This window comes from Phasianus colchicus, chromosome 7 (genome assembly GCF_987193195.1).
Source record: "Phasianus colchicus chromosome 7, bPhaCol1.hap1.1, whole genome shotgun sequence".
NCBI classification, from domain to species: domain Eukaryota; kingdom Metazoa; phylum Chordata; class Aves; order Galliformes; family Phasianidae; genus Phasianus; species Phasianus colchicus.
The window spans coordinates 2047505-2191683 of NC_143442.1; the positions used below are offsets into that span (position 1 = coordinate 2047505).

At 42.8% G+C, this 144179-nt stretch overlaps 3 protein-coding genes across 7 annotated transcripts in view; all 3 read right to left on the reverse strand.

Annotated features, from left to right (window-relative positions):
* Positions 1 to 12060: 12060 nt before the first annotated feature.
* Positions 12061 to 47828, reverse strand: LYPD6B (LY6/PLAUR domain containing 6B). Of its 2 annotated transcripts, XM_090143474.1 has the most exons (6): positions 39900 to 40569; positions 37899 to 38077; positions 18155 to 18305; positions 16942 to 17040; positions 16007 to 16137; positions 12061 to 14741 (listed from the first exon to the last, which is right to left on the reverse strand). In XM_090143474.1, exons 3-6 carry the CDS (start codon positions 18267 to 18269, stop codon positions 14577 to 14579), a joined length of 510 nt encoding a protein of 169 aa, XP_089999600.1. In that variant the 5' UTR covers positions 18270 to 18305; positions 37899 to 38077; positions 39900 to 40569; the 3' UTR covers positions 12061 to 14576. The 2 variants fall into 2 exon arrangements, with proteins under 2 accessions (XP_089999600.1, XP_089999599.1); XM_090143473.1 differs by lacking the exons at positions 37899 to 38077; positions 39900 to 40569 and adding an exon at positions 46740 to 47828.
* Positions 47829 to 47863: 35 nt separating this feature from the next.
* KIF5C (kinesin family member 5C) lies at positions 47864 to 114365 on the reverse strand. Of its 2 annotated transcripts, XM_031590786.2 has the most exons (27): positions 114057 to 114365; positions 96506 to 96596; positions 93568 to 93641; positions 89175 to 89279; positions 87290 to 87338; positions 86425 to 86480; positions 85486 to 85573; positions 84825 to 84949; positions 84531 to 84635; positions 84044 to 84192; positions 79944 to 80092; positions 76747 to 76922; positions 75628 to 75696; positions 72015 to 72221; positions 70681 to 70827; positions 68526 to 68714; positions 66417 to 66534; positions 65121 to 65197; positions 63997 to 64106; positions 63278 to 63379; positions 62872 to 62932; positions 60546 to 60617; positions 59701 to 59805; positions 59337 to 59405; positions 57007 to 57223; positions 55792 to 55905; positions 47864 to 50978 (listed from the first exon to the last, which is right to left on the reverse strand). In XM_031590786.2, the coding sequence occupies exons 1-26, from the start codon at positions 114180 to 114182 to the stop codon at positions 55799 to 55801; spliced, it is 2943 nt and encodes a 980-aa protein (XP_031446646.2). In that variant the 5' UTR covers positions 114183 to 114365; the 3' UTR covers positions 47864 to 50978; positions 55792 to 55798. The 2 variants fall into 2 exon arrangements, with proteins under 2 accessions (XP_031446646.2, XP_031446647.2); XM_031590787.2 differs by lacking the exon at positions 59337 to 59405 and having other exon boundaries at positions 114057 to 114363.
* Positions 114366 to 122278: 7913 nt separating this feature from the next.
* EPC2 (enhancer of polycomb 2) overlaps positions 122279 to 144179 on the reverse strand; it is a 41618-nt gene continuing 19717 nt past the window's right edge. Inside the window, exons 3-15 of one of the 3 annotated variants that reach the window (XM_090143489.1) lie at positions 143095 to 143181; positions 142187 to 142332; positions 139733 to 139939; positions 138862 to 139010; positions 138470 to 138602; positions 136961 to 137152; positions 136529 to 136618; positions 135438 to 135583; positions 134995 to 135338; positions 129140 to 129276; positions 127205 to 127364; positions 125183 to 125516; positions 122279 to 123761 (exon numbers count right to left, since the gene is read on the reverse strand). In XM_090143489.1, coding sequence (XP_089999615.1) covers positions 123689 to 123761; positions 125183 to 125516; positions 127205 to 127364; positions 129140 to 129276; positions 134995 to 135338; positions 135438 to 135583; positions 136529 to 136618; positions 136961 to 137152; positions 138470 to 138602; positions 138862 to 139010; positions 139733 to 139939; positions 142187 to 142332; positions 143095 to 143181 — 2198 coding nt within the window. In that variant the 3' untranslated portion in view covers positions 122279 to 123688. The remainder of the gene's footprint in view (positions 123762 to 125182; positions 125517 to 127204; positions 127365 to 129139; positions 129277 to 134994; positions 135339 to 135437; positions 135584 to 136528; positions 136619 to 136960; positions 137153 to 138469; positions 138603 to 138861; positions 139011 to 139732; positions 139940 to 142186; positions 142333 to 143094; positions 143182 to 144179) is intronic. The other 2 variants (XM_090143488.1, XM_031590782.2) reach the window with 2 other exon arrangements.

Here is a 144179-nt window from a genome sequence, read left to right on the forward strand (position 1 = left end):
GACACCAGAGGGCATGGAGCACCTGATCCAAAGCCCACTGATGCTGAACGAATGCAAGGCTGCCAACTCCTTCACTCTTTATTGGGCTGTTAAACGAATACCAACTTATTCTGTAGCTAAATTTCATCAGTGGATATTATTAATTATTATTATTTTTTGACAGGAGGAAATAATGAAGAACATGTTGATTTTTGCCTCTCTTTGGTCATACTTACTGTGATGGGTTGGTTATCTCATGCCAGCAACCCAGCCTGCCACCCTTGTTTGGCTCCTTTTCAGCTAGGTATCTTTCTTCCATTTATACATCAAGGAGCTAAAACATGAGATGACAGGCTGATTCATAAATAAAATGATTCTGCAGAGGGAAACAGCAATTGTTTGTGCTAACACACAAGCAGTTGGGCAGAACTGTGGTGTTTTGGGGCTGTATGTTTAATCCACAAGGTAAAAAAAAAAACTTTCAGCTTAATAAAATAATAAACAAAAGGAGGGAAAAGCCATTGGGAAATACTTTATAGCTGAGATGTTAATGGTCCAAAGCAACATCTGTGCTCTTCCTACATCCTCAAGAAAAGAAAAAAGAGAAGCTCGCTGATTATGTGAGCTCGCTTTGAAAGCCCACAGCAGATTTATTATTTCCTTTGGAAAAAACTGTACTTTGTTCTTCTTTCAATATCATTCCCATCAATTGCAGCACGCCAAAAGAAGCTGCTTTGGGAAGAAGCCAAAAAGATGGAGACAATGTGGTATGTTCTAAGCACAGACTATTTATGGGCTGCGAGAGAAGATCCTTTTGTAATTCTGAAGCCTGCATTCGGTGCAAGTTAATGAGAAAGTTTGGAGAGACTGAAAGGTCTCATTATGATATGTCACTCCACGATCGCATCTTTGTTGTCCTAATTTTCTTTTAAGCTGCTCCCAAGCTGGCCAAAGGAATCTTTATGAGGGAGGATGAGATAAACTTAGAGCATCTGAATGTGAAGATGGCCAGTTCAGATCCCATCCAGTTATTTTCCTCTTGTGGTGAGCCATGAGAGTGAAACAGCTGAGCTGAACCGCAAAATGAGGAGCTGCAGGGAAGGAAAGATGGCACAAGGGACATGAAGCCTCACATCCTCCGTGTGTGATCTTCTATTTTGTGACCACAGCTGGCCCCACAGGAGTCCTAAATTTTGGCTCCACGTGCACAATTCAGAGATGGAGAACCCAATGACAGCGGGTGGCCTCCACATGCTCACACCTGGTGAGCATGGATGCATGGAGGGTGGGTAGAAGAGACCCAGTGTGGTTTGTTTCTCAGTTCAGCTGGAGAAAATCATTACATGCATGATGAATATATGTGTGGCTTCCCAGAATATTGAAAAGTTGCTTTTCCTTTCAATTTTTTTTTTTAATTATAAAATATTGAATAAAATACATGGCTTCAGGTGGAGAGAAATTGGTGGGAGCTATGCCCTTTTCATTAATTATTTCCAGCATATGATTCAACAACAACCACCTGAATGATTCTGTTCTTAAGATAGCACAACAACAACTGATCCTCTTCAGCCTACTTTCACCACAGACATTTTCATCAACGCTTAAATATACACAAACACTTTAAATAGCATTTGATTGGGATCCAGTCCAGCTGGCAGTGGGACCAGACTCATTAGTGGGTCATCTGGACTTGCTGCTATGAGGGGAAAAGGGCTCTTATTGTGGTCTCAAGAGACTGAGGAGCCTGGAAGTTCAGAAGGTGAAGTGGCCATGGATCCCAGCACTTTAAATAGTGATTGGTTGGGTTCCAAGGTCTCTTCCAACCCAATCATTCTATGGCTCTATGACCTTGGAAGTCCCTTCCAACGCAACCATTCCTTGGTTCAGTGAGAAGATGGGCATGGTCTGAACACGGCTTTTGCTCCTTGCTCCCACCCCAGAGACATGTGTCCTCCCACATCACTGCTTTGGGACCAGCAGCACAGGAAAGGGAGAGAAAAAGGAGATATAAAGTGTCAAAGAGAGCAGCAAGAAGGGGCAGAGGTCTAACAGCTGTGACCTGCAGAGGAAGATCAAAGGAATGGAAGCAATTCAACCCAAGGACATCTTCTGACAGAAGAAAGAAGGGACGAGTCCATCAGAGATCGCCCAGGGATGATCTGCTCAGCCTGCTGACAGCTGGGGAGAAATACAGCACTTCCACGGCAGCAAAAGCTGCCCAAGTTCAAGAGGAGCAAAAACCTGAGCGAGGGCAGCAAGGAAGTCCTCTGCAAAGAGCACATCTCTGTGCTGCTCCTCTCACTGCTCAGGCAGCACCAAACTGCACCAATCAGCCTATCCCAGCCCCTCCCTTAAGTGTGGGCTGCTCCAAAAGCACATGAGAGCTCCAGGTTGCTTTTCCAATTCACGAAGGAATACCTTATCTTGTTAACCTGGAGAAAAGGATAATTGCCCTTAAGGCTTATAGCAGAAATCTGGGGGAGAGAGAAACGCAAGATGGATTTCCTCCAAGCCAAAAGCACGTTTTGCTAATGCAACGTGATTAACAACAAGGGTGTAATCACATTAATGGAGAAATTTACGAAAAGGATACGTGGATAATTTCCCAATAAGTTCCCTTCTCACGCACTGCTAGTTAATGGATGTTATCCCAGAGTTCAATGAGAGCAAAGCACAAATCCTTGAGGCAAGGACGGGCTGCCCCACCATGTGCACTGATGGCTATGGGCTGTCCTGCATGTGGCTGTGTCTTCAAAGAGCCTTTAATGCACAGCATCCTTCACCCAGCTGGGTAAGGGGGTGCTTATAAAACCCAGATTCTCAGGAGGGGATCAGAAGGGGAATCTTCTCTCCCATACAGGCAAGGAAAACAGAAATGGGTCATTCCCTAAACTCAGGAGTTGATCTGAATTTCAGAGCCACGCTTGAGGAAAGTCAGCAACGGTTTCCCTGCAGGAAAGTTTGGAAGAACCAAAGATTGATGCCAATAGGCAGCTTAGGTGAGTTCAGCAGAAACAGCACTTTGGTTCAGCTCATCACAGATACACTGGTTACAGCTTCTGTGTCTGATTTTCAGCATTCATTGATCAGCTTATCAGCCAGTGATGGACCCAGCTTCTTTGTCTGAGGGTAAAAAAAAAAATATCACAGTGTATTTTTATTCCCCCACTGTCTTTCTTTTCTATTTAAACGAGGAAAGGAGCACAGCACTGAATTTCTCAGCCCAGGAAGGCAGGGTAGGGGAACTGCTCGTTCCCAACCTCTGCAGAGCAGCATGAATGCCATCATTGTCACACACAGGTCCGTTCCAATGCTAGGATTGCAGCCTTGGATTGGCCCTCCTGGAGCGTATCAGGTTTATTTTTTAAAAGCACAACCACATCCCAAAACCACAACAGAAAACTAATGGAGCTTTATCTGGAATAAAAAGAAATATGAATTTTGACTCGATAGCAATGAAGGTAAAAGGCCGCCTTTCCCCCAGAGAAACAAAACATCCCGGCCTTCCATGTGCATTATCTGCTCATATTTACCAGGTTTAACCTCACAGTGGGAATGCTGAGGGAACACAGAGCCATTGAGGGCTGCAGCCTATCGGGGCTCCATCGATCCGCGCATCCAATGCCGCATTCTCCCTCTCTTAGATGTCAGCGGATACAAGAAAGAGCTGAGCAAATTTTGTGTAATTGCTGTGCACTTAAGAGCTCCAGAGGAGACTGCGTTTCATATTGAGTTGCTTTACGAGGCACCAAACAAAAGCACACTGTGCTGACAGCCACCTTATCTGGCCATCGGGACATCTCAGCGCTCCGTATCAGCCACACAGCACCATCCGACCTTCAGTTCTAATAGCCAGAAACAGACAGACAGCCTCAGAGATGCTCATGGCGGGGGTGGGTTGGGGATCCTAGAGGTCTCCTCCAGCCTTAATGATTCCAAGGTTCAATGATAGAGGGAGGAGCATGAGCACTGGCCGAGCTGCATTGCACACGAGACAAATGACTCAGCCTGCGTTTGCACCAAGAAATGCGTGTTCACGCCGGTTCAGCCAGGATTAGTCATATGATTCAAACACTCAAAAATCCGTTCCTTAATGCATTTCTGGCAGCCAGAGCAATGAAACCACAGGGCTTTATTAGCCATAGAAATGATTATGGTTATTGTTCGTGGATAATATTTTAAAAGCGCGCTTACTGACTTAACAACCTATTGCCCGGCCTGAAAAATTTGGCTTTGATATTTTTGGCAAGGTTTGAAGGGAAGTTTTAAAACTCCTAAGGAATAGAGATGTTCTCAAAAGCTCTGCTAAGTTCTCAGCTTCAATAACCTGGCCCCAAGGAGCCTGTTTTTAGCATAAGATCTGCAGCACCAGCTCAGAAAGGACGCGTTGGGATGCGGAGTCCCATCATGGAAGCTCTTCCAGGTGTGCACCTGGGTGTGCAAGGAGTGGAGCATCCTGCTGCAGTCCACCCTGCAGTGTGGGCACAGAGATTACTGCTGTTTTCACGAGACCACACACACAGGGGAGCTTCCTGGCTAACACAAGAGAGAGCTGTGAACATAAGCTGAGTATAGGATTTTTTTCTGCAGAGGGATTTTCCTGCGTGACAGTTTGTTTTCTGGAGGAGGTTTGGTTGTGTCAGATGTCTTTGCTTTGCTCTGTGAGTGGCAGGGAAATCTGAGCACCCCTCGCCTGGGGCTCCTGATAAATTCTTCCCTTTGTGACAGATGGCCCTCCAGCTTTTGGACAGCACAAAAAGCACAGAATAAAGTCCACGTGTCCATCACAGCTCACTACCTTCACTACCCATGGTGTAGATGCCATGGAAATAATGCCTGCAGAGCCCAATGGTGACAGCCCATAGAGATTTCATAGAATCACTGAGGTTGGTGCTCTTGGAGGTCCTTTCCAACTCCACCACTTGTTGGGCTCCAGTTAAGATTTCAGCACAGAGGCCACCAGATCCCTCAGCATTTACAACAAGGGAAAAACAACACATCCTCCATTAAAGCCAAGCAGGTTCTGAGCCCAGGCTCAGGCAGCGTGAAGCTGGGCAGTGATGAGGAGCTCCTATCCCCACTTTGCAGGATGGGAACTGGCACAGTTTGCTGAAGTCACATAAGGAATGAAAGCATCAGCCTCTGCACTGGCACTGGATGATCTTTAGGGCCCCTTCCAACCCAAATCATTCTGTGATTCAGATCACAAAGCATGTGAATCTACAGGGAGCATGTAAACATTCTGCACCTTTATCTGCTGGGTCTGAACAGTGACGGATTTAGGAAAAGATTCTGATCTTTAGCTTAGCTCTCAATTATAGTAATGCCCCCAAATAATTATTTTCTCCACCGTTTTGTTTAGTATATCAGCTTCTGAATCCATCAAGCACGTTAATCCATCAAGCACATTAACCCATCACATTATTCTTTCAACTGTATCATTAACGATTATCTTTTTCCAGAGGTACAAATCCTCTTTTTCCACCCCCCCACCCTCCCCTTCAAAAAAACAAAGTGGAATTCAGACAACTCTGCTTATCCCAGCCATCTCCCCATGCTGGATTCCTACCAGGCAGATTTACAGGACTTAATGGTGCAGGGGCTGGAGGTCAGCTAGGTTTGCTCTGAAATTACTTGCCTTAGGACAGCAAATTCCAAAGCAGCTGCAGCAGAGCGTGGCCATAATGACTGCTGACAGATGGGAGATGTTCTGCAAGCGCACGGTGCCAACATCCTAAAGCATGGTGTCATTTCCCTCTTGACAACCACCCTTCTCAAGTGAACACATCCCAAGGAGCCTCTCTGCCCCATCGGTGTCAGCACCTTAACCAAGTGTTATCACAGCCAAAATGGGTTTAGGGTTCACATCCAATCTACATACTTGCAACTTGATGTAGGGAACCTGATTTAGCAGGGGGTTGGGCTGGGGGATCTCAACAAGAAGGGGCAAAACAATAGGACAAGAGGTGATGGCCTCACGTTGTGCCAGGGGTGGGTCAGGGTGGGAATGAGGAACAATTTCCTCTCCAAAGAGCAGTCAGGAGTGGCACAGCTGCCCATGGAGTGTGGGATCACCATCCCTGGAGGTGTCCCAGAACTGTGGATGTGGCACTGAGGGATGTGGGCAGTGGGCATGGGGGGGTGGTGTTGGGTTTGGGGATCCTAGAAGCCTTCTCCAACCTTGATGATTCTACTTACAAACCATTGCATTCTCTCTGATTTGTCTTCTGTGAGCAGAAAGTTCAATCCTACACCAGCACGGCGTGTTCAGCAGCTCCATTTGCTCACAGCCACCCATAAATCCCTCAAACCTTCCTGTAAGGCCAGCTGTTACCTCCAGTAACATGCTAAGCACAGCCAACAACTTGAAATGTTATGGGGAAAAATGAAAAGGGCACGTTGTGCTCGTAAGGCAGTGCAGGGGAAAAGAGAAAAGGAGATTTCCCCTCTGCTGGAATTAATCAGGAGCTCCCTAGCATGGGGCCAGCCCCCCCTTCAGTCCTCCCCATTAAATAGGGTTTGTTTCTATGGAGCTTTTAGAGAACACGTGGACCTCCAATGGTCTGCAGACACAGGTGGGGAGCAATTGAGCAATCATTGTTCCAATGATGCCAACCCAGCATCTTCCTGGAGATCTACAGCCTATTCTGCAGGAAGAAGAACAGCATGAGGTCTTGGCCAGTCCTCAGCTGCCTTAATGTTTAAACAAAACTTCTACAGTTTGACTTCCTGGAGGGGCAACACTTCAGCTGCTGAACACCCTGAGAATCAGAGGTTTCCCAACGTGATTTAGAGCCTTTGCTCATTAATAGGCCATTAACAGTGTATGTGAAGAAAAGTGGAAGGGCTGCAGGCCAGGACAAAGCCTGCGCTTCCCTGACGTGTCTTACGCGTATCAGTGGAATCTTAATTTATTCCCTTCTGTTGTTGCAGCTATAAATAGTGAGCTGAATGTCACTCAGCTAAAGCCCCCAGCACTGACAGCTACCACAGGAGCTGCATTAGATTTATATTGCTCTGGAAGAGGAGTTTACACACTTGGACTCGTCAACACAGATGCTCTGAAGGCTGAAAACCCACCGCATCCAGGTATGGGTGCTACCAGTGCATGAAAAACACAGCTCCAAAGTGATGTGACACCCACAAAGAGCTTACCCTGCCATTAGTAATCTGTGGCTGGAATGGTTTAAAGCAATAGGCTCACATATGTCAGTCACAGAATCACAGAAACACCAAGGTTGGAAAAGACCTACAAGATCATCCAGTCCAAACATCCACCTATCACCAATATTTCTCACTAAAACTACATCAGTAACGAACCACATCAATAAGGAACTTCTCAACCCTTTGCAATTATCCTAAGAAGGTCAGCATCCACCCACCCTACAAGTGGAAGATGACCAGAGGATGCCAAGATGACCACAAGTGGAAGATGCCAAGCCAACAATTCGTGGTTGGCTGAGATGCATTGGCACACATGAGCAGAAAGGAGCTCTGGAGTAGGCTCTACTCCCCAGAAATAAATAAATTTGTAAAGACAAGTTTGTTAATTGGCTCAAACTCAGTGTCAGAGCAGTGGATTCCATGAGTCCTTGTGCCAAGTGGAACAGGGAGGCGGGCAGTGGCACTGAGCATCTCCAGCATCACAACCTGCAGCCCTACCGTACCTCACAGACCAGACCTGTTCAATGGGTGGATGCTGATTCACCAAAAGCAAAGATAAATATATCAGGCAACACCTGAATCAAGAGAACAAGGGAAAAAGGGAGTGGCATTTCATTTACACAAGCATCAGTGAGGCTTTGCAGTGTGAACACATTCCCCATTAACAGCTTCAGAAGAGGAAGGCTGAAGAAAACAAGCACTCAGCAGAAGAAAAGTAAAAAAAATCTGAGGTAAACCCTCTGAAACTGCCTTGAAACGGACAAATCCATTCAGCTGTGAGATTATAATTAAATATAATTTAAAAGGAAAAAGGAAAGCAGCTTTCGTTTGAACAACTATTGCTTGCAATTCTATACAACTGTTCTATGCAATTCAGCAGACAATTCTTGTAAGGAGCTGAAGTATGGTGAGTAAGGAAGGATACCTCACTTTTAAACAAGCAACAGACACTATCAGCTCGATATCCTGATGTGGTTTTCTGAAGTGACCCTTCTTCCCTTCTCTTATTTCAGCCTATGCTATTTCCTCTGGTGTAAAATAATAGCAAATTCGCTCACAGGCAACACGAGATATTGTCTGAAGACCACAGAAAATCTCATCAGCAATGACGTATAATGACAGGATAGAAAAGCTCAGTAATAAAACATGGTTTCCATAAGAAGGAATGCTTTATTTCATTTCTAAAAGACAAATTTGTGTTCTTCAGTGCCAACAGGTGCCCACCAGCAGCGCATGGCAACCATCCCTTGGACCAAACGACAGTCCTCAAATGACTGTTTTGTATTTGCACACGTATTATCCCAGCAAGTCGGGTAGTCTAAGTCCTAAGGCACCAATTAAGCCGTCCCTTCATCCTTACTTGACAACTTCAAAAGAGATAAAGTGATTCACCGGCCTAGAGCTGGCTTGCTTTATGGAAAGAGTGACACTCCTTATGGCGGAGACAGCAGAACTCTCCATTTTTACCTTAGCACTTTACCTAGAAATACATTAGAAAGTTTTGCATACCTGTGTTTCTTTTGGACAAGAAAGCAGATTTATTCTCTCCACCACTTCTAGGCCAAATCCCAACTCCATTTAACAACACACAATGAACCACCAACAGATCCACATTTTGCAGTGATTTCTCTAATTCCTCCCCCCCGGCCCAAATCAGATCCCACATTTTTCATTAAAAAAAAATCGTTTTCTTTCCAACATTAAAAAAAAATAAATCCCTTTTGTAATGGATCTACTCTGCTTTGAGCCGAGAACAAAGAGAAAATCATTAATTCCAAGAATTCCTTCTTACTGACAACTTCCATGGGCGCCTTTCCAGAGTGGAGGAACCACGTCCCACTTTGGGGCTTCTGCAGGGAAAACTCATTAAGAAGATGTTCTCTGTGAGGCATTCCTACATTTTGATTTGCTGCCAGCAAGAGCCAACAAGTTGCACAAAAGCTGCCCTCTCAAACACAGCTCTTAGCCAACCAGAGGAACACATTTTCTGCTCTCAGGCATTCAAGATTGGACTCCAGTGGACATTCACTGGATGTCCTCCAGCAGCTCAGTGCACATCTTTGTTGCTCCTGTTTACTTCAGTGGTGTTTGGGAAGGGGAAATAAATGAAAAGCATAGCTGCAGAGCATGGCATGTTGTGATCTTAGTTTACAAGTGAAGCGACAGCAGTAGTTTAGAAGCACCAGGCTAGCCTGTACAAATGTTATGCGTGTCTTCACGGAATCAGAATTATTTCCCAATCTTTCTACATGGCTTTCCCATCGTATTTTGCATCTTACTACAACCTTCAAAAGTGGTCCCTGAATCCCAACTCAGGAGCTCATGAGTTTCAGCAGATATAATTCCCCACTCCACGAAGCAACCTGGCCCTGCCACGATGCCACTCCAGCTATCAACTCACAGGCCAACATCCATACAAAGCTTTTTGGCTGCAAGGAGCAATCAATCGAGCACATATCTTGCATATCTCTTGCATATCTCCAGCAGAGCTTACTGCAGAACAAAATGTATGTATTTCTATTATTATATATTCTCAAAGTTATAATATGATTACCTAATTGCACAGCAGCTCTCCACGTGAGCAGTGAGTGGGTGAACACTGCTTAAAGTCCCAGTGCTACAACTCCCATTCAAGGGGCATCCATTCAATGGACAGCTCATTCATTCACACTAAATACACATGCAGGAGTATTAAAGTTCCTCACAGGCCATGAGAAATCAAGTATTTACCAACCACGTCTCCTGAATTTATCTATGACATGGCTCTTTGGCAATATTTTCTTTTTATCCACAGTCAAACAGAAGGGAAAAAGCTGCATATCAGACTAGAAATACCAGTCCCTCAAAGAAGAATGTATTTGGTGATTGATTTCTTGGTGGTTCCATCTGCACTCATTAAAGGAAAAAAGAAAGTAAAATATCAAGTATTTCTATACACAAGTATCCGTTTTGCCCCTTAAGGAAATAAGAGAGCTGTCAGTGTGAGATAACTGCTCAGATGTGTGCAATGACATTACATGCACCACATTTAGACAGAAGGAAGAGCTGAGTGCTTGGAAAAACACCCCAACTGCACTGCAAGGTGGTTCGTGGCACAGTTTACAAAGGAAACATCCTGAGCTGTCCCTGCTCTTGCTGAAGATCGTTTTCCCAATGCCTGCCCATAGTTCACTCACTCCAGCAAATCCATGCAGGCTGTCCTTCCCCCACAGCACACTGTGATGAGCACAGGTGTCAGTCCCCAGCCCTGATTGCTCCCACAATAGCAAAATAAATCCACCTGAAGAACTGCATATGTTTAAAAGAGATACCAAGAGCTATTTTGCTATAAAGAACGTACTGAAACATGTTTACCAGCTGTCTGCAGGCACGTCAGACCAATAAATCTGATTATCTGAAAACACCTGGCTGTGCCCACGAGTTGGACTTTGCTCTTCTCCTCCTCCAGTGCTGCACTTACAGACTTTTTGCAGACTGTTCACCAACTGCACCAAAGCACTTCAGGGTCAGTGGTTTTTCATCCTTAATGTGTGGACCACATTCTTAAGGAACCCTTTATAGTGCAACCAAAATCCAAAAAGTGGCTGCCTGACAGTGGAGCTGTAGCTTGCAGCAAATCTAGGGCTGCACCCCATATGAGATTAGCAACCTTCCAGAGCAGCACCCTGCAAACAGCAAGGATAAAATAACCTCAAAAGTGCTACAACTCGGCCAAATTAACACAAACGAGCTGTGATCTTTCAAGCCCTCACCTCTCTTTTTGCACAAACCCACTCTGTCATTCAAACACCACCTTCAATTTTCCCACTTCTAATAACCACAGCTTCTTACTATAGTGCCAACAACAGCATTAGAAGCAACCTTGCCAAATCAAGACAAAATTTAAGCAAAAATAACGAATCATGATACCCACGCCAAGCAGCACCTCCCTACCTTCTGCTCTGAGCAGCACAGCAGGCTGATGTCTCTCACTTCACTGAAAATGGAGGAGACACAAAGACCTCAAGCACACATTGCTGTGCTCCAATACAGGAGAAGGTCACCAGGTGCACAGGAATGGAGACAGGCTCATTTTCTTAATTGGAGACACCTGCAAGCAGCACAGCCTGCAATGCCCTGCACTGCAACAGGGCTCCTTCCAGGCTCAGGACACAGAAAGAGGTTCTGCAGACCTTTGCCTTCTGAAATGAGTTTTTGTTGGTTTTCTTGCTGTATACACCTGAAATCAGCACTTGATCCTGTTTAAGAGACTGCATCAAGACTTCAGTTTTTCTCTTAAAGCTGCTCGAGAAGGATGTTTCACCTTTGATGCTTTTCTGATGAAGTCATGGCAAAATATTATTCAGTACTTTTCAGAAGTAGAAATGAAATGCTGCTTCCTCCCTGCTACGTGCCTGGGGGGTCTTCCATACATCATCCCATGCAATGTAAAACAAATAAAATGATACACGTATGTCACCAAACAACCTCATCTTTCTTCCTTAACTGCATCAGATGGTTCATATGACATATTCATGGGCAAAAAATGGGATTCTTACTACGTCCTGAGAGTAAGAATGCAGCAGGCTGGATGTACACAACTGGATGTACGCATAGAAGCATCAGCAGACATCTGTGTTCTGCATGTAGTTACAGATAAGCACTTACCCAAATGGCACTGAGCTGCAGGGCTAACTGAGGCATTAACACATGCATATGAACCAAAACTGAGAATGAGTTCTGATACTGGAACTCTGCTACATTAACAAATACACCTGCAGCAACACAGAATCCCTTCATTAGCCCAGGCTGCTGTCTCTATAAAGAGTTAAAAAGAAGGCAGTTAAAATCAAGCATAGCACTTTGGCACTTCAGTGGAACTCTTTTATTTTATCTTATAGACAATTCTTCAGCAAATGCATACATTATGTGCAGAATTCTTTTCAGTGTGACAAAGAGAATAAAAAATTCAGTTCAACCAAGAAAAAGATGAGCAGAGATGCACACACATCCCCATGACCTTTTGGCATCTGCAGAGAACCTGAAAGTCATTTCTCTGTGCCAAAGCCCCCCTCTGGGCTGCTTTCCAGGGGCTTTTTGGCACTCCTGAATGCTCCAAAATGGCCTTTGCAAAGTATGTATTTACAGTAAACTCATATAAGGCTACCAAGCACTTGAATGCCTCATTATGATTGTCATAATTGTTCAGAGAAACAACGTTATGGAAGTACCTGGTGCTCAAAGAAAACACCAGGGAAAGATCCGTGGTCCCAAACATCATGCTTGACTGAGAACTCCCTGAGGAGCACAGAGCAAATCTGGGATGATTTTTCCCCGTGGGTCACGTAGCAAAAAACGTGTTGTTTTTCTTCACTAAACATCAATTCTAACTATGACTGTAGCTATGTCTGAGCCCCAGATTAGTGCTGTAGGTGCGTCATTACCCAGGCATGAGCTTTGAACAAAGGAAACATGTCCAAAAATCATCCCTGGTAGCTTGGCATGTTGGATGGCCCACTGACTTGAGACAATGTCGATGTTTAAAATCCCTAATTTCTAGGGTTACTTTAACATTTTAGAGATCACTTCTGAAACTCTTGGCAAAGCAAAACTTTTGAGAAACCTCATCTCTGAAAGACACTGCAACAATTTATTGTAATTTTCAACCCCTCTCATTTTGGCTGAGCCACAGGAAAAGATCAGAACAATCACAAAGACACACTCATAAATGAATCACAATTTTATTTACAAAAAGAAAAGAAACGAAATGCAATTCTCCAACCTTGTTGGGTCAAATCATGAATCATAGCATGGCCTGGGTTGAAAAGGACCACAATGATCATCTAGTTTCAACTCTCTGCTATGTGCAAGTCGCCAACCAGCAGCCCAGGCTGCCCAGAGCCACATCCAGCCCGGCCTTGAATGCCTGCAGGGATGGGGCATCCACAGCCTCCTTGGGCAACCTGTTCCAGTGAAATCCTTAGCTGTGCTGAAATATTGGGTTGCTGGAGAAGGGAGAGTTTGAAGAAACACAATTTGGCAAAGAGGAGCAGCTGAAATGTTAGATTCATGACCATATAAAACTATCCTGATAATAATCTGAAATCAGTACCTGCTGGCCTGTACCATCAGTGAGTTTGCAGTGCAAAGAACATAATAAGCTAGAGCATTAATGAAGTAACTGTACAACTGACTTATTGTGGACTGTACTCAGGACAATCCGTGCAGATCCAGCTGCAGAGCTGGAATGGGTAGGAGCTCACTGGAGCAGCCTGGGAGTGCTGGTCTGCATCACAGAAGGAAACAAAGGTTCCAGTACATCTCACTGCTGTATTTGCAGCTTTTCATCTAATTGATGAACTGTCATCTGTATGACAAGGATTCAAATAGTCAAAGCTGGGCAAATAAACAACATTAAGCACTGTAATACTGTAAAAAAAAGGAACAGAATACGGCCCAAACTTTTCAAGTGCTAGATATTGCTATGTCCAGAGGCCTGGGATATCCAGTTGCTGACTTCTGATCCATCAAGGAGAGTAACATTTCTGGAGAATCTTCTGCAGATCAAGAGAGAACATAGTAGACTTCTCTCCTTCTTTATACAAGGGCTCACATGCCATTTTTATGGTAAAATAACTGCTCAACTGTAGCCACAATTTGAAACTTGCAGCGTTACTGCCATGTAATATAACAAAGAGAAGGACTCAGAAGCTGAGGTGAGCACTTGAGGTGGGACTCTACTGCAAGAAAATATTGCCACTGAGGACAGAATGAACTCTGAGTTAGGTGCTCAACCAGCTCATCCTCTTCAGATAGAAACTCTACCTAACTGCATATTGTTTTATAATTCCAGTGCAAGACATTTTATAGGAAAGAGAGGCATAAAGTATTATTTTATTTCCCATAGAAATGATAGCTCTGATCAGAACAGAAAAACTTCTTTCATATGTGTTCTCTATGAAAGCCATAACCAATGATAAGCTTGCATACAGCTTATAGCCCGTGTTATTCATGCATAGTGATAAACAGCTTAGAAGCAGTTCCCATTAAAATACAAATTGGCACATGGTCCACTGAGAGCTCCCCTTTATCTCACCTGATTGTCTACAGAATCCTCTTTTCTCTGTTCAAAACCACACAAACCACACGTGCATTTTCATCATAAAAGAGGGAATCGTAACAACTTGATTCTGCCTCACTGCCCAGTCACCACTGGGTTTCCTGTCGTGCTTCTTCTGTGTGTACATTTTGTTTTTCTTCTTTAAATACTGCGGACCATTTGAAATACCTTCATTAGAACACCCAAGGACTGCATGATGTGTATACATCCTCCCACTGTCCTCTCACATTTTACGTAATCGAGAAGTCCTGGTGGTTTCTCCTTGAGCGTGCTGAGCTCCTTACAATTTCCAAAGGGCCCACAAAGGCAAGTGGTGCAATGGGAGGATGCTGCATCACGACAGTGCAATTGCCATGACTGACACAAGCACTGCAATGCTGACTGTCCGCCGGCTGCCATCAGACGTTCTCCGCGCGTGCAGCACGGCAAATACTGCATTTGTGTGATTGGTTGGGATCTCCACGTTGCAAATCATGCCTTCACAGCAAGAAACACATTCCTGTGGAGAAAAAGGAGATCAGTGGACACAGGGTAATTCAGCAGAGGCTTTTAGAGATGCACGATCTGCAAGATGATTGCAAAGGACAATGAACTAAACGCTTTACCCAGCAGCTGGACCCAAAGCAGCAGATGCAGCACTCGTGTCACAGCTCCTCCTCCAAACCATGTACCACAGCTTCCCCACAGTAACTCACCACCCAATCCAATAACTGTGCTACGACAAACAGTTCTTTTGCAAAAACAGGGGAGGTCAGACCGACTTCAATCCCCAAAATAGTTTAGCAGTTCCTATTAATTAAAAAAATAATCGTAAATGACACAGGATAGAAAAATGAGTTTACATCTATTCCCAGAGTTGTGAAGAATTTTAAGAGGAAGATCATCAAAATATATCAAGTTATTGAAACAGAATTTTTGCAGAACATGCCAGTGTCATTGAAAGTCTCTCAAGGCAAGAAGGAAACTGGACAAACTGCAAGAGTTTAATGAAGTGAAATATGGAATACAATAGCAACTGCAAGAGTAGAGACTGGAACTGCCCTTATAGAACATAAGACACCCAGGTTGCAGCCCTTAATCAGTGACAGTAGTGGGATGGTGGCAGCTAGGGGCAGTGCCTTGCTTTTCAAGGTTGGCTTCAGGAGTCTGTAAATAGGAACTTTGAAACTTTCAGCAGGTTTTATGCTGACCGCTTTTTACCTCTTCTAGACTTCTGCCACCAATCTAACATAACAAATTACAGTTTTCTTTACAGCACTTCACAAGCTCCCATTTGGGAATTATTCCTCTGCGATAAATGGTGTTTGGCTCCTGTCTTTTGCAGTTTATTTGGCACAGCTCTTTGCACCTTATATTTTCCTTTTAGTGCACGAAGTCTTTTTTTGGCACACAAGGTGAGTTACTCAGACACACTTTGGAGCACCTGAGTCCCACAGCAGTTTGCCCAAATGCTGATGGCATCACAGCTGCAGCACCACAAGCATTGATGCAGGCTGCCTTACTCAGAACACAGAAACCAAGGTCCATGTAGAGGATGCATGCCAGCAATGCCCCAGAAAGCTCAGGTGCTTCTTTAGAAATGCTTATTACACCCCATGACACAAATAGGCAAGTAGGCTGAAAGGGGTAGTCATGCTTCCATTGGTGAAACTGGATTTCTACTGTGAAATACTGGAGAATATATGCTGGCACGTGCTCTGAAAAACAGCTGCTGAAATGGAACCCTTAAAGCTAACATGCTGCTCCTATCTAAGCAATGCTTACTGTGTGACCGCTTTCCCTGTGATGATGGCAGCCTACAAAATGGCATTCATCCCCAGTAGCACACTTTTTGGTGACAGATGTACTCTTCCCATGGTCTGTGAAGAGATGAACTGTCAGACAGTACTGTGTACCTGCAAAACAGATTTTTAAGTGTTGATTTTCAGAGAGAGTGCACTCCTCTACAGGGCTCAAAAACTTCACACAATTTAGCAAAATGTATAAAGCCTTTTTTCAACTCACTCAAAATACCACTTAACAAGAAATTAATTAGGGATGAAATATAAAGCTTCACTGATCCTTCAAACCTCTAGAAAAGCTGCTATCATTTAAACTACATATTTGTACTACAGACTACACATTTATCTTCTATTTTCTACTCTTTTTTTTTTTTCTTTTTGCAGCACATTGTTTTTTTCTTTGTTTCAGATATTTCCCTCATTCCTCTGGTTCATTTCTTTCCCTTTCCCACTGTGACCACCACTGTGAAGAAAAATGAGGAAACGTATTTCCATTCTTTTCTACTTATCTATCACTCTCATACAACTATGTTGCCCAGTCATTCAGGTCTTGATTGTCATAAGTGAGCCCATCATGACCACCGTACCTTGGGATTTATCCAAAGGGAAGGAGATAAGGCCAAGAAAGCAATTCTCAAGTTTTCTGATCAAATTAATTCCTAGGAAGTACACACACACACATATCTATTCCTATATATATATACATATTAATCTTTGCATTGTTGCTTTGTACTCTGAAATGGCCAGAATATTAAACTCAGCAAAAATCACATGACTCAGACTCACTAATAACATAATTGAGGGCATCACTGTGTTGGTATGTTAATCCTATTCAGTTAGGCTTCAACAAGATGGCTGAGTCAGGGAGAAACAAGTTGAACTGTGTAGGAAAAAAGCCCTTAGTGCAGAAACACTTACTTTCAGGACACCACCGATCTTCAGCCCATCTGTTACAGTTGTAATTGTCCACCGCATTATCACAGGTAAAGCACTTAAAACTGTTTGGGAACGGAGTGGCTTTGAAAGTATTAAAATACGGTAAGTTTACAAAAAAGAAAGAAAGAAAGAAAGAAAACCATAAATCAAATGCTGAAAGTAATATTTTAAGTGCTTGCACACTTGCACACATAAACATGTTACATACATGTGCATCTTCTCAGTGATACCTCGCTGTTAGATAAATGCATCCTACGACACAAGTTTCCTTGAAAGCTTTTAACTGCTTTTGCTATGCCTGATCTTTAAAGCACTTCCTCCTCTTTTCACTCTCTCACAATCCAGAATACCTTTTAAGCTTCGGTGGGAAAAGCAGTAAAGAGAGAACATCTTAAATATATTTACATGCATATATGTACACATTATAATACACCCAACTGTACATCTGTGCAGATACACAAACAATCTACATTCCTTTGATGAAAAAAACTACACCTTCAAAACCTGCTTCTGGTCCTGATCTCCAACTTTGGAGAATCTGCTCCCCTCAACAAAGGGATGGAGAGGATTATTTGAAAAGCTTATTTACATTACATACATATATGTAAACACATTTAAGAAGCACAGTTCCTAAATGCAACTATAATGTATCAGGTTTTAATATCAGGAAAATCTTCCCTTAAGTGCAGGGGCAGAATACTTCTGATGTTAGATAAGAGGTGAAAGTATGATGCCATTAATGACAACTGGATTCACAGGTCTCACAATGTTTTTAATTACCTTCAGCTTGAATTAATTGCATGCTGCACACCTATTCTTCCACTTACAAAAACCCCAACAAGATTAAAGACAAAGGACACCTGTTCTGTATTTACAAGAAACCCACTGCATAATGTTGTCAGAAGGGAGATGCTTCAGAGGCAGGAAAATATCACAAAAACACTTAAAATGTGGAAATTGTTGCTGTGGTGAAAGTTTAATTTAGTGCTGCATTTAACAGTTTGCTTACTTTCAGGCAAAATAAACCTTAGAAATAAAATGCTCTGGCTTGAAAAGCAAAAGTTTTACTTTAAAAATCCAATCCTTCATGTTGAAAGAGGAATAGCAGCTAAGAAACAAACTACTGAAAGCAGATGGAAATGAACTAAAATTTGTTACTACTGCACATGTAAGAAAAGCATAACTGTCTACTTACGGTCTAGTGGAGGTCTCACATTGTAAAAGTTGATGTTCTTTGCTGAAACCCAGTGCCCTGAAAGGAGGAAGAACAGAAGAAAGGCTCCAAGCAGCGTGTGATAGAACAGCAGCATGCTGAATGTGGTACGTGAGAAGTAAAAGTCTGAGGCCTAGGAAAGAATGGGAAAACACTGTTTATGGGGAATCATAAACAACAGCACATTAACAATACCTTAATTCTGAAACCTTGAAAGTTCAGTCCGTAGATCTATGTGAAGATGGCTAATGCAAGCAAGCATATTTCATTAACAATGAGCAACTCAAAGCTGAGCAGTTACTGCCTTCTGCTGGCCAAGATCCCACACAAAATACTTAAATTTCCACAAATTCAAGAATACTGCTTGTTTCATCTATTTGTCCTTCTAAGCAAAGTCAATCTTACAGATGCCTTGTAATCATTCCTGAAAAATAACACCAAAACAGAGATCCTGTACGTTCTACTTGAATGAGACAGGATTACAGTGCCATTAAAGACAGCACAATGCAGACAAATGTTGGCTTTAACACCAATCCAAGATTTAACCCACCCAGTCCCTTTCCTGATACAGATCAGCATATCTCTATTGACTTCAGGTAAGGGACACCACCTGAATCATAAATGCATTTATCAGTTGCTTGGCATTATCCATTATGAGTGCAAACTGGATTTAAGTGCATTCCAAGGAAGACGTTTGGTGATGATACATGTTTTGGAGAACTGCAAAGTAGAACATTCAGAGAGATGAGACAGATGTTCTGGGTGTGGATTGTGCATTTCTGTGGGGCTCTCTCTGTCTTTTGGCAAAGTAGAGAAGAACTAATCCATTAATTTTTGGGTCAGTTTGACTTAGATGTACACATGGCAAGAAGTAGTGATACAGGACCTAGTTTCAATATTAAGAAGTAGAATCATATTAAATGGCACTCAGCCCATGCAAACTCCCAACAGGAGGAACAAGATCGAGTGGAGGCTCCTGCTAAGCCAGACACATTGCTCTGAGATGCCAGCTGAATTCATTCAGAAATTCCTGCAGCCCTGACATAAAGATTGCCACCCATTTGTACTGCATCCGAATAGAACAGTCGAAAGTCTCTCTAAAAAGGGTGAGCAGCTCACAAAAGACGGGTTACTGTGGAGATAGTTATCATGTGCAATTTTTATTTTCCCAGATCTATCACCACTACAAAGGAAAATCACTGAAATGAGAGCAATGGGGGCCCAGGCTGATGCCCAAATTGGGCTTGGACTTGGTGATCCTGGAGGTCTTCGTAATGATTCTATGCACTACATCACATTGCTCTGTCCTTTCAAGTGCTGTCCTACCACAGATGTACAGATTGCTTCCCTCCTGTGTTAGTCCAGTGTTATAAAAGAGAAATAAAAGACTAACTGGAGAAGCAATTGGACTACACAGCTCTTCCATGAGGACTACTGTACTTTTTTTTGTAAGGGAATAACACTTTGCAGGTAATTACCTGGGTGGGCCCAGCCTATACCAGCTGAACATACATTTCACACTCCAGAGATACCTATCAAATCTGTTAACTCATGCTATGACCAAAATAGAAGCATTAAGCAACAACAAGGCAATCTAAAATAGCAAAGGCAATGATCAGAGTCTAGATTAGAGACTATTAGCAAACTATGAAGTAAGCAGGTCCCCCACAACTCGTTTCTTACTGAATCAGGAATGTGAAAATGTTGGTCCAGTTCCTACAAACACTGTAAAATCCAAAATAAACCTAAAGCATAGCTATAGTTCTCTCCAGTTAAGCATACGTTTGCACAGTGACAATACGTAGCACTGAAGACAGTTTATAATGCTCTTATCTCACTATCACATATTTTAGATGTACACTTGGCCTTTTGTATTTGTTGAGACACAAACCTGTGCATCCTGACTTGATGCTTTTCTCCCCCAAAACAACTTTTTGCTCCAGAGAATTCCCATTCCACGTTCCCCAGACAACTTCTCTTCGTGATGACACTCCTTGTCCACGTTACCCAACCCTACACTTGTGCTTTGAGATATTTTTTATCAAGTTCCAACACTCTAACCAAGAGAAAGAGTCACCGTAACGCACCAAACCCTTCCATTCATACCACAACTATTATTTTAGATGAGTAGAAGCGTTGAAGTCAGCGTAATCACAAAACGTCACAGGTAACAGAAGCAAACTACATCATCACATACAGCAGCTGTGTTCACAAAACGTTTGGGTGTTGTATTGAGGGATGTGGTGTAGTGAAGAAATACTGTTGGTAGGAGCAACGTTGGACTGGATGATCATGGAGGACTCTTCCAACCTTGGTGATTCTATGATAAGCATGTTTTCTATACAGTCATTCTTCCCATGATAACAGCCACCCTTAGAAACCCTGTCTCCATGTTCTTACCCCACAGGGATGGTACTCAGGTCTTACAGGGCAGTTTAAGGCCCTTAATGCCTACAGGCTGCCACGAGCATGAGACAAATTTCTTCTGACTCTCTAATGCCATCGCCCTCCCTAAGTTCCCTTGCAATACAAGCTGTGCTGGTGTTTTTTGAGTGTTTGAAGCAAGTCACTTTTAATCGAGTTGGAAATTTCAATGTATTCCAGGCAGCTCGATAGCATTCAATTCTCTCAGACTCACTCTGCAGAAAGAATCATTTCAGCACATGACAGTTGTAAAATTTCTCCCTTCAACTGTATTTTCTGCAGTTTCTACAGGAGTGAAGAAGAACTGCCTTTATGGGCAGCCTGGTCTGCAACCTGATCTGATGCACCTGGGGAGCAAATCAAAGGCACAATTCCACTTGTGCCAGCTTTCCACCAACTCAAGCTCCCTCCTGCTCCCCTGCCCAAAAGTTCCTATTGCTTTCCCTGGAGCTGCTCACGCCAAATGGAAAATTTTAGAGAAAAAGACCAGAAAAAAGCTCGTCTTCAGCTGGTGTAAAGCACCGTAAACTGACCTCACCATTTGCTGTACTCAAAGGTGTCCTTGTTTGCTAACCAGGCCAATAAATAATGGATGTTGTTTGAAATAGTCCTGGTTACACAGCTGCACCAGAAGCCATTTTCAAATAAAATAGGAAAATATTGGCAAAAAAAAAAAAAAAACAGCTTTGTTATCTCACCCAGAATCTTTAAAATGCTTATTTTCTTCAGAGCCTCTTATCTCGACTGTGCTCTCAATATAATATTATTCTAGCAGTATGAGCAAACACTTCATTAGGCACAATTAGGAATTCTCATTAATGGAATGAAAAAAAAAACCCAACACCTGTCACTCTGTGGAAGATTAACTTATATAAACAGGAGAAAAGCTGGAGATAGCAATTCACAGGGCAAGGGAAGGTGACCCAAGAGGGAAGGGCTGTGAATGAATGCTCTGTAAGGAACTGATAACTAAGGCCACGTTTCAAGAAAATCGTGAGGATAATGGCTGAATCGACAGATATATTTCAGGAGATTTATTTTATAGCATGTCAAGGTAAGAGTAGGAAGCACTGTGTTCCATTTCTGATTTTAATAAAATTCAGGCCTGTCTACATTGTTTCTCCTGGCAGAGCCTATGGAGGATTAGCAGATTTAGCATCAGATATGGAATGCAAATGAAACTTCCTCCTGTCATTTAGTAAGCAATTTTCAGGTGCTATTAGATAATTGCAAATGCTTACATAAAGCTTATTAAATACCACTTCAGGACATGAGAGCTGGAAATACATAGGCAGAAAGGTATGTATGGTAAGGGCTGAAAGAGTTACAGCCAGCATTTGACATCATCAGGTGTTCCCTACATTGAGTCAGAAAGGGTGAAAATGACATTTTCATATATGTGAAGGGAGAAAAATAGCTCCTCAGCTTCCTTGCTTCCTACAGGAGTGCTGCCGTTCTCATGTTCTTTCCTCTAGAGGTCACTTAATTTGATTTGTAAAGCAGTATTTACCATGCTCCAAAACTCAGAGAGGGAATAAATAAATGGAGAGAATAAGAGAAAAGCTTCATTTTCTGTGGGAAATAAGCAGGTATACTTAAAGTACATTTTAAAAGGGGGGAAAAAGAAGTATTCTGAAAGACTAAGAAGCCCCAAAATACTACTAGGGATGTGCAAAAAGCTATTCATTATACAAGTTCTACCCTTATTTAATACACAGATGTTTCTGTTTTCCTTACAGCATGTTACCATTACTGCAGGATAACAAAGGAAAAGTTTTTGTATTGCACTGACACATAACTGCAGCTAATAACACTGAGAGAATAAGATTTATGCCATCATTCTTAAATTCATTTATCTTCACCCACAGTACACTTAACCATGCCTGGAATTAAAATTGGTCTTAATTACAAAAAATTATAGAGTTCTTTATCTAAGGTCTTACAAAAGCAGAACACAGACCTGGTAATGACAACACCATTTTGCTGGGGTTATAATGCTGGCACGGTGGGTAGTGATGCAAACAGACCTTGAGACATGTAGGTGTCTGAGTACTGACACTGCATGCGCAACAACAATGGCTCTGGAAATGATGAATGTGATAAACCTCAGCCATACCACGGCAGTAAAGCATTCCCAAGGATAACACATGCATTTGTTCTAAGCTCACACAAAAGAGAAGATCCATGGGATGAAAACTGCTTGATAATTTGTCTGGCACTTCATTTCTTTCATAGCCAAAACTGCTCAGCAAAGAGTTGTTCCGAGCACTGACGTTCATTTTAAAGTTCAGAATCGCTGATCATCTTTGAGAAGTAATCTGTTCTACCTAAAAATCCATTAAGGAGACATGTATTTCCTATTCCCTTCTGTGAGTATAGAATTTCCTCCAACAACTGCACCTTGTCAAAGCTGTGGGTAGCCGTAAGTTTTACACTTAAGCTTGTAACAACTTCTTTATATCACACATGAAATGGTTTTAAATCTCTCTCCCACCTGTGCAAGACTGGAAATGGGAACTTAATACTACTCTAGAGAGAAGGGGAATAGGCAATGCTTCTACTTGCCTTGCAGAAAAAACAGATGAAAGCATTAATCTGCATCAGTTTAAAACTACTTCCATTTTATCTACACACAAACTTCCTACGTATGACAATATAATTTTGCATTTTTCCTAGCTGTAATTTCCTGTAATTCTATCACAAACTATGTGCCGTGTACACAGTAACACACACCCAAAAGTTACACCTGCCATTCTAGGCAATAAAGCAGAAACCGTTCTATGCAATAGAAATGAGAACTTCCATTTGGGAAACAAATACCGCGTGCCCTTTCAAACTCAAATTTCAGATTGAGATTTTGCAAAGAAAGAATTTGCTTGGAGAAAAGATGGTTTGGATGCAGTCCTGTTTCAAATCCGAGATTCATCATCACCTGCCTGAACCTATAAAGGCACTGTGGGAGCAGGGAAATTAGAAAGCATGGCAGCTTCTGCATCACATTTTTCACAAGCTCCACGCTCCGTGTATTTTAGAGGTAAGACTTAAGTAAGCTACACACCAGCTCAGCTCATAAACCTGGAAAGAATGCTTAAACCTCTTTGAACCCAACCCAACGTACGGTAAGTTCACTGCTGCCATCCTTGACTTCTTTCTTTCAGGGCACAGGGCAAGTTTAAAAGTCAGTTGTGAAGAACAAGCAGTCTGTCTTCGCATTGAACTCACTGCAAAGAAACTTCTGTTTACACACAATGTGTTTGCAGCAAGGAGGTGTCACCCCCCTACACAAATTACAGCATCTGAGAAAACCAACTGGCAGCATTTCTCCCCAGGTGACATTTGTGCTCCCCTTGCAGCACGCTGCTGTCAGCCAGCATTGCATCCCATTTAAACAACGTGTCAAAAGCACGTTGGATTCATTTCAAGAGCTAAGATGTTCCATTTTTGAGAAAGTCTTTATTGAAAAAACGTAACTTTAAAAGCAGAAATCTTTTGCACGTTGTATTGTCACGGCCTATATGATCTTATGATATGGCCTATATGATCTTATATCTCCTAAAATGACCAATTTTCATTGCAAATGTGCTGGAGGCAGGGAAAGAGGGAAATTCCAATTCCAACACAGAACACAATAGGAGCAGCTATCCAATTAAGGCCTGAAATTGTATTGCCCACAAACCTGCACTGCAGCTCGGCGTCATACATCACGCATAACATCGCTGGCATTGTAACATAACTAGTTTTGAACAGAAAATTAATCACGGTGTCACTGATCACACTTCAGAAAAATGCTTTGTGCACAGAATCCCCTCTCTTCCACATCACTGAGGCTGACCCTTGCAGGCGTCGAAAATCAATGAAGTGTTTGAGTAATTGCCATTATTCTGCCTTGCCCTACACAAGCCAACGTCGCAGCTCGAGCAGTCTTGCAGATGTCATTTTCAGCAGATAAGCTCAAACTGTGCATATCCTCCCAGCTTTTCCTCTCAAGTCTCATACTACTTCACTCTGAAGCAACAGAGAGTTGAAATATGGCTTGATAGAAACGAAGGTTTTTCCTTCTGGATAGATTTATTTCTTTTTACTAGAGATACAGCCACTAATACACATGACAGAATATACCTACACACGTTTTACAGCATTGTCTTAGGTTAACTTGGATGACACACCCAGGGTATGTGAACTCTGCAAAGGCAAGAGATGAAGCAGGGTGAAGAGAACAAGGCTTCATTTCTCTAAGGCTACTAATGAAGCGTGTTTAAATTCCTTACACAGATTCAATCATAAAAAGAATTAAAAGTCATCTGTTTGTTTTGAAATGCTTTCAATGAACTGGGCTTAATAAACTGCTGACCCCTCCTGTCTGACCTAGCATAAAAATGGCATTTGCTTCCAATCATCACCTCTAATCCAGGCAGCTGAAAGCAGCAAGAAGCAGATCCCAGTTTTTACTAGATGAGAACTATTATCCACGAGCAGCATTTGGTACAATTTGTTACCTGAACAGCCCCAGCCAGCTTTCTGCTGCAGCGAGAGAGGAGTGATTTGCTCTCATTTCAAAGGGAGGGACAACACAAACAGAAAGAGCTCCTTTTCACAGCTTCACAAAAGCCATGTTGACATATATGCCATACCTTCAACTGCAAAATCCAAATGCCATGCTGTTCTCTTCCTCTAAGGCTCAAATTTCTCGAGTAAGAGCACAGAGCTTCCATGTCTCCCAGCACAACTGGGTACTAAGCATTAATAATTAAATACTGGGGGGTTTGACTGCATGATCTACCAGAGATCCCTTCCAACCCCTACCATTCTGTGATTCTGTGAAATGTGGTAATATATCATTAAAACTAATTGAAAATCATTGATTTTTGTTCAGTTTTGCTGTAAACATCCACATTCTAGAACTGGAAGCCCACTGCTGTGTAAACAGCTGAAAGGACACCTCACTTCCACCACCTCACATTACCTGGGTAAGAAAACATTCCCAGGATTCAGAAGGAATCGAACATCCCTCACCTCAGGTCCTCATCGTTGCCAAGGATGTCATACAGCATTTCACAGCCTTTTTCATAATATATTTCCCTAAAGGGTCACTAGATTTTTTCATTGCACAGTGTGCAGGACAGGGAGCCATCCATTTCCAGCCCCAGCCGTTTGTGTCAGGACAGCACCAAGCTGTCTCTGCTCCTCTTGCAGCCTATTTCCCTTCAGATATCCTTCCCACCTTTGCAGTCCTGCTCTCTGAGAGGAAATCAGCTTTAGCTTCTGGGTGCAGAGCTTGCATTCCTCAAAGCCCCCCCGCCACTCCTCTCCATCAACTCAGTGCAGGAATCAACCAGAACCTGGAGAGTGATTTCCAATCTGACCTAATGGATTGCTTTCATCCGATTAGAAGAACAATAGAAACCACGTGCACTCTCTGCCTCTGCCATTTATCTGCCCAAAAGACATTCTTAAACACAATGAAAGTGCAGGCACAAGTAGCAGTATGAATGCCTGTGGGTGGGGAGATTTATTTACTCTATGTATCGCCTGCAGTGTAGCGCACAAGACTTAATTTGACAAATTAAAAGTTGACGATTCTTCTGTTTCCTTCTTCTCCTGCTCACAAATCAACTGTAGTGCTAAACAGAAAAGCACTACAAGAAGAAACAATTCTCACTTTCCTGACAGCAATAAATCCCTGGCAGCCGAGGCAGCCCTGGGTAAAAACCGTACAAGTATTGTTTTCTAGGAGCAAGTGCCAGTTTCTGTATCTGAAATCTCATCAGTGGTTTCTTCAGAGATTTAGGAGCTGGTATGGGTGGGCTAAACACCAGCTGAAAAGCCAAACTAGCTGCCTTGTTTTTTTGGCTGGTAACTCTCCCTTTCAAAACAGAGCAGACAGCCCTACATCCATCGCAGCAAGCTCATCTATGCGGTTACTGAGAAAGCTAGAAAATATCAAATACTACAAGCAAACCATGCGGTGTTTGCACACTGTCCTTCAAAGCAGATTAAGAACACAACATAAAGGCTAATTAAGTAGTTTACTGCAGCTGTTTCTCCTTACTGTGCTTCTCCTACTGTTCAGGCCAGTTCCAAGAACTCCTGGATGCCATTTCAGTAAGCTATCCATATAAATGAATGCAGATGAAAACTTGCCTTGCTACTATTCCCCTCTAAACAGAAAGCAATTCACCAGGGAAAGCAGAAATCGTATTCCTTTTGTGTGTGGGAGCTCACATTCTAGCTCCTCACCATCAAAGGCCCCATGTGCTTTTTCATAAGGTTACTCAGAAAATCCTTTGTGTAACCTTAAGCGTATTTTAGGCAGTCAGGTCATCACTGAAACAGTGCTCCGTAAGTTGGAAATGGGGGCACAAGAAGTAAGGAAAAAAACACTACTAAGGAAAACTAAACCACTAGCAAACACTAGTAAGAAAATAAACAGCAATCTGAAAAACACTCTCTTAGCAAAAAATATCCCATACATTTCAGTAGTAGTAGCAGTGGGTGACTCTTCCATTTAACAGCCATTTGCTGGGCTCTACAGATTTCCCTCAGCACTTGCAAGCAATCTATGAAAAGTACAGAGAGAAATACAAGGAAACGATGGATGTTAGTCCATTGCAACTCACAGGGTTAGTAGTGTTATTTATTTTAGTTGTGTTATTTATTGTCCCTTTGGACTGACAGAATGGCCTGGGTTGAAAAGGACCACAATGATCACCTTGTTCCAACCCCTTGCTATGTGCCAACCAGCAGACCAACTCTTTGAAAGGGTAGATAATGGCAGGACAATGGGAAATTGTTTAAGTTGAGGGAGGGAAGATTTAGGTTGGTTCACTGATGTCATTTACCTGGACTTGAGCAAGGCCTTTGACACGGTCCCCCACCACATCCTTATCTCCAAACTGGAGGGATGTGGATTTGATGGGTGGACTGCTCGATGGATAAGAAACTGGTTGAAAGGCCGCAGACAGAGGGTGGTCATCAATGGCTCCATGTCCAGGTGGATGGTTGGATGGATGATCTTGTAGGTCTTTTCCAACCTTGTCGATTCTATGATTCTATATGAACATGTCTTTCAATACTCTCCCTTATTCCATGTTTTTTGTCCTGTCATGCTTCTTCACTCTCCACAATGAAACATCCTTTGGCTGGGAGATTGTTCTGAGCTGGGTTATGAAGCAGGAAGCTCTCTCTTCTCCAAAAGAGCCCAGAAATGATATGTTTTGGGAATACAGGAACACCCAAGCTCACAGGGTTAGCTCTCCCTGTATTTATTTATTCCCCCCTCCTGCACTTCAGTGATTTTGTGTCAGTGGCAATGTGTGGCTCTTGCTGTTTCACAGCTTGACCATGGGCTGGCTAACTGAACCACCCACGGGCTGTCACTTTTTGAACTGGAGTTCTGGCAATCACGGCATCCCACGGCAATAAATTCCAAAGTAAAACTCCATGCCTTTTGGAAGTACTTCCCTCCATTTGTTTTAAACAAGCTGCCTGTTTCATTTATGGCACCTAGTCCTCGTGCTATGACAAACCAGGAATAACTACTCCCTACTGACTTTCCCCATGTTTTCCATGATCTAATGGTTGCCTGCCACATCCCTGACTCAGCTGTCACTTTTTCTAAGCTGAAAAACACAAATCTTTCATAGATGCTGAAGATCTCAGTTTATTGTCCTCTGCATGTGTAAATTCTGCAACCAAAGGAAAAGCCCCCACTGATCAAAGCCTGGCTGCACTGCAAATGGAGGCAGACAGACTTAAACCCCATCCTGCAGCCGAATCAGACTTTACACCTAAACTGAAAAAAAAAATTAAATGTTAATTATTGCTCACAATATGCTAAATTCCCGCTTGTCAACTATATTCCTTTTCACATTATAGGTCGTGAAATACATCAATTATCTGCAGATTAGAAATATCTCTTTTTAGAGGTTAGATGTCTGCCAGAAATTGTAGATCAAGTCCTACTTGCAGATCCTCAGAGCGTGTTTTGTGAGCATCAATGGGGGAACAAAGAGTTTCAGAGGGAACCTGGTAGCTTATTACTTCCACTCCATCACTTCTAACACCATCCACGCATGGATTATGAAGAAATTGACACAAACAGAAATTAAATCCCCACTTCAAGGATTTACAGCCGCGTGTAAACAGAAGAACAGAAATGAAACATTGTCAAACTCAGATCTTCTGTTCCAAGCATCAGCCTGGAGCAATGTTTTGTGTCTGTGCTACGTATGAACAGCATTAAACCCTCCAAACATGGAAAGGCTCAATAAGAACATCCTTTCAGACTCCTAATTATCACTGCACTGATAAATGTAGGTTAGGTGTGGAGAATGAAGGAAAGCAGGGAAAAGAAATACAGAATGGGCTGCATCAATAAACCCAATGGGGACAGAAGGGCCAGGACAAGTCCGCTGGCTGAGAAGGTAGAAAGTGAAATGAAATCAGCAATTTTAGAGCCTCAAGGATAAACTGAAGAATTTTACAGAATTAAGTTACACAACAGGTGGCAAGCAACCCTTCCATAATAGCAGGCAAACAGACAGGAAGCAATAAACTTTACCACAGGAAAAAAGAAGTTCAGCAGTCTTTTGAAGTAAGAGAGCTCTCTTGCTGCAGTTCTGAATGGGCTTCAGGCATTCCAAGGCAGCAGTGGGAAGGAGAGACAAACCTCCTGAATCACTCTGAGCCAACGCTTTAACCATTTGTATCATCAGCATAAATGGATGCTGCACCATCGAGAGTCTCAAACATGGTGTTTTCAAGCAATATCTGTATACTTTAGCAGAGACACATAACAGTGTCCATGAAGAAGGAGATGCAGAAGGCAACACAGCTTAGAACAAGGGGGAAATGTTTCAAACTCCCAGCACTGTCCAGTAAACAGAAGCCTCATAATGGGCAGCTGCTACATCTGATGGAATAGTAAGAACGGCTGTAATTATACATGCAGTTGTATGTCCTACTTAAGGATCAAAAAGTAGCTGAATATTCAACAGTACTGAAAATATGTACTGCCTGTATTACAGGTATAAATCCTGACCTTAGGAAATGAGGTCTTAATTAAAATTAAGTAGGCCATTTGAGCACACCAACTCATTAGAGTCTACAAAAGGTGATTGTGTTTGTTAAACATAATAAATCAGTAGCTGAGTTAAAGTGTTGAGTGGAAAGGTGCTGGAAAACAACAACAACAAAAAATATCTAGAAAAGACAACAGAGATTACCAAAAGAGAGAAAGACAGAAAAATAAATTCTTTGAATGCAGACCAAGACAGAGCACACTGCAAAACAGACACTGTTTTCCTCCACCCTGCCTTCATTCTCTCTTCAAAACCCTTGGTTACTTAAGTACTGATCACCTAATTAAAGAAACAAGCACAGTCTCCATTTGGATAATTATTGCTGTCTACTGATAATACTCCCAACACACTCCTCCAGTCAATAAATGCATATTGCATGCATGCTTCAGACTTCTGTTGATGTTCTGTGGGTTTAACTCCCCAAGAATTTGTAGGGTGACACATCAGCACCAACAAGCAGTAAGAAAGTACCATTACCAGCCTGCTGGTAACCCATCAGAAATCAAGTAATTCTCAATTCTGCAGCAGAAAAATACAGAACAGAAAAAGAGAGAGCACTTCCCTCCTTCCAAGAGATGAAGAACAGACTTTGCAATAAGCTGTGCTGATACGTGTTGCCAGATTTCTCCAGTGCCCCCTGGTTTTGTTTGTGTGTTTTCTAAAACCTCCTTCCACCAAACACATCAGGAAGATATGAGAGGCTTTTAATAGAAAACAAGATTACAGGTTAAATACAACAACAAGCATTCAGAAAATGAATTCAGAAAATGCACTGATGAATGACTCTCAAATCCTCCTGGTCCTAGGGAGAAAATGCTGATCTGGTCAGGTCTGGCGATGTACAACTGAGTGCAAGAGGTTCCAACTCAAATGCCTAAGAGCATGATGCTGATTTGCAATTATCATCTATATGTCACTTCCTCACTTGCCACACCAGCGTGAATTACCTCTTTGATCTTCTGCAGTTGTATGTCTAGCAGTGCATCACCCCACTCACCTCATCCTGTAATTCCACTGTAAGAAATGTTTGTGTCTGTGCCTGACCTTTAATTTGTCCCGTTTCCTTGAAGAGTGGATTGCAGGTTAGAAATACAGTCGGATGACTTCAAGGACTTCAAAACACTGACGACAGACCTAACGAGGCACACACATGTGGATGGCAGCCCCTGGCCTGGGGACACACCTCAGTGAGTGTCCTCCAAGCTGGCAGGTCCCTGTCTACTTCTAAAAAAGACCTGCCAGCTGCTGGGCTCACCACGTGCACAAGCAAGCAGCAATACCTTCACACTGCCCGTGCAAATCGTGTGCCAGTGCCACGTCTCACACAGAAACACAAGAGCAATTCACAACAGCAATTCATGACATTCAAAAATGAGGTTACAGCAACTAGCAAAGCACCACCTCAATATTCATCCTCCATGAATGTGTCAGTGCTGGAGATGAAACCTCTTCACGGCGAAGCCTGTTCAGCTGCAGAGATCTAGAGCAAAGTCCTTAACAAATAAAATCCCCAGTTGAACACGCTCATTAGCCCATTCCAAAGAACCAAAAAGCACAGTCAGCCAGCTGCATCACAACAACAAGCCACCAAAAGCATAGTGGGAATATTTTAGGCAAAAAAAAAAAAAGAAAAAAAAAAAGAAAAAAAGAAACCCTCTAGGTCAAGAAGAGACTATAAAAGATTCTATGCTTTCTATTCAGGATACAGAAAGAACTTCAGAGCAAAACTACTGCTCTGTAACCTTTGCCATGAGCCGTAATCTCGGTGGTTTTTTATCCCTGCAAAACAATTTCACACTGAAAACAGTGAAGCGATGCTGCAGCAGGGGCCAAATTCCTCCTGCTCTTATCAGGCAGTACATAGGCACTATAAAGTGTTGTGGAAAGATAAAGTTCTCCAGCTGCTGATGGTTGCTACTGTCAGCCACAATGAGGTCAAAAGTTAACACGCCTGGCTCATGCACAAAGTTTTAGGGATTGGTTAAGCTGAACCAAGAACAGCTCACTGAAAGCAACCTGAGTAATTGATAACCAAAAGCAAGAAAGCTGATTGTTGCACTGATTGTTGCACTATCCTCTCCAGAATTTATTCCAACGGCGAAAGATCAGGAGAATTGTATTTTTTAAGTTATTCATGGTAAGACCTAAGGACACACAAGAACTAGGCATTTGGTACTGTATCAAACAAAGAAAAAAAGTACATCATGCCACCTGAAGAGTTGGAAAAGACAGACCCAATTTTGCAGGCATTATTTGTTGACAGCCATCAATACTGTATTCTTACAGATAAGAATTTTACACTTAGTCACAAAGGAAGCAAGTTTGTTGAAACACAAACCTTAAACATTAGGCATACCTGAAAATCTAACATATCATTCAGAACAGGAGAAAAGGGACCCATATCCACCAATACTTGCACATGTTTCCAGTTAGGGCTGAGTGTTTTGCATTTGTAGCTGCCCACAGCTTAGCACTGGTGTAAAACTGTGCCAAAGCCAGTATCAGTTTCTTCCTCTATTCGCATGGCTGCTCTTTACAAACAACTCATTTTTAAAAGTGGGATCTTTCTTAGCTTGTCTCAGTTCTAACACACACTGAGAGTGTCTGACAGCTTCAGTACAGCACGAAGAGAAAGCTGAAACACCTCCTGCACACTTCCATGCGCATTCCAACAGGATATTCACACGTACTCGGCTGAGGGACACAGTTCATCCCAGCAATTTTGGTTCCATCTTTCAGCTTGGAGACTAGGTGAGTCTCTGCTTTATTCTGGTGACACGGAGAAGAGCAGTTTCTGCCAACAGGATCACCTCACGGGCCCTATCCGATACAATCCTATAACTTGTCAGGAATCTCCAACGCTGGAAGCGCTCCAGAAACAGGAGAACTATGACAGACACGCCATAAGGCTGGCCTCTCTTCAAAGGCTTAGGAGAGTGGGGTAGGGAAAAGAGGGGTGGAGTGATGAAAAAAATAATCCCATCTTAATTATACACACAGCTTAAGTATCCCATCTATGTGAAAGCTCTCCTTGTATCACGAATACCTCCAGGGCTCAGAAAGCTGCCTGGAACAGAAAACGCTCGGAATGATTCTCTCCTGCGTGGCTCCTAAGTGGCTGCACAAGTGAAAAGGACAAGGGAATGGAGGGCACAACTGCAAAGGAGCAGCTGAGGTGAGTCGGCTGGTTGAGCTTTGAGGGGAGGCGTCCTGACAGCCTGCAGCCTTCCAGGAGAGGAGCGGAGCTGCAGGCGCTGATCTCTGCCTTTGTCTGAACTGCAAAGAAATCTGCTTTCATTGATTCTCTGTTTCATCTGCTTTAAAACACAGCCCTCTGGTTTTATGTATTTTGGTAACTGCTGATATCTCACCAGAAAGAAAAAAGTCCTAACAAATCTGAAGTTTAACATACAGCAAGCAAAGATCACTGCAGGACTCTGTACCAAGCAAGAAAAGAACTCAAGGTGCTCTACAAAGCTTTTATTTAGCATCATAGAATCACAGAACGGCCTGGGTTGCAAAGGACCACAGTGCTCATCCAGTCCCAACCCCCTGCTGTGTGCAGGTCGCCAGCCAGCAGCCCAGGCTGCCCAGAGCCACATCCAGCCTGGCCTTGAATGCCTGCAGGGATGGGGCATCCACAGCCTCCTTGGGCAACCTGTTCCAGTGCCTCACCACCCTCTGGCTGAAAAACTTCCTCCTAACGTCCCTAAACCTCCCCTGTCTCACTTTAAAATCTTCCCCCTTGTCCTATCACTACCCAATGCACATTTTCCTCCATGTGCATTTGGATTTGCTTTTGTGTTTCATTAATGTGACGGCACTGCAAGCTAAGCAAGGCTACAACTAGTTAGCGTTTGATTGATCAAAGCCAGACACAAAATTATACAGGTGATAAATTAAGCAGAAGTTTTGATTTACCATCCATCTAATAAATATCAGAGAGTAGTTAAAGCTGCTTATTCTTCAGGTAAATACTGATTCCATCCACTAGACACATTCATTACACAGGAATAACTACGCAGGCCAGACTTGATGCTTTGAGTCATCTGCACGAATTTTACATTGATGCTGGATGTACAAGATTATTCTTTATCTTGAAGAATCAGTATAGTGGATACAGAGACATTGCTTTATCAGCACAATAAAGAGAAAAAAGAAAAAAATGTCATTAGACAATTGTTATAAATAAGAATGGTTTTGGCAGTACAAAGCCAGACTACTGCAATGTAAGTGTGCATGAGCCCAAAGGAAAGCTTCATTAGGCATTTTTTCTTGACTAGGAAGCAACTGCTACTTGAGCCAAGAGGTTACCTGCATCCACACCCTTGTGAGTCACAAATACAAGGTGCGACAACGGGAGATCTGCAGAACTTGCAAATTGGATAAGAAAAAGATCACAAGCTTTGGAAACCATTTCTTCTGCTTCTTCGTCTTCCTTTCAACACTTGTCACTATAGAGGCATGCTACCAACATCAACCAACACATCTACGGGGGTGATAAGGACAGTGAGGATGCCTGACATAGCTCTGTGCCACCCATAAGGGTGGGGGAAGCTCTCAAGGTTCCTAACAGCTCACTGCTGGCAGAGCAGTCACATGTACAAAGCGAGAAACTGCATTCATTTTCACATCATCTTTTGGTGTCATCTTTGTAATTTCTGTAGAGACAGCAGATAGGACACGTAGCACTGTGAATCAGAACAGGTTCTCTGGGTAATGGTGGGTGGCAGCATTCGCATTTTTCCTATTGCCCCATCTCTACTTCCAGGGATGAGGTGGGAACCCCCTGGTTTGGTTTGGCAGAACACGTAAGTGACATATCTTCAGGTCAAAGGCTTTTTTTCTTTTTTCATGAGATCATCAAAATAGCATTCAAGATGCAGAAGTAGTAGTTATTTACTGTCTCACTATACTGAGACAGTGCAGATCTAATTCCTCCCACAACTCACCAGTTTCAAAAGCCAGAAACTTCTACTTAGCAGCTACTATTGAAAACCAGATGTTCTGTCTTCTTACAAATTTCTCTTTAGAAACACACCCTGCAAAGGTATTGACCCTTTTCTGTGTTTTTTTTTATTCTCCTCCTCCCTCCCCCCTTTTTTTTTTTTTACCCTTTGTGTGCTAACACCAAGTGCATCTTGCTTTGTGCCACCCAACAAAGCAAAATCAAACAAAGCACACCTCAGCACAACCAACGCAGGCAGATTGAGCCATAAGGAGCCCCTACAGCCCCCTGCAACATCCCCAGTCACAGCACACCCAGGAAAGGTGTGTGCCTTACATTTTGGGACTGTTTGCTTTGCAGCTGTGTAAATGCCTGCGCAAACAAAGCGCAGGAGCAGACAACGTGGTTAGTTAGTTTTCTACGTGGTCAGAATGCTACCTCTGAACCTCACCCCCCAAGCAGTCTGTCTGAAAATAAACTCAGTGCTCTGCCTGCTGTTTGGAGCTGGTTCCTGGCTAGCTGGTTCGCATTCCTCACGTGCTTTGGTAATAGATCAATAAATACTCAGCAGGTCTGCCTGCCTTGAGACACCCCGGTGATATAAATGCTAGACACAGATGGATGCAAACTGTGCTGTACTAAAGCCTGCGGGGTTATGGCTGCAGATTTATGGCAGGTTGTGTCACTGGGCTCAAACAAACAGCTCTGTGAGGCCCAGACTGCTGATTCTCACCTGATTATACTGGAGACGTGGTTGCTGAGCATGGTTATTGTCATTAGTCCATGGGTAAGAAGGTGCACTAGCTATTCAGGCAGGTAAGACAAGAAAGCAGAAGCAAGAAAAGAACAAGGGGAGATGTAGGTTGTGGAAGTGCTGCCCACAGCTGTGGGTGCCTCATTCCTGGAGGTGCCCAAGGCCACAGATGGGCGCTGGGCAGTCTGAGCAGGTGAGGGCTGCGAGGTGCCTCTTGGCACTGTGCTCCTTTAGCCCACTTCTTGATGAAGGAGTCAAAAACTGCACGCTCAGAATCTGTGTGCATGGCCATAGCTTCTAGTCTTCACCCATAATAAATAAAAGCAACCCAAAGACTCCATCCCCCTTCCTTAGCCACCATTTTCAGCAGAAGAGCAGACCTAAAACAAAAGAAGATGGAAGGAAGAAGCATAAAATGGGGGAAAGGGAACAGCACCACAAATGCCATTAGTTACATTGGGCTCTGGCTGCCATGGAATTGCAGCAGATCAAATGAACAATTGCTAGGTGCCGGATTTGTGATAGATCTGTATAAAGAAGCAAAATGCATTTCTTGGTCTCAATGTCCAAGTCGAGGAGTACACAAGGATCTCCAGTGAGGTTTGCATCTGTTGCTCTGCTGTATTAATACCTGTTAAAGTCTGAACATCCCACCCTGCTGCTCCTGCTGTGCAGCCAGCACAGCCTTCTCACTCATTTCATATCCAAGACATCTGTAATAATCAAAGCAGGACTTGCCTACAAAGTCCATTCAAAAAAAGAAATGAGGCACTGGCAGGAAGGACCAATGACTCGAAAGCAATTGGTAATGTTTTATTTTAGCTCTGTGGGATGCATGCATCAAAGATAGCATGGACAAAAGCAGGTATGCATGCAATGAGTCTGCTGCTCTAAGGGGAAATGATACTCAGAATGTGTCCTCCTGCAGCTCTTTTAAAGTGGTCTTAATTTAACTAAAGAGGCACTTGCCAGCTTGTCCTCCAGTGTGTGTTACTGACTGCTTCACTTCTTTCCTTCTGTATCTAGTTTGGTGGGGAAAAAAGATGCAGAACACAAAAATGTAGCATTAGGGGGTCTTCAGCTCATTGAATTCCTGAAATTAGCAGCAAGATTCCCCATCAACCTCTACAGGGTCACAATTTCACTTCCAAAAAAAGAAATTCTATGGAATTAAATATGTTTACACATTTGCATATACAGAAGATAAACCTGAGTAAGTCACTGCAACCACTCCTTTTCCTATTTTTACATTAAAAATAAAATTTAAACTTCATGTGATCGCATGTTTATCAAGAGGGAAAGAGGTATTCTACAACAGAGAATGTAAAGTCATCATCTAAAAGTGATTTAAATTACAAATATACCTGTGCTTAAAATAAGCAGAGAGAAAGCTCTGAATAGGACCTTCCCAATGAATGGAGTTAATATGCAAGAATTCAAGAATGTAGCAATTCTAATAATTGTAATAATAATAGTAATGAAGTGGGATACAAGCAAACAACAAAACTGAAACCATTTCCCACGGAGCAGATTGGCACAGAATAACAGCTGAGATTCCTTTCTGAGGATGTCAGCTCTTTTCCATAAATCTGGAGTCCAAAGAAAGTGGAAGAAAGTGGAAGAAACAATCGGGATATTCTTAGCCATTTAAACTAAATGAAGATGAATCTCCCTCGATGTAAGGGAGATGATATAAATCATCAACAAGGAAACATCATCATCAGAAGGAAACAAATGATGAGGAAACCAAGGCAGTGGGTGACTGTGAACGCACAGCTGGGGAGAGCAGGTCAGAACAAAAGCAAAAGACAAGACAGCCTGCACAGAAACATGATGCATTTACATGTGGGTGAACCATACCACAATCTCTTACATTCGATTACCCACTGGAGCCTGGCTCTGTCCCATGAACCTTCCCTCCCAGCTGCTGTGTACAATGGCAGTACTGCCTCGTTAAGGATGAGCCACTGGGGAATTACTGCCTTCTTCCCAAAGCAGCACTGCTGTCAGTCACTGAGCAATAGGAATAAATATTTGCTTGGGTTTTCTTTACAGCGATAAAAGCATCAAACACAGCCTGACTAACAGAACATCACCAACTGCAAGAAGGATGCAGTGACCCATGTAATCTGAAAATACCTACATCTGCAACATCCACTTCTAAAGACAAGTATCTTTTCATTTTCTCACTGCTAACATTCACATCCATGAATCGAGTATTCATTAACTAAAACACACACTTCATAAACTGAAAAACATTATTTGCAACACAAGGAGTGTGACCACGAACACACAGTGCCCTGCAGCACTGGTGGATCAGGAATAGCTACATTATTTGTCATTTCCCACAAGACAGAAGAAGCTGCTTACACCCCATGCACATTCACTGTGAGGAGTTATGGGTGCCCAGCAGCTCAGCCCTGCAGAAGGATATATTTGAGCAATTGTTTCCCTACATTTTTTAATGAGCAAACACAAAAAGTACACGATTTACCCTTCCTGTACTGTTTCTTCTATTACCTCTCCTCTGTCTCTGTTGTACTGAGGTCTCTCGTTGCTGTCCTTCAATCAGAACACTCTGTTGTACATCAACCAGTTTGATCCTCAAGAACGGATTTCAATTCCATTACTCCATACATACCAGTCCTGTGCACTTTCTAACAGGAAGCTGTGAGCCACGACAGAATTGTTGCTATAGCCTGAAAAGAATAGAAACTGATTTTCAAAAATGCTACAAGGATATAAAGTGATTTTCAAAAATTAAGTGAGGAGAAATACAGAAGAAAAGCAGTGCTTTCCAATGTAAGTTTTTGCTGTAAAAATCAACTTCAGTAAATACTACCCAACTAGACCTGATGACGTACCCAAATCTACACCTGATTTCATAGTTATCAGCCTTTTCAAGCCTGTTTCAATGTCAGGAACTTAACGAGCAGAAAAACAAACAAGAACTCCAAAGAAGACCAATGTCATTCAACAAAACCCTCTTCTTATGCTTTTCTCTCCTTTTTTTAATATTTAAAACATTGCATGCATTCTTGAGAAGACACACGATGACAGATTGATTCTCAAAACCATCTTAATTTTTTTTCTAACCTGTTAATTTAAAAGAAAAGAAAACCTCTTAAAAATGCTCATTGGTGCTTTTAGCTTGTGCAACGTGAAAGCTGACACCGTGCAACAGGAGGTGCAGTTTGCCTTTGTCTGAAGTCAATTTAGAGACTATTATTTCCTCTGCAGGTCTAGTCATATTTTATTGTAAGAAATGCATTCCTTTATTATGTTAAGATAAACGTTAGGGTGTTTTATTGTGGTAATTTCTTTAAGATAGAGAATACAGTGCTGGCATGATCCAAGTCAGGTGCAGGAAGCCTGAAGCTTAGAGTTCCCTTTGCAGCATCCTTCCTGGCTGTTATCTGCTGCTGGAAAGCCATTGCAGAATCTGAGGCTCAGGCTCCACACATCCATGCAGTGTCTCCTTACTGTCAGGGCTGGTGCCCATGTATGGCATACAAAAAAATGTCAATTAATAAAAACATAATTTCATCTGAAGTGTAAATGCCCACATACATTCTTTAATCATCCTCGCTCTGGTCGCAGATCAGCAGAGCTCTCTGCCACAGGCTTTCCTATTGACATTAATAGGTTCATACATACAGTTAGATGCTTGGCTTAATGAGTCCAATACAAAGATAAGCCAGATGAGCCTAGAGGTCTCTTCCAACCCTAATGATTCCACAAGTCTATGATTCTATGATTAAAGAAGAAAGCTCCGTGGTCAACATCTACCACTTACCACTATGGAGAAACAGCTGAGAAACAGTACACCATCCATCTGAACACAGAGGCTGTAACATTCATTAGATTATTAATGCCCATATTGCATGAGAGGGACTGCAATGTTCATTATGTTTTATCCATGTGTTTGCCAAACAAGAGGCAGAGTTTGCGACCAGCAACCTTATGGGGTTGCCTAACCCAAGGAAACTCACTCCTTGCCACCCAGTAACCTGAGCAAACATAGGTGATGCTTGTGTGCTATTGAAAGCTAATATAAACCAAACAATAATTTGCTGCTTTTAAATAAAACAATTTTCTCAAGACTCGAGTCACAGTCGGAAAGGGGATTTTAAGCTTTGAATTAATCAGTTCAAGGATGATTAACAAAACACTTTAATACACGGGGTACAAGTTTTGGAGGAGAGGAAAGATCACTAACCCAGGTATTTAACATACTATTATAGCTACAGGCACAATGAATTTCACCCACGTATTGGGTATTGCATCACAGGATGCACATTCACAGTCTCAGGCTTGCCTATCAAAATAAGACATAAACATTTCAGCTTCATGAACCACAGGGCACTGCACTGACAACCCACTCAAGCACAATCTGCCAGTCCTTCCACGTGAAGTCTTTCTTCATCACCACAAGAAATTGGAAAAAAGACAAACCAAACTCTGGCAGGACCATTCCCATGATAAAACTGGTATCAGATACAAATGGTGTGACTTTCATACCTGTACATTCACCAGCAGTTCTGCCTGTGACCAAATTCCAGAGAGCTGAGCTTATTTTGATGAGATGGGCTGACGCAGAGCTCGAGCAGCAGCTTTTTCAAGCCCCAAGTTTAAGCTGAAAAAAGCCACCAATGCTTCTAAAAACCACCACAACAACTTTATGACACAGACAGCTGAAACACGTCATCCCCACTTCCTCACATTCGGCCTCCCTGCTGTTCCCAGAATCCCACAGGCACCTCCGTTTCCCATTCCTGGACCACGTGAGGCTTGGCTTGCAGGCACAGCCCGTTCTGGCAGGCTGAGCACCTCTCCACCCATCTCCCAGCTCAGGCTCACATGGATGCACATGTATTCATCCAAGGGTTTCGGTCCAGGCGGTGCTCAGACCGGGTCCCTTCTTTCTGCAGGGATACTGATGGGGGGTGAGGTGTTTGAAGCTGGTACTTTGTCTCACCTGGAGAGCTGGGGCAATACCCTCCATGGTTTCCAGCACTCAGCCCAGCATTTCTCCCAGCGTGTGCTCGGACCAACAGCCAGCTGACTCTCCTCATCTCTCCTGATCTCTCCTGCTGAAACTGATACAGCTTGTAGGGAACTTCAAAGGTCTGTCCTGCAGACAGAAAGTCTGCACACACACACGTGCACACCGAGCAGACACTCACTGGAGAGGAGGAAGATCTGCATTCCACTCTCTGTCTAGGTTATCAGCTCTTTTATCTAATGGCTTTGGCGTATAAAACACCTGAATTTTTAGGGAAGGTAAATACCACCAGTAAACCAGAATAAAGTGCCATATTTCCAAGAGAGCCATGGTTGGAAAACCTGTATTTCCCCAGCTTGCCTCTCCTGCATGCCTCCAGGCATCTTCCCACAGGTGGAGCACAGTCCTCAGCAGCTGCTGTGAATTCCCAGGTATGAGGACACTCTCTAGGCATGCAGCACATCACTGCTCCAACACTTGTCTTATGGTTCCAAGCAGCATCTTCATGATTTAAAACATTACAGGGGCCATTTTTAAAAACCACTTCTGAGTTTGCATGGATTTAGCCACAGGTCCAAGCTTTACAGTCAATATCTGTTATAGCAGGCTGTTAAAAACACGCAGTGCTTGCTGCTGCTGGAAAAATGCATTGCACCAAATCAGTTCATGGGTAAAAATCACTACCAAATCACTACCAATAATACTCCTGGGTATTGTTGGTAGTGATTAACAATTAAACCCTCTTCCAGGCAGACTTAGAAGTTGATTAACTGCTGCATCCTTCACGCGGAAAGGAAACAACTCAGTTAAAGCACCCTGAATAAGCAGGGTCACAGCATTCTCCCAGCAGAAAACAGCCAGTTTAGGGGAGCACAGTTATTGTAAGAGCACAGAAGGGATTTCCCCGTGCCTACTCCTTCAAAGAATATGTGCCACATCCAGTATATAAACCAACGTGTTTTATGTGCATATACATCACCAGCATTTTCCTGTGGGTAGTAAAATGAGTAAATCTGAAGCTTTCAAAGTAATTTCACTGCTCATTTTATGGATGTTCCTGGCCCTTTGATGAGCTGCCACCGACAGAAGGCAGCCTCAGCTCCGTGCCTTTGTTGCTACTGCTCGTGGCAACCACACCTCTTTCCAGGTTGGCTGTGGGAACACGGCACTGGGAATCACACAGTTATCTCCCATCCGCAGCCCTCCCAGCACAAATACACATACAGTACATATAAGGTGGAAATTCTTTATCCAGAGGCAGTGAGGCCGTGGCACTGCCCAGAGCTGTGATGCCCCATCCTTGGAAGTAGCCAAGGCCATGGATGGGCCATTGGCAACCTGAGCTGGGGGGCAGCCAGCCCACAGCAAGAGTGGGGCTGGGGGTTCTTCCAACCCAACCATTCCATGGTTCTGGGTCTTTGAGGTCCCTTCCAACCCAACCACTCCATGGTTCTGTGGTCTTTGAGGTCCCTTCCAACCCAACCACTCCATGGTTCTGTGGTCTTTGAGGTCCCTTCCAACCCAACCATTTCGTGGTTCTATGAAGAAGTGCTCAAACAAGCTATAGCCAAACAAGCAGATGGAGATGAAAGATGCTTGCCACAGTTCACACAACTCCTGTTCCAGCCATGGTTTTAGGGGAATAATTTCATGCTCAATGTGCTCGTAACAAAATCCTTTACCTAAATGTCCAGTTTCAAATGGATATACACAAAAATTGTGCTCCACAAAAGACTGGAAACTCACCTGCATAAAGCATTCTTAAAACTTGGTTCTGCAGAGCCATCCCGCAGCAAGCTCCTGTCTGGGGAAGACAACCTACTCATCTGCACGTCCAATTGGACTGAACACTATCAATGCACTTCTTAACAATTCTTTATGTATATAAACATGCATCTACATACATACAAACACTGGTTTCTCTGGTAACATAATCAGCATGAAAGCACAACAATTTAAGTGATGGAACACTGCTTTTAGCTGATAAACGTGAGTGAAAATTGAAGATGTATGCTGACAGCTAAGGCTCAAATTAAGGTAAAACTTTGCATTTCTGTAATAACTAAGAAACAGGAACAACAATTACATTGATGCACTGTGCCTGCTTTTAAGCTGTGTTGACTTAGAAGCGTACATACTGCCAAGTTTCAAGTCCCATCTTGCAATATGTGATTGCACGTGATTTAGCACACTATCAGAATTAGTCTGAACCAAGAAGGCCTCTTACATGGAAGCACTGCAGGAAAACAGCACCGTGTAAGATTACTGAGTGCCAATCATTGCCCTCCCAGCTACAATAGATTATTGTAAGAAGCAGCCACTTAATAAACTGATAACATTCCTCACAACACAGACGGCTCCTCTCCAAAGCCAAAGACAATAGAAAAAAATAAAGCACAAGGAAAAGAAATTTAAATGTGAATCGTATCATCACTCCATTACATGTTAGCACTCACATGAGACAGCCCACGATCTTATCTAGTGACGGTTAACCACGGGCAGGATTGTAAACATGGATTTAACTAGTTGAGAGATCTCAGTTCCCTTCACTTTGCTATTTGAGTGTGCAAGCAAAGATTTCTCCTGCAGTGACATACTGTTAATTCACCACGGTCAAACTGCACTGACAGCCCAAAAAGCCAACTGGGCAAGCATGGCTTTAATAAATGTATCCCTTACAGAATAAGCAAAACCCACTGCAAGAAGCCTGATGCACCCGGGACTCCTTACCTTGCTTGCAGCGAGGTATTTTTAGCAATATTAAAGAAGATGGAAATACATTTCAAAGAAAAAAACAACCATATTGATAACTAGAGGATATTAACACAGTGGATAACACAAAAATAAACAAATAAATTAGGAAATACTACCGTGCCAGTGTAAGAAGTCTATCAGCACTACACTCCTGAGCGAGGTCTTTGCAATGTCCAAATGTCTGGTTTGCAACTCCCAACTGATGGCCAACAACAGGAGCACTAGGTGCCCACCTCCATGGGTTTTAACAGCTGCCTTTCTATTTCCCTGGTAAGCAGCTGAAATGGACCCAGAGGACAATCCTCCTTCACTCAGAGCTGTCGTCAGAAATGACGCAATGCTGCCCAGAGCAAAGAAAGGAAAGGAAACACTTCTTTCTCCTCCTGTGCTGCCTAAAATTAATGCATCTCTGCAACTACCAAAAGTGCACACTGTGTGCACTCAGTCTTCCAAGTCCCAGAACCAGCCTGTAATTGCACTTACTCTGGCTACAAAGAAGGTTCATAAACATATTCATGTGCCTAATGATACTTTCAGGTGTTTGGACACCACAGGGCATTTTCAAATAACCCTTAAAAAGGACTAGAAGTGGTCCAGCTACTTGTTGATTCTCTGTTATCTGCTGTTGTTTTATTTCTGTAATGGTTTCTCAGAAGATCTGACGTCAACAGTTGATCTCTGTTAAAAACACATCGCTCTTCAAGTGTTTGCTACTGCATGAAGGCTGGATGTGACTCTGGGCAGCCTGGTCTGCTGGTTGGAACTGGATGGTCACTGTGGTCCTTTGCAACCCAGGCCATTCTATGATTCTATGAAGGCCCCAGGAGGGCTGCTGCTTGCCCTGTGTATTATTTAAAAGTGAAAATAAGGTGAGGGTTGGGTCCTGTTGTCCCTCTTCATTCCATCTTCCCTCAGCTCTGTGGCCGACTGACCCCAGCCTGCAACACAACGCTCATCAGAATAGGGGAAAAAGTGGAAGAGCACAAGGCAGACAAACCTCACACTGAAGGCAATGTATGGGCACGACCCACGCAGCAAGGAGCAGCCTGTGAGCAGCTCAGGGCTGGGCCATGGCGACAAGCCAGAAGGCCTTGATGCTGCACAAACAAAGGCTGTTCTTCCCCTCCGTTAATTCTTACTGAAATATCTTTCTGCACCCCTGCAATCTGGCTTTGATCCACAGCAAACAATCGCTACAACCAGCCCAACAGCTATCTATCAAACTTGCAGGGTGCTGCTTAAGTCAGTGCCGGTCAGGAGGGGAGCAATGTAAGCTGTGCTGCTCTTGGGATGGTCATAATAGCTGAGGAACTGCTCAGTGATGTCCTGAACCCACTCGAGCAGGTGGGAAGAATAAATCCTACACTGGAAGAAAGCATGTTTGCAGAGTCCCGCTCCCGTGGTTACAGACAGGAGTGGCCATAGAAAGCATCACTGAGGAAGGACGTGCCACCACGAAACACACAGCATGGCTCACAGCAGAGCAGTACCTCGGAATTGCAACCCACTGAGCTCCTGATCTCGTTGTATTCCCATACACAGCTCCAGCAAAACCTTTAGTTGCAAACACAGCTCTTCAAAAAAGGCAAGTATCAGTTCTGCACACCGAATATCTCATTTCCTACAACTAATGAGGCAGAAATCCTACCTCACTTGACACATCTTTCTTCTTGTCCAATTACACTGTAATTATTAACTTCATGCTGCTACTTCACAGACAAAGAGAAATTTTCAAGTCCATGCAGATTAGCTGTAAATCCACAGCTAATATCTCAACAGTGTTTTAAACACCTATTTTAAGTTTTTCCACACGAGACAATTTGTGTAAGTTCTTTTTAGCTGCAGTCTTGTCAATCTGCTCATCTCTACAAACATTCACTTATTTACAGCAAGGCCTGGGGAAGAATCTGAATTGGATTGTTGTGAATTTGGATCATGTCAACAATCCATCTCGCAAAAGAATGGTACTGAATCAACAGAGGCAGGTGGGAATCACACAACAGGAGCACAGAACCATTCCAGCTGGAGAAGACCTCCAAGATCCCTAACCACCCCCCCATGCCCACTGCCCACGTCCCTCAGTGCCACATCCCCACGGCTCTGGGACACCCCCAGGGTTGCTGCCTCCCATTCCCTGGGCAGCTGTGCCATGGGTGATCCATGGGGTGCAATTCTGCTTGCACTCCACATGCACAACGCTAAACAGACACGTACTGAAAAGAACAGCAGGAAGGGGTCACGTCTCCATGTATCTGGAGTAAAATAAAACTCCTTGTGTATTCTGTAATCCCAGCACATCAGCGTCTGGGAAGAACTGAGGCGATCTGCATTTTGTTTAATGTTTGACTTGACTTTACAGCTTTAAAGGCCTGGTTACTGGACCCACCTCTGAGCAGACAGATCCTGGAGCAGCCGCACTGCTGCAGAGCTAAGATCAGGCAGCTGATAATGTCCTCCATCCTGCCATTCTCAGATGGAACGTCCATCAGAGGATAACCCCAAGCAGTCCTGCAGCCACCAGGAGCCAGACACTACAGAAAGCACTGAAATGATGAGTCTGGGGAAGGTGTTGTGTTACTTGAGCCAGACACAACAGATGGAGACAGCGGACTTTTGGGCAAAAAGATGGCCCCAGTGAGAGAACAGCAGTGAGACGGAGCATCCACCAAAACTATAGGCTAAGGAAAACCCACCCATAGAAAACTACAGCCCAAACGCACTTTCTTAGCTTGTTACCAGCTGAGAAAAGGAATTCTGGCACTGAAGCTCATGTTTAACATCTCACATCTATGTGGACACCAACACTTCTTGCACCTGGTCTCAAGTAAATTGAAGCGTAAGGCAAAAATAGGACCAGCAAACAAGACTTTAAGCAGCGAGGGGATGAGCAGAACGCTGCCAGGTGAGCGAGTCCAGCCACACGACAGCCACGTCTGCACATCCCCATCTATTTCGTAAGCTTTTAGCTCAATTTCTGCAAATTAAGTTGAGCTCTGAATGAGTGCAATTTGCCGCAACAGGTTTATTCACATCGAGACAAAGCCGGGGCAGCATTTTTCCCAAAAAGGATTAGATGACTGTAACTTCTACCACCTGCACTTATGCATGTTTAGACTGCGGGATGGGTAATCACCGCACTGCAGGGCACGATCCGCAGGGGTCAGGAGATAATCTCCCTCCCATCTCTCCGTTTCTGACATCGCCCAATTGGCGAGGTGCATAATAGGGGATATTAGTCCTCCCCGAAGCGCTGTTATTCATCACTGCCAGAGGCAGCTCTAGAGATCTGAGATTATGAGCCACGCAGAATGGCAGCCCGTTCCTCCCAGCTCCGAAATACTCAAAGCTGGAAGGCCACGCTGTTTTTCAGATACAAATTCTGTCCTCCTTCTTTAAAGCCTTCGCAGATGAGAGCCTAAAGGTGCGCCTTTCCGCTGCGTTTCACGGGGCAATATTGAGATTCCTGCCGCACCACCAGCCTGCAGACACTGAGGACAGCAAGTTTTTACGTCCTGCTGCTGAATTTCTTTTTATACGCAGAAATATCCTTGCGGGAAACACTTAGAGCAAATACAGAGGGGTGAATCAAGCACTGCTCCTACCTCCAGTCCTCAGTAACTCAGCATAGGCTCGCGGATTTCAGGCTCAACTCCCGCCTGCGTGACGCGGCTCTCCTCCGCAGAGCTCCCAGAAGGCTGCAGGATGCTCGCGTCCGTAGGCAGCCCCGCGCACGCCTCCGGCGAACGGAGGGCAGCGGACGGAGCGCCCAGCGGCTGCCTCCCGAGCGCGGCTGAGGCGCGGGGAGAGGAGCGACGCGCCGCCGTCCTCGCGCCCTTCCCGCACCCGGGCCGCCACCGTCGCCTCAGCGGCCGCCGCTCGCCGCGCTCCCTCCCGCCCTTCGTTCCCGCTCACCTGCCGCCCGCTGCGGGGTGGGGCCGGGGAGGGACGGCCGACAGCCCCACACGGCACTGCGGGCGGTGCTGCCGAGTACGGATTTGAGGGAACGGCGATGGCCGTGAGCCGCAAACGGCGTTCACACAACGCTGCGAAGTTTAGCTCGGTTTTATTTTCCACCGTAACGGTTTTCAAATGATACATCATGCGGTCTGCCAGCGCGCCCGTCCGGATCCGATAGAAGTGTGGAACGAGGATAAAATACTCATCTCCACGGGATGGGGGAAGAAGGGCTCAGATCTGCTATCAAGAGTTTAATACATTTCAGCATTGCTTGATGCAATGGCAAAAAAAAAAAAAAAAAAAAAAATCCCCTTGTTACCAGCAAAAAGGTGTCCACACTTTATTCTCATTATTTTTTTTTTTTCCTAAAATGAACACTACTGTAAAGATACATAGAGCCCAGAGAATACACATCTGCAGTACACGGCACACACTTTACAAACTAGACATGGAAAACTCTACAGAACGCCTCAAACCCCTGCGGTTCTCCCAGCACAAAACCGGTTCCAATGGACGGGATGGAGAGCAGAGCCCCGCAGCCGTGTTCCATCCCGTGCAGCAGATGGCGGCCGGCGCGCTTCGGTTCGTACAGGCACAGCGAAGAGGAAAGTCAAAGCAAGAGGAGGCTCAAATCATCCTGCCGACTCACTGATTTCAGCTGGGGCACCTGTTGACCCCAGGTCTTTCTCCTCTGATAGTGGAAATTGGATCAGGCCTTTTTTTTTTTTTTTTTTTTTTTTAATTATTATTATTTTTTTTCTTTTGGGCCTCCGTGAGCAATTGGTTCCAATGGCCATTTATTGCAATTCAACTGAAATTCATTATGACAACTCCAAGCTTTATTTATCGAAACGTCGGGCAAACGTGTACCTTAATGCAGAAAGGCATTGTGAAATGCAGTTTAAAAGCTACCCATTAGGTAGCCTTTACATCATTGTAAAGGTGTTTGGGTTTGCCTTTTTTTTTTTTTTTACTTTTTTGATTTTCAATGTTTTCAGGATAATCCGATCTCACCCTTGTTAAGTAAAACACAACCTTCAGCCGAGATCTTCCCAGGTTTAACTTTGCTTGCTTTTGAGAAAACAAGTCAATGAAACATGAATTCAAGGAGAAATTCGAGAGGGTGGTGAGGCACTGGAACAGGTTGCCCAAGGAGGCTGTGGATGCCCCATCCCTGCAGGCATTCAAGGCCAGGCTGGATGTGGCTCTGGGCAGCCTGGGCTGCTGGCTGGCAACCTGCACACAGCAGGGGATTCAAACTAGATGATCATCGTGGTCCTTTGCAACCCACGCCATTCTATGAGTCTATGATATCATTGAGAGAAGCTCAGCTGAGCAGGAAATAGTATTTTATTCCTTGAAAAAGAACAGTATGCACTTTAGTTCCATCTGAAGTATGGTTTCCATTTGTGAAAAGTGTTTCCACTAAAACCATGCAAGACATCTTAGATGTGAAGTTTCATTTGCGCTATACAAATCACAACTTGAAAATCAGCCTAGAATAAATATGACACAACATTCAAAGAGCAAAGTAAGACAGCGTCAGGTACTGGAAATGACAAAAGACAGGGTTTGATCCCTGCAGAACAGATGTGTGGCTTTCATTTTCTATCTATAAAATACATAAGACTTGAAAATGGTACAAAAGTTGGATATACAATAAGCAATACAAACTTAAATTGCCTCATTAAAATAGGCTACGAAACAAGAATCTATAAGCAGAATAAGTTCAACTGACAGACTGGATAGTTTCCAATTAAGCATCCATTTATTTCTTTTGGAGGAGCTCAGCCTGATGCATCTTGTCAGTGTTTCAGTTATAGAAAGTCCTCTTACAGTCTTGAAGCAGAAGTTAACTTGGAGAAACTCACACTACTTTAGCTAGATGAACTGACTGGCTGATCAGCACTAGCACAATTAAGAGATGTCAAAGCTAACTTAGTACTCAAGCTGAAGAAAGCTGTCTAAACTGTCATCCATAACTGATGATAACAGCACGAGCAACTTGGGAAACTGCATTTAAAATGCAACTCCCTACCAAATTTTGAGTTCAAAATACAGAACAGCAGCTGTACTAAAACACAAAATCGGGCAGCAACTAAGAGTTTGGTATTTTTTTTTTTAAGACAAATGCAATAGAACAAAAACAAGAGGATAATTAGTTCATAGCAGAGAGTTCAGCTCTGAGCAGCACAGAGTAGTTCTGAATTAGTAACTCAATTAAAGGTTGCATATGGCGAGTTCACAGTTCATTTTCCTGGCAGTGCACATGCACATAAAGAAAAATATAAAACTCTGAAAAATACAAAATAAATTAAATACATGCAAATTTTGCAACTTCATTAAATATTTTTGCAAAATGCTCCCAAACATAGTGCAACATCAAAAAAAAAAAACAAAAAAGAAGTTAAATCAAGTCCAACTTACTTTGCAAGAAACTGAGTAATTTCAGTAGAAAAAAAAAAAAGTAAATTTGCAGTATTTCAAAAGGCTCTCCATTACCTAACTAGTTTCATGTCAATGTGAACACATTCAAAAATCAAAGAAAAAAATCTCTATCTCAGCCTAAGAGCAAACACCTACAGAAGGAGATGGAAAGGCCACGCTCAGCTGTACCCTCCCTGGGAGCCACACTGCTGGGTGACACGGATATGTGACACAGCAGCAGGAGCAGCTTCTACCTGCAGCTGTGCTCTCCCAGAAGGATTCCAGTGCCCCCTTGCTGAGAAGCTGGACACGTTCTGCCTGGCACCAGAGAAAGGCTCTGAGCACAGCAGGATGCCTTGCATATTGTTACACAAGCAGTAAGTACATTCTTTTCCCCTTGCAGCGTGCTCTTCATCTCCTAAGAGATGTATTTCCCAGTTTGGTCTGCAAGGGACAGCTTGTGACCTGCATCTCCTCTTGGACCCTCTATACATTAGGAGGGGCTACACCTGGGGCTTTGGGGGATGTTTTTGTTTTTGGAAAGGAGTGCCTGTTCCTGCTGGGGACTGTTCCCTCCTGCATGTGAATTCTGGTGTGAGCAGATCAGGGCTTGCTGGAGGCTTTCCCCAAGACAGGACTTCTGTGGCACTCTGAAAGCTTTCAAAGTGTTGTGGAGAACAATGCTTAGCAACACATGGCCAGCCAACACACTCCAGGAAAACCCACCACCACCGTAGGGAGAACTACGAGCAGACCAGATGGTAACTTGAAGATAAGTCACACATACAGTCATGTAACTACCAAACTCCAAAAACCTAGATTTATACTAACAGATTTCTCTGCATCCCATTTGATCTTTACCAGGTACTGCAAGAAAGGTCATTTTATACAGTCCAAAGGTTTTATCAGGATTTTACAAATGGTTCTTTGGGGAAATTTCCTTCCAAAAATGTAAGCAGTAAAATGAAACGATGTAGCAGCACATTTTCATCCCTTAAAAATATAAAATAATATGTATATTATACAGTAAATCAGTCATGACAGAGCACAATCACCTGCCTTTGATGGCACTTGGTCACTGAATCATTAATTCTTGGATGCCGGAAGGTGGGATTTACTGATGTGACAGAGGTCTTCCAACAGCATCGGGCTGAGCAGAGAAGCCCCAACCTAAGCAGTGCCAGGGGGTCACACGCTGTCGGTGCCATTCTGGGTGGCAGACTTCCTATGGGTACTGAGATGGTTACGTTAAATACATTGTACAAGTATCTGTAGAGGAGTTGAGCTGAAGACTTCTGTACACGTGGAGATCCTACGAAGCTCAAAATACCTATGGCCAGTGCGTCGCTGATGGTGGTAGGAAGTGCAGGATGAATGGAACGTGGATCAGGTTGAAGAGGGGGATAAAAGAAAGTAGTGACTTAATGATAGTCTGTAACATGCTAAGTGGGACTGACCTGTCAAAAGAGAGTGAGAAAGGTAACGATAATTAGTGGATGTTTTAGATTAGAAAGCAGATATGCAACATGGCAAATAACTGATACCGACCACGACATCAGTGTAAAGCACCATTTCAGGAATTCGTGGAACAAGTCTCCATTACTAAGTCTCGGAGAGGAATTCTGACAGTTTCCAGCCCTCAGATTGGCACAGTCATAACGAAACAATGGTCTTGATGAAATTCATTCTTTGCCACCTCTAACGCGGCATTACGTCTTGTCTAAAGCCATCCTTAAGCACAACAGAAAGGTCTTTTTTCCCCCCTTTTTATCTTTCTTTTCCCTTAATGGAATTTTTCTCTCTACTCATAGGAGCTGAAGAACACATGCACACGTGTATCTTAATTAACAAGTATGGAACACAACCAAGTTTGCAAAGATATTGTAAAACGAAAGGAACAAAAGACTACAAAACCAGGCAAGTCATTCTTTTGCAAATATCTCCTGGAAAAAAGGTTCCTTCCTGATGTGTACACACATGCAAACACACACACGTATATAAATAATATAAACAACGTGAATACAATATAAATATAAACATGTAAAATATTTTATATAATATCCTGATGAGGTATTATGAAAACTGACGGTATCATTTTACACAAAAATATCGATACTTTACAGGCTTCCTTCTCACTAATTTCATGATGGTTCTTTTCAGAAGTTCTAAGTGGGTTGCTAAGTACAAAGCTGATCTGCAGTTCGTTATAAATAATTGGAAGTAGTGATCTTTGACTGCGTTTGAAATTGTTACGCTTTTCATATGGAAAGCAACATATAAGCAACTGAATGTGCCTGGCACTTTTTAAGTAGCCAGTACAGGATCTTGTAAAGAGAGCAACATTTTGCTTAATTACATGTTTTCTTGCTTGATTGTTTAACACAGAGCTTTTCAGTATTAAAGACCAAGTTATTAGAAAGAATCAACTCATCTGTGTTTTTTGAATTTACCCTGATTTAGCAGTGGGAATTGTAGCCCCCTCCTAGTTACCATCCTCATTAACATCTTCAAGGCAAGTGGGACAGTTGGTTATTAATTCATGCATTTTATTGCCTAGATAATCTAAATGGCCTGCAGATTAATCTAAACGGCCTGCCTAGATTAACTATAGTTATTCATCTTGCTTAGGGATGGGGAGGTGCTGGGAACATACCAGAGACTTTAGGATAAGGGAAGTCACATTGTCAAGAGCTTGTTTGCACAGTGTGTTTCACAAATACAGATCCCATACAAGCTGGTTTAATAATTTCAGTAAGCCACTATGGAGCATTACTGCAATTGTTAGCATATCTTCATTTCACTTCTTCTCTTTTCAAATGAGGTACCAGACAAGTTTAAACAAACATGAGAAGGGCAGGTTAGTCAGATAACCAGCTTACTCAAGATTTGAAATACGAAAGCACATGCTTTGTCAACATATTTAGCTCCCTGCATCTGTATTGGTGTGCCTGCCTGTGCGAGGTTCCCATGCACACCCAGTTGTGCCACTTTGCTCACAGGTATATCAACTTCAGGACAGAGTCCTTTAGGCTGCCACCCGACCCTTGAGAAAAGTGCTACAAATACAGTGATAGCCAACCCAGAAGTTTGTATACAGCACCTGAACTGCTCTCCAACACGGCAACTTGGGTATTTATTTCATATCATCAACCAGACTTGTCCTGTACCTCAGCCCTACCTGTCCCAGAGCTCTTTTACTGCCCCTCTGTCCCCTTGGTTAGGTGTGTGATGTAACTAAAGCAGACGTAAAGATCATCTCTGGTCCATCTGAAGACAGTTATTAAATGATGAACTGCAGAAGTGCAGCACCACCACAGCTCTGCTTTCCCTCAGAAAGGTGAAGAACAGGAGCGTGGCCTCCAGTTGGGGCACACAGGATTCTGAGCAGCTCCACGTTAGGCATTTAAAGACAGAACTTCAAAATGAACTGATTTGTACTAACACAAATCTGCATCGAGTATGAAAAACAATTCAGCATGGATTTCTACCCAATCAAGACTCACACTGCCACAGTTATCCTTTTAGCCACGCCAACATGAACTCCCTTTCTCTCAACTTCATCAGATCCGTATTTGAGATGTGCCCCAGGTAACAAACTCATTGCAGTTAGATTTCTGAAGATTCCTGAAACTGACGCAGATGAAGGAATTCTCTCTTAGAGATTCATTCCTTGCTCTGTTGAGTCTTCTGTTTCAGTTGGCTACTAGCAATTTGCAATTTACAACAATGTTTTATTAACACTCATTGGCTGTTATTGATGGGACGTTCTGCTTGGGTTAATGACTTGCAATTCCTGACGAGGAGCAAAAAAATGGCTACTGTCTTCACTGTGAATGATGAGTGAAATAAGACAAATTTCCTCTCATCCTGGTATAAAATTGTCATTCTAAGTAACGTGTAACTTGACAGCAAACATTTATCTAGAAAAACCATTCTTATTTCACTGCTGCTACATGACTGTCAAAGTTCTGCTCTATTCTGGATGTGTAGAACAACGTCACTTAATAACACAGTGTAGGGTCAGACTGCTCAGCAATGTTATGAAAATAATCCATACAAAGCGTTGCCTGCAGAAGCAATATCTTTCCTAATACTCTTAACTAAGGTCCCCAGGCCTTCACCCATCGAGCTCAGAATTCAGTTTACTAAGACAGTCCCCAAATCATTTGGCAGCCACATACCTGCAATTTGCCAACGACATTTTAACCAAAGGACTAAAGCTGATGAGAACTGACCTTCCTTAAGCATCGCCCAGTCAGCAGAAAGCAACACTGAGAATCTATCATATGAGAAACACACAGAGACACGCTTTTTTAATGGCTCCATTCCAACCTGTAGGGCTTCCATTTGGTTTTCAGATGTTTTTTGCCCCTAATTTTTTCAGAAACGCTAAACCTCTAAGTTAAACCAGTTCTAAGACCTTCCCAATTCCTTTTTTTCTCTCCCATTACCTATGACCTTCTCAGCAACAAGCTCCAGAGGTGTGGCCTCAATCTGCTTATCCCCTCAGCATCTAAAGCATATGAGATTGCTCTCTATTGACTTCCAAAGTCCTCTTCTGTTACATGCTCAGCTCGTGTTATGCCTATTTATTTTATTGATGACTTCTGCTAAGCTACAGTCGTTTGCTTGACGTGTGCCTATAGCTGGTGTGTGGCCTGCTCACGTCTGACAGTTTTAATTTCACAGCAGATGGTCTATTAAAGGCCTGCTCAGTTTAGGCAGGTAGCAGTTTTTTTCCCCACAGAGCAGCTTTCATGATATACCTTTAGAAATAATTTATAGGCTTCTTCATCATGCTCTTTTCCCTTTGCTTTTTCATGGGAATGCAATGAAGTAGATAGAGGCTATATATTTCCCATGAGATGGAAAAGCAAATTTCAGTTCAGAATCAACTAACGCAGAAAAGCACTCAGTAAAGACTTGCCCTAATTCATCCACAGCAAAAACATGCTGCTTGCAGCTACAGGGCTCACAGAAAACACAATGAACAGAAACAATCCCCACAACACAATAAAAGGTTGAATGATGTGATGGATGGTTTGCATGCATGCATGACATGAAGCATTCTCCAAAAAAAAAAAAGAAAAAGAAAAACACACCCAAGAATGCCAAATGCCTAAAGGAAACCAGATACTATCAGAAAAGAGTCATAAAACAGAATTAATCCTCCAGAGGAGAAAGAAACCAGACTTGGAAAGGCAATCCAGCAGTCCACCAGCTGCTTTTCACTACCACTCACTACCATCCAACTCCTAATATGCTCGTAACAAAATTAGCATCTAAACTACCCCAGAAATAACGGGCATTTAAGGAAATAAATAGAGAGAGAGGTGCAATAGAGAAGCAGTCTCACGGGACTGTGTTGCTCGTCTTTCCAAGACAAGATTTTTGCTTATGAGTAGACACAGAATCCTTAAGTGCTCGCAATAAAGGAAAAGATTTACATTTTCAGCTGAAGAGAGACGACTAAGAGTGCAAAGCAAAAGAAGCAAAAGCAAAGTTTGCCAAATGCTGACGCTCAAATTCAGAGAGCTCTGTGCTGCTGCCAACTTAAGGCTGCTTTAGCCCTGCCCTGGGCTGCAGGTCTCCAGGTACAGCTGCTCAGGAGCAGGAGGGAGCAGGTCCCGCATGTGAGGGACAGAAGGAAAAGTGAAGTGCTTGTGAAGAAGCATATTTACCATATGGATCCATCTCTCAAGTATTATCTCACCCTAGAGCATGAAGTTTTCAACTTCTAACATTTTCCATTTTGAACTTTGCCCAGGAAAAACCCTTACTAGTTCCCAGGTGTGGTCTGTCCACAGGCAGCTCCTGCATGGGCACAGGAGTGCTTGGTTGCTTTTCAATCACGCAGAGCTAGTTCCTAGTACAGGGTTATTTCCCAGAAGTCTTTATCCTTAAAAAATATCACAAGGAAACATATTCGTGTTAGGAAAAGTGGAAAATGGAGCAGTCTCTGGAACTCTATTTTTAATACACAAGTTTCACACTTCTGTGTGCTAATTTCAGTACAGACTTGCAGCAGCATTTCAGTTTATTAAAAAAAGTTTCAAGTGATAAGTCATTAAAACAAAAACTCCGAGCAGCAGCTTGCAAAGTACTCTAAACAAGGCAACCCTCACTTAAATAACTTACTAGCTTTCTCAGTTAAAACATAGGCAAAAGACTCCCACCGAAACTAGGAAAAAAAAATACCGCTGGTCTGCTAAAAGCAAAATAGAAGAGAAGTGGTGATCGGTGAAAGAACAGTTGGGTCTTTGGTCTTACTTCTCATCTATTTGGTGCTGTGATAGTAGCTGGAGTTGGACATCCCTCCCCCTCGGATGGCATGGACAGCTGTTGGAGACGATGCTGGGTAATGACCAGGGCGGATGGGTTTGGCTGCAGAGAAAGCAGGAAACCAAACAACACAATTAGCTTTTTCCAACAGGATTTTACCTCACCTTATCCTTCGGTACAAAATCCATCGTGTATATGACTGCTTGTCAGTTTAGTGTGTAATCAGGAACACGGTGTTCCCTTACCTTGGCCAACAACAAATACATCGCTTTTCTGTTTGTGATAGAGTCCTCTGACCATCTCATGCATGCCTATCATCTCTACAAAGACTGTGAATCACAGAATCACAGAATTGCCAGGGTTGGAAGGGACCTCAAGGATCATGAATCTCCAACCCCCCTGCCACACACAGGGCCACCAACCTTCCCACCTAATGCTAGACCAGGCTGCCCACGGCCCCATCCAATCTGGCCTTGAACACCTGTGGGCTGTCTGTACAGCAGAGAGAAGTCAAGACTCATTTGGTGGTCACTGATGTACTTTCTGTGTCCAGTAATTACATTACCAATGTAATTCCAGAAGAAGCAGAGACAGAACTGATAATGGCTTTTTAGGAGAGGCAGCATAAGGCAGGAAACACTGCATGCTAATTTTTTCCTCTGGTTTTAAGGCACCCATGTTAGCACCGCCATGCAGTAAATTATCCTTCTATCTTATCAATTCCAAGAAATCATTTCAAAAATTGCCAACTGAAAAGTCCTATATTGAACACTACTCGATTGCATGCATGGATTCGGGTTGTACCACAGAGATATACCAAGCAGAATATTTGACTCTACATAGCCCAAATGAAAGCACGAGGAGTAGTAATCGGAAAAGGAGAGGAAGGAGCTGAAAGGCAGAATAAGAGCACGATGGGGAGCAGGAAGAAAGTGAGAGACTGATTTAAAGAGACACTTTTTCAGGTCAGTAGAATGACACACAAGACCCATTATGCCATTTATTTACTGAGCTAAATAGCAAAGGCACTTTAAACTTGAGGTGGGGCATATTCTATTAAAAAGTGAAGTCTTTGAAGCTGCTTGAGCAACAAGGGAGAAGCAGACTCAGAGGTTTGCCCCAGACTCCTGCTTTCAGAGCCCTTTTCTTTCAAAAATGAGCAAACAAATCAACCAACGAAGTATGTGAGCAACACCTCCTTACCAATCTGAGCAGAGTGTGCTCTCCGTGCCATGTTTTTGGCTCTTACAGCCTCCTTAATGCGATCCACCTCCTGCTGGTACCTCTTGCGGTCTCTCATGGCGTTCTCCTTGGCCTCCTTCAGTGCACTCTCCAGGGCCTTAACTCTCTCTGCCGTAGCTCTAAGTCGTTTTTCCAGCTTAGGAAGCTCACAACGAAGATCTGCATTATCACGTACCAGCTGCAAGAAGAGAAGGTTCAAAAATACCCTGTGAGAAACCATAGCAAAGGTCATCTTACAAGGAGACAGAAATCACCACTATTCCTTGTACACCGTGAAGGAAAGAAACAGGTTTCCTCCAGAAACGCCTGTGAAAAGCTTATGCCAAAGAAACGTTTTCTCTTCCTATTAATCATGCTGGTTATTTGTCCAGCTGAGCTACTGATCATTCAACAGGGAGATCAAAGAACACGATTTCACAGATGACTCTGAAGGTTAGAAGGCTCTGGACGAACCCTGCAGGGCACTACAGCAACAACCAAATTTCCAGACCCTCAGAGCAACTCAGCCAGAAACTCTGCATTTCTCAGCATGCAGACACGTCTGGCATTTCACAGGTACTTGATCACTGCATTGCTTAAAACCCACAGTGCTTAAACACAGCTTACAGACAATAGTTGGCATGGCCAAGAATTCACCATCGCCAGTGGTCAGGGGATGTTTACCTTCTTGTTCACTATTCAAGCATTAAGGAGAAGCAGAAACTTTCCGTTCCTCATCCATTGCTAAGAATTCACCTTACTGCCTATAACTATAGATGACAATACTTTTAATTCACAGACTTCCTTGATTGTGAACCTGAACAAGCTCTACTGCTCATCAGAATAATATCTAAGGTCTTATTCAACCGTAGTCAAGGAGGCAGATTGATTTTTAGCTAAATAAAAACTGATACAGACAGATTCTTGGTTATAAAAAGCACGGTACGTTTCTACAGAACAATTACACCATTACTAAAAGTCAACAGATAACTGTTCCAAAAAATGATACTCCCCTTTCTGAAGTAAAGGGAAGAAAATGGTTTTGCTACCGTATAAATAATACAGTAAAGCAACAGCATGCAGTAAAGTTCACACACTGTTTCACAATCAAAACGTTTTACACCTGCTGGTCGAGGCTGAGTGCCAAAAGAAAAACACAAGCAAAGCTAAAAAAAATAAACAAAAATAAAAATTGTCACAATGTGCTTTTGCTGAAAGTGTCAAGCACGTGTTTTACCAAACAGCTCTAATTTGGAATAAGTGCGGGATGATCTCCTATTCAGGTCAAGCCCAACGTCATTTTTTATTTAAGTTTCTTATGAGACATGAACTCCTCAGTTGTTTTTGAGTAAATATACATTAACGAGAGCTATAAAAATCTGAAAAACTAGCAGAAATGTGATCAGAATGCAAAAAAAAAGGCAATAGAGTGAAACGAAAAAACATTATTAACATGTCCTGATTTCCACATTTAGAAAGTAGGTCTTTAAACCATCTGTTAAGCAGGAATCTTAAAATACTGAACCTTAATGGACACTTGTCACAGTCCAGCACTGCTTGCATTTTTGGCATTTCTACAGGAATAAATAAAGCAAATCTTGGAGAGTGCTGTGTTTCTCTAACAGTTTCAGAAAACTGCAATTAAGAATGCTATGTTAGTATTCATAAATGAAACCAGAAGCCTCTTCTACTACTTCGTACTCTGCATCTGAGATGTGGGATACAGTTCAATAAAACTGACATCTTAGACGAGGGTGGAATCTTACTGGCAGAAATGATCCATTTTTACCTACTGAGATAGATATACCCATATACACACACTCTATTAGTATTTAGACTCCCAAGTAAGCAGAGGGTTCTTTCCTTGATCTGTACCCAACTGCTTGCCTACAGCACACCCCTACACCTCCCACTTGTTGGGCTGGCACCCACAGTGAAGGGCTCTCATTGCTCTGAAAAGCAGACATCCAAAGGAAATGGAAGCTCTTAAAAAATAGGGAAGAGATGGAAATCATCATGCCCAAAAATGGCCAGCCTCAGCATCCCCGGGGAGGCACCAGCTCTTAAGCTGCACAGAAAACCTCTATTTCCAGCAATAAAATCTGGGGTGAAGGAGGAGGAAGGGGGGACAGATGTTCAGTGTGATGCCTGTGTCTTCCCAAGATACATGTGATAAGCCCTGCTGTCCTGGAAGTGGCTGAACATCTGCCTGCTGATGGCAAGAGCTGAATGCACTCCTTTGCTTGCGCAAGCAACTTATGCTTTGCCTATGAAACTGTCCTTATCTCAACCCACAATTCTCACACTTTTACCTTTCTGCTTCTCTCCTCCATTCCACTGATTGAGCGAGCGGCTGTGAGGTTCTGAGCTGCCTGCCAGGGCTAGACCACAACAACATTCCAGTAAGTAGGTGTAGTCCTAATGCCAACAACTTCAGTTGAGAACTATAGGTACCATTTCCTTAAACAGCACCTACATATTAGCTTCAAAAATTATTCTCTTAAACATATAAAAATATAATCTGGGGGGGGGGAAAAAATGTAATTTGTAATACTAGAGAACAGCGTTACACGTGCAGTTTTTCCTATGGGTGATATTACTATAAGTCAATGAAAAAGGCACAATGGCTTTTGATTTAATAGCAAAGCAGGCACCGGAAGGAAGTGAAGCTCCTACCTGTTTGTGAACCTTAGTAAGCTGTTCCAGGTTGTTCTCAAGAAAGGAAATTTTCTGCTTCTGCGCAGCACTTCCGCCTCCATCGTCACTGTCAAGCTCAACGCTCTGCACAGAGAGTTCCAGACTTCAGCAAAACCATGCAGAAACTCAAGAGGAAGCTCAGGTATTTTGGAACGTAAGTTTGCCAAAGACAGAAAAGCCTTCCCCAAATTAAAGAGACGTTATTTCACCTGTTCATTTGATATTTAGGGGCCGTACTGCCCTCCACACAGAAAATGAAATATTCTTACTGAACAGTCTATGGATCCTGAATCACAGGCTTTAGGAGGGCAAAAGAATATCCCTTTCTCTCCAGTTCTAGGTAACATTTTTATCATATATGGCTTTTCACTTTTAACAAATAAACAGTAGTAATACCCGCTTCCCCAAAGCCACTCTAAAGAGCTAAGAATTACTGTGAAGCCTCTGAATATTTATGCAACTTTTTACTCTGATTCAGCAGTTAAAAACACCTGAATTTCTGCTAAGAAACTCTGGCCACACAATAATTTTGCTAGGAAAAGGCCAAGTAGCCACAGGATGATAAAGTCACAGCGTTCAGCAGAGCACACATTAGTGCAGGTTATATTGAGCAGTTTCTGCTATCCATTACACCATCTTTCAGAATGCAGTAACTTCCCTTAACTGCCAAAACCTGTCCTTAGGATCCAACAAGAGCCAAAGCTTGGATAACCATCAGGACAGTCTTCATGCTACTGCTCATAGATATTGAAAAAAAGATCCCATTCTGTAATAATATGCTCAGGTGGGTTGCAGTATGTTGGATGACAGGAGTGCATTCTTACTTTTTTAACACGAGTGGTGAGATCTTGAACAAACAGTTTGCGTAGGTTATGAAGAGTCTGAAGTTCTCTTGCCTAGAATCAATTTACATGAGAAAAAAACAAAACAAAACAGATCACTAAGATAGACAATAGGCATTCTGGGGTTTTAAATAAAACAAACAAAGACACCTCTGCAAATTTATGTAGACAATATGACTTTAATGTGATTTATGTATAGGGATGTTCCTGCCTGGTACATGCATTGGCTGTTCAGGCAGCCTACAAACAAGCTGCTCACAGAATAACAGGGCATGCACTTTTCCTCTTGCCTGTGCATTGCCATATGCTGTTTGCAACACCAAAGCCACAAGTCTCACAAACTGGCCGTGGTTACACATATCCAGCTATGTGACTTTGGATTCACTGCATAGCAAATTCACTGACTGGGTCTGAGTGCTTAATCATAGGTACTTAAGATCTCAAGGTGCATTTTAAGCTCTGGCAAAAATCCAGGTTTTCCCAGCTTTTTCTATATATCAACTTCTTGGGCTCAGCAAAATAATGACCTTAATCCAGACCGAATACAAGACACGAGATGGGGCAACCCTGCACCCATTCCAAAATGAACAAAAACGCTACATCATTTTCAGGTAAGGAAGCTTTCTAGACAATCAAGTTCACCTCAATGCCATTTGCACCAAAACCACGTTGAAAAGAACTCTCTCTCCAAAGTTGGAAAGTGCAACCTCAGCTTTTCCATTTCACGCTTATCTGCTCATGTACTGGAACTTAAATTAATCACACTGTGAGCACCACCATGACTACAAGCTTTTAAAAACTCAAATTTCTTGTCTTTGTCTCTGAAAAGAGAAAGTTAAAACTGACTGCATGCCAAAAATGAGATGCTTCTTCTATGGACTACAGAATGACTGGAAACTGTACAGCATACGCACGGCTCCTTTAGGAATTATTCTGTAATCAGAAGATGCACAGCATGCCATTCTAAACAACAAAGGTGCAGAGCAGAAGCCTCCCAGGGAGCTGACATTCAGGTGTGCTGCACAAGCAGCAGACCTCCAACCTGTAACTCCTTCCAGCGAGCCCCTTCATCTTGCTTCTGTATCAGCCCGGCAGTGGAAAGGAGCACAAGTCACAGCCAGGGCAGCAGATGTGGCCTCACAGAAACTGTTCTCCACCCCTTCCCCAAAATCACCACCCAAATGCTAGCCAATGCCTACAGAGCCTGATGCCTGGATCACCATACTGCTTGACTTCCAGCTCCCTCGACCATTTGGTGTATAGGGTTAATTAAGTCTCCCCACCGTGCAAGCAGTGTAGGAGTCTGATGAACACAAGTCATGTAAGAAAGGCTGATTAACTCTCTTTCTTACAAGATTTTAAATAAATAAGGCTTATAGTTTGGGGAGCCAACAGGAGCCCAAGTTGTATGAACCCAAATAGTTTGGCTTCTGATTTTTACATGTAATGAACTCCAGCTGATCCTGAGGTTCACCACAAGCTTAATTTTGAAGCAGTACATAAAGCAGAAAAGGCATTTCTGCATTTGAGTTTACAACCAAACTACCTCTAGCAAAAATAAATGTGATGCTACTAAAACAGACCAACCCGTGAGATCTTTGAGAAAGCTGGCATATTTTACAGACAGCTAAAAAGGTAGCTTCCAACCAAACTGCGCAGCAGCAGCTTCAGGACTGAAACTGTCCATCTTTGATTGCAATTTTAACATTACATGCACAATATCAGATTCCTTTACAAGCCACTGCACGGGCCAAGTGAGAGACAGGTATGCATCATTTGGGTGTAGTTACCCTGCATTCAGCATACTGGTCACTTCAGGTGTTTTCAAGGAAGAAGGGCAGCAAAACACAGTACTAGTAGCCTCAGTAGTGATAGCTTACTCACAGGAGACTACAACAGTGGCATTTTACCTAGAACTTAAAATTCAATTTCATGATTTGGGAAATGCATAGACTTAGCTTCATAGAATCATCACACAATGACAGAATAGCCCAGGTTGGAAGGGATCAAGGATCATGAGGCTCCAACCCCCTGCCGCATGCAGGGCCACCAACCTCCACATTTCACACCAGCCCAGGCTGCCCAGGGCCCCATCCAACCTGGCCTTGAACACCTCCAGGGATGGACGGGGCATCCACAGCCTCTCTGGGCAGTCTGTGCCATCACCTCATCACTCTCATGGTAAAGAACTTAAAGCTTATCTGATATGAATTAATCATTTTCATGAGCACCAATGCAAGTGTTTTGGTTACACATCAGTGATGAAAACATAGGGAAAAAAACTCAATAACTTGTAAACAGGACATACCACTGTTTCCTCCAGCCCCTTAAGATCTTCTCTTGCTTGTTCCCTTTTATCATTAAGCAGTCTAAAAAGATCACAACATTAAACATTAAATCAAAAATGTTTTTAAAATATTCTCTTTTTCCCATGTGTTAAGAAATGGGGGATTTGAGATTTGCCATGATATTTCATAAAAGTGGAGCTCTAAAACACCTTTTCAGCACACATCAAATCTACTGTTAAAAAGCCTAAAACTTTAAAAAAGGAGTAATTAGTAATCATTCATTTCTACTGCACGTTGGCTTTGCTACTGAAATGCTATTTTCAGCACGAATGTTTCAACACAAATGCTTCCCGCCAGGATGTTTCCTGCGCACACATTAAAAGACACCAGATTCAAGGACACCAGGTGAGAAAACTGTTGACTTACATGAGCTTTTCCAGTTTCATTTCTCTCTCCTGGTCCTCAATTTTTAATTTATCATAATCAGCACTCAGCTTCTCTTGTTCCAGTTGGAGCTTCTGATTCATACTGGAACGAAAAGAAAAAACAACAAAAGGTCTGAACATCTCAGTCCTGAAGGCCATAAATACACAGTTCAGTTTCCATAAACAAAACTAAGTAATTCTGCTGTAAAATTCTGGAAGAAATTAAGGCTAACAAACCTGAAAACCAATAGATTTTATTTTAAAATACTGGAATATTAAACAATCATCCATATACTCTCCTGCCTTGTTTGTCTTATCTTAAAGGACACATTGTTCTTGCATTCTTTCTGTTCTGCTTTCTCATGTCCCTACTGTTATTTACCCACACTATAAATATAGACAGGAGTGCTAAATCAGGGTTGCCCAGATTTTGTGAACACTTCAAAAATAAGAGCACAACAGTAAAAAAGAAACTTTAAAACCTTTCCAAGCAGGAGGCCATCTAACAGTTATATTCCTGTGTCACAAAGAAAAACCATGAATGTGAAAACAAGATACACTGGAGTCTGTGATATAGCTGTTGCATGTAAGGATAATACTTTCCCTAAGGCTCTGAAGTACAGAGATATCAATTAATGCTAATAAAACCAACCAAAAAAACAGTCCTGCAGTGTCACAGAGCAGTACAGGAGCACAAAAAGTGACAGTGAGTAAACATACTCTCTGATTTCATCGATTGTTTTCTGCTTCTCTTCAATTTCATCTCTCAGCCTGGACAGCTGCTTCTGATGGGCTTCCCTGTGACTCTCCATCTGCTGCTCCAGTGCCTTCTGCAGAGCACAAAATGCAAAGCCATACATGAAACACAAATCAAGTAACACACCTAAGGTTGTTTTTTATCTATCATCTAAATTAACCCATCTTTCTGGATTGTTTAGCCACAGCCCTGTTATTTAAATTGTATGGTTAGATATATTTCAAGTTGTAAGAAAAAAACTGAATGCATCTCACTTTAAATTGCTGATCAGTGATAAATTTTTTTTCTTACAAATGTAAGGAATAACTCCACAGCTGTTTTTACAACCCTAACATTTTGTAACGGAGGTAAAAATTCTCCAGCTGACAAATCTCTACCACCATCTTTGTGAAACTGTATTTTCCTTCTGCACAACTTGCAATCTCATCAGAAGCACTACCAGCTCATCATTTCCTAACATTTCTTCTTTGCATCCTACAGAAAGGAGGAAGTATCAGAGAACAGGTTTGTATTTCATTATTATTTCTATGAAATAGTCTTGCCAAACAATTTGGAAAAATGGTCTGGCTTCATTTTCATTAAATTTTAGTTCCTAAATGATATTAACCCCAGTAACCTGGTGCACTGCTTAGCAAATTGGCTTCAGCTGAGTTCCTGGAAATGGCAAATATCAGAGTGACAGAGAGGTGAATCCTTTTTCAGCCACACCTAACAAAATCACTCTCAGCCATGGATGCTGGGTCTTATTTTTCAGTTCTCTGTTCGTGTGATTTGAGGAACCAAAGCAGCTCCACAGTGCACCAAACCTCTGTGGGTCAGCAGACAAACTGGTCTCAGAAGACACTCACCTCAAATACTCAGGCTGTAACTTTTTCCTTCATCTGGCCACCGGCCTCAATTCTCTAATTTCAAACTGCAAAGGTCACTCAATTCTAAGAGATCAGGTTTTCTAACAGAAGCCAGCAATTCTGACAGTGGCAGAAAAGTTCTTTTAAAAGCACACATACAGGAAGACAGAATTACACTCTAATTATCAGCTAATGAATGATCTCACCAAGAAATCAACTTTAATATTGCAGCACATTACCTTCATTTCTTCTGCATCCTGAAGCCGGGTCAGGTGCTCCTTCTCCTTATCTTTGAAACTGACTTCATGCATTTTTTCTGTTTGAAGTTGGAGACAGTTGAGAGTTAACCAAGCAATCGTACAACATCTCTATGTCAAGCCATTTAAAAAGAACAAGCGTTGCTTGCAAGGCAGGCATCAAAATCATGGTGAGACTGTTCTGGAGGGGCAGACACAGCCATTGTTTTCCAGTACCCTGTGTGTGACCACTGTCCAAACCCTGCTGCTGTTACTAACAGCCCACGCAGCACTTTCCCAACCTCCCCTCATCTCCTATGACTCTGCCTGTAGGGATCCTCCCTCTCCCCTTTCTGCTGGGCAATGGTGGCCTCCAGAGACAGATCATTTCTCGTGAGTGGGGTGGGAAGATGAGATGTGTGAATAAAAAATCACGCAGATGTTAAAAATCCTGTCACCATCTGCTGCTCCCAGAGTCAGAGAATAGCCCCTGTACAGCAATCCGGAGTAATTCTAAGGCTACATTGTAATTATACATAAAACAGGAGCTTGGCAAAGCAAGAAAAACTCCTTTTGATAGAAATTTTCCACACTGAATTAGAATGGGAAAAAAAAAACAACCAACTCTTAAAAATGAAGTCAGTTGGATCCTATAGAGCAGCCAGGAGAGAAACTGCTACTCAATCCTAATGGAAGCATCTTCCTAATGAATGGAAGCATCTTTCCAGAGAGACAACTGAAATTAGGTGGACAGCCAAGAATTTTCAAAACAGACATTCAAAAGATTGATTGCTTTTGATGTTTGTTTGGTTTTTTTGCCTCACATCATGAAAGTAAAAGGTGAAGCTTCTTGCCAAGCTTTTAATTCTTTTGAAAAATTAAGTTTCTCTGCATTCTGTGAATGGGTCAGGCTGAAAGGGTTACCTCAAGTATAACGTACAGGTGCAACACATTGAATGATCTGAATCACAATTTTATGACTTCACTGCAAAATACAAGCAGACAAAAAGTGGGACTACCAAGGCAACAGTTCAACATCAGAGCTTGGCCCTATGACATCAGGTCCTCTGTCACTACACATTGCAGAGCTTAGGGCCAGGTAAATGAGCTAAAATCCCATCTGTTTAGTGGTATTTCTGTGACAGTGGGAATACAAGTATGACAAAAGTAGAGTAGGATTGAAAAATGAAATGCTGCAGCAGTGCCAGGCGAGCTGTATGTACAATACTTTGTTCAAAACTGCATTTTCTAAGATACAGCTGATGAAAGAAATGATGACCACAGGAACCAACATTGTACCTTGAGCACGTAACTTGGCAAGCTCTTCACTGAGAGAATCCTGGGACTCTTCCAGCTGCCTTCTCTTCTGCTCCATGTTTTGCATGTAGTCTGTCAGGGACTTGATCTTTGCTTCATGCTTTAAAGGCAGAGGGAACAGGAAAGAGATGTGAGCACAGATGTGAGATGTGCACACACAAGTCATCCACCACCTCAAGGATCAGATTAACCCAGCAATTATGTAGCCATACATCTTTTCTTTTTACGTGGTACCACTGCAGTTATGTGACTACCATAATAAAGAAGCATGCTGAGACACCTAACAATGTAAAAGGCCCCATACAGTTGTAATATGGAGCTGCAGATCAGTCAAGGAATAGCAAGGTGTAAAAGAATGCTAGCAAAATTACTCCAGCTGAATCCTAGGAGGAAGCAGGGAAGAAGAATCAGCAACATAAACATCTCTCTCCCAGCAGAGTGCTCCAGATACTGACAGTGCTTGCTGTCACATCCTCACCACCAACGTCAGCATGAAACCACCAAACTTAAGAGTGGCAGAAGGTTGGGTAAAACATAAGGAAAAAGGGTAGAAACTAAAGAAATGCGTGTGACAATTTTAACAACATCACTGTTATCACTCAAAGTCTTTCCGCATCAAATTATTTCTTTTCTCTCTGCAGTAATTAGGCCTAGACTAATAAATGGGCTGTTAAGGTTTAAATTAAGCCAACAATAAATTTTCACTTTACAGCCCTCTAACAACACTTTGAGCATAACACCTAGCTTCTTCCTGGGCTTAAAAACAGATGGGCCTCGACACCTGCTTAGTGGCAAGGCTTCCAAAATGGCAAAGCAAGGTGATCACCTGCTTGAAGAGTATCTCTGCTTGGCTTCATCACCATGTTAAAATGCAATACAAATATAGGGAGGGGAAAAAAGAAAGCACGTAGCCTTGCAGTCTCACTTCTTTCACTGCATTCTTTTCACAGCCTTGGATAAGTCATTCAAATACTAAACCTCCTAAGAAGGAGGTCTAAGAAGAAGAACAGCAACCCCACACAGACAGACAAGCTGGCTTCCACTTGACACACTCCTTCATTGGGTCAGCATAAGCCAACACCACAGCTGAAGGAAAATGTCCCAGCAGCCCACTGCTGATACTCATTCCCAGCTCTGTGCTGCCAATCCTCTTTCAGCCAGCAGAAGTAGGCATATAGCTGCTTTCGAGGCAAACCTTCATCTGCTTTACTAATGCAAGTAAAGCCCCTTTTCCCAAGGAAAGGGAGCAACACAGATTGGCAGGGTGATTTCTAGTAGCTGTATCCACTTCAAGACAGCATAAAAAGTGTAATTTTACTTAACGTTTTGGACAGCCAATATTTTCAGAATTCAAGCCTCCCTTGAATACTAAGAAGCACGCTTACAGCTACAGCTATTACTGCAGACCTGAATAGAGAAATTCTGCTGCAGGACAAGAGGCTATCCCTGCTCCAGGTTTTCTCTAAGTAACTGCTAGCAAAAGAAGTGGAGTAAATTCCAACTGTCTCCATCACTTCATGTGTGCAGTAATCAAAGAAGCATGGTGAAGCAGTTAGCCCTCTCTCTCTGCAGAATGCTGCAGCATGCATCACTGCCTGTAACATGCCACCCCCTGAAAAGCCCTCCTACCATCTGGATTTCTATCTTACACGGTCATGTTTTCTATAATGTATTATTAGATGCATATTGCTGCCCAGCTATCTGTTAGCATACTGACAGTCCAGATGTTGGGGCTCTCCAAATGCTTTATCAGAGACCCATACAATCATTGCTTCCTTTGTCAGTTTGCTTTCTAAGCAGAGGCACAAGATGCAAAAACATGCTAAGGAAATCCCTCTGAGAGCATTTTCACTATTATGCCATTGAAAACATTTTGAAATCAACAACAGGAGGACAGAATCTTACCACAGAATGTGCTGTAAAATGCTGAGGGGAGGAATGCAAAACAACAAACAACAGAATAGACAAGAGAAACACCTTTCTTCTCCCTGAATTCTCATTTCTCACTCCTAGCACACACATCTCATGAGGAAGGGGGCTGAGAAAATCATCAAACCTTGCTTCGAGGGAAAGAGGAAGAAGCAAACATACCTGTGAAATGAGGAGCTGGCAAGCTGCAAGCTCCCTCTCGCTGGCATTCATCTTCCTGTTGGAATCTATCTGGGCACTCTCCAGCTGCTTGCTGCGGTTCACCAGATATTTCACCTCAGACTTCATCTTGCTGATGTAAAGCCGTGCCATGGTGAACTCCTCTTCAATCACCCCGTTCACATCTGCTAACTAAACACATGGAAGATTGCAATCTAAAAGGTGTGGTCCTTATGGAAATCAATGTAAAGCAGTTTTCCTGCTGAGAAACAGTTGTCTGGAGCTAGATAACCTTTGTGAGAGCACAGTCACACTCAAGGAACACCCACAGACCTTCATGTTACCTTTAAACATGCTCCACCACTCTGTTTGTCTGAATTTTCATTGATAAGCCTCAAAAGTAAGAAATTAAGACTTGTCACAGTGTGCTTCATCAGCACCTGAAGTAATCAACTCCACCAGAATGCCAAAAGCATATTTTGGAGAAACTTTCTCATGTCACCAGAAGAGGACATTTTCCTTCTTTCAAGCAACTGGAAGCTGGAGAGCATTTTCAAAATGCTTCTTAAAGAAGTCTGCTCTTGAATGGCTGTGCTCCTTGAATAGCAGTCTACAACACAGGCATTGGTCTGAAAATCTTACCTGGTAAGAGCAAATTAATCCCCTTCATCTCCAATCATTAATATAATCCTATTTAGCATCTCTTCCTTCCTTGGTTAATAGAGTGCCTTTGATTTTTATGTCTTTCTCTTCATGATTTTCCTTCAGCTTCTTAATTCACATAACACACTGATGAGCTGTAAAGATTCTTCTTGAGTGTATGGACAATAATTTCATCTGGTTTTGCCTTTTTTCTAGCAGCAAAGGGAAGACAACATGTGCTCTGTCTTCTTCGAATAGCCCAAAAAATTTTACTGCCTTCAAAGCCCTCAGTCTGGTCTGAAATTAGACATACTTTGAGAAGCTGCTAATTGCCAACAAATTTCCAAGTATTCATCTAAAACCTTTTCAATCTTGCCTTATTTACAGACAGCTGCCCTGTAAAACGCTGACATCTTAGTTGCTATAAAAGCGTGTATCAAACAGCCTCCATTTGCAGAGATTTCCTCTTACAGCTCTTATTAAAACAGCCACCAGAGGTTGCTGTAACATCTAGCAAAATTTGGTCCCGTGGTCCAGGATCTGCATGAACACAAGGCAGCAGCATTTAGCACTGACCACATAAATAATCGCTGAGGTTTAGAATTTTGTTCTAATTTTGTCAATTGATATTGTAAGCATATCAATGTGAACATCTACCTCCTCTATCAGATCTATAAAGCCAAGAGCCTGACAGAAGACAAATTTCAAAGCAAAGCTGGCCAAAATTTGCACCATCTCCAGATATGTTCAGATGCCAAGGATTCTACTGCTTCAACAACCTACACCCCTCGTTCTTACCTTCCAACTTCAGAGGAAAAGAATCCTGTAGGAAGGCTATTTGCCAATACACAAGAGTTAATCTAATCCTAGTGTCATGTAGTATTTAAACGGTATGTAGCACAAATTTGCTAATGCTGAAAATGCTTTTAAAGCATCTTGTGTTCAGAAGTATACAGAAAAGCGTGGGCTCTTTGGTGAAGGCAGCCACTGTTCAAAGGTGAGAAACAAAGAGCAAAAAGTTTCCAAGCAGATCTCTTCCTTCACTCAGGTGTCCTGGACAGCTGTCACTACAGAAGTATGGATTTCAGAGCTGCTCAAGTTCACCTACACGTGGTTTTAGGATAAATTTCAAACAAAAAAGGAAGCTACCCAGAAGCCAAATCCCTCCAATAACGATTATTTAGATTCTGGGAATCTAAATTGCTCCAGGTCTGTGTGTGCATTGCTTGGACGGAGAACCCAGCCCAGGCCTCAGACAGCAGAGTTTAACAGATGCATCAGCACACAGATGGGCTGCATTAGTTTGGCCCCAAACACTGAGCTGGGAGTCAGTGTGGTAATTACGTGCACAGACACTGACCATCTCCAACCCAAAGATCTCTTCAGTGTTTTATGCTCTAACCAGGATTTGAACATCCTGGAAGAAGGGCTGCTGTGTCACACACACTCCATTCTCCTTATTTTCACATGGCAGGAGGTACAGGTTGGGGGGAAGCAATACAGACAGCTAACTTACTGTTTTAACATCATTAGTGCCAATGATCCCTCCGATCTCTCCCAGGTCTTTAAGCAGCAAGTTTAAGATTTCTGTGGCTCTCTTCTTCTGATGGTTACTGAGCTCCTGCAGCTGGCCCAGCTCCCTCTGGGTTGCTGACAGAACCGTCTGGAAAGGTTGAAAAGCAGAAGTTACCCTTCTTTCCTCAGATTTTCTCTATCCATACAAAAACGTCACGGAACAAAACAGAATTTCTTCTCTGTACACGATAAATCTACCAAACAATTCACCATCCCAAATCTCTTTGCTTGAATAAAGCAGCAGAGATGAAGCTGGGAGTTAACTGTGCTTCTACAGATTTCTCCCTGCTTCAGTGCATTACAATAGTGCCACTTTAGGGCATCAGTTCTTCCGTGATATCTAGGTTACACAGTACTGCCTTATATTTTCCTGGGACGTGTCTGCTGGCTCCATGCACTGACACCTACTCCAGCAGCACACAGTTCCACCTTGCCATAATCCACTTTCACAACTCACTTGCTAACAAGGCTACTTTAGATCTATTAAACGTAGTAAATCCTGTAAGAATCTTATTTGCATAATACATGTCAAAGAAGGTTAATCACGGAGAAACAGGTATAGAAGATATAAAATTCAATTTTTTCAAATGGATTTCATAGTAATCTGTTTTATTAAAGTGGATAACTAAGTCTTATAATGCTAGATATGCACGAAATCAGACATCTTAACAACATCCTCCTCGGTACATGTGAGGGATGGACCAACCTAGTTAAGCCAGTTTGGATTTTTCTCAGATTGGATTTTTTGCCTTACAATCAATGCATCATCTGAAGAAAGCTATTTTTTTTTCCTGAGATTCCCTTATTCTGTATGAGATCTCTGTTCCACAGCACACAGTCCAGAGAAACGCAAACTGATGCAATTTGCACACAGCAGGTTTTCACATCTTTCTTGGTACAATATCGCTTTCAAATGATCAAAACACAGAAGGGCCAGTTCTCACATTCAGCTCAGGAGCTGACATGGCGTGCAAAATACAGAGCTTGCAACGGAGCCACAATCTGCAATCAGCTTTCATAGTGCAGCTCCTGAATTAGCTTCATCGTATCCTTTAATTAATACACAAGATAGAAGGTAGCACCAGCAAGCACAGATCTTTTAACTCTGTTGCTCCAATCTTTGTACTAGTTATTAAACACACTTGCCAGCAGCATTTGAAAGCTCCCCAAAATGGCACAAGCTAGTAATTATCAGGGAAATCTATGGAAATCTTTAGGAGAGATGCAGAGTCAGGAGGGAGGAGGGAAGCAGCACTATAAACTGCCTGCTCTTACACTCTTCTGTGCCAGTTCATCAGCCAGCTGCTCGTTGGCTCTTGTTTTATCCTCCACTTCTTGGGATTTCTGGTCGTAATTGACAGCTAGTTCTTCCAGGGCTTGAAGGACCTCTTTCACTTCGTCTTTTGCAGCTTCATTCTCAATCTGAAGACGGGTGAGTTCCTCTTGAATCTTCTCATAATCTCTCCTAGTGGAGGCCAAAAGCTGCAAAGCAAATACGACAGGAGCGTAAATCACCCGAGGAGTCATTTAAAAGGTAACACTGAAAAGGGCAAAAACAGACAAAGAGAAAAGCAAAACGTGAGCAGGCAACGTGTGTACAGAAGACAGAATGCAAGAGGAGAAATCCTGCTCATCAGTTGCCACATAACTGTACATGAAGGAAGCTCCAAACTTCAATGAAAAGAAAAATCTCAATCAAATCCTATTACAACACACAACTGAGACAGAGAAGCTTATTTTAAGCTGTATGAGAGCTCCTAAACAAGTTTTCTGCCCTCAATCCAATCCTGCAGCAGGGACAAAGAAAACCCAACAGAGTAAAATACATAAGGACAGAATCACAGCTTTGAAAGGAAGCACGAAAAGCGCTCTCTGAGGCAGCCTCAGGGATCTTATGGCGTTAAAGGAATATTCTGATAAGCCAACTTTTGATGGTTATTTTTAGCAAACACTTGAAGCACGATGCTGATGACAGATTAGTCGCTCATATTTGCTGAAGCAGAGTATTAACTAAAGAAAATGCAGACTTCAGAAACGCTAGTGGACATTTCCAGCCTGTATTACATTTAAGTGTGCTCCTTCCACACTCAGAAGAGATTCAGTTGCAGGAGATGAGCTGCAACATCTCTCTCAAACTGACCACCCAAAAGGAGAAAGGCAGAGAAGACGCTGCTCTTTTTGGCTCAGAGTGCTAATGGAAAATAGGAAACCAACAAGCTGGCTTCAGACTCTGGCAGAGGCCCAAAGTGGCGAAGAGAGGATTCAGATGTAAGGGAAATTTATCTCGTGGTAATGCTGCAGCCTCAGAAGTGCACTCAAGTTATGAAAAAACCCACTGAATTGCCAAAGCCAGATGGCATGTAAATATTTAAACAACAAAATAGCTTAAAATAATCTTTCTACTAAACACAGATGGAACTATTATTTACATTTACTTAAGAAAATTTCTGTGTGAATATTGCTGCGACTTCAAGCAAAGGGAAGTGTTATATATCACCTAGAGCATAAACATCTCCCCAGGAGATTCCTGGTGATACAACATGGCAAAATATTCCAGGATTTAAAAAGGGTCCTCATAACACTGCAGCGATCAGCCCTAACAAAGGAATCCTGCCTAATGCTGAGGCTGCACCACAGTGAGGAGCACCCCATCCTGAGTGCTGCAGATCTATTTCTGAGCTTCATTTCTCACATCACAGACTCCTCGCTCCTGGAGATGTGTTATCAACACGTCCTTGTGAGAAGAGAATAGAACCTGACTTTACTTGAAACCAACACTTTGCAGTCCCAGCCCAAAAGCAGAGGCACTGGCAGCGAAATGCTTGGAGCAGTGATGAAAGAGCCAGTGACGAAAAGGTATCAACAGACACCAATATCAGCACAATGCCAGCTGGGCAGGCCTTGTATTTATAATTGACCTGCTAGCTTAATCAAGCATAAAAAAGTACTCCTGTTCATTAGGGAGAAGCAGAGCGAGGCAGCTGCTCTGCAGCACATATTTCAAGGAGCCAACCATGAGATGTAAGAGAACAGGTACATCCCTCCTGCAGCACAGGTGAACCTTACACATGGAAGACAGGACCTTGAAAAATGTTATTCAATTCCTGTGAAGGGGAAAACAAAAATGACTGCCTTATTAGCTTTCAAAGGTACGAGACAAACAAGCTAATCAGAGAGCCAGTTCAGCCTTCCAAACAAGTGGCACAACACCAGCTGCAGAGATTTCAGTAAGACAGCAAAGCCAGACAGGAACATGTGCAAAAATCGGGGAAAAGTGGTAAGAAAAGGATTGGGCCATTGAAAACATGTGTGCATACTCATAAATAACACTGAGGATGGAATGAGCTGAGGAATGGGCTGAGGAATAAGCCAGCTTACAATATGCTCCCAGATATTGGAACAGGTTGCCCAAGGAGGCTGTGGATGCCCCATCCCTGCAGGCATTCAAGGCCAGGCTGGATGTGGCTCTGGGCAGCCTGGGCTGCTGGTTGGTGACCTGCACACAGCAGGGGGTTGGAACTGGATGAGCAGTGTGGTCTTTTTCAACCCAGCCCATTCTATGGTTCCACGATATGTGAAACAAAGGAATGCAGATCACCCAGAAAATAATACACAAGAAAAGCCATGAGGGGAAAAATAAGGTCTAGATGAGAGCAGTAATGTAAACAAGATGGAAGAAGAGAGATGGTCTAACTAACACACACCAGAAAAAATTGTTGCTGAGAACACATTGAATTGTGTTACATCTGAATAGCCACAGGCACAGCTAGCATGCAACACAGAATAATCAAAAGAAGGTTGTGGGAAGTGAACAGAGCTTCATTACGGAGTAAAATGAAACTGGTAAACCCTTCAGTGGGGATAAAAGCCCAAGGGTAACACGTCGGTCATGAACAACAAGTAACCAACATTCTCAGATGTTGTTCTCTGCCTGTTAAGATACCTAACCTTGCAAGTCCTTTCTGCTAGGCTGGATAAAGATTAAGACAGGGACAGAATCATTTTTCACTTACAGGAGTGGTCTTAACATCTGAAAAAAAACAGTTGAAATGGCTCAGACATTTGGGACAGGTATTCTTCCAGAGAATCACACCAACATTGATCAATCAGTATTTTGGAATACAAGTGACAAGTGAGCTCCCAAACCAGGGTTAATATTCTTGGTCTGAATCTTCTTCCTCCAGTTTCTCCCAGTTTGATAAACAGCATATAATTGTTCCTGGCTGAATATCACAGCACATTTGGAGAACTCAGTAATTTGGCGTCAGTACCACTTCATGTCTTCAAATCTCCATAAACAAATGACAGATAAGAAAATGACTCTGAATGTAAGTTGTGATCACTTTCCTCATCTAGAAAAGCATTAACATTCCTTTACAGATAGAAACAGTGAGCAAAATAATGTCTGAAGCAAGCAATCCATGATTTTAGACCAAATCTGTGCCAGTAGGAGATTTTTCAGTCTCACAGATTTCTCTTGGTACTTTCTCTAATTGCTCATGCCAAAATAATGAACATCAGTCATTTATTATCAGCAGCAATTTGTATACTGTCAAACTAGGAAATCTGTTCACTACTTACTGCCCTGAAAGGATACAGGAATACTGAAAAAACATTTCTGAAATGAAATATATTGGCCACACTCCTCTCTTGGTATCTCCAGCGACACTTCCTACTAGGATGGTGGGCTTTACAAGGAATAATCAAGGCTTAAAAAGCTCTTGTGAGGATATTAGGAAATTTTGAAGTTTAAACCTTGCCTTAACGTGGGTTTCTCCTACCTTACTATGAGCACACCTAGCCAACAACTGTGACAGAATCACTACACAACGGTCACATAAGCAAAAGGTATTTTGCTTCTGGTTGGTTTTGTTGTTTTCCTCCTTACCTCCTCTTGATCCAACATTTGCTGTTTTAGCTTTTCAGCCAACTGGCTCTGCTGATTGATTTCATCATCCTGCAATGAAATAGGATTGGAGACTTTCAGTTTCTTTCCACAGGTCTCATTTGATTGCTCTTATTTGCCCCCTTCTAGTAAGAATAATGCCACAGCAAACCTTGAACAAGTTTAAAATAAAGGAGATTCTCTCAGGTAATGCAAATCAGGCATCCACTCTGACACACAGTCCTGTTCTGCTTCCTTCAAGAATAATTCAGGCCTTGCTACACTTGATGACCAACATTTTTTTTCTTTTTCTAATCAGTAAGTGAAACCTCTAAGAGTACTACAGGGTAGGTCTTCTCCATCCCAGAAAAGCTGTAATTTCTTAATGATCTTAACTTTTATTTGAATGTCAGCAACCTCTTGCCTTGCCATTTGCACACGGACTGTGCTGAGACCTCATGCTACAGCACAGCAGAGCTAAGGCTCAAAATTTCCCCTTGGTACTAAAAAAAAATAAGAAACAGTGGGCTTCTTTTTTGTAGTTTTCTGCTAATTACACTTGAAAATTAAAATAAGTTTTGATTCAACATTAAAGCTGTCCTGAAAACTTCTGCTAGGTTGCCTTTTAGGCGGCTCTCATTCATCACAGTCGATGTTTATAGGATGCCTTTTTCTCCACTTCTTATCTTCACACAAGCCAAAGCCATTAATGGCAAGTGCTCAGTAAATGTATTGCTGATAGCTTTAAGTGCCAATAATGTGCTTCAAGCTGTGCAAATCAAAAAAAGCCACCTGCACTCCAGAGAGTGCTCACAGCTAGAACAAGATGAACAAAAAAGGCCCCAGGGATGCTTTTGTTTTTTTCTTTTTCTTCAAAATTCTAATATATAGTAAACATGAAGATATAGTTTCCCTTTATTTTATATATGTATATTCTTTAATTTTCTTTCTTCCATGACTGAAACAATGTTAGTTTGCTGAGCATGTATTCTGCCAGGAGGAGAAAGAACAGTTCAAACTACACACCTAGGACACAAAATTAGCACCAAAACTAAAACCCACCCATCTTGGCTTTGGCTTCCATTTACTCACAGAGAATGGAGTCAAAACTAATGTTCACACCTTATCATCCAGCTGCCTGTAGAGACTGGCAATCTCCTCATCATACTTCTGCTTCTCCTCTGTTGAGATGCTGGCAACCACAGGTGTGATGTTGTCAATGATTGGTGTGTTATCACACGGCTCCAGGTTCTTCTGGTCTTTGGCACTGATCTGTTCATCTTCAGGCACAGCTTCTCCTGCAGGTACACAAGCCATGGTCACTACAACCCAGGGTACAGGAGAGGCCAAAAGCACAGGCATCCCAGGACAGTCCTGAATGAGGGACAGCCAGAAGGGTGATGTGGGCATAGGCCTGCCACTGGGACTGCCATAAGTAAAGGTAATGGGCAAAGGTAGGTGTAGAGAGATGGCCATGCAACCTCCAGGGTTAGAAAAACAATCAAACCAAATGTTGCAACACTTTGAATGGCTGCCACTGAAAGCACTGAACTCCTGACTTCCCTTTCACTTGGGCCCTTTATACATGGGATTAGCTCTGTGGATTAGCAGAAGGGGAAATAAGGAGGACAAAAATCAGACTTTCAGCCTAAAGCTAAAGACAACCAAATGTCCCTTCCTCTCCAGATTTCCAACTGCCTTATTAGCTTTCCCTCCCCCATAATGAACTGCTTGAGCACCAGGACAACAAGCAAGACAGCTGCATTTAAACCAATCTTCACGTTCTGCCTTGTCACGTCTAAAATGAAATAGCACAGACCAATTTTCAGATGTTGCCTATGCATACCAGATAGGATGTTATCCCCACACATTTTCTTTCAAAATTATTTTCTCTGAGGAGTATTCTCTTCGATAACCTAAGAGCATTCCAATTACAAGGCTGCTGCAGTTCAGTGAAGAGGGACAGGCAAGCTGCTCATGCCAGAAATTGAATCTACATTCATTAATCTGGTGAGAGACTTAACTGCTGAATGCTGTGTGCATTGTTCAAGGTGTGGGAAGGCTACATTCAAACCCTTCTGCAGGGATTTCTTTCCTTTCTATGAAAAGCTATGATATTTTAGTCCATGTGGCTTTATGGGGCATTCTTCCTGCCCAAACAGTGTGGGCAACTGGCAGAAGCATGCAAACAGGACAAATATATCAAGAACCAAAAGGCAGGCTGCTTCAGAAAGCAAACCAAAACAGGGGAGGAAAAACAATGACCAACAAACAGTGAAGGTTGCTTTTGCAAGTTTAAAGCCAGAAAGAAGAAACTCGGAATCAAGCACGATGAACTCTCTGAAAACACTGCTGTACAAATACTTTTTGCCCTGCTGCTAATGACTCAATGATAATATGGAGCAAAGCATACAATGATTTTTTTCTCTGTCGCATTTCAGTAGAACAGAGCAAGAAAGGTGGGCAGGGGAGCTGGCATGCTGGGCAGCAACGTGGTTGGACTGCAGAGCATCAGTCAGGTGCCTCCCAAGCAGGACCTTGAGATTTTCCTTTTGTTGAACACAGCAGCTTTGTATTTCAGATCACAAGTGAAAGGAGGAGGGGGAGCATAAATTTGATACAAATGCTGGGAGGACATTATCCTTCTAACTGTAAGGCACAAACCTAATTGTGCACAGAAGTTCTCCTTCAGGGAGAATAGGGCACAACCACCTTCTGCTGTAATGTTATTTTTATTTTCTGAATGTACAGAACAAGCTATAGCAATGGAGTATTTATGCATTCATCTTGTGTTTCATACTCCAGATACAGCTTTTGCTACAGTTTCATTTGGAAAGAGCCTCCTTTGACACAGTACCCTTCCAAATGATGCTATTTCAGAAGGTCAGGCAAGAAATCAATAATATTTTGAATGCATTTAATGTATGGCTTGGTAACACCAATGAGAAAAGATGTAGGGGAAGAGGCAGTGTGTGTATTTAGACAGAAACAACAAAGGCAGCATTTTGTGTTTAAACAGCATGGATGTACACAGGTTTTTCTTAAAGATTCTTCCTAGGATGGGAAGGGAATTTTTGCAATTATTATCACACTGAGCAAACACAGAACGAAATGCAGAACATGAAAGTGCCAACAATTCCCAGTGCTCCTCAACACACACAACAGACCCACCGTCTCCATAGTGATTTTACCATGTGGAAAAGAGAAATATCCCCTGTGCTAAAGTGGCCCAACCCCCCAGAGAAGGATGCAGAAAGCAACCATTAGGTAATTACCTGATGTGAAAGGCAAGGAAACAGCACAGCAAGGTGAAAGAAAGTAACACTGCTTTGCACCCATAAGGGGCAGGCATTATCTTTTTAAGTGTGGACAGTAGAGATTTTACCTGTGTTATTCAAAAGCAGACTTGACAAGTGCAAGGCAATTTGTGACTAATAATTAAATCACATATTTGTTCTCAATGCTGGCAAGCAAGAGGCATGCAACGTGTTACTGAACTGCTGCAAGCATCAACACATAGGACCAAGATGATAAGCAATATGGAAAGTAAAAATTACTCCAGGGAAGCAGCCTTTCACTGCTGTGGGCTTGGTGGGATTTCAGGGTGTGAGAGAAATGCAGGTCTGGTATGTCTTGGTTTTAGAGACACACATTTCTTTGTTGCTTATTAGGAATTGAGTTTTGTTTTGTTTTCTTTCTAAAAGTGGAAGAGGAAGAAAAATTAAAAGTATGGTTTACTAAAATTATTTGTCAAAGCTTTTATATTTTGTATAAATATATGAAATTAGTGTGTATGCATTAAAAAATCCTTCCACCTTATCAAATGGAACTTAGTCTTGTACCTTAACCTGAACAGCAATTTCACGTTCCTATGAAGAACACTAGCTGTTCCTACATAGATTTCACTCAGAAGCCAAAGAAGCAGACAAGGGCTGATTCTTCTCATCAACAACATTCCTAGTCACTGTACTAGAGCACTGCTTGTTCCAATGTTAAATTAAATTATTTTTTAAAAAAATCTTACCTTGAAGCAAAATGGAACTGATTCTCATGCCTGAGAAGCACAGTTCTTTGTAGAAAATGAAATGTTATCTTTTCTTACTAATTTAATATTACGAACGGTATTGAGAATTATTGATGCACCTCCAGTGCAAGGCACTGGAAGCTCAGCAGAGGGGTTGGAGCAGGATTCCCAAGTCTGTGGCCAGCAACAGGCAGCAGTGTGGCCAAAGGTGCCAAGCAGGCTGTGTGCTTTGGAGTTTGACACATAACTTACCCCTGCCCGTAAAACACACCCAATCCCATTTTCCCACACATACCATTTCTCCACCTGTTCAGTTCCAGCTCCAGATGCTGGATGACATTCTTCAGACTCTTGTTTTTGTCTTTTTCCTTCTCGTACTTTTTCTTCCACTCCTCTGCAGTCAGCTCCAGATTCACAGAGACTGTGTTCTTAATGGTCTTAGCTCTGCACAACAAAAATAGGTGTCAGCTGCTCTGCAACTCCTGTCTCAGTGCAACAGTAGGGATATGGAAATTTTTCTATTACATCAAGGGAAACTACGAAACATTTGCAGTTTATTTCCTGAAATGCAATGTCACAATTCCATTTTCTCTTAGAACCTCCGTGGTGTTACTACCTACGATCACAGAATGGTTGGGTTGGAAGGAACCTCAAGGATCGTGAAGCTCCAATTCCCCCACTACATGCAGGGCCACCAACCTCCACATTTCACAGCAACCCAGGCTGCCCCATCCAACCTGGCCTTGAACACCTCCAGGGATGGACGGGGCATCCACAGCCTCTCTGGGCAGCTGTTCCAGCACCTCACCACTCTCATATTATTTCTACTGAAGCCTCATTAGAATTTTTTTGCCTTCAGTCATGTGTGGATCTGTCTCTGCAGATTTCTTCTGAAAGGAAAAGCTCTAGAAACTGTCTTTAGATAACTGACAAAAACAAGCCCGGTTATTACTTCTCTGCTAAAAAAGCCACCAACTCATTATTTACAGTTTTTTCTGGCCTAGGGTGAAAATCTCAGTCGAAGAAGGGAAGCAGAGGAGAGCCACAGGTCACTGCTTGCCACCAGGGCTGCTGCTTGGCTGAGGAAGTACCTCTGCTCTGTAGGCAGCAAAGCTGGCTGCTGCACCACTAGGCAAAAATCACCAAACTCCAATCTGTTTAACAGACACCACCACTTCACTGTTGTGAAACTGCTCAGTTCCAGAGGAACCTAAACAACTGCAATAGAAAATGCAAAACGAGCAGAAAAAAAACACACAGCATCTCTCCTAGCAAAACCACTTTTAAAAGGGAAAAGCAAACAAATCAGAACAAATGAAGAAAGCTGCAGATCTTTGTTCCTCACTGCTCAGACCTCAGCCTCTCCAAATAAACCCAGTGTTAGCAAACACAGCAGAAATTTGCTCTCTGTTAAAGTAATGGAAGAACAGAGCACTGGTTTGTGATGGGCTAAACTGCCAGTGCAAGGAACTGCCCTCAGCTATCAGCTATAGATAAACTGGTTAACTCTCACCTGGGGAGGGCACGTGATCTTTTATCATCTTCATCATGGATTCACTTAACTGAATCATCTCCTAAATACCATAGAATCAAAGAATGGTCTGGGTTGAAAAGGACCATAATGATCATCTAGTTTCAACCCCCCTGCCACGAGCAGGATTGCAAAAAAGTGTGACTTGCACTAGTGTGACTTGCACTATGTGGCATGCAGAAGTTTTTTTATTTAATTTAATATAATTACCTTAGAAGAATTTAAAAATAACCTTGTACTTCTGAAAGGTGCAGACACCTAATGGTTGGCTTTTACAGATTGTCTTATATTCTGCTAAAAGCCCACATTTCTACCCACTGAAGTGCACTGGGGAAAAAATGCCACACCATAAAGCATACTGACTGCATGGCACTGCTGATGGATGAAGCACGTAGCAGTAAATACAATTAAAAACAACATAAAAACACCAAAAAAAAAAAGAAGAAGAAAGAAGAAACTGACTCACTGCTAACAGAGGAGCCCATGAATTTGCAGCTGGGTCTGTGAAGATGAATTTTACCCCTGACGCTTACTTTAATGGTGATATTTCTTTATTGCTTGGCAAAATGGAGGACCTGGTAATCAACCATGAGTCACACACCTTTCCTTTAAAGTTACTCAGCCCTTAATACTGTCACATCATGACAAATGGAATATCACAGCCAAAGGGCCTGGAAATGAAACCATTCCCCACAGACAGCAATACTGCTGTTCAAAGTGCTGACAAACAATACTCTGCTTGTACAGCAAGTGTGCTCCTCTGCAGGGCTGGCACATCAGCAGCCCTCCTCTTTGCATGTCCTTCCTCACAATTAAATGCTCCCCAGGACCTCCTGTTTCAGCACAGCTCTATGGCTTCTAAGCAGAAAACTAAAAGCAACCAACATATTACTCACTAATCAAGCTGCCTCGCAAAGAATGCAGCCCTCTTCCCATTTCAACGTCAGCTGACATCCCAGTCCTCAGCAAGGAGCACTTTTATGGGTTAGAAAGAGAAAACCTTCCTCCTCCTAACAGTGTTAAGCATTTCTAGCACATGATTTGCATGGTTGGTTGTGGTGGGATGGCCAGCATTTGTAGCAGGTGAACTCCCTCTGCTGCTCTCAGCTGTCCTGTCACTGCAGTCCAAGCTCTGCTAGCCAGGATGTGCAGAGGAGGTCTGAAAATTGTTTTGCTTTCCAAACAGAAAGGCAAGTTTTACCGATTACTGGAAAGAGAAATGAAACCAAGAGAAATGGTGAGGTGGAATAATACAGAAACTGGACTTGTACATACACTTCCCTCAGTACCCATGCAAACAAGTTCCCAGAGATCCTGGAGCACAGGTCACGCGTTGCAGACCAAAATTAAGTCCCTTCATGAATCTAGAGATTTAAAAAGCAGCCACACGCACAAATCCATGCTGCATGGCCCTGTAATTCCTTTACTCTGAACTGTTGAGTCCTACTGCTCACCTTTCCTTTTACTTCAGACTCTACCTGCAGACACAGAGCCCAGAGAATGAAACCCATCACAGTGCCTACCTGCAATTTAAAATGAAATGCAGCTTCACTTCTTAACCACACCAGACACCATGACACCAGAGCCTTACACAGGAGGAGCCAGCAGCAACTCTGGGACTGCTCTTTAGTTTTACAGAGGTACAAGATCCACACTTGTCTGAAACCATCTGAAGTCAGAAAACTCTACATGGGGAGGTTTCAACTGCGATCCATCCAAATATTTCAACTTTTGCCATCTACAAAATCAGCAAATCTCTGTATGTGGGAGTCGTTAACAATTTATATTGACTTCCACGCCATAGGAAGCAGAGCTCAGAGGAATCCAGGCTATGCACAGCTACCTGGCTGCACACAGATCCTTCCCCACCTGCACAAATCCCAGCAGCAGACAAGTTAATCCTGTTTCTGGCATCACCAGATGGGGAAAGCCTTGTGGAACTGTCTGCCAGCTTTAACCTACAGCATCACCCTTAATCCCCACAGCTGTGCATTAAGAGGGGCTACACCAACTGCATCTCTATGCCCTTCAGGGCCCATCCTGTATTTTTATATGCTCTTATGTGAATGCACTACAGAGTTCATCTTCCTTCAACAAAATCTAAGGAAGAGCTCACCTTAAACACTAACAGCAGGGAGATGAACTAACATAAGATTACCAGATTTGTCTGATACCAGAGTTCTCTGTAGTTACAATAAAAGTAAACACGTAACGAGCCTGACCCGTTTTGGCAACCTTTCCAAATGTATTTCATATGACTACAGCCAATGATATGCACACAAGTAAAAATCTTCCTTCCAACCACTTCCACATTTCTTTAATCCCTGCTTGCTCCTAAATTATTAACGATGCTCTCAACACGTAAAGCCACCATGGTAATCTATCAAAACTGTCAGCATTACACTGCATCCACATTCTTCAGTTTTCTAAATTAACAGTTAAAAAAAATATTTTTTTGCAACCATAACAATAATCATTGAGACACCATTCAAGGAGAAGATGCATCTTAAAAGTGACAACAGCAGTAGGAGGCAGAGCAATACCCAGTGTTTTCCACTGAGTTAGCCAGCAGAAAACTGCCCAACACCATTATCTTCTTCACAAGACTTCAAAGAACTATGAGAACACTTCATACTTTCCAAAGTAGAGCAGCTGTTGGCCAACACTGACATTTCTTTTACTGGTACCATACAGAATAAAGAGACAGTTTGCTCAAGTTCTTCTGTTCTGTTTTTTGAACAACTTCAAAAATGGTGACCTCCACATTTAAGCATCCCTCTTCATGTCACTGCCCCCAGCACAGCTGGCTCAGAATGCAAGAGCTCCAATGAGAGTTATCTATCTTCACACCAAGTAGAACTCACCGCTGTCCAAACATCAGGGTCGACTTTGTTTCTGCTTCATTGAAAATAGAAGGAGAACAGCATATAACAATGGTGGTTCTGCAGTTTCCACCGAGGGAATCCTGAAGTATCCGGGTCATTTTGCTGTCTCGGTATGGAACGTGAGTTTTCTAATCAAAATACAAATAAGATGCATGAACAATTTTTTTTAAATAGCAGTGGAGAATATGAGTCAACAGTGACAGGATTAATGAACTTTGAAGCATACAGCCCTCAAGTGCAGTAGTTTTGATTGTGCTATGATGAATTGCACTGGATAACCACTCCAGTGAAATCACTAACAATTTGCTTTTTTATCTTTAGCAGAATACTAAAACCATTATTGGATTGTGGTTGAAAAGCCAATATTTCCTTCTTTCTGAACTGAAGCCGTAGCTTATTTCTTATATGCATGATAAAGCAAGATAAATAAAGTTATTCTAAACCAGCACAAAACAGGATTACTTACAGTTCCTTCTGCCAAGGCAGATATCACGTTGCCTAAAGCAGACAAAGACTTATTGATATTTTTAGCTTCATCAAGAACAGCGCCCTCCGCTCCAGTTTTGCTGACCTACCAAGAGAGCAGGCAACAGTCAGGCTCAGCTACTGGCAAATCAGTGCAGATGGGGCAGTGCAACAATTAAAGATGCTCTTGGAAGAACAACAAAGCAAGCTTATTCTCAGCCAAGGGAAATCTTTATGTGCGTATGGTTAGTTGAGTAATCTCACCAGTATCTCCAAACATTTTATGAAGAAATACCTTCTCACTTCCAGCCAAGTCTACCAGGTACAGTTTTCCACTAAGTTTCTTCTCAGTTTCCACATTCTCTTGTTTAATATTAATAAGGAAGATACTGTGACTTCTAGAGCTGTGTTCATTCATATCTGCAGAGGAATCGCATTTTAAAAGTGTTGTGTAAATGACAAGAAGTTATATTTCAGTGCTATCCAATGGCTAACAAATTCAAACATAAGAGTCCATTCATTAGAGTCCTGGACAGCAGCATCTCACATCCACAAACCATGGAACAAGCTTTTAGTTCCTCCCACCAAGACCTAAATTAACCAGAATCATAATATATGACAGGCTTGGAAAAAGTTTTTATCCCTCCCCCCCCCTTTTTTTTCTAAAAGAAAAGTTTATTTTTTCCCCAAACAAATGAAATTGAAGCAGAAATAGTATGAAAAGGATTAACATTGAAAGTATAATAAGATAGCAATTCAGGGATACAGAAAGGAAGGAAGGTTCTCTCCATTTGTGCTTCTTCATGAGTATACAGCACACACCCAAAAATCTCATGTGATACAATAACACTATTTAGATGTGTTGATGTATTGATGGTGTTGATGTAGAACTGCATTAAGAATGTGTGTTCAACATCATGGATGGAGAAAGAATTCCAAGGCCACAGAACACCTACTTGTAACAGCCACGTGGCGGTTAGCTTTCCCTTCATCAATGACATCCAACACCTCCTCAGGACTGGATACAAATCTTTCTGTACAACCCTGGAAATGAAACACAAGAGAAGTTTAGAAGAGTACTCCAAATGCCATGAAGAATTTATAGCAAGGATGATCAAGTAAGGAAAAGAATCATCACCATCAGACCCAACCACCAGCAAGGCAGTGACCCACACCTGCCTTGGATGGGAAAGGTTGAGAGAATTTTTTTTCCACAATTAAATACTCAGTCAACTCCTAATGCACAGGAGAGAGTTTCTACACTCAGCACATAAGGAATGGCACAGCATATATAGCCTACTGCTAATTTGGGTTAGATTATGCATCCAAATTTGTCTCTCTCGATCCATACAAGACAGAGCACTCTTTCTCTGCAATATTAGTAAGGGAACTATCTTATTTTATCATTTTTACCCTCTCCAGGGTCAGGATAAACAGAATGATATCATATGTACATTATTAGGGTTCACATATGTTCACGAGAAATATATGGTATCTAATTGAGGGCACAGGAAGTCATAAAGCAGTTTACATGGAATCCCAGCCCAACAAATCTGCTCTAAAATACTGCAAGACTACAGTGACAAAGTATTAAAAAATTCTTCAAGATGTTCTCTTTCATATTCAACACGAAACAGACATAGAAATACCGAGAATTTAACATCACTAGTACACACTGTAAGTGTTTGAAGTCAGTAAAGCAAAGCAAACAAATGATTCAAGCCCATTAATATTTCAAGAAACTGTTTGGATTCAGGATCTAATACTGCTCGAGCATTCAAGACAGAACATCAGTTGAATCATCTCAGTAAACACACAGGTATACAAGCATAAATGAATGTATATGTCTGTTATCTAAGAAAAATGAAAGGCTTTGCTTCATCTTTGCCACATACCTTCACGTATGGAACTCTGTTCTTATCTTCATGTACAGCAAGGTTTGTCTTTGACACTAGAAAGAAAGATGGAAAGCATGAGGAACATTCCATACTGTGTCAAATATAGACATGACACAAAAATGCAAATATTCTGAATAGATTACATCTGTCAACGCAGAGTGTAGTGATTGCCTTACTCCTTATTAACTAATTCTATTTCTGTACATGTATTTTGTTTCTTTTTCTGTAGATCTTGTACCTGTTTCTTTATAGTTACATTTATGGAAAAGACCTTTTCTTTACTGCTGGTCTTGGTATGATCAAGGCTAAACAATCTGAATTTTGAACAAAGCAGCAAAAATTCAAAAAGCATCAGAAGATCTCGTGGGAATTCCAAAAAAGCTTGAATGGATGTTCCTGAGTGTTACTGTGATTTACATTTCTCTGTCTTCAGGCTGATTCCAAAAAGCCTAAGTTACTTTTATTAACATACAGACACACAAATGGTTATCTCCCATAAAATTCCACCTAAGAGAAGCAAAGCAAAGGAAAAAAACAATAATAACAACAAAAACCCCACCCCCAAAATAAACCCTTTATATTCTTTTTTACAGTAGATCCAATGGCAGTTTGCAAGACTCAGAAGCAGCCTCTTCCATTCGGTTCTGTACCCACTGGTAGATGACCAAGCTGGGTAGCAGTGCCAAAGCAGTGTAGCACTACTGATGGTTTAAACTACAGATCTCTCTTTCAGAAACCCAGTCTCAGTCACACAACTTCAACTGAAATCACTCAAAGACAGAACTGAACCAACACTGAAGGGAGAAGAAAGCCCCAAACCAAACCAACCAACACACTGTTGCATAAAAAATGTGAAACTTACCATCAAGTAGGTCCCTTATTTTGTCCAAATAGATCTCAAAGTAGGAAACCTAATTAAAGAATCGTAAGCATTATGGCTTTAAACTCCAGCAGTTTAAAAATGCTTCTACCTCTACTTATCTGTCCAAATGAAAAGCACCACACTAAAAGTAAAACCCATCTCCTGCATGCTTTGAATGACATCTTTCTCTTTTGAATGATTCCCATGCCAACAACCTCTCTCTATTTATTGCTGGTCCATCAGAAATGTCAAAAAGCTTCAGACAAACCTCAGCTTCCTCGTACTTTTGGACACAAAAATATTGAAAAGAACCAGTGTTACATATTGAATATTGAAAAGAACCCAGTTAGCATCATTTCACCACTGCAATACTGTGACACCACTTGCAGGGCATCTCTGACAAGAGGCAGAGCAAAATTCACCAGCACAAAGGCAGACAGCACAGCCCGTGGTTTAACACACCACTAACACAAGCCTGACTTACACACATTAAATGAAACTCTACAATGAAGCATATTGTAAAAGCTTTCCTGAATCAAGTCTCAAATAGCAAATGGAAAACGAGCTTCTCTGTCACGAAAAGAGACAGCTGTGCTCGGGATAAAAAACAGAAAATAAGTTTAAGAAGTCGAATGAATGAGTGACTATCTGAATAAAAGGGCATTCAACTCCAACAGAGGCAAACAGAAACGTGTTGTCAGAGTGGTGCCTAACTGCACCAGAACTCACATTTACCTAGGGATTATTTAGCAAATCCCATACCAGATGGCTAAATTGCAGGTATCCATACCTGCATCTATTCTGTTCTAACCATCCAGTAAAGTATCATTTTATCTCAGGTGAAAAAGAATTTTATATATATATATAAATTATTATATATTTTTTTTTTACAACTGCTATTAAATACAGAAGTGTTTCAATTTGGGGCATTTTCTTCATCTGTGTCACATTTAAAGCCATCTTTTGGACCACACATTTCAGTAGTCTGGCTCACCCAGACTCACAGCTCACGTGCTGTGTATCATCCCATTAACACACACTGCTGTGGACCCACACATGCAGGAGACATCAAATTCCCCTCCCAGTTCTAAATGGGTTTCAATTAGGGAGAAAAAAAATTGATACTAGTTTTCTGAGCTGGCTTAGTTATTAAAAGAGTGTGACAGTTTGGTTATAATCTTGCTCCAAATGACAGAACGTGCATTTCTCTAAATGACAGCTCCTTGATAATCACTCACTCATTCACTGCTACTTAGGCAGCTTTTCTGTTACAATATTCATAGATGTCAGCTAGGGTAGGAAACCACAAAAACAGCTCAGTGCTGGCAGAATGTGATTTATAGAGTGATAAAATTCTGCTGGGACAGGAATTTAATACGTCTTGTACAAGGGGGTCCCCATCTGTTAGCATCAAAATGTTATCATGTAGAATACCAACAGACAGCAGAGTTTTACAGATGATGAAAAGAAATCAGTGTCACTGCTACAAAAACCATTTCTATGAAAATTCAAAGGTGTCTCTTCTTAAGAGCTCAACGTTTTACATTCTACAGTCTATTCAAACATTCAGATGGTTTATTGGGAGGTTGCTTCTGCCTGCACTTCACGTAGCAGTGACTTCATGCGTATGCTCAAATGCTCCCAGTACAATACAACATATCCTTCCAGCATATCAGTAACTGGTTCAGAGGTATTCTGATGCATTATTGAAATGCACGTGCCCAGAGCACCATTTTCTAATAAATGTCCTCAGTAAAGCAGTTTGAATCACAGGTAGGAGAAAGGAAAAATTCTGCAGCCGTGTGCTCTAACCAGAATCCAGTTTCAGCTCCAGCTCTGCCTTCTCTCAGCTGACCCATTACATAACATGCCATCCTGCATTTACCTTTATATGAAACTCCAGGTTCTCATCCATGGAATAGATGTGATCAAAGATGTCATGTGCAATTCTCGGAATGATTCCCATTAGCTGAGGGTCATGCAGCTTCCCCTATGGACACAAAAGCAAACCATAACTTGGAAAACGTTGCTTAAGCATGGGAGAAGGGAAAGCCTTGTTCAAACACACCTTCATCCAGTGGGGCTCTGCAAACAAGCCTGCTGCTCCGTGGGGATTTGCTTGATGCAAACACACACAAAAGATGGCAGGGTGACTCAACATGTTAGCACTCTTCACCCTATGGAGCACCTATCTGTTTTGTCAGCTCCTACCACTTGTGATGCATGCTGTCCTGCTGCACGCTGCCACTCTCTGACTTAAGACAGATAAACAAACACCAACAAAGCAAACTTTCCAATTACCGCCTGCTACTCCCAGTTAAAAACCAGCTATTTGGAAACACGTCAGAAACAAGAAGCCTTAAAGCATCCCAATTCTCTTCTGCTAATAACAACTATAGGGAAGGCTGTGTTGTGGGGACCTGGGGATTAGAGTAATATATTCTGATTTCAGCTTGCTCGGCCTGCTGCCAGAGAGCAGTGCCTTACAAACACCACTGTTCTCCATGTGAATTTGCACACCTACCTTCCTCTGTTCTAGGAAGAGCTGAATATGAGATCAAATCAACTGCCCTGGCTCCTTTAATTGCTTTTTTTTAAAAAAAAATCAGACACAGATTGGAAAGATGGCACTGATTGAAACCTGAATAAAAACACAGACTTGAAATAAAAACCTTTTCTGACTGCAGCATGCTCAATTGTTATTTGGGCACTGGTTTTGTTTCAATGAGCCTGCATAAATATGCAATAACAAGCACTCAAGTCAACAGGCATAAGACACCATCAGAACCCTGAGATTGGACTGTACCTTTCGATCTTCAGAACGTCAATATCTGCACAACAAAGTATTGTACACCAAATATTGGTTGGGAATTTTTAAAAAACATAAGTGGTAGCCATGCAGTTCTCAATGATGGGAGCTCAGATTTGAGCTGGAGCTGCTAACGGTTATCAAGCAACAAGAAATTTTTAGTAACACAGGCAGAAAGTCATGAACACACACGTTTCTCAGTTATGTATGCTTGTGACTGACTGGTGAGTCCCAAAGTTACTTAGCCTTTATTAGTGCACTTAATAGAGTCTTCCTTGACATCATTTCATGCTAAAGCTGGTGAAATGGCACTCAAGTCATTAACCTAGGATAAAGGGAAATTTGACATGAAGAAACAACACTGTCTCTCTCCTTCTCTCTCAGCTTTTATTTAAAGCAGCTACCAGGTTTTCTCCCTTTCAACTATGTATATCGGGGGGGGAAAACAGAAGAAAGATGCTGAAAGAGAGAAATCAGTTGTTTTCCTGTCTGCCTTCCCTGTAAAGCAGCACTCAGCTGTATTTGAACCAGGAGCATTTTATTCATGTCATATAAGCAATATTAACTTCTGCAGTGGAAGAAGTTAAATGCTATACCATACACAGCACCCTATGAAGCTCTGCAAAAGCTAAGAAGTCCTGGTTGTACAATATGCTGCTTTAATTCAGAAAAAGATGAAAAAGAGGGTGATTAAATAAACTCCTGAGGGAGGGGAAAGAAATCTGTATGCATGCACACTCGAAACAAAACCCAGCACTGTGTTTTGCCTTGCCAGCAAAGGCTTCACTGCACAATGCTTAGCTCCATTACACAACACTGGTTTTGGGCAGACACTGCAATACAATTTTCACACTATTCATTCATTCCTTCTCACTGAAGAAAGTCCTTAGGTTCCACCGAAGCCAACTGTCTACCCACCCTGTATTACTGCACACAGACAGTCTTCCCAAAGAGGATAAAGGAGCTTTTAATAGACCAGGATAAACAGAAATTTGTTGGCATTTCTTCACCATATGCAACCAAAGGTGCATCCACACTATAAAGCAATGGAAGATGCACGATGCAGCTAGCTGTGGCAGCTACAGATCCAGAAACAAAGGAACCAAGCAGTGCCTCCTTTTCCACAGGAGTGCCTCAGATTGTTGCATGGATTGCTAGCTCAGCCAAAGAACAGTGTGAATTCAGAGTTCTGTCCCAGGGACTTCTGCCTGCACAGAGATGTGTCAGCTCTGGCATCTCTGCACTGTGCTGCACTGCACAAGGTACACAGTGCTTAGGCTCTGCATAAATGATAACACAGGGAAGTGTTTGTTTACATGTTCTCCTAACCTCTAGGAGCTGTGTAGTATGTCTGCTTTCCTTTCCATAGCTTTCACTATAGTGAAGAAGTAAGTTAATTTGTAAGGCAAAATGATTAAGGGCAGGTGTAATTCAATCACTGCACCTACAACTTTGTGAGCTTTGGCTTTCTCATTATTTCAGTCAGTGCTGTCAGAATAGCAATGAAGCAATGAAGCAAGATGACATTCGCTGCTTTAAAAACTGTAACACCAGCGCTCCATTGAAAAATAATTGGTTTAACTTCATTATGAATGGGTTTTATTAAAACAGGAGAGCATACATTGGAAGGGAAAACAAAGGAAACGGTGGCTATTCACAGAAATCTCCAGGGAAAACACTGCCATGGGTTTATCTGCGACCTCAGAATGAGTTTGGAGAGAAGTGCTGCTGCTGCTGTCAGACACTGCAGTTAGTAAGCAAGCTCCCCCAGAGCACCAGGACAGAGTTCTCTGCTCATTAAAGCCTCATTTCAATAACAACATTAATTTTTAGGGGTTGGACTAGATGATCCCTTCTGAGCCCTACAATCCTGTGATCCTACACAGCAAGCAGACAGGGGATAGTGAAGAGCAACGTTTGAGACACTGCTGCTTGACTTTAAGATGCTGACGTGGAGGGACTTGCTATTGAAAACTGGAATGTAACAGCAGAGCCCATCAGTTTCTCCTGCTGAAAAAAACCTACATGTTTTTAAAGATGATATCCATCCTGCTATGTTTTATTAAATGTTTTATTCACCCAAGAGAAAGGTGGATGTCAGAAAGCCCTTCTTGGCTGTATTACACCGCCGTGCCCTGGTTAAGCCTAACACTGATACCAGGCAGCATTCTGCATTTCACAGAAAATCCTTTCCCTACAGGATTTCATATTTCTTCAAGTTCAGACTATTTTTTCCTCCACAACATGCTATAGCAACATTACAAGGGGATGTTAGAGTCAAAGAGGGATTAAACTGCATTTAGACTTGATTCCACTTTAGAAATGACAGCTTCTTTTTTATTAAAAAAGCAACATGGACATTTTTCTACAGTCGTTTTCTTCATCACAGCTTGTAATGCCGAATATAAATTGGCTTTAAGAGATCTTTCCCCATGCCATGTGGAAGGACCCGCTCAAGCCCTGCAGACATTTTGATGTAATTACATTCAGAGCGGGTGGATTACTCAGTCACTGTGCCATCTGTGAGGCCTGAGCTAGTGATTTTCCCCATCCCTAGTCTCCAAAGGAGGCAAGGACAGACTTAATAAGACATGAGGCATCAGTTATTGCATTCTCCAGGAAAGGAGCAACTGTGGCAATTAAACAGCAATTTCATCAGGGCCTACTGGCTCGAGAGAATATTGCTTTCCTTCTCCTTTACCCTTCAGGTCAGGTAGGTCAGCTGTGTTAATCACGTAGCAAAACCATCTGACGCTGTTAAACAAAGGACAGCTTTTTGTTTCCCTTCATTTCACTTAGCAATGCTTTGCTCTAGATCTCCTGTTGAAAGTTGATAGTTGAACCCAAATGCTTTAAGGCAAATACAAGTGGTTTGTGCAGTGCTGTGACAGAACAATCCTATGCTAGGATTAAATGTTTGAATAATCCTTCTGCTATAGGAAGGGACTAGAATACATGCTGCTCTACCAGAGCAGCAGGGGAAAAGCAAACCAAAACAGAACAAAAACTCGTACAGAGGAAGAAAAAAGACACCGTGGCAATTCCTGTAGCAGAAATAGGAACAGACTTAGGACCTCAGTCACCAGGAGCCGATATTCTCCTCCCTCCTCTAAAGCAACAATTTCCAAACGCATCAATTCATCCATCTGTGCCACAGCGTGTGAGGGTGGTATTCCCAGAAGATGAGTACAAATGAGAAGACCAATAAACCAAAGCATGAATTTGAACAATCCTGCATGTAAGGGAACTGTATCCATATTACTGTATTCTCTGTGGATTAAGGAATCTCACTCAGCTTCTTCACAATTGATACACATGGCTAAGCTGTCATGAGAAATATGGAAAGGCTATAGTGGCCTGTATTTACAAGCCCCTCACAGCTCAGTGCTCCAGCCAGTAGGTTCGTTCAAGCACGCAGTACATAAAATTCTACTGCTGCTACCCAACTGATTTAAGTTTGCCACTCTACCTCCATAGTGTGTGTCTTTCCTGACGATGTCTGCCCATAAGCGAAGATTGTGCCATTGTAGCCTTCAAGAACATCTGCAAAAGAGGAGGAAAACAATTAAATCTCATAATGGCATCTTAAAGCTGCACTGTCAGTGTTTCATACATCTAAAATGTGGAAGGTCAGTCCGAAACATAGAATGCAAGTTGCTATTTTCAAACATCCAAAGAGGAAGTTAAACAAGCTCACACTTTTTCTATTACTGTATCACTCAACAGTTGAGAGCCTTATTAATTTTCAAGCTGGTCGGCAAAGCAGGAGAGCAAAAGAAGAGAGACAAACAGGAATTAGCTCTGTTGAAAATAGACTTCCATCAAGGCAGAACAGTTCTTTATATTGTGTACTTGCTTCCAAAATGACCCTGCACACAGCAGGGGGGTTGAAGCTACATGATCATTGTGGTCCTTTTCAACCCAGGCCATTCTACGACTCTATTCTATGATTCTACTTATCGTAGGAGCTAATGAAGGAGAAGAAACCTCCAGTCTAAAGATCAGTAGTAGCCACTCCGCACTGCTCCCATCAGACCACCCCACTGCTATATGCACATTAAATATATTAAGTATGATTACATAGACAAATGTAATCTCCTTGTTGCATGTTGCATCTCCCCATGCACGCATGCAGACGGTCCAGGCCTGCAATGGGACAGACTGTGATCTCCCAGCCTACAAACCAGAGAGCCACCAACCCATTTGGGGTCATTTAAAACAACATGTGCAACTTTTTTTTACGTCGGGCATAGCATGAAAGTTAAAGGAATGTTGAAAACAGCTATTAATCCTGTGAGAACTTGGAAATCCTGAATGGAAACACTGCATGCATCCCAAGGCACCACGGCCCAAGCAGTACAGTGTGTAGGTTCAGCACAGGCCCTGCCTGAGGGACTGTGCTGCCTACATGCAGACACATGATAGTTGGCCTGCCAAAAGAATGTTTGGTGAAAGGCTTTCCACTGAAGATGGTTAATTCACCATCTGTCAGCTGACTAAAAAGAGAAGACGGGCCCTGAGACAAACAGCCTGCCCAAAACTTCAAGTGGAAAAAAAACAACATGATGAACAGGAGCGATCCCACAAAGATCAGCTGTGGGCTTTATGTAACTCATAGCAAACACGAGAGCCCGAGCACTCTTCTCCATTCCTTGCACAGCCCTCTCTGCAGTGATTTTCAGCTTCACTCATTGCCCCGGATGGCCGCCCAGCTCAGTCCCAGCACTGCTGCCAGATGGTGCATTGCTGCAAATGCAGCAACACAGACACACTGGCACTGGGCATCTATAAAATCTGACAGCACCAGCAGCACTGTGCTGCCCAGCAAAGCTCCACAACACACTGCCCACAGCAGCTGTGGAGCACTGGGGACCTGGAAATGGAGTGATGGTGAGAACTGGAGGCATTCAAGGCCAGGCTGGATGTGGCTCTGGGCAGCCTGGGCTGCTGGTTGGGGACCTGCACACAGCAGGGGGTTGGAATTGGATGAGCACTGTGGGCCTCTGCAACCCAGGCCATTCTGTGATTCTATGAACTGGAATCATAAAGGCCAAATGCAGCCTTTGGGAGCACACCCAGCACCACACCAAGTGGGCTGCTTCTCAAAATCTCCTTCCTTATGTTTCTCATGTACAGAATGTGACATACTTTGGCTGAATTACTGAGCTACTTACTTAAAGCTAACCCCATTTCTTTTTCAGCTAAAAAAAAAAAAAACAAAACTCGTTTGGATCACTCTTATTGTCAACATCGTTATGACAGCCATTGTTTTAGAGCCTGTCAGTCCAGCTGGTGTTTTTGGTGATAACATTAATCACAAGGAAACCATCAGCCACTTCATGGGAGTGCGATGAAGTCTGATAACAAATGGTAACCTTGAAAAGCGGTCTGTAAAGCCTCCAAGGTTTAAATATTGCTTCACATTGTGACACCTTCAGCTGATATTTCCATGAAGTAAATCACGTTGTACCCAACTATCAGAAACAGAACAGCCTGCATCACATTCTTCACTTTATTAGGCTACAAAGTGAACATTCAACGTTCTATTTCTCTCCCTATATCTTTCACAGAAACAGAAACTCAGGCCTCTCAGAGGCACGAGACATCACACACACAAAAAAGGCAAACCAATTATTGGACATCAACTATCTATTAGCACACACTGGAATACTGGAACTCTTTGGAACACATCTAGAAGTGGAGCTGTGCGTCAGCAATCTGAATGATTTCTAAGCTCTACAAACTCCAATCCCACCAGTTTTTATTAAAGGCTTACCCACGTGAAGAAGTCAGAATTGCTGTAATTAGCCTCCCCTCAGAGAGCAGGCAACTTGAGCCTTATGACTCATTTCCTCTCTTCAACATCAAATAATTAGCTTCTGGTTCTGATCCCTGATCACCCAGACTACACGTGTGATGGCAGCCCACTTCCTCCTGAACAAAACCCAGGGCTGGCATCAACAGAGCTCAGCTCAGGGCCCTTTCCCTGATGCAGGCAGCATCCAGCTCACCAAGCTGCTTACTGCTCTAAAGGCTGCAGAGCTCTCCAGCACTGCTCCTGCACCTCTGAGCAACCCCAGGTCTCCCATACCCACAGCGTTCACCATACAGCATTGTGCTGCTGTAGAAGCACAGCTGTGGCCAGCTGTGACAACATCCCCACTATCTGAACACTGTGATTTAAAAAGAAAAACTAAGGACCGAACCCTGGGAACAAGAAGGTCAGCCACTGCATGGAACCACTGAGGTGCAGACAAAAAAAAAAAAAACATCAAAAAACCATGCTAGTAATAATTACTAAGTTCCAGTATAGACAGCTTTAGTATCCCGTCTTTAAATAGCTTGAGTGGACAGGGAGACATCATTTTCCTTCCCCTGAAATGGCAGTAAAGAAGAACAACACCTACCTTTGACAATCTGCTTGGCACAGGCGTTATAAACTTGCTCCTGGGTTGTGTTGGGAGGTAACACTCTGTCGAAGACATAGGGCTTCCCTTGCTGCAAACCAAACAGAGGCTTTAGTAAGAGAAGGAACATCACACACAGTTATACAGACCCCCTTAAGCAGGCAACCTGAAACGCAGCAACTGCTTTGGCACAAAGAAAGGCATTTGGGGCAATGGGAGCTACAATATTTTGTTGACTACGAAGATGTGACATCTCTGCAAACATCTCTTCTATAGTTGGCAAACAAAAAGCAGCATAGGCTTTCTGGGTGTTCCCATTTGGGCCAGCAGCTACTGCTGCAGGAAACAATAAGCTGAAGTACCATCAATTGAGAGCTGATTCTTTTCTCCCTCTACTTAAAAGGGAAAATATTAATATTTACCAAAGCTTTGCTGTTTATTGCTTTAAAATGGTGAAAGCTGTGTTGTGAAAAACACAGACCAGAGCAACTTGCAGGTCCTGAGAGCTCCTTTCTGGTGACACCAAGGTGACACGGCACAGACCCAGCACCCAGAACTTGGGCAGAAACTGCCCAACCTCATTTGTATGCTCAACATGCAGATACGTATTGGTAAAACCATAGGACAGACGTGACAGAAGCAGCCCAGTCAGGCTGTGTGCTCAGAAATTATCATGCTTTCTATCCTTACTGCCACCGGGTGACAAAATGCCTTGTGCAAAGAGCCAGCCTTTTAGATTCTATCAGGGCCATCTCCAAGCTGTGAGCCACCAGAGCCCTACCACAGACACACAGCCACCCTGACTCCTTGCTGTACTTATTCTGCATATACACCCAGTAAAACAACTGGCACAATCACTCTGAGAAGATGCTGATGCTCTTTGTAGCAAGTGCAGCTGGTTACAAGAGAACACACATTAGCAACCCTGTGAACAGGTTTGTTTGATGCTTAAAAGACAAATCATTTTTAAGACAGCAGTTCAGTTCTTACAACTCGGTAAAAGCAAGCAAGGCATTTGCATTTAAAATAAGATTCCTTTATTACACTAAGCGGATCTGTCGTATCTTCATCTCCCATCAAAGCCTGTAATGTTTCCCTTCGAAGATGTGACGTTTTGCTGTGAGATGAGTGCAGTGAGGGCTGCAAAGCTGCTGACAGGTGGGTGCGTGCCTGTAGTACCTTGCTCTGTGCCTCCAGTGTGCTGCTCCTGCAGCCTGCAGCCAGCACTGTGCTCTGTCAGCCAGCTCTGCCACGCTCTGGTTTGACTTCAGGCAGATCACAGGCGTGTGTGCTCCTTAAATTTGGGAATGGTTGATTGGAAGAGACCTTCAGTTCCAACCCCCTGCTGTATGCTGGCTGACCCCCAGCTCAGGCTGCCCAGGGCCCAACCGTGGCCTTGGGCACCTCCAGGAATGGGGCACCACAGCTCTGGGCAGCAGTGCCAGGACCTCTCCACCTCTGGGTAAAGAATTTCTCCCTAATACCTGACCTAAATCTCCCCTCCTTTAGTTTAAGTCCATTCTCCCTTCTCTTATCATTATCTGACCGTGTCCACAGTTGCTCTTCCCCCTGTTCCCTTTAGGTGCTGAAAGGCTGCCATGAGGTCACCCTGCAGCCTTCTCTTCTCCAGGCTGAACCAGCCCAGCTCCCTCAGCCTGCCTTTGTATGAGAGGTGCTCCAGCCCTCTGAGCATCTTCATGGCCTCCTCTGGACCCCATCCTACCTCAAGGTTAGGAAAGTAATTTATAAATGATTTAGAAGAAAAAATCAGGGCAGCACCTGTTCAATCTTGTGCTGCAATGGGCAATACAGACATTCCACTTGATCAGACAAGATCCAAAAGAGCAGACCATTACTGCCAGCCCAGCACAGCCCTGGGAGCAGCTGGACCACAAGACAGTGCCCCACCAGCACCAGCCTCAGCACTCCATCTCATCACAGCTTTCTGTAATGTGCCATTTTCTCCTTGCAGTGCCCAGGGCTGTAGGGCTGCCCAGCCTATTGCGGAATCATTTCTCAACTTTTTACCTACTTATCCTCTGGAGAGGGACTGTCCCAGTCTGCTCACCATAAGCACTGGGTGCAGACTGGGTGCCAAAATATCAGAAGGACATAAAACTATCAGGGTGGATAGTGATAGGACAAGGGGGAATGGTTTTGAAGTGAGACAGGGGAGGTTTAGGTTGGATATAAGGAGGAAGTTTTTCAGCCAGAGGGTGGTGAGGCACTGGAACAGGTTGCCCAAGGAGGCTGTGGATGCCCCATCCCTGCAGGCATTCAAGGCCAGGCTGGATGTGGCTCTGGGCAGCCTGGGCTGCTGGTTGGCGACCTGCACACAGCAGGGGGTTGGGACTGGATGAGCACTGTGCTCCTCTGCAACCCAGGCCATTCTGTGATTCTATCATTCTATTAGAGAGCTCCCAAAGGAGGAGTACAAAGATGGGGAAGGGTCTGAAGGCAAGGGGTGTGAGGAGCTGTGGCCATAAACAACAGGCACTAATCAAAGAGGCCAAAGCACAAGCTCACACATAAGTGCAGCTATCCACTTAGCAATTTATTCCCTTCACGCCTGAGCTGAGGCACATTAGCCACGCAATGTGAGAAGCAGCGGGGAGATGCCAGTACATCACTGCACCACAGCAAACACTGCACTTCAGGCAAACGCTGCTCCTGTGCCATCAATCCACTGAGCTCTCAGCAGCCCCAGTGCCAGAGCCCTCTGGAACAGCCCCGCTGTAATTGTGCTGCATGCAGCTGGAAGAGGCACCACCTGTCATTTATCTGTCAGACTGGAAAGCTTCAAATGTAAAGCAGCAATTCACAAATGTGCTACGCAGGTCAAATTCCTTCCTCAGAATTTTTGTTCTGGAAAGCTGAAAGGCTGGCATACCCAGGGTTGCTGTCTGAAGGAAATATATGCACGTTAAAGGGGTTGTGGATGCCCCATCCCTGCAGGCATTCAAGGCCAGGCTGGATGTGGCTCTGGGCAGCCTGGGCTGCTGGTTGGGGACCTGCACACAGCAGGGGGTTGGAACTGGATGAGCATTGTGGGCCTTTGCAACCCAGGCCATTCTATGAGTCTGTGATTCTAAAGATCCCAAAGCAGCTGTCATCAGGAAGACAAAATGAGAGCTCCACTAGCCAAGCAGCACTTATATTTTTGGGGAGGGTTCTTATGGTTCATCTCCCTGTTGATTTTGGACAAAGACAACTCTGGGCACAGGCTCAGCAGCTTTCTGAACTCCTGAGGGTACACACTAAGATCTGGAGCTTTTTCATCGTAATTTATTGTATTTTTGGGGTGCTAGGCTTCCAATCTCTGAGTTTATGGCAGACTTTCCTCGAAGGTAACAAAAGCCACATACATCCTACAAAGGCAACGTGATGACAGAGCCAAAGCTTTTGCTCCAGAGCACAGACAGGGTGAGCAAGCATCAACATCACCGTATTCCTAGCATCTCCTTAAACAGGACTTTTTTCCTATTGCCACCTTCATAAATAACACTTTTTTTCCTCCCGTAATTCAATCTGAACTAAGTACCAAAATCAGGAGGATTTCAGCCTTATTACAGCTTATTCAAGAGAATAATAAGCAGCCAAAAACAACACGTCACTTCATGAAGCGATGCTACCAATTCTATCTCCAGCCCTTATTTTTCCAGGTTTCTCATCACAGGCCATGTATTACCTCTCACACATAAATCACATCTTCCTTCCCATGCCATTGCTTCCCGCAGTCCTCCTGACAATCTGCTCCATTAACTGCTGCACCACGGCTGGGCTGAGTGCTCAGCAACACGCACACCTCTGCAGCTGGAGCTGCACTGACAGCCCTGTGACTGCAGCCAGAATGCCACCCAGACATGCTGCCTACCCCTTCACCAGCTCCATGCTCTTACTGAACTTGCAGACTTGCTGTTTAAAGAAAAAAAAAACCCAAAGATTTCACAGGCACAAACAGAATTGTAATGACGAATGCATGCAGCACCAGAACTGTGATTTCATAGGCAATGTCACAGGGCAGTGATGTCACTAGAAGATTATGCACTTTCAATACAACACAACTGAATGCATTTTCTGATTTAAAAGGAAAAAAAAAAAAGCTCAGCTCTTCTAAACTCCAGGTAGAGATGAAATGGGAAACGGTTCAGTGCTTAGAGCAGCATGCTAACAATTAGAGCCTGAATGCAGCTCATGGTTAATTCCCTGTGATCTTCAGGCTTGGATCCACGTGTACCTGCAGGAGGAATTGAGCTCTGTGGCAGGATCCACAGCCCCACATGCAGCCCCAGAGTGCCTTATGAGAAGTGTGAGCAGAATGAGATGGCTTAGAACTGAGCACCCGACAGCCAGCACATAGCTCAGGTATGGGATCAATAAAGTAGAAGGGAAGAAAGGAATACAAAACCCTGAATTTATTTGCTTTTTTGGGCTATATGCAGCTATCTGAATCAGATGAGGAGCTACAGCCTGAAAACATGCCCAAGAATCAGAGATACCATCTCACATTTATTCATTTATTAAGATGGACACAGGTTTGCTCTGCTTGAGCAGGAAGCCTGAAGACGAGCGTGAGGTCATTAAGGACATTTCTTTAGAAAACTGATTGGCCATGGGCTGTGTTCCACCAGCCTGACCTCAAGGCTCCATCAGCACATACACATCTCATATTTGGTTGCATGCTGTGCAACCCATCTGCACGCACCCCAGGGAGCAAAGAGGGGCCCTGCAGAGCTGGGGAGGCCAGGGGCAGCTGTGAGCAGCACACAGCCTGCTCACACACATACACACACACACACACAGCCTGCTCACACACACACAGCCTGCCACAGGAAGGCTGCAGGCAGCTGAGCACCTGACAGAGCACAGAAAGAAACTTATCAGCTGAACTGCTTGGCATACAGCAGCCATGCTGCAGCACTCCAGCAATCTGCTCAACCCAATTCCAACTGATGCAGTGGAAATGAATGATCTGTAGGTGGGTTTAATACACCATACAGAACCCCACTGTGGATGGGTATACAGGTAACAGCATCGTGTGATATGCAGGAGCTTAATTAAAGGGAAATTATTTCCCAGTTCTCACCAGCACCATCCGTGCTTGTGTAGGAGAGGTTTTATAAATAAAAGATTCTTAATTGCAGGCCCGGAAGACAGAATTTTTCAAAGATCAGAAAGCAAACTCTTACCAGAAGCAATTCACATTTTCCATCAGGGCTCAGAGTAACCTCGATGCACTACAGAGCTAACAAAAAATTCTCCTAAAGAAACTCTGACATTTTGGTAATGCTCCTAAAAATCACTTGGAAAACAACTGAACACAAAGGCTCTGGTCTGAGCAGGCGCTGCAGAGCCATCTGAGTTGAGCAGCATTTGCATGGCAGCTTTAATTATTGATCTGCCTTCTGAACATCCCTGGGCTCTGATAGGGTCAGGCACGTGGCCAAAGACCTGCTTCTAGCTCTCACTTGCAGCAGAGAGAACCTTTAACTCTTTGTAACAACAGCACTGCTCTTGATTGGTACGGATTTGTGATTTAGGAAAAGAGGCTTCTGAAATTATTTAACAGCTTCTCTTTTCCATTAGATGCACGACCTGGAAAATGCATTCTATAAAGAAAAAAAAAAAAAAAAACACACAAAAAAAACAAATGAATGCTAAACATGAGGATAGCCCAGCACAAAGCTAGCTGTTAAAGAACACCCTTCAGCAACACTTTGGGCAAAGAGGTACACAGGCAGACTCTCCTGCCAGGATGGGATGCTAACACAGAGAAGCAGCGTGAGCACCTCCCAAGCCCATCAGCACCCCAGATCCTCCTGGCTGTTAGTGGAACAGGGCTAAGCTGAGTAGCAGCTCTGCTCTGGGTTGCTTCCAGAGCACTGCAGGCTTCACAGTGCAGTGAAGCATCTGAGCACCTACCCATTCCCACGCACCACAGAAAGAGGGATCTCTTACTTGAGGGCCACCAGTTTGCTCATCCTCTTCTGGGGCTGCTCAGCACCACCAGCACAGCAGCACAGCCTGGGATGAAGGAAGGCCCCAGGAGCCAGGATCCAGCTGTTCCACCTGCCCCAGTGGCTCCAGCAGTGCAGCAGACAGATCTTGAGCTCTGCATGGCCTGGCTGTGTTGTGTAGTGGAGCCAAACCACGTGGCAGCTGATGGATTTGGGCTGCATTTACTGAACTGCTTACGTAACAACACACACATGATTTGGGAATGGAGGTGTTACACTCTGCAGCTCGGTTTGAAGCAGCTTTGTCTTTACAGATGTGAATGTTTGTGGGAAAAGGAGCTCACTGGCTGCATAGCACTGGCTCAAGACGAGCATCGTGCCCAAGAAATCAAGATAACACTTCCATTTCTCCATTTCTGAAAGCTAAGCTTCAAGTAGAATAATTCCCTGCTCTTCAGGCAAGGCTATTCTAGCTACTGCCTCAGCAGGCCTCTCAGCTCCACCATACAGCATGAGATGTATGCTCCTGTATCATGCTGGGAAGAGCAGGACTCCCTCTCCAGCATGATCCCTCTCAATCTCCAGGTAGCCTGCATTGCTGCACTGTAACAGAAAGCTACTAGTTCAAATTAACGTGCTCTAACTAATTTAATAGACCTCCACATGCCTGTTCAAAGCTACCGTCACAACCTACTCGTTTCACTTCTGCAAAGCACAGACAAGCTTAATTAAATTAACTCTGAAATGCTGTCATTTGCATTTTAGCTGCAGCTCCTCTCTGCGTCAGAGGTTCTTAACTAGACAGGAATCTCACAAGGGCAATTGGCACACACTATTCCAAGCCCTGTGAGGTACAACGAGGTTCTGACCTTCCAAAACTTTCTAGAAAAAAAAGCACTGCAATTTGAAGCTCATAACATAAAAATAAGGTGGTTAAAGATACCTAGGAGGCAGCTCCCTACAGCAGCAATGGGAGAGTATCCAGGCAGTGACATCCCATGGGTGAGGAGCTACAGGAATAAATCAGGAGAGCACAGCATCTCTGCATACCAGGAGCGTTTGTACCGTGCCACCAAAGCCCCCAAGAGGCGGGCAGACAATTGAGAACGTGAAACAAAGCAAAGGGAAGATGCTGCTCCATGGCTCCACAACCCCAGGCCCAGACGTGGCTGCATCTTCACTCTGCCCTGCCGGTGTTGCGTTAATCTTCACTCTGTTAAACATATCACTTACAGACTTATGGGGAGCTGGATGGCTCAGGAGATTAGTAATGGGATACTGAGCACTGCCAGTTGTAGATTCAAATCCAACTCAGGTCAGGAGAGGTCAAAATTAAATGAGAGGGCATCACTGATCCGTATAACAGCTTTGTTTTCAGCATGCTCTGCAAAAGCAAGGATTGAAGGGAAGCAGCGAACAAACCACAGCGTTGGTGCTGGAGTGTCCCACCAGGCTGGATATATATAGTAGCAAAGAGAAACAAATGAGATGCTTGCACTCCCGCTGCCTGCATTGTACAGGGCTCGTTCTGCAGAGAAAGCATTTCACAAGTGTAGAAGTGTCACAGTTACAGCTGGGCTGTGCATCCACAGTTTCTCTGCGACTTCCAGAGTCTGCACCAAGGCACAGCACTGAAGGTTGAGGCTCAGCACGTTCCACCAAGAGGATGAGAACAGTTCTGCCCTGTTGTGTGAACCACAAACTGCAGAAAAAGCAACAGAAATTGTTCTCGTAGATTATTTTCCTCTGTTCTTAGAAGCTGAAAAAAATCTCAGCTTGTCCAAAAGACACAATGAGCCATGCCCAGGACAGAGAGCTGACACCAGTGCCCATCCCCAAATAAAGCAGCTGTGCTCACTGAGATCAGGAAACAAACCTTCCCCCTCGGTACCTTACTGGCTGGTTGTGCTCCTGATTCACACAGAAACCACTAACAACAACTTAGACTTTGCTTCCTTATCTCAGAGAAACCAAATCTCAGTAGTGCTGAGAGTTTGAATTTTACTAAAAAGGTGCAACAGAAACATTATCCCTGGTCTGTGTCGGCTTCTTTTCCTGCAATGCAACTAAAAAGGAAGTTTTTCACGCAGAGGGTGGTGAGGCACTGGAACAGGTTGCCCAAGGAGGCTGTGGATGCCCCATCCCTGCAGGCATCCAAGGCCAGGCTGGATGTGGCTCTGGGCAGCCTGGGCTGCTGGTTGGCGACCTGCACACAGCAGGGAAGACCTGCACACAGTTGGCGACCTGCACACAGTTGGAACTGGATGAGCACTGTGGGCCTTTGCAACCCAGGCCATTCTATCATTCTATGAATTAACATAGGAGAAGCACAGCAATCATTCTGCACGTTCTTCTGCCTTCTCCGTTGAAAAGTGACACTAGCAGAAGAACTGAAAGGGCAGCAAACAGCACAGTGCTTTATGGAGTCATAGCTGTAGAGGTACGTGGCGCACAGCAGTGCTAGCACTACCTCCTATCCTGCAGCTTGCCTGGCTGTAGCCCAGACTTGTGCTGCGTGCATTTCGACATCCCCCCCATTAGCTACAATGTGAGCATGGAAGAGCTCCACGGAAGCTCCAATTGCAGGCGGAGCAATTTCCCTGTCACCAAGTAATGCAGACAAGTTGCTCCTGGCAACAAACCTCTTCAAATGTGGACGGAGAGCAGCCCTCACCAAGGCGATGCCATGCGCTCGTGCAGCCATTTTGAGGAGCTGTTGCCCGGCACCATTTCTCTCCGTGCTGGTGTTACCGACTGCAGCACCTGGGGCAGATAATTGCTTCCTCTTGCAAGCCCCTTGCTCCACGAGCAAAATGCACATCTAAAAGCTGATTACACAGGAGTGAGATTAGCATCTGCCAGGAAGGAACGCGCAGGAGCTGCAGCGATTCATCAGGTGCTTTGATTCCCACTGCTGTTATCTCTGACCTCTCTATGCTCTGCTAGCACTTCTGTTGATTTCTTTCATCCTTTCCTATCTGGAACTTCCTCTCCTCCTGCCATTTCACCCAGTTCAAGGTGGGCCTTCTCACAAAGCTGAGGTGGAGGAGGCAGGGCTCCCCAAGGAGGCACAAAGCCACACACCCAACAAAACCAGCTCACCCAGGGCTTCCATTCCTGCTCCCTTTGTATAAAGAGGAACCAACTCAACCCCATCCACAGGCTTAAAAACAATGAGCTTCTGCTTTTTGGCTTATCACGCTGATTTCCTTATACAACTCATCTCAGTAGCTGGAGACAAACTAGAACCCACAGTGTTAAGTGCTGTGTCCAAATCTCATTAATTTGGATCGCTGTTCATCTAAGTCTGTGGTGAAGAAATTCAGTGTTGTTCAAATTTTGTTCAAAATTCAAATAGAAGTGATTATAAACAGCTTTGCATCTGGCAGTGAGAATTTCTATGCCTGTGTCAGGTGGTCCCACAGTAAACAAGCTGCAGGGATGAGTTGTTGGGTTCTGCTTGCGTTACTGCCCACAATATAGCTCAGTTACACAGAAAGCATGAATAAAAATCACGTAATTTTTGCTTTTTTAAGTGCAGAAATACATATTTTGGCTCATAACCCCATCCTGTGACTTTACTGTAGCTAAAAATGTATTACGCTATTCATACACAGCACATCCCTTCGTAAAGCATACCAAGGAGATCAGCAGAGCAGCCCCACTTTCTGCAAATCATCCAAGAAACAGGCAGTGCTGGCTACCATTATCTGACAGTAATTCTATTACCAGATTTAGTAACACTGAAATGTTCCTTCTGCAGTTCCCAAATCTTCAAAGCAGGGGACAATCTGGTCTGTCACACAGCATTCCCTCACAATGTTCACGAGGCACAAAAGGGATCACAGTAATGCCCACACATCTGAGCAAAAGCACGTGTGCTCTTTCTTGACCCAGTGACAAAGAATGGGCCATTGCCTACGGGTCAACTCATACAAACCCAGCACCTATGCTTCTCATGTAAATAAAGATTTCTATTTCTCTCCATCAGAAATGAACAAAACCTGCCAGACACAGGATTGTCAGCTGGCAGAAAGGGAGTGGGAAAATAATCACGAAGGCCTTTCTTGGCATCCAGCTCTTGTGCAGTGGACGCAAGCCATTCTGCCAGCAGACCTCAACCTCCAGCAGCTCTGCTTACCCTTAAGCTCATCACTTGGCACCATTTCCAATCAAAATTCACATCCTTAATACCGAAGCCAAAAAGGTTCTCTACTTCCCCAACATTATTGTTTATCCAACTTACAGTTCCTAACTCCCCAAATCTCTTAAACCCGCACAACTCCAAATGGCACCACGTTGCTGGAGTAGCTTGGGCTCACAGAACTTCATGGGGAAGAAGAACAGGCAAAACCAGAGTATACATGGTCTGGGAATAAGACTCAGAGCCATGAGCTGAGTTTTGCTCACCAGCTGAGAATCCATCCCTGCCCCATTGGGTGGCCCTAGCCATGCTGATCCCCCCATCAGCACCAGGCAACCATGAAATGCAAACCTCCAAACCCAACACAGAGGAGAGATGGAAGGAGTATTGCAGTTTTTTAATGGGTCTTTATTTGATCATACTTAGAAAATCTGGGCTGCGCACAGAGGCAGCAGTGGACAGAATAAATCCCTTATCACCAACAGAAACAAACATTTTCTTCAAGTATATACATACGCTCCAGAATAGCAAGATTAACTTTGCTGTAAGGCTTGTTGGCATCACTGAACTACTTTCCTTTGAAGTTAAATCGTAAACGATACCATAAAGCGAAAAGGAATCAAGCAAATGTGTTTTCCACTGGGTATTTGTGGTTGACCTGGAAAGCAGTGAGAAAATATGAATGCATACAGAGAAGTTCTGCTCCAGCTGAATGACACAGGCTGCTCTGGTGGGTGTGCTATGAGCTGCTCCAATAGAGAGACAAAGAGGCAGAGAAATACATCTCCCAGCTGCATCCCGTGCCTCCATCAGCATGCTCAGCAAGAACAGCTGGCTCAGCTATTTGTACCGCAGAGCAACGTGTTCAAAAACAGCCCCAAACCTTCCTGAGTACTGATAATCCGTTCCAAAAAATCTGAGTGGACAACAGAAAATGGCAGTGCTCTGTAAGGAGCCGCAGTGCTGGCCTCTAAACAGACACTCAAGCAATTCAGAGCTGCGCAGTTGAGAAAAGAGATTCCAACTACCCAGTTCTGCTAACAGCTTTGCTAAATATATTCTCTAACCCAATTACCCCAGCGCAGGTAATGGTCTCCTGCATGTTCTGCACTCGGTGAGAGGATCTGGCAGTCGGCATGCGATGCTCCTGTATCAGAAGTTTGACCTCTCCATAGGTTCCCAACCCAACAGTTGGCTTTCCATCTCCAAAACGAGAGGTCTTCGCTACTTTACAGGCTGCTACAAGGGCAATGAAATGGGAAAAACTGCGTCATAATGACAGCTGTGAATGCAAGGATAAGATGGATTTAAAAATACTGTACCCTGGAGCAAAAGTCATCACATGTCTTTGGGCCAATTAATATACATAATATGTTTTTCAGTATGGCATCCTTCTCGTGCAGCAGAAATGTCACAGCCCAGCACCATGACGAGGCAGCAGGTGAAGTTTCTCAGCAGACATTGAGGCACTGAAAGGATGATTCACTTCTTGCAAACGCATCTAAGAGGATTGCTATTAAATATTTAAGTTCTTATCTCGGAGTACTCATTTCTCAGGGGGCAAAGAAAATCCAACGCTCTTGTTTTCAATTAGGGTCTGTCTCATAATTTGATAATATGCATGCTCTGAAGCTGCCATGGGACCAATTATCAATATCACAACGTGAATTTGATAGCAATCACACGCATTTCTAGAACGTCCCATAAAAAGTCTGGATCCAAAGAGGCCATATATGCCTAGAAATGGCTTGGCCCTTTCCCACAGATGACTAAGGATAGGAATCCATCAGTAATACCATGCTCCACACCTTTAAGATTCTGAAGCATCCCATTTAGGATGGCTTGGGTTTTTTGCAATGTGGTTTTAAGTCTGCAGCATTTTCATTCTCCAAATGAACAACTAAAGCAACCTGAGCAAGGTGCTTCCCTGGTTCACAAAGCCACCACCTGGGCAAGCACTGCTAAGCAGCTGGCACTTTCCCGTGGAGATAGAAATGCAAACATCAGCAGTGCTGCAGTGAAGCCAAAAGCATCAAGCAGACACTGAACAGCTCTGGATCCCTTTGCTGATCCCATATACACAAGGTGAGCCCAAGCAGTCACCCCTCCTTGCAAGTGATTCCCAGTAACACAAGTTTTTTAAGTGCCACTTCATCTCATCCTCAGCAGAAAGAAAAGCCCACCCTGAGAAACGCACAGCTGTGGGAGCTGCAGGTGTGGAATTTTGGACACACGTGCTGCTCTGGCAGAGCTAGGAACATGTCAGTGATGGGAGATGAATGAGGGATTTCAGAACCAGTTTGGAATTAAACACATCCCAATGGAGGTTGCTTCAGCGACGATGGAAAGGAAACCAAAGGTAGCACTGAGGGTGTCAGCAGTCCTGTTAAAAACTGTCAAGAAAAACTAAACTGAATTATTCTCTCTTCCAAAAAATTCGTCTCTGCTTTTCTGGAAGCATCCCTTCCCCCTAAAAGTTCCTCAGAATGCTGCCACAGAGAAAAGCATATTAGTAGCAGAGACATTCAGTTGGCCTTTCACCCCTGCTCTACCTTCTGCAGTGGATTGCATTCTCCTGGCACAGCTTGAAGCGCTGGAACAATAGGTGGAGATGGAATTGCACATCACTCCTTCACCGCACGCTCAGCCCTCCTCTGGGTAGGAAGCCTCACAGAAATCATCTCCAACGATGCAGAAAAAGCAGCACTCCCAGTCTTCCCAAACGCCAGGCAATCCGATGGTATCAGATGGAACAGGCACTTCCAGAACTGAGCCCAAACAGCAGTGACTAAGCACTGCATCTCGGGAGGAAAACAAAGCCTGCAACCCAGCTGGAGCAAGAGATGCACATTGCTGAATGCATCAAAGTGGCCTTGGTCTAACATGGAGCAGGTCTGCAGGAGCTACCAGGGCAAACAAGACGGCATCAATACAGTGACACAAGTCCATGTCTGAAAACCTACCTTAATGAATATTTCCCAGTATAGGAAGGACATGGAGCTCTTGGAGCAGGTCCAGAGGAGGGCCACTAAGATGGTCAGAGGGCTGGAGCACCTCTCCTAAGAGGAAAGGTTGAGGGAACTGGGCTTGTTTAGCTTGGAGAAGAAAGGCTGCAGGAAGACCTCATTGTGGCCTTTCAATAATTGAAGGGAGAATATAAACAGGAGGGGGAAAGGCTGTTTGTGTGGATAGTGATAGGACAAGGGGGAATGGTTTTAAACTGAGACAGGAGGTTTAGGTTGGATATGAGGAGGAAGTTTTTCAGCCAGAGGGTGGTGAGGCACTGGAACAGGTTGCCCAAGGAGGCTGTGGATGCCCCATCCCTGCAGGCATTCAAGGCCAGGCTGGATGTGGCTCTGGGCAGCCTGGGCTGCTGGTTGGTGACCTGCACACAGCAGGGGATTCAAACTAGATGATGATTGTGGTCCTTTGCAACCCAGGCCATTGGAGGATTCTATGAATACAGCATCTATATTTTTAAGTACCAAAGCTTTCATTTGGCATCTGTGTTTCTGACAGAACAGGTAGGCAGAAGGAAGACATATTTTGAGAGAAGGATATCCAGACAGGATGGGAAGAACACATTAAAAAGCCTTCAGCGCTCTGAGAAAACACCAGTGGGAAACTGCTTTGGTGAAAACAATAAACTTTGTATCTTGATTAGATGACCTTCTTCCTAGCACCATCACCAATTCGTAGATGCTACTTTTCACACCCTGTTTCTCTTGCTGTCAAACAAACAGAACCCCCCAAAACCCAGCCCATCAACCAGAAGTAAGCAGCCATGCTATAAGCCAGCAAAAATGAGGCATGCATACCATCACCTTCAGCACAAGCTTTTGGAAGAAGCTGTATGCTTTAGGAAAACAATTCCTCTTTTTAAAGGAACCTGAGCATACAAGCAAGCTCTGGCTGGCTGCTAGGGCAGTTCTGCAGCAAATGAAACCCTGTATTGTGCAAGGTATAGAAGGGACATCCTAGCCTCGTGGAAGGAGCTGCGTTGCATTGATGCTTCCCAAGCAAACTAAACATACTATAATCTATCTTCTTCCTGAGATAATGAGCAGCTTAAGCTACCAAGAGAAATCACCCCCCAAAACACACACACACACACACACACACACACAAAGTTCCAGATCTGTCAGTCTTGTGCTGCTGCTTTTCTGGAAACAGCCTGACCTGAAAGCAGCACAGTCCGTAGTCACGGGGACCGAGCGCAGCACATCATGGTGCATCTGACCATATAACAGCAAAAGGCAGCAGGCTAGAGATTGCTGCAACTCATGTCTGGGTGTGGGAAAAGCTTGTGGTGCAGAAGGAAAGGAAAGATTCCTGGAAAGGAATCCATCAGCTCTCGGTGCCTTTGGATCCCATCAGTTCCATACGACACCACACTTAGCTATGCCAGCTACCAGCATCCCAGAGCTGCACCCTGCAGTAGCTTTCCTACAAAATGTGCCCAGTCCTCAGTGCAGCAGCAGTGCTCAGCAGAGCTGGAAAGCTGACCAGAGACAGCGAGGGACAGAGCCAGCATCAAGCACTCAGAGAGATAAGAGTTCTCCTAGGAGAATGATGTGCTCCATATCTCCTGCAACATTCTGCAGCGAGGCAGAAGCCCCATCTCAGTCTGCATTCAACATCAGACTGGCAGGAGTGCTTTGTAGGAGGTATTTATAGACATGCCATGAACAAACCTCTGCAAACAGACTGCCTGTGCACCACGAGGCAGGGATGGATGCCTGCCTTTGTCAGGAGCACCACGTACCACAGCCCATGGAACAGGCACACAGCACAGGGTGGGCTCTCCCCATATTCTCTGGGTTTAGTTAAAGCTGTGATTCGTTTGCTACCATGGCTTTGGGTCAGCTGGTTTGTTTGAAGGTCTCTTAACTACAGCTGCTCTCAGCCTACAAGGATCTCCATACAGGAGGGGCTTAAAAATGTGACTTTTTTACGTTACTATCAACTCTGACACACAAGAAATAAAAGGTAAAAACATCTCCAAATATCCCACAACCTGTCTGCAAAACAGAAGTGTAAACAGCAATGCCATTTACATCCAAAAGCATACAAAAGGCCGCTCAGATTCCACCCCAAGTCAGCCATCAGTTTTTGGTTTGTTTTACCTCACTGAACACAGCACTGCTAAACCACAAGGACCACGGAGCTGCAGATCAGGTGATGATTTATTTCTTTGAGCCATGTGAAACACTTCACAGGTGAGCAGCAGCATTATCTGCTTTGCAGCATGCAGCCCTGCCTTGCCCCACACCATGGGGCATCAGTCCAGCTTGATCAGCTCAGCAGTGGGGCAGAGGGGGCTCCCCATGAATCCCAAAATGAAACGCACCCGCTGGGCACTGAGCTCTCCAGCTCCTCTCTGTGCAGGTGCTCGTGAAGGATAGCAGCCAGGGATGGGGAGGCATTGAAGGAGTCACCATCAGAAGGCTGCTGGAGCTGCTCGCTGGGGTAAATGGCTCCAGTAAGACTGGGTGAAGGTAAGCCAGCAAGGAAAGCACATTTCTAGGAACGTCAGCCAACGCAATCAATCAGAAAGTCACCTTGAGGTTGCAGAGGAGCAGAAAGATAAAATGAAGCTGCAGTCTGTTGGGATTATGGTGGAGCTAACCGCAAAAGAGAGCCATGCCTTTACCACCGTCGCCTTTTGCTGCCACGGTTAAAGACGAGATGTGTATTAAAGGCTTTTATTCTACTTCAAAATTTTCAATAGGAAAATACACTCTTATTCTGTGTTTTTCTCCTGCCTATTTCATTAATCACAGAAAATACTCGGCAGGGCACTTTAGCCCTCCTGCTCTGCCCACATCTCCCTGCAACCCACAGTCAAAGCACACACGCATCCATGGAAGAGGCAAGGATGTACAACCATGGCTCACGGCCCAGCTCCAAGGCCTTCCTGATGAGGAGCTCCTAAATAAACGAGCCCAGGCATTGCAGAGAGCTTCACTCCTGATGTGGAAGAGAAACTCACACCCGCTGTTACGCTTCCTCCATTGCAGCTCGTTGTCAATAAACGCTGAGTTCTGATCTTCTGCTGTTGGAAAACTTGCTCGAGGCATAAAGAAAATGAGAGATGGTGGTGAGAGGTTCATAAGCAAAGCATCTCCCACAGTCGTGCTTTAGGGAAGGAGAAGTAACTTCATTTGCACTCACGTGCAAGAAAAAAAAGATATTTCCTTTAAGCATTCAGATTTTAGTTTTTCTGGTAGGATGAGAGAATTCCTACGAGCTGCCTTCCTTCTTTATTATAACAGAATCCTTCTTTTCAACGTTTTCTGCAACAAAAAGTAAAAGCTGCATTGCAGTGCTTTCCAAATGCTACAGGAAAACAGCACCGGGTTTTGGTTTGTTCCCATCCTGTGCAATGGTTCCGAGGGCTTTCAGACCACAACGCTGCCATTCAGATGGAAGCCCACAGGCTGAGGTCTCCTCCCCTGCCCTGCCCTGAGCAGGAGAAAAGGAATCACTTCCCATCTCCACCACAAATACCTTTTTCCAAGCAGTGCAGTCGCTGTCATCCACACAACAAACTCCTGACTCACAGACGCGCATTACGTACCTGCACGCAAAGAAAGCAACCCGAATTCCACCACCAACGTTAAGGGGGATGTTAGATTCCAGTCTTTTAATGGGCTTTTAATAGGCATGAGGGTTTATTTAAGGCGGAAAGGAGGAAGATGTGAAGCAAATGGCAGCTGAAGGCCCCGGCGGTGCCGCAGCCGCTCCTCCCAGGGATTGATACCCGATGAGATCAGCCCATTGTGAGCGCTGCCTTGCCTAGCTGGAAAGGGCTGAGGTAAAAGGGAAGGGAGAGGAGGCAGTTCCATTTTTCTGCCCGCAAACGACTCGCTTACGGCAGAACGAGGAGAAAACGGTTATTTTAAGGCGTTTTCCGTGCGAAAGTCGCAATAGATGGGAAGTTTTAATAAGAACATGAGCAACGCATCGCTTCCCGCACCGTTCCCTCGCTTCGAGCGCCCTGTGCCAGCAGCCCCGTGGCGGTCCGTTACCGCTTTACCTCGGCCGAAAAAGCCCTCAAACAGCCCCACAAAGGCACGGGCCGAAAAACCCAACAGCGCACGCACACAGGGAGCGGCCGGACAGCGTTCGGAGGATGCCGGGAACCGCTCCTTCTCCAAAGAGCGGTACAGCCCGACGGGGGACGGGGGCTGCGGCACCGAGAGCGACGTCGGTGGGCTGCGGAAACCAAGGCTGGAAGCGCGGCTGGACGCCGTGCCGACGCCCCATCCCCGATCGCCCCCCGCCGCCTTTGTCCGCCCCCCCGCCGCCCGCGCAAACTTTCCCCGCGGCGCTGCCGCAGCACAGCGCGCCCGGAGCCCGCACGACATCACCGACATCGCTGACATCGCCGACATCACCCCCAACCCCCACCAGGACCCCCCGGCCACGAGGCGAACGGACGACTCACCCCGATGACCACCGTCTCCTCGCCTTTGAATTTAGGGATGAATTTATCGCCGCGGAGGATCTCCGCCTCGTTGAGGGGCCGGAAGCGGCACATCACTTTGATGCTGCACTCGGCGGGATCCGCCATCTCGGCGGCGCCGCGCTGCGCAGCGCTCCTCCGCCGGGCAGGTGCCGGTGCCGCAGACGCCCCGCTGCCGGAGGGAAGGGAGGGGCGGGGCGAGGCGGGGAGCCGCTCGGTGCCGCTCAGAGCCGGCAGCGCATCCCCGCTCGCCTCCCGCCCCGGCGCGGCTGCCGGGCTGCAGGAGCGGCGCCTCACCCCGCCGCGCCCCCGGGGCTTTGTGGCCGCTCCGCAGTACGCCGCCCCGCCCGCCGCGCGGCACGCCGGGAAATGGAGTCCGCGCCCCCCGCCCTCATCGCGGCTCTCAGCCCGCAGCGCCGCGCCGCGCCCGTCCTCCGCGGCTGCTTTCTGCCCCGGGCGGGAACAAAGAGGGGGGGGCTGTGAAGCTCTGTTCTTCTTCAACTCTTCTTCAATCTGCTAATCGAGCTGGCAAAGGGCAATTTACCCCCCGCCATTCTATTACCCTGAAATTCTACGAAGCTCTGACAGGGTACAGCGCTGAGGAGGCCGGCAGGGTGCAAGCCGTGAATCAGCATCTGGAAAAAAGAAACAAAGCTTGGAGCTTGTGCCCTCCCTAAAGCCATACTTCCTTGTTTGCCAGAGGTAACCCTGCCTCGTGTGCTTCAGCCAGCCCCCTGCATGAAAGGCAGCTGGAACAGTTTGATCTGCCACATGGGGTCTCCTCCATCATCACCTCCCTCCTAGGAGAGGGATAGGATGAGAGTGATGGCCTCAGGTTGGGCGAGAGGAAGCACGCCTTCTCCAAAGCTGCCCAGGGAAGCATCCAGAGCCATGGATGTGGCACTGATGGATGGGGGCAGTGGGCATGGCAGGGATGGCCTAGGAAGCCTGAGGCTCTTTACCAACCCTGGGATCATAGAATCTTGACTGCTTGAAGACATGCAATCAGAGTTGATGGATGCTCTAGGGAAAGCAACAGGACTGAGACAGCACCCAGACTTCAGCAGATCCAAGCAGCTGCTGAAACAGGATTTCTCCAGGACCTGTCTGACCAAGTTGGCCTCAGTCATACAATTCAATTGACAGGGGTCACATCTTTGATATTTCTACAGAGATTTCTCTTTCTTGAAGCCACCGTGGCTGTCCTCATTACCTGATGCAGTTACGAGAAGAGCAAGCGAGTTGTTACAAAGGCTCTCATGCCCTTCTTAAAAGTAATTACATCAAGGAGAGTTAGCAATGTGCAGCATGTGATAAGGCATTATTATATAATGTGATTTATTCCCATGGATTACCAATTATTTAGCCTTTTCATTTCTCTTATGTTTCAAGCTCTTGCTGTGAATAGCGAACTCGTAAGTCATGACAAGTAGAGGCTTAACCATAAAAGAATTAATCCGTATTTTTCCCCATTACTGAGAGTTCATTGTGGAGCAAGATAGACAAATCTGTATCTCCCTGTTAGAGTAGGTATAATCTGCCATCAGTGAGAATGCTCTGAAGAGCCATCTTTTCTCAGCAGTGTTGGCAGAAACAATATTGCATTGTCTGTACTGCAGACAATACTGCATGGTCACTAACCTGCTATTTTTACTACTTAATTCCAGATTACTATGAGTTCAGCAGCCAGAAGTCAGAATGTTCATTTTCAATCAGTTCCAGGAGCAATCAGAACTTCCGTAAGCTTGACAGCTTCTTCCAGTTTGCTCTGGATATTCAGGCACCTCACTTACAGAGCCTTGAGTGATGGAAGGTGTGACCCAGTCTGATTTTTGGGTGGTCCTCTGTGCAGATGGGAGGTGGACTCTGTGATCCTTTTAACTTGGGATATTGTGATTCCATTCTATCTACAGTTCACTAGAAAATAGCAGCGCAAGAAACAAACTACAACAATACAGAAAAGCATTCATACTCCAACTCCTGTAAAGCATTATCACTGATTGCTGAAGGCATGACTCTTTTCACATTGCATACTTACAAGACACATCACTGCAGCAGTGCTGTTTGGCCTCACTGAGTTACAGTCCATTAGGACAAGTTCTCTTGCTGTATGCATCACACATGTGAAACAAACCTTTCCTACAACTGTGGGGCACATTCTTCAGCTAGATACCAAGTCCATGGTTCAAATCACCTTGCCTGAGTTAGGTATGGTTTGGCAGCAGGTTCTGGCTGTACTGAAGAAATTCTCAGGCTGATCTAACCTCAGCTGGGTGGGTTCACTGAACAGGCTGGGATGGCAGATCTCCAGAGGGAGCAAACAAATCCCTGCTCTAAGATGGGGGCAAAGGGGAACAACCATAGCTAACAGTAAGATTCCTTTTCTCTGCAGAAGAACCACCAGTGTGACCAAGCTTCAGCAAAACAAAAAAGAAGGGAGCTGTGAGCAGAGGTACTGAACAACAGTAAGTGTGGGTTCTGATAGAGGTGGCCCTGCAGTAATAAAGAGCATTTCAGGAGTGAAAAAGCTATTTCCTATCCCCACAGCCAAAAGAACATTGCTTCCTTCCACTGCTGCAGGGCTCCAGGAATGAGCAGTGGAGCTGGCAGATGAAAGAGCTTCAGGAGAAAATGAATAACAAGGTTGAATTTCTGCTGTCTTTAACAATTCAGTACAAAGAACTGACATCAGTACTGGCCAGGGGAGCAACTTATCAGCAAGGAGAGCAGCTTTAATGTAGATTCCATTGATCCTGGTGCATCAGCAACAGCCATCAAGATGAAATTTGATGTTTTACCTGTGTCATCAGTGCTGAGATGCATCTACAAGGAAAGAGGTGGTAAAGGATTTATTGTGGGAGGTACCAAAAGGGCTGGGATCCAAAAGACAAAAGGAAGTTTAATTAGCAAGGATGGTTACTATCCCACAGACATAAGAGACTGTAAGGAAGGCATCAGAGAAAACGTTACAAACCCAAAGCATGCTTAACAAGGAGTGAGTAAGTAAAGAAGCCAAGAAGTAAAGAGCAAGCAACAAAATGAAGAGTGATGAGAAAGCAGTTAGGAGGGACAGAAACAATCTCATCTGTGTGCCCAAGCATCACCAAGGCAAAGGAGGCCTATGAGTAGTTCTGGAGGGACTTACAGACCGTTTGTGCAGGCACAGTGCCAGGCTAATAACAAAGATCTGCATAACTAACGCTAAGGCACTCAAGATGATCTTCCCCTTAAGCCACGTTTCCTTTGATCTGACATGTAACAATTTCTTTGTTGCTCAGGGGCCAAAGAGGTTTCTTTCAGTTCTCCTACAAGCTGCCATTCTTTTACTTAAATAAAATTTATGCTTCCTTATTTCACACTCCAACACCACCTGGAGCAGTCAGGCAGAACACTTACAGCAGGATGGTTCCATTATTAAAACAAGTAAACAATTGAAGCCATCACACTTCCAGAGAAAGGAACCGTTTTGAAATGTCAGTCAAAAGATACCCCACCTGAAAACATCTGAACTAAGAGCAGCCATGGTCTCCCAATTGCCAAACACTTCAAGATATGCTTACTTTAAAGCATTTACGTGTCTCCTTAGCACACAGAGATAAATCTCAGTCTTCAAATAAATTATTCACATTATGCAGGTGCATCTTTTGTGCTTGCCCACCATAAAAATGGTTTTGCTTCAAAAAAGAATTGATTTTTATCACTTTGCATAAAACAGCAAAGCATTTTGTTACTCAAATACCTTCCCAAGTTACCATCTTTCTGTGTTACTGAAATTCCCCAAATAAAAGGATTGTAACTTGGAAAAACAAAATTTATCTTCCTTTATCAAACCAACACTTCGATGCATGAAAGTCCAGAAAGAGTTAAACAGCACTACAGGCAGATGATGCCATCTTCTGGTGTCATTTACAAAGCTGTTGATTTAAAACCACAGTGACTGGTCTAGTCAGATCATCATCAAGAGGATGGGGGGGGACTCTGTTAGCTTTAGCATCATTTTATCCCCAGGGCAAAGTTCAATGAAATAACAGTAATTCAGGAACAGTCAGTGAAGCATTCACAGCCACGGTGGGAAAGCCAGCACTAGGCTGCCATCAGCTCACAGCTCACTGCCACCAGCCTGTCCTCGGGGGGAAAGGCAGGGCATATGGGGCTGCTGAAGCAGGGCCTTGCTGCCAGACTTACCATCAGCATCTCCATCAAAAGTCTGAATTGCTACTGAGCTTTAGAATGTGTGACTATTAGCCTTGCCCAGTTGTCTGTTGCCCCACTGACTTCGTTTTGCTATTACTAGATTTCCATTAGTTGGAAAAATATTAGTTTATTATTTTTTTCCCCACAGGCATTCCTGAATAGATAAGACCCTGTCAGAACGTGAGTTATAGTGCTGCAAATCAGTCTTTTATTTGTCAGAACTCCAAGGGAGTGGCAGCAGGTGGTTGTGTACTCCAGTCAGACAAAGTATTTAGGCTGATCTATCTTTTCTGCTCCCATTTTCCTCTTATCTGCTGTTGTCTTAATTGCCTCCTCCCTTCATTTACTCCTTGCTCTCTAATTGATCTTTCTACTTTATCCTCCCTGTGTAATTACATTTGTATTAGAGTTAAATCAGTGTGTAATGGATTGAAACAAGATTGGACTAAACAGATTTTCCTGTTCTTAGTCACAGAAACAATCCTATCTTCGGAAACCAAGCAGCCTACCAGGTGCAGGGGAAAAGCAATTCTGCCACAGATAAGCTCAAGACAGCTCTCCGTTTTCTGCACAGGATATTTTGGGCAGTTATGTCTCTTCATCCATGTTTCACATCCACTTCTCTAAGAAGGCTCTGTATTCCCTGGCAGGAGGATAAGGGACAAGCTAAGTAATCCAAACTACATGCTTAGAACGACAGAGTAACTGAAGTACTGCAGCCTTTTTTTGGACTTATCACATTCTCAGCCAAAGGACTTTACCAAATAGAATACAACACTGATTTCATTTCTCTCAGAATTACATCTTTACATTCACCTTCTGGCCATTTAAGTAAAGCCTTGCAGAATATTTACCCATTCCCATTTCATACATACGCTATTCTCATGTTACACTTTTGAGAGAAATGCTGCCATTAAATGCACTTACAGCATTTCACAAATAGCTGTTAGGTTGGCAGAGTTCACTAGCAGCAGTATAACTGGGTGTCTGTAACATAAAGCTCTGTTAAGAAGCAAGAGAGTGGAAAGCCCTGGTAATGCAGTAACACCATGATGCGCTGGGATGCACAGCAGCCACCAGGGATGTGCTCCCCACACTGCAGCCTACCTGTCCTTCGCCCCTACCATCTGCTACATTCCTGTGGGTGATGGCTTCAGGTAATGCTGTGCTTACCCTCAAGCATGCTGTCCTTTGCCCAAGAACCCCTTCAAATCAGCTGTCTGCTTTAGTGATTTTCCCAGGTACAAGCGGTTCCATGGTGGAGCTCCACTGCTAAGCTGATGCAGGGTTGCTCTGGCTCACGGGCTGAAACTGCCCATACTGAATGTTTCTAACAGTTGCACCAGAAGAAAAATAATTCCCTCCCCCCCATGTGCCCTTGTTCAAATATAAACATTTGGATCTTAAGAGCTGACCCAACTCTTACTACCTGGTCTGCTGCTACACAGGGAACATTTCCTCTAACCGTTCAGAGATCTCTTTCCATTTCCCCCCCTCCACACCTTCTCTTCTGAGTAATAGTTTACTATGAAGATGAAGATGTCATTTAATTCATGAAGGTAATTCTCCATCTCTTTAAGTCTGAATATAGTGAAACCTAAAAACAGAAAAGAAGAAAAAAATAGAGAACTGAGATTTGAGACTCTTCAGATGAAGTCAAATGGAGGAAGTCTGTACTAAGTTTGTTTGTTGCAGCCTTGAGAGCCTTCTTGTTTGAAGGTGTGAATTTCTACCAGGACACTTTATCCTAAGTATATCCTGAGCAGAAAGATAATGAAAATTGAGAGCCTAAATGGCTCTGAACACAGTACTGAGTCCGCTGCAGGATGAATCAATCAACCCCACAAGGCTGCACCATCTGAGGATTCAGATTTAAAAATAATAATAATAATAACAACAACAACCATAAAAAAGAAATAGGAAACCTTTCTATTATTCCTTACAATGGAGTCAGAAGTAGAGGAAAACGGACTAGCAGGGAAAGAAGTCTCAAAACCAGAGCCTCAGCACAACAGCAAAGCATTGCATTAAGCATCGTGTTTGTTAGGGGGAAAAAACCCAACCTGCACATATAGTCTTGTCCAGGATTAAAGGAATGAGAGTTCTGTAAATAGAACAGCATATTGGTTTGGTGATGTTTGGAGAGAGGAGGCAAAGTACTACAGCAAAATTAGAAACAAAGTTGGGTAATACTTTCGCAGATTTTTAACACTCTCACACTGTGAGATCTTCTATGGTACAGCAGAAAGGAATGGAAAAACCAGCAGAAAACCCCTAGAGTTGCCCTGGAGTTGGCTTGGAACAGTTTTCTTGCTTCATGGAGGTTTGCCAGCAACTGCAAAACTCTCACAAACACAGCCCAGGAGACAAAACAGGACCTCTGGAGGCTCTCAGCTTTAAACATCGAGCACTGAAGCCAAATACCAACAGACTGAAATCTAGTTTGACTCCATCTGAGCACATTTTCCTACCCCCTGTTAGAGCAATCATTGCTTGGCTTCAAATGGTGAATATTCAAAATCACAATGCCTGCAGTTCGGCACATATCAGAATTCAATAGTTCATCTACAGATTAAAAGCATTAAACAAATCTAAATAATCATTGTTTTCTATAATATCTGACTTTCATAGGAAGATTCAGGATGTCACACTTGAAGCCCAATACAAATTGTTAAAGAAAATAATCTTACCTGAACAACATTTCTACACAATGTAGCACTGCCCATCATTCTTCTTTTTTGGCACTTCAGGCTTACAGTTAAGGACTAGAAATTCTTACAAGGACTGTTAGAGTTCTATTTTACTGTAAAGCCACATCAATGCTAATACTTTCATTTAAAGTCATTCAACACATGACACGCTCACCTTTAGAGCTTATGAAATCCTTTTCTCCATCTCATATCCTTCCAGCATCTATTAAAAGTTACAAGTGCCAGCAAAAGGCTTTTTGCAGTAATTAGATGAGGGTTAGGCTACGTGAAGTCACAGATACGTGGCAACTGTAAGGATATTTTTAGTCTAATGTACCATGAAAATGATCTACATTTGCAGTGAGATGAGTATATACTACAGAGCTCAGGAGCGCTCACTAGCTAAGAATGCAGCTTTCAATCTGCAGAAGACATTACTTCCCATTTTTATTTAACCACAAAAAAGCTTTGGGGCTAAATTAGAGAATGCAGTTCTTTTTAAGGTATCACTCCCCATTTGCAATGCTTCTGGCTACCAAAAAACTTCCTACTTTAGACTACATAATCATGCAGTCATTCAAAGAAGTGAATGGAGTTCCACAGAAAACCTTAGGCAGACATGAAAGGCTCACATACACTTAGTGAACAGTGTATCAGAAAGTGGAACTTCCAATAAAGGCACAGTGCAGGAAGAGCAATGAATGAGCATGTGCCTCCCCTTGTGCTGAGGACCCCAAACCTGCCATCATGCTTTGCCTGATCAAGGCAGGAACACTGAAGCATCAGGAGATCCTCCATGTATTCCAATGGATACATTCTGATGTTCTCTCTGTCTGTGGACTTGATAGCAAAGACAAAATAAAGCGTCAGTTAAGCAAAAAAGAAAAGTAATAATAGACATCCAAATTTCTGACAAACTCCCCATATTTACAGCTTTGAAAGCGTTTAACTGTCAGAATTGTTAACTGTCAGAATTATTCTTTTAGATGCTCTCAAGAAAGCAAAATGCTGAACTGCAGGATTAACTGCAGTCCAACCAACAGCAGCCCTCAGGAAAGAGCACGTGCTTACCCCTATGTCAGTCTTGACAAGGGTGACAGTTCACAGAATCACAGAATGGGCTGGGTTGCAAAGGCCCACGATGCTCATCCAGTTCCAACCCCCTGCTGTGTGCAGGTCACCAGCCAGCAGCCCAGGCTGCCCAGAGCCACATCCAGCCTGGCCTTGAATGCCTGCAGGGATGGGGCATCCACAGCCTCCTTGGGCAACCTGTTCCAGTGCCTCACCACCCTCTGAGGTTCCTTTGGCAGAACAAGCAGCTGTTCCTTACCCTGCTTATTTCCAACTCTCAGGTTCCAACTACCACACACTTTAAGAAACGAGAAATAAATCACATACACCAAAACCTTCCGCAGAATTAAATACAAGCACTGCAGCCCAAGTCATCATCAAAAGACCATTAACGTTGTCTGAAATTTACACCTGCATTGCTTGCACGATGTGAAATAAACACATATGCAACGTGTCCATGTTTTGATATGTATTTTTATTTCCCTGCAGTTTTCACTTATCAAGAACAAGTAACAGGGAAAGTTGTCTGAACTAGTGCATAAACAAACATTCTGAAACACCACTACACGTATCTAATTTACAAGAACCGTATAAAAAAAGTCACTAAAACACTACACTACGAAGGTGTCCAACGCTTACAGTCAGACTTTTTCCAACCCGTTACTTGCCTTGTAGCCACAGGAAAACTCTCCAAAATTGAAAAGACGATCTTGCCACAACCCTCCCTCCCCCCCACCACCTGGGATGGCTCGATATCTAGACATCCAATAATTATTGCAATGATATATAATGCAATACATACCTGGTAAAATATCCTTTACGTGGTGTGTTACAGTTTTAAAGCCGGTTAAAATATGCAGTCTTCGGATAAAATGTAATCGGTTGAAAATTTTCTCTTATCTGCACAATTTTATATGTGCTAGATGCATAATTTTCCTAGTCAGTTTTTTTTTTTCCTGTGTAATTATTTTTTATAAACTGGTATTATAAATAGAAATATACATTCAAAATATATGGAAAAGTGAGTTACTACATTAAATTTGCATGTATCGATCCATCCCTTTCCCCTGCACAGTAATAGAAAATACTATTTTGCCTTGAACTTCATATTTGACAGTGAAATGCCACTAAAGTATTTACCAAAAAGTCCATCTAGTCAAATTGTGAAACAAAATGAACCAAGTGAAAACTTTACATTTCCTTTAGAAAAAAATTACAAGAATTTTGTCTCCTAGCTATGAATCTTTAACTTTTTTTTTTAGACACAAAGTTGGATTTATTTGTACAAGATACAAAATGTAAACATGGCAAAATAAATAGTTAAAACAAGTGATGCAGGATCCCATTTCATGCTCATGATCCCATTAAAGAATTATTTTTTAATCCATTCAGTTGCAAATTCAAGTGCAAAAGCATGATGATGAATATCTACTATTCAAGTAACAGAAATAATATTGATGATACAAATAAACTATTTTACAAGGTAGTGATTTTCCCAATTTTACAAAATTTACATTATATATCGACTTAATACACGATATAAGGATAGTCCATTTAGGTCCATTTTAGTTCTCTGTGATCCACAGAGTGCTGTATTTTGCATTCAGTTGGAATATAAACGACTACACCGTTAGCACAGGTTGAGACACTGATTTGAGGTTATGTCACTTCCATTGCTACTGTTGTCTCTGCTATGCCATTTAAACCCAGCCGTTCTGGTTCATGGTTCTCTCTGCAACAAAAGAAGCATTCCATAATTACAGATAGAATACAAATATTTCCTTATGCAATTTCAGTGATTTCTTACAGGCTCTGTACTATCACACAACTATTACTTGGATCAAGGACAAACCTTAACACATGCACTAATAGAAACAGACCATTTAAAACTAAATACTGGCGTTTAAGAATTGCTTTTACTCCATTAACATCGCAGTTCCTTCTACAAGATCATTAACAGTGATGGTCCAACTTCAATGCATTTAACTATAAATTACCAGCCTAAATTATGGATAATAATAAGAAGTCTCCCAAAGGAACAGAGTCAAGGTATGCCATTAGGACTTGCATCAACTACCAATTATTCCATTAGTGAATTATTTTTTTTTTTCAGTTCAGTTTCAGCACTAGCACAAGAAATTCTAATTTCTTTCTGAATTTATTACCATTCCCTGCAGAGGAGCCTTAGGTCCATTCAGCTAAGATGGTTCTCTTTCAGCATGTGCCTGACTTGACTTGAAACACCCCTCTAACTCAATGGAAACAAGAGCTAAAGGCACTAATGATACAGGAGTACACTTTAAAGCACTTGCTAATTTAAAAACAGCTTTTCCACTCTCTGCACAGTGACTATATTATGCATCTGGTTCTCCACCTCAAAAGCTCTTTTTAACATCTCTAGAAATGTCATGAAATAATCCATACTGGATAAAGCTAATGCTCTTTTTCTGCTTTCTTAACCTATGGACAAGTATTTCTTTTTCACTTTTAAAGCATCTTACAATCTAGCAGAGACCTTTAAAACAGAGCCCAAATATTGGCATTTTCAAAAATATAAGCAACTACAAGCCACTGCCAGTCCTGTAGTACACTTAAGTACTGACTGGTACTGGTAAAGTTACTGGTAAATGAGAGTAATTATATATTATATAGGCATATATAGTAAGATACAGGCTGGCTTATATCTGTTTTCTATTTTGAATTCAAAATGTGTACACACACGTATGGATAAAATAGATGTGCCAGCCTGCATCTTACATTATGGGTACACAGATTTGCAGAGAGAACATGTGGACAGTTTGGAAGAATCTACTGGCAAATACTGCATAAGAAGGGACAAATGAAAATGGTTAGAATGAAGCCAATTAAACACAATGGAAGATCACCAAAAGTGGTGTGCTCCAAACTGGCAGAAGTTATCTGGGTGTTCATCTGCAGAAAGATAGTACTGCATCAGCTCTTCTCATTTGTCACAGTCATGCTGATGATGCCAGCAGCTGGATGTTTTTTGTGAAGCTGACCCCACACCGAGGAATCTCTCGGGGGGGGAATGATTCTATTTCGTGCTCTTATGCAGAGTTGGGCACATCTAAGGAGACATTCAGGCAGCCCAAATTTAACTGGAATCTGTGCTCTAACTTGCCCTGTACTTACCTTGCTATACTGCTGATGGCACTGCTAGGAGTTACCTTTGGCACTCTGTCCATACTGGCAGCAACTGTGGCAAGTTTTAAGGCTGTTGGCGATGGTGCTGAAGTCCTTGTATTAATATGCACATTGACTGGAGAAACAACACTGACATTGTTGAGGTGCACTGCATTAGTCAGGCAAGAATTGTTCATGGGAAGTGTTTGAGGGCTGCTCGTGCACAACGCTGGAATTAAGTGGTTTGTGGTGGTGTGGCCAACTGTCCTTACAAGCTGTACAGCTGAAATCCCTGGGCTGGATGACAAAGCCATGTTGGTGGAGTACAACGTTCTAGAGGTTCCTGTTGCAAAGCAAATGTTTTTAATTAAAAACATGCTGTTTAGATTTAAAGACAAAAGATTAAATCAATAGTAATGATTTAAGTGTACGAGTCACTGGAATCATCCCTATGTTACCTGCTTTGAAGATTCAAATGAAAAGTTTTAGAAATGTTTCCAGTCAAACTTACATATATTTTAAGTGGTTTTCTTTGTTTGCTTCATTCACAAAGACATCAGAAGGTGGAACAGATTGTAGTACAAAGAGTTTTTATATTTTCCAACTTTATGCATCTCAATTTAGGTGCCTTAAATTAAAGCACAACATTTCCTATAAAAGTACATCAAATGGGGCACAGCTTAGGCAGGCAGCTGCAGAGACTGAGCAAGAAGCCAAGTTCTGATGTTTTGAATTGCCTCCTCCCTTATCTGACTGGCAACACCACGAGCTGCTAGGGATCGGCCTCCCTCAAGGCAAGAGAATGAGGGGTGCAGGACCCCTTTCCAGCTTATAAAGCAGTGCTGTATGTACTCAAATGGTGGGAAAACTTTAGGTTCAAGTCCCAGTTAAAATCAAGCACAGCACATACTCAAACCAGTGGCTCTCAGGATTCCTCTTCCTATTCACTGATCTAATTTTAAGAAAATTGGAACTAAGAACGTTTTTCCCTATTCCTGCAAAAAGCTGTTTTTACTTAATATGTCCTAATTTAAATCTTCCTATCTGAAGCTGGAATGGCTATTTTACATCACTGACATTTACAGCTTTGGAACGGTAACACAAATCTAATTTTATATGCATATTTGCAATATTTTTCATCAACTTAAAGCTACTGCTGATACGCCTGATCCTGTATCCCTCAAAACATTACACTCCCAGATCTGATATTTCAGCAAGTTATACACAGTTGCCTTTTTCTTTACTGGATCAGTTCCAGTATATTGATTTTATTCAGCTGCGTTGCATTTCCCCCCCCCCCCTTTGCACTTATTTCATCATTAACCCAGCCTAGCAGAAGGTCTATAGAACTAATCACATCATTAGCAGTTAAAACAACAGATTACTATAAAAGCCTTCTTTTAGTTATGACAGCCAAATTTCAAAGACCATTTCTCTCAGTAACATAGCAACTGCACCAACATGACTGGCACTGCTGCCTCCTGCCAGGGAGGTTCAGAAACAGGCTGGGAGCAAGGCAGTGAATGCCAACTCATGTTGTCCTTGAATCTGAGAGGAATCTTAAGAGCTATGAAATCTGGAACTTATAGTAACATCAGAGGAGTTACTAGAAGTAGTTGATAAGCAGAGTTTTGTTTGAATAAGCAAGTGAGATAATGATTACAAAACATTGCAAATTTCCTACATTCTTCTTCAAATACTTGATTTTTTTAAGCAATTGATGCCCTTTTTAAATTTCACATTCACTCTCTTTACAAAATGCTATCAATTATCCCTTTGATTATAAAAGATTAATAGAGGATAAAGCCTACAAAAGAAAATGAAGAATGTTCTCCCAAGGGTCAAAGAGCACTGACAGTTTTTATTACCAAACTGAGGTACACGCCATGGCACAAAAATATCTAACAATAAGACTTAAAACCTTCAGTAGTAGTAAAATATACTAAAATACACGATTTTGAAGAAATGAAATAGGATCATTTGGCACATTCTCTGCTCTGCACAAGACCACGAGTTTTAAGAAATCATCACCTGAAGGCTGGACAACACCATTAATGTTGTTGTGGCTGGGGGTTTGTTCCTTCGTTGCCTCACTGCGACCAGGAGCAGGTGCACTGACCACTGCAGACGCAGCAAAGTGGGCACTGGCTGAATCAAGTGTTTTTGACATGCAGTCAGAGGTGCTGGAGCCCTGGGGGAATAAAAAAAAGTATTTTTTATTTCTTTATAATTATCCAAGTACAAAGTGAAGAACTACATTTGTTAATGCATTTGAGAAGTTTCCTCTAGGATGATTGCTATGGCTGTAAGCTGTCTCCTCTATCTCTGCACAGAAAATACACACTAACCTAAATCTACAGAATTCTCAGCACATTCATTCTTATGGAGTAAATTCACACCACAGCATAACAACCCACTGAATTCTGGATGTACAAACTCTCTCATACTTCAGCCTGGAGAAAAGAAGGCTGAGGAGTGACCTGATTGCAGCCTTTCAGTACCTAAAGGGAGCCTATAAACAGTAGGGGAGTCAACTCTTCTAAAGGGTAGATGATAGAAGGACAAGGGGAAATGGTTTTAAGCTGAAGGAGGGAACATTCAGGTTGGATGTCAGGGAGAATTTCTTACTATGAGTGCAGTGAGGTGCTGGAACAACTGCCCAGAGAGGCTGTGGATGCCCCGTCCATCCCTGGAGGTGTTCAAAGCCAGGTTGGATGGGGCCCTGGGCAGCCTGGGCTGGTGTTAAATATGGAGGTTGGTGGCCCTGCCTGTGGTGGGAGGGGTTGGAGATTCATGATCTTTGAGGTCCCTTACAACCCGGGCCATTCTATGATTCTGTACCACTCTATCATTCTGCTTTTTTTTTTTTGCTTTTTAAACTAAGGAAGTCCTTTCCAAAGATGTTTAGAGCCTCCCAAAAGCCCAAAGTTCAGCCATTTTATTTAAGTATGCTAACCCAGAGCTTTATAAAAAAGCACCATCAATAGCCACTATTACAGAATCCCTGATAATTCAAAATAGAAAACACCTAAGGGAAAGGTAAACGTAAACTGCACTGGAAACTAGATATAAAATGCTTTAAAAATACCTAGACATCAGCTTTCAGATTTTCTTTATCAGACAACTAAGCTTAACAGAAAACAAATGTTCATGCCTTGCAAGGAATTACAGATGAAAAATATTTAGAATTCAGAAGTGTGGAGAACTTGGGACAAGTGGAGAACTTGGGACAAGTGGAGAACTTGGGACAAGTGGAAGGGCTGGAAAAAACATGCTAGATACACAAAACTACATTTTCCTCTTAGAAGTGATGAGTTTTTAGTAGTTTCTTGACTTGTGCTCATAACACATATTACATGAAGTGGTTTTACTAAGAAGTCTCTCTGGAGCACTTCTACACACACACACACAGCAAGATAAATCCCATGACAATTCGTGTCACTTGACAGAGCACTGGCTATTTTTACATGGACACAATTAAAACATGAAGTCTCTTACTCAATTTCTAAAACAAAGTCATGATATGCTACTAAAACAAGAAAATAAAACCACACACCAAACAAACATACTAGAGGTTTTGGGTGTTGAAACTTAAAACATTAGCTGACTCAAAAACAGAAGAAATATGAGAGATATTTGCACTGGTTACAGCATAAATTATCTTCTGAGCACTATAAAGCAAACTGGAAAAGCATTCTGACCAACACCCATTCTACATTCATTCTAAAACTTTACATATTTATCAGAGTGTGGAGGCATTCAAGGCCAGGCTGGATGTGGCTCTGGGCAGCCTGGTCTGCTGGTTGGCAACCCTGCACGTAGCACAGGGTTGAACCTACATGGTCATTATGGTCCTTTTTAACCCAGGCCATTCTAGGATTCTGTGATGTTTAGCTTATAACAGAGATAAAAATCACAGTAAGCAAAAAGGAAGACAGGAACATATGACAATGTCAGGTACAGTACCTGTGCTTTTGGATGTGTCTGTTGCGAGGAATGCTGAGATTGTTGTTTCTGTTGAAGCTGGGCAAGTTGTTGCCTCTGCATTTGAACTAACTGCTGTTGATGTGTCTGAAATTGTTCTTCTGTGATACCCCCCGTTACTACAGAAAAGAAAGGGAAGCCAACGTTAAATAGGCTGCACAGAGCAACCACACCTCAGATGCAAGAATGGGCCAGTGCTGGATAACAAGTGGGTGAAAACATACACTGTGCCAGATGCTTGCAAAGATCTTCATACATTGCTACACAACAGAGAGGCCAAGCTAAATTTGTTCATTGAGTTCTTTTAACATTGATTCAATTCATAACAAAAGGATGCAGAGCTTCCACAGTTTTTAAGCAACTTCTACCCTTGGGACTTTTCTCTCCAATACCTTTAAGCAAAAGCTTATAGAATTTTTTTTCTTTTTTCTTTTTTCCTAGAAATCAGGAAAAGAACACCCTAAAAATCACAGCTGAGGAAGAAGTGCACCAGCCTTGGCTGAATGTCTGCTCTCACAGTGAACACTTCCAGGTCATTACTTTAGAACTTCCCCTCCTTCAGAGCATAAATGCTGCCTTCTTTTCTGACACCAGAACATACTACGTAAAGGAAGCTTGTGTCTAACACTTGAGCACACTTATATCAGCAGTGAAAAGAGAAGGTGTTCTGCAGGTGCTACTGTAAGTGGGTCACATGTATACATAGTTGGAATCCAGCTCTACACCAATCCCTACTTGAAAGATTAAGAAACTAACACACAATAACAAAGCTGATCTCCATGTCACAAACAATGTTATGAAGTATCACAAATCACTTAAAATTCATTTAGTATGACCTAATTTCACACTTCTTTCCCCCAAAAGGAAATGCTTAGGACTGACCTGAACAGGACTTTCCCTATCAATCTGTTTTTCTTTTTAAGAGAGATGTTGAGTGACATAATGGCTTTGATCATTTATGAGAACTTGGTTAACACAATCCCAGTAGTATCACACTCCCAACAAGTATGGCAATAAAGGAGTCAAGAAAAGCAGTTTACAATATTCCTCCCCAACTCAAGAACCGCAAATATGATCAAGTCAAAATACCAGCAGGTGTTCAGTGCTAAACCTGAGTTTTGTGGAGTCAAAGCAATTCTGGAACTAAGTTCTCCCAGGAGCAAGTAAAAAGAGAATTCACTTTTCAAAGATTCCCATTAACTACATTTCAGCATTCTGGACTACATGCTTCAAAGACCAAAGCTGCCGTCCATCTCCAACACCTGGATGCTGCAGGAACATTGTTCATCTCACTGAGAGACAGTGAGACAACAATAGCATTTAATTGAGCTGTCTTTCAGAGCCTGACTCTGTTTCCTACCTGCAATACTCGCCCTTGTGCTGAAATTCTGTTGTGAATAAGAGCCAAAATGCAGACTGACTGTTGAAGACTTACATGGGAAATTACTTCTCCACTGCTTCACCATTAACAAAAGTGTCAGACAGGGTGGAAGAGCACTTAGAAGGTTCAATGACTTACATTATTCACCCTATTAGATTCTTGGGATTTGATCATTATTTTCAACATATTCAAAAAGCTTCCCCCCCCAGTTAGCTGTACTTAGATCCCCTCAAAGACTCTTCCCTCTTACTACAAGCTCTGAACTCGAAGTTCAGTCAGCTAAACCTGTTAAGCTTCCTCACAACAGCCTCCCAAAATGTGTTTCGTTACTAAAGGCAACAGAGCCAAGAACAGCATTATGGAACATTACGTATGTATGCAATTCTATTTTTAAGTTCTGAGGCACCAAATTCCATAATGCCTTCTGTTCTGTTCAAGAACGAGTCAATTTCATGCAGATAAATACCTAAAATGCATTTACTCCTAATTAGCTGTTCTCTGTCTGCAGTACAGGGGCATTTATCTTGATTCCAAGTTGCTGAGCCAAACTGACCACCACGCAGTTTAGGGCTGGCCTACACTTTACTTGCTCTCTCTCCCCTCCCAGTTTGACACAGACCAGGAAGCCACAGAACACAGCTGCAGGGTACAGGGCTGATCAGTGTAGCAGCATACTAATTGCTTCTGCATTCATACATCTCAGCTCCAGTCAGGCCAGTACCTATCAGCAGGGATTTACTCAGTCACACTGAACTCTGCCTGCTAACCTTATGAAGAAAGCAGACACTCATTAGCACATCTACCATCATTTCATTTTGCCAAATTAAACAACTGAAGGCTCCTAAAGACAAACCCAACTTCCACAATACTCCAAGGCAGCCTTTAAGGTCATGGCCAAATGCAAGTGTTCTATACTTTTCATTAAAGCTTCTACTGACCAGTATTTCAGTTTGCATTGCTAAATATTACGATTTCTATTTAAGCACAGCCTGCCTACATTGAAACACTACAAAATGCTACATGAGAGTCTTTTGATTTCCTCCCCTGGACACCTTTGGCCTAGATTACAATGTCACTGCTCTTAGGAGCTTTAATCAAAGATCATCATTCAGGCTGCCCCACCAGAACAGTACCTCATTAATCTAATTACTTCTACATGATATTTAATTCTCAATAGAATACCTCTAAAAAGTAAACTCCTGTTCCACACTTAGAATTCTGTACCTCAGAATGCCATCATCTCCAGTTGTCTTCTGTATCTATGGACACAGTAACTTAGCAGCCAGCTGTCGAGTGGCTCCCAGGCACAGGCAGCTGACGCAGAGAGTTCTGGCAAATTGCTGAAGATTTTGCCTACAGCCTAATTCTCACTTCAGTTCCACAAGCAAGACAAGTTGCAGTCTAGGAATTCAGCCAGCCTGCTAAGCACTACTTTGCCAAAGTAAGCTGTACCACCGACAAGTTCCTCGCAACTTCCTTCATACACTGCTTATCCTCATCATCAACTTATCTCATTTATTAAACAGCATCTTTCCAGAGCTGACTTTGGCAAAGAGACCACATTTGCTTCCTAGGTGCAGCATGTAAGCCTGCTGAAAGTTTACACAACTGATCAAAGCGATAAGATTGTTTTAGGGACCTTGTCTCCCTTGTTAGAGCACAAGCAAGAGAAAAATTTAGCTTGGAACAGAGGTTCTTTATTCACACACTGATTAGGCACCTTTATGACAAAACTAGTCATGCACTTAAGTCTCTGTTTCTGTTTGCACAATGTTTAGTTAGCACTAATAGTGTAATAATTGCTTCAGCAATACAGAAGTAAAAATATAATGTGGAGGTAACTTTAAATACAAATAAAAGTGAGCATCTCCAACTCTTCTCTAAACTAAACAAAAAAACCCAAACAACAAAACTGATCATTCAGTTTAACTACTGTCATTTTTTCCTCCAGAGATTCTTTATGCTCAAAGGTAAATCTGTAATAAAATTCATTTTGACAACCACCTCCCAGAAAGATCTGCCTTCATGAACACAGCAATGCTACCTATGGCCATTTAATGCACAACCACTTCTTGACCCATCCTTCAAAAATTCTCTTTACTTACTATGTAGCAAATGTAAAATAGGAGTGCCTCTTCTTGGCTCAGTTACACAGTAAATTTTGTTGCTTTATTGCACCTGACCCTTTAGAAGAATTACAGAATCTGTTTTGTGGTCTCAACAAGGAAACAAAAAGGTCTTCCTAACCCAAACATTTCCCTGTACTCCAACTGCTGAGTAATCTCTGCTCACATCTAAACAGTCTTCAGACACATCATCAGGATTACACAAAGTAAATTACCATTCCTCTACAAAGTAGCCTAGAGCCATCACATTTTATATATGTATTTCTCTACAGTCTCTAACATCACTAAAATGTCTTATTTTTAACTCCAGAAGCTAAAATCCTAAAGCACATGGATGCCAGTCCATGCTCACCAGCTCTCATTGATTTACCATGTAACAAGAACATCTTAGTGCTTTAGTCTTACTGAATTGGTTAACACTCAACAAGAGCCAACCCTTTTTCCCCCATGCATACATAGCTTCCTATCAAAACAAAGATCCTCCCTACCAAGCCCTTCACTGCTCCAATTTTCATTCATACCTACAGTATGGATATTTCACAAATCTCTCATACCTTTTTCTTTCACTCAGGCATTCTACCTCAAAATACTCTCCTAGTGTAAGTGGACTCCATCCTCAGGAAAAAAAAAAAAAGTATTTAAGAGCAGCATTTAAAGCCTCAAAGTTTTGCACCTAATCCTTATCTAATCTATTGATACTTACATTATCATGAGAAATTCTACAGAAATATCAACTCTGCGTGTATCTTTTTAAGCAACTTGCCTTACATTGCTGTCACCATAATTTTTCATTCAAAAAGAAATCCTGCACTACTACCTGATCATTACAGAAAGAGCTATCAGCAAATTCCTTTGCTGGTCCATCCTAGCACACTGTCCATATTTCACATGCTAAACTCTGACAAATAGCATTCATATCTGTTGTCTGCATTTGCTTTCACACTGCTTTTCTTAATTCTTATCAATAATCCCATCACACAGAACTGCCCCCTTTCTGTTACAGGTGCAACTCTCCAGCCTTTCAAGCTCTTTACAAAAAGAAATTATACAAGATATGATCATGACACACTGTCTATTCTCTTCATACAACAGAAAAAATATTCTTGTGCAAATCTCTTCGTAAGAGAGCACAACAGAAAGGTTACAATGACTATGCAGCAGCTGACTTGAAAAGAGATGGGCCCCTTCCACATCCACATGATGTTAATTATGGGATTTAGAATCAGCCTGTTGTGTCACCCAATTATTTTCTTTTACAATACTAAGTTCTGTATGTAGACAATAAAGTGGGAAAACACTCAAATGCTTGTTGTGCTTGGTAAGAGATCTCTTCTGGCACATCTCCAACCATCCAGCATTTCAAAGAATCATATTCTTTCAGTAGTATCAATTTTAACATGGTCACTTGTTATAAATAAATCACTTGCTTCATATATTAGTTGTATTTGAGACTGCTAATGTAAATTTAAAGCAATTTTTTGCTTCTGGTTGTTTTTATTTCAATTTAAGCGATTCTGTACCCAAATCAGCAACAAAGGGCGTACAAAGATCAGGATAGTGTTGCATATATTTGATAGTCTTGTGAAGATTCTACTGATATTTTTTTTTTAATTTTTTTTTGCTTAAAGCATACATTAATTGCTCATCTGGAGCTGTAAGGTCACAAAACTGAATGGTAAAAGACGGCTGCATTGAGTGTGAGAGTTAGATATCAGCCTTAAGGGAGAAGGAAATCCCCCATCACTCTTCATCTATGCCTGTTGATTTTCTGATAATCAGCAGAGCAAGGTGTGTCACTGTTACAGTAAAAATTTCAACACTGGAAGCCTCCAGATGTCAACTCAGAACACTGTTTTGTGCCTTCTTCATGCAGACTGCTCAGTGACTTTTCTAATTCACTACTGATTTCTGGAGATGGTTTAGCAAGATTTAAAGAACTCCAAAAACATCCATCTCCACTGTGTTCCACCCACTCTGATACCCTCAATAAAACAATGGCTTCTCTTTTAAATTCATAAAGAGCATTATTCACTCCTTAAACGAGGTCAGGCTGTGAAATTACATGTAAGCAATGCTGACATACAAACAGAATCCCTCCTTCACATCTGGCATGTTTAAGTCCAGCACTTTATCATGACTGTACCTAAACTGCAATTAAAGCAGGAGGAAGAGAACTTGAGAAAATCCCTAAGAAATATAAAACAGTTATCCTGTATCATTGGGTTTAGTTACACATCATTAGGTAAGGTGGTATCAGCCCAGTTCCAAGAAAAAAAAGCATCAGAACTTAAAATACTAAGTTCTATAAGAATTCAAATCCTTCTGCCTACCTGATATGCCATTCTTGCTGGTGTTCAATAAAGCTACAGATGCTGCAGAAACTCTTTTATTATTCACAGTCTGCCCTGGTTTCCTTGAGGTACATTCTTCACTATCGCTGTCCTGTAGATTTAGTAGCCTTGGCTGAAAACACTGCAGTCGACATGATCTGATATTGCTTAGTATTTCAGAAAGGGACAGTCTGTTTTCACAACGTTTATTGGAAGCATTGGTCCGTGAAAAATTAGAAGAAAAGTCTAAAGTCTGGGAAGAGCTTGAAAAACTATTCAGCATTTCCGGGTCAATCTGTCTCAAGACAGGATCATGTTCTGTGGATATTCGGTCCATTATAACCCTGATTTAAAAAGATGGAAAAAAAAAGTTAATTATGTTTCTTATAGACATGCTTTTATATTTTGAAGGGAAACAAGGAGTAAAAATAATGCAATCATACCTTCCACCCCTGCCAACTCGTCTTCTTGCAAATCCTATACACCTTCTTGGAATTGTAAGGGTTGTAAGGCAATGCCTGAACCTCAGTTTGTCCAATTCTGCCAATTCTGAATTTTCATATGAAGAATTAGTTTGGTCCAAACGAGGCTGCAAAGAATAAAAGAAAGCCCATTTTGCACATTCCTGAAAATACAAAGTAGTCTGTGGTGTTCTCTAAGTAATCACAACAGCAAAACACCTGCATGGCAGGAACAGAAGCAGATGCCAGCACACATCTGAGTTGTGCAAAGAACTTGCAGCACAACTTGTGCTCTAACCTGAGTACTCAGGGAGATTGTTTGGGCTTCTGGAGCAGACAACCTAGCAACTAAGTTCCTCCCCCAGTAAGTTATAGGCAGCCTTAAAGACTATACAGTTACAAAACTTACTTTGCCATGCAACTTCACTTCTCTGGTGGGAAGTGAGCTAAGTAAAACCAGATCCAGCACATTACATTGCTTCTGTTGGTCCTCCATAAACAACAGCTTCCCATCCACAAACCCATACTCAGTATGAAGTTTCACTATCAGTAGTTCTGAGAAGATGGAGTGTTTAATCAGACTTTCTCCTCTGCTCACTGCTACAACTGCAGTGTAATATTCTTCCAACATATCCACAGCTTGCAATAATTCAAAAGACAGATTTAATTTAACTGCACAAAAAAAATCCTTAAGAGGTTAAACCTCTTTGCTTTTACAACCAACTCCAATCAATGCCCACGTCTGAGAACTAAAACAAGTAGCAACCCATGAGCTTTATAAGCTGGGAACAAAGGATGCATTAGGAAAACCAAGGGAAATGCATGGAGGGGGTGGAAGTCCTCCCATCCAAACAGCAGCTGATTTAGGCTGCTGTGCTTTGATTTACCTTTAGGAAGTCAGAGGAACAGTACAAGGAGAAATACTCTTGTGGAAAAACTCAAAGATTTTCTTTGGAGTCACCAAATCATCATGGTTTTCATAATGAAAGTGAGACTAAAAACTATTCCATTAACAATATGCCAATGAAACCAAAAACAAACAATATACTAAATGCAACAGCAGATAGCCTTACAGCATAGTACTGGCATCCTGCTCTTCTCCTGAAAGCACAAGGTCCATCAGGATCATTTTCCTCTTCTGCTTCTGATACCGGTGAGGGTACCTAAGCAAGAAAGCAAAGTTATTCTTTCAACTGCCACGTTTATATAATACAGCCATTAAAATATACAATTAATATATAGTATCCAATTGACTAATGTGGTAAAAGTGTATTTTTATACTAGTTTGCATTTCATATATTTTATAAATATTGGTTTATATAATACTAAGTTCTCCAAAACACGTTTTGGAAGATGAAACAAACTCAAATAGCTTAAGCAAATATCTTGCATGCAGACCAACTGTCCAACACAGTTATTCTCCACTTCAAGTTGCACAGTCCACATTTCAGAAAGCTGAGTTCTCCATTTTCAGTAGGCTAAAAGAAATCATGACAGACTATTACCTGTGGGAACTCATCTTCATCTGAGCTGTGGAAGTCATATTGCTTGATATCACTCTTGTTGATAACAGGCAAGGGCTCAGCAGAGGGCTGTTGAGCAGTTACCACACATTCCATTTTGGGTTTCTTCAGATACTTCTTCTTCTGACGTACAACATCTGATATCTCTTCCTTTAGAGATGAATGATGAGGATGCTGTTTGTGAAAAACAGAAAGAGTTCCAATAAATAAAAGCATGTACTTAATGTTGTTTCTTCATCTCATGCCTTAGAAAAACATGACTGCTCATCTTCTGGAGCCTCTGTCCACTGGTGCAGCATGTTGAGAATTTCAGATACAATGTAAAATTTATTCAAAACATCTGAAAACCTCAAAACTTTACTTCCAATCATCTTTACAGAAGTCTACTACTAAACTGAAAGCTTTCATGCTATGTGACTACATCAAGGGGTTCCTTTCTTTTCATCACCCTCAGGATACTGTAATTACAGTACAGGATACTGTAGATACAGTCTATTCGAATTACTTTCTGAGGTCTCAGTTTCCTATGCCAAGAAGCTACAACTTTCTTAATTGCTCAAATCTGTTCACAAGAAACATTCTATGTTTTCCAGTTCTCATATGGCTTATGTTTCTTGTAAGATTTCATGCTACTAGCTTTTGCAATGTTTTTATTTAATTTCTAAGATTTTGCTAACATAAATCCTCTCCAGCAAGCAAGTAAGCAACTGCAGCAATATTAAACTGTTATTTGAACACAAGTGTTTTACAATTTCAAAGCTCTCCAATTAAAGATTACTTTCCCTTCCAAAATTTTCAATTAATGAATAAAAGCCAGAAAAGTTCTTTGAAAAGCTCTTTAAATTTTTCCCCAAATTACCACTTGTCAGTAGCTGTCTGACTGAAACTAACTCCAGTTCAGCTTCATAAACCAGAGATGAGAAACAGCAGGCGCAATTCCCAGCAGAGAAGCAAAGGCAGGGATCTGTATCACACTCAGTGACCACTGGGTGTCGCAGCTGCTAAATGCAAACTACAAAAGGGCTTCAACTCCCCAGCTTTACAGATGAACATTTTTTAGCACTTAAACAATTCCCAATAGCTCCTAGAATGCTCTAGCATTCTTGCTGTAAATCAGCAATCAGACTGTCTTTGCACTGAGGGCTAACCAATACTCATGGACAATGCAACAGGAAAAATGCAGTGCTCCAATCTCTTATCAATGGGAAAAAAAAAAAAGTAATTCTCTGTTTGCCATCTCAATGTTGTCCTTTTACATACTTACAGCATTGGCGTTTGCATCACCCTACAATGGAAGGGACAAAACTGTGAGAAGAAAAATGAAAGCTACCACAAAGCTGATGTTTGGTGGATGATGGCCAATTCTTTTAAAACTTAGGTGAGAAAGCTAGATGTTAAACACAGCAAGCATATCAATCTGCTAGACAGCTTTCTAATGCAAACACCTGCAGGGTACAGGTAACAGGAGACTTGAAGCAGAAGGAAGATTACCTTAATTTTACATTCTTGAACTTTGTGATGATTTCCATTATGAAGACTGGATGCAGTTGTGCTGATCTCCTTTTCAGGTCTGTTAAGCTTCACTTCATTGAGAATTTCACCTCCATAATCACCCAAATGGTATCTTTTAAAAAAAAATTAATTAAAATATAATAGTGCATTTCCACTGGGAAACATCAGAGCAACAAGGAACAGGCAAAGAGGCTGCATAAAAACCTTTCTGTTTTAGCTTCTCAAGTCTACATAAGCAATATATGCCTTCAGCCATGCACGCGTGCAGAAGACAAGCATCCATACAGGAATAAATCACAGGAGCTGTTTTCAAACCTATTTAATGAAAAGTAAAACCTTGGAGTTATAAGTGACATCATTTGCAGGCTTACCTTTTCTCTACAACTTCCAATGTTAAATGCAATAACTCGCGTTTTGTCTTCTCTCTCCTCTTAATCATCTCCAAAATTGTAATGGCTCTGCTAAACTCTCTCCTTAATTTCAACATCTTCTCATAAGACGCTTCATCATTCTTTCGATTCTGTTGAAAGATTAAGTAAATTTTATGCCAAAGCAAAACCCATTGGGCATAACTAGCACCAGTCCAGGAAAAAAAAATTACATAACGCTGCTCAAAGTGACAGTCAATGGGATCAGGATGAACTTCTCATAAAGCCCAATCTAACTGGGATAGACAGCACAAAAAGCAAAAGAAAATCTTTTAAGTTGAAAAGGAACTCTTCAGTCATTTTCCCCATGTTTTCTCTCACTCAGATTGCATCCCAGCCCAGGGGCAGCTCATCAGAAGGAGGAATTCAGGACTTTGTGCCTGAAGGTTTTCTTTAACCTTGTTTCTGCACATAAGATTGTGTGCATCTATATACATGTTTGTAATTATTCAGCATTCTATATCAGACCTCCTAGATAATGCTACAAATATAAAACCCGAATTGTTTACTAGATGGTAAATGGAAGAGCATTTTCGTCTCTTTCACCAAAGCATTATGCAAGCCTTTAAACTACCCTTGGACTTCCAGGAAACTGTCACATTGTAGATGAACACGTTACAAACTGACTACATCATTTAACAGATTTGAAATTGAGGTGGGTCCTCCAATATTGCAACTATTGATACAGACAAACAATCGTATCAATAACTGCAAATAGCAATGGACTGATTCTGCTTCTGCTTCTTCTGCAATGGTCTGCTGGAAAAAAATCAAAATGGTTCTTAGCCATATAGGATTGAAAATGGCAAGTTACCTTTCTTGTCTGCATCTTCTCAGTTCTCCTCCGAAAGGCAACATAAGGGTCGTTGTTGGTGGAGCCATCCCTCTTTTCCTGTTTGATCTGGGGGATGAGAGACGGTCCTCTGCAATTCTTACGCTTTCTTACCCAGTAGTCATATACAGCCTTAATAAGGTAGTCATCCTCATTTAGCAGCAATTTAGCTTCCTGAAGTGTAACAAGCTGAAAGAAAAAACGTGAAGGGCTCAGTTGAGATGGGGTGAAGCAAGGAGAAAGTCACTGCACATTCAAATGCCTTGCACACTTCCTAAATAAACTTGATCCTTTTTTAGCACAAGCAAGAAAAGAGTATTCATCTAAATCCAAATATTTAAGCCACCAGTTGACTGTCCCAACTTAAACAGTTCCTGATTTTTCTGGATCAGCACGATCAGCTCTCAGAACCTTTTGTACAAGTCTACAACTTCATCTATTCTTCATGAAAAATACTCAATCACTTCAGATATCATTACAAGCACAGGGCTTAAATGACTTACTATCAAATCATAATCTGAAGACTAATCACTGACTTTTTTTTCTTTCCCCTAAATAAAGGGGAAAATTCTTAGTGGTGAGACATTACTAACATCTGATCGTTTGCAGTTTGATGTTGTATACAATAAAGAACCCTTCAGTGAAATCAAAATATGTTCTAAAGCAAACTGCTACCATATCTTTTCCCAAAATAATGTTTACTTTGTGATAGAAAAGGACAATGACCTTCCATATGTATCACAACCCTGGGATACACAGACATTCATTTCTTACACAAGTTATTTCAGTGGGAGGTAGTTAAAACACAGGTAATTAAATAATTACATTGTTATCATATGTTATACTTCTATACTGAAATCATACCTAGTAAAAGCCATCACTGAGTAACCAATATATGAGTTTAACACATTCAGATCTTAAAGCAATTTGTTAAATAAAAGAAAATAATCTCTATTGTTACTTAAAAGAAGCCTGACAGAACTTCATCTTCACCATAGTTTGAAAAAATATCAAAAATAAAGTTGAATTTAAATTTGCAGTTTCGCAAACAGTATTTCAAACTATGTTAAACCTTGTCTCTACATTAGGATCATCAGAAAAAGAAACAATACATTTAAGAAAAATAAGGACATCCTAAGTCTAACCACTGCTTCTATGGAAGTAGTAGTTGCAATCAGAATAAAACAAAACTCAATCTATAGCAGAAAGAGAACTAAAAAATGGATCTGCTTATGGAAGTGGGTGAGGGAAAAGGAGGTTCCTAATCCCCTATACTTATGACAACATGCAGTGTTACAGCAACCCTGCATCTGTCCTCATGAGAACAGACATCAGCCTGGTTAATCAAACCAGTCTTCCGGTTCTTGAATTTAACTTCATTACTCAAGCAATCAATAACGAAAGCAACATAGGGAGAAAACATGAAAAGCGTAACCAGCTGCTTTAACTGAAAGCCAGGACAGAGGTATCAACAGCAAAGCTCTAAAAGATCCAAGTGCCACATACTCAACAAGCATCATTCAGCGTATTTGACAATTTTTTCTTCACATCCCATCTTCTTCACATAGTAACATCTCTTTACCCAACCCTCACTGAGCTCTCCAAAAGAGGCAGAGAACACAAAATCTTGCCTCTTACAATGTAACACCAAACTACATCAGGTTAAGCAACTGTGGCAGAGCTACAGATCCTGCAGTAGTTGTTTCACTCCTCCATAATGCCCATCTTGCTGAGAAATAACATTGTTTCAAGCTTACCTGTCAGAACCTGGTCCTTCTCATGTAGTTTTTGAGCCATGTTTTGGCTTTAAAAGACCCTTCTCCAGACAGTGGTCTCCTGGAACACCTCAAGAACTTAACTACTAAAATATTAGCCTACTTGTGATAAGATAATTGGCAGTTCATGCTCGCTCCTAGAGCATAGCTTCCTTTCTTACATCACTGCAGTTTATATCACAAGGGTCCAATCTCAGCAAAGGCTTTGCTTCACTGTCCATGCTTCTAACCTTCAAACTGAAGACAATGCCCACTGTGCCAAGCAAAACAAAAAAGGATTTGGATTCTGATATGCTCAAATCCATACACCTACCAACCACTGTCAGATTCTTTCATGCCAATACAGGTGAAAGCAGATGCTTTCAGTTGTCCCCTTCTAATATATCATGGATGGGAATTAGAATTTAAAACCATCTCCTCCTATTGCCACCAGACACACACACCACACACACACCCCCACGCTCCCTCCCTCCCCGTTTTCCTGCTACCAAGAGTGACAATAAGTGACAGTAGTGCAATTTCTGTATGCCTGCAGTCACACAAGCATACATCTCCAGTTAGCAGCAAAAAAAAAAAAAAAATTGAAAAGTGAATGAGAACTACTCAGCCAGAAAACTCACAGGTGAGAATACTTTAGCCATTTCTTAACATAGCAAAATACCTGACTAGAACTGGCTTTTTCAAGTCTGTCAATCATTATTTCAAACTGCAGTGGCTTGATTTCCATCTTCCGATTTAGTCTGTTCAATAAGGTTTCATCCTCAGAGTCCATATCATAATCTGGCTGTTCATTGTCCAGATTAAAGGCTGAAACAAAAACACACAGGCACAAAATAAGTGAATACAGAAGCATGCACCCAATAGTCAGAAATAAAAAACATCATCAAATTAACAGATCTCCACCATGACACTTCTCTCTTTTTGCTAGAAGTGTGCCCACATAAAAGTATTAAAATAGTATTTAGAAGTTTCTTGTCTGTCTTTCTATATAAGGGGAAGTCTCATTCTGTTTTAATGTGATTTGAAAGGCAGAAGAAAAATAAAGCTTTTCTTACAAAAACTATCATAGGAGCACACAAATTTTAATATCTCTTTGCAAAATAAAAGCAAAAATGCTTCTTAGTGATGTTACAATGCAACTCCTCTACAGTAAGCTCCTTAACAATTAAGATAATTTTTAGTCAAATCTCATACTTACTTAAGTACTTAAGTCCCAAAACAATTTATTGCCCATTTTAAAGCAACTCAACTAAATTACATTACTAAAATATTTAATAAAGTAAACTTGTTTCAAATACAACACTGTGTAAAATCATAAAGTGGCTTGGGTTTAAATGGAATCTCAGATATCATTTAGTTCCAAGTCCCTGCTGTGGCAGGACTGCCATCCACTAGATTAGACTGCCCAGAAGCCCATCCAGCCTGGCCTTGTGTGCCTCCATGGATGGGGCATGCATAGCTTCTCTGGACAGCCTGTGCCCTCCGAGTGAAGAATTTTTTTCTAACACCTAACCTAAACCTCCCCTCTTTCAGTTTCAGTCCATTCCCCCTCATTCTGTTGCTATCTACCTGTATAGAAAGCTGGTGCTCCTCCTGCCTGTAAGCTCCTTTCAGGTATTGGAAGGTCACAATGATGTCTTCCCACAGCCTTCTGCTCTGCAAGTTAAACAAGCCCAGCTCCCTCAACTTTGCATCACGGGAGAGGTGCTCCAGCCTTCTGATCATCTTCGTGGCCCTCCTCTGGACCTACTGCAAAAGCTCTGCATCCTTCGTGTGTTGGGGACCATAGACCTGGGCACAGTACTCCAAATGGGGCCTCACAAGGGCAGAGTAGAGGGGGACAATCTCCTCCCCCACCCCACAGCAACCCCTCTGTTGACGCAGCCCAGGATACTGTTGGCCTTCCACACTGCAAGTGCACACTGCTGGCTCATGCCCCACTTTTCATCCATCAGGACCCCAAAGTCTTTCTCTGTAGAGCTGCTCTCTAGGAGCTCATCTCCCAGTCTGTATTCATACGTAGAATTGCCCAACCCAACTGCAACACCCTGCTCTTGGCCTTATTGAACCTCACTAGGTTCTTATGGGCCCACATTTCAAGCCTGTCCGTGTCTCTCCGAATGGCATCCCTTCCTTCTATTGTATTGACTGCACCACTCAACTTGGTGTCATCAGCAAATTGCTGAGGGTACACTCAACCCTACAGTCCAAGTCACTGACAGAGACATTGAAGAGTACAGGGCCCAAGATGGAACCCTGTGGGACATCACTTGTTACCAGCCTCCACCTGGACATAGAGCCACTGACAACAACCCTCCAGCTACAGTCATCCAGCCCATTCTTTATCCACTGAACAATCCACCCTTCAAATTCATCTCTCTTCAATTTAGAAATAAGAGGACAGAACAGGATCATACCCACGACTTTGCACAAGTCCAGTTAGATGACATTATTTCCCCTTCCTTGGTCCACTGATGCCATCAGTCCAGCACAGAATGGCCACCAAATTGGTTAGGCACAATCTGCCCTTGGTGAATGCTAGACAAATCCTGATGGGAAGTCAGGTGTTGCTTTTTCTCCAAAACAAACTCAATTTGAGATAAACACAGAATCATACAATTGCTCAGATTGAAAGAGACCTTAAAGATGATTAA

Excerpts from the sequence above, each read along its gene's own strand:
- KIF5C (XM_031590786.2), bottom strand. The coding sequence starts at position 114,182 with ATGGCGGATCCCGCCGAGTGCAGCATCAAAGTGATGTGCCGCTTCCGG. Across the intron at positions 66,535-68,525 it reads GCCAGCTCCTCATTTCACAG|CATGAAGCAAAGATCAAGTC; the intron begins GTATGTTTGCTT and ends CTGCCTTTAAAG. Across the intron at positions 59,406-59,700 it reads TTACTAAGGTTCACAAACAG|CCCTGGCAGGCAGCTCAGAA; the intron begins GTAGGAGCTTCA and ends GTTGTGGTCTAG.
- LYPD6B (XM_090143473.1), bottom strand. The coding sequence starts at position 18,269 with ATGCTGCTGTTCTATCACACGCTGCTTGGAGCCTTTCTTCTGTTCTTC. Across the intron at positions 17,041-18,154 it reads TGTGAGACCTCCACTAGACC|CCACTCCGTTCCCAAACAGT; the intron begins GTAAGTAGACAG and ends ATACTTTCAAAG. Across the intron at positions 16,138-16,941 it reads AGATCGGTGGTGTCCTGAAA|GTACACAGTACTGTCTGACA; the intron begins GTAAGTGTTTCT and ends TCTGTTTTGCAG.